Source organism: Zootermopsis nevadensis, unplaced genomic scaffold (assembly GCF_977971745.1).
Source record: "Zootermopsis nevadensis isolate Lab colony 2312 unplaced genomic scaffold, Znev_1.0 Znev_ptg000019l, whole genome shotgun sequence".
Classification (NCBI taxonomy): domain Eukaryota; kingdom Metazoa; phylum Arthropoda; class Insecta; order Blattodea; family Termopsidae; genus Zootermopsis; species Zootermopsis nevadensis.
Window position 1 is genome coordinate 2,602,226 of NW_028259151.1, and position 115,405 is coordinate 2,717,630.

Sequence of the window (115,405 nt, forward strand, 5' to 3'; positions counted from 1 at the left end):
TCAAATCAATGCGGATGGGACAGGCGGGGCACGTAACATTTAAGAGAGACATACAAAATTTGGTCAGAAAACTTGACGGGAAAAGACCACTTGGTAGACCTACGTGATAAGATTTTGATCTAGAGGAAATCGGGAGGGGGCTGGATTTATGTTGCTTAGAATAGAGACCGGTGGAAACGACAATGAATCAGAAGGTTACACAAAAGGCTGGGAATTTCTGGAGATTAGCAACTAAGAACCTGCTCCATGGAATTAGTTGGGCCTATATGTAACGTTTCACTCCCAATTTAAAATTCAGTTTTATGTGTTTGATGCCATGACTGATTAGTCTTTAGTTTCTTCAATGACAAACATACCTTCAGATGAAGCAGAAAATCAATTTGCTAAACAAGAAATGAGAGTAGCCGGTTAGCGTGTCCCCACTCCGTCGCCCCCCTTCTTAGTGCCGGGAGGACTGGCTCTCTCGAACCCAGAGAAGGCAGAAGCCCTGGCCGACAGCCTTGAGGTCCAGTTCCAGCCGGTAGACAACCCGTCGGACCTGGCTGCAATTGACATGGTTAACGAGACGATGCGAGCATACGAGTATGCCCCCGCAAATGAACCAAAATTAACCAGTCCCTCGGAGGTCGCCCAGGCCATCAAGGGACTCAAGCTTGGCAAGGCTCTGGACCCCAACGGTATACCGAACAGGGTCCTGAGACATCTCCCACGACACGCGGTAACCTTTCTCACGAAAGTGTTCAACGCGGTCCTCCGCAGGCAACACTTCCCCTCGGCATGGAAACACGCTCGCGTGGTGTCCATACTGAAACCGGGGAAGGACCCTACACTACCTTCTTCCTATAGACCCATCAGTCTTCTCGACACGGTCGGCAAACTCTGCGAGAAAATCCTACTAACGAGGGTCCTACACGAGGTCAGCGAACGCGGGCTGCTGCGCGACGAGCAGTTTGGGTTTCGACCCAGACACAGCACATCGTTACAGCTGGCTCGCCTCGTCGAAAGGGTCAACAGAAACCTTGATGAGAAGCGGCTAACCGGCGCGGTTTTCCTGGACGTGGCCAAAGCCTTCGACACAGTCTGGGTCCAAGGCCTCCTATACAAACTGACCGTCCTCGACTTCCCGTCGTACTTGGTAAAAACCATCTCTTCCTACCTCGCTGACCGGACATTCCAGACATCCTTCCAGTCGGCCACGTCCACACGTCGTACCATGCGGGCTGGAGTTGTGCAGGGCGGAATTCTCTCCCCTGTGCTCTTCAGTCTGTATGTCAACGACATACCCACACCGTCCCGCCACGTCGAGTTAGCACAGTACGCGGACGACACGGCTCTAGTAGTCACGTCCCGTAGCCCAACGCTTCTCGTCAGGTATCTGGAGACCTACCTCAGTAGACTTGAGCTCTGGCTCAGGGCCTGGAGGATTGCTATCAACGTCTCGAAGAGCACCGCGGTTCTCTTCATTTCCGCGAGAAGACACATCCAACAGCCCAGAGCAGTGCAGTTTCTCGGACAGCCGATCCAATGGGTCAAAACAGCGCAGTATCTGGGGGTCACCCTTGACGCCGGGCTTACCTGGTCGGCGCACGTCAACCAGGTGGGAAAGAAGGCGGCGCAACGATTACGTGTGCTAGGCCCGCTCATCAATAGGAGAAGTGGCCTGTCCATCAGGAACGGTGTGCTGCTCTATAAGCAGCTCATCCGTCCCATAATGGATTACGCATGCCCGATCTGGAGGTCAGCTGCCCGCAGCCACGTCTGGAAGCTGCAAGTTCTGCAATCCAAGTGTCTTCGCATTGTTACTAACGCGCCCTGGTACGTTAGTAACAGGCAAATACATGAGGATCTGGGGGTCCCTTTCTTTGCCGACCACATCAGAGCACTGACTGAGAGGTTTGACTTGAGGTTAGCTGGTGTGGGGAACCCCTTAGTTCGGCAACTCGGGAGGCACTCGTGCCGAACGAGGGCTGCCAGAGGTTGCCCAAGGGCAACCGAGGGCGACTGATGTTCAGCAGGCCAGCCGAGGCCGTCCCCAAAAGACGGCCAAGTCGGCACAACGAGTGGTTAGACTACTCGGCTACCCTGACTGAGGTTTTCCGTGCTTTCCTCAGTTGTAAGGCGATGCCAGGGTATAACTTAATAGGGGCACGGCCCGCCACCCTCCCCCCCCGATCACGGAGGCCATCAGCTGAAGTGATCTTCCCCCCATGCCGCAGAGGCCTTCAGCAGAAACGGCCCCTCCCTCTCTGGGTTCAAACCCCAGAGACCCAACCAACCAAATTCCTTTGGACAACTTGCCTGACGGGATAACCTCCCATCAGCAGCAACAGATCCCAGTTTGAATGGTCGAGGCTCCAGCCACGACGAAACCCCGTTAGCGTTAGCAAAATTTCCCTTCTTATATTAAGACCGTTTACCATTTCCAGCAATGCGCCTTGTGCGCAGGAATGGTGTCACCTAGGTAGGGACGATGCTTGCGCTTGCGCAGGCCTCCACCCTCAGTTAGCTTTTTGGTTGGTTGGTTAGAGAGAGAGTGTTGTAGAGTGGTTGGAAAGGGACAGTGAGGTTGTATTGTGAGGAGACTGTTGGAGGTTGTATTGCGGACATTGGTGGAGTCGAGTGAGTGGAGCCAACGAGAGGTCTGGTGCGACGAGCCGACGCCGAGTAAGGACTGGTCGGCTACGTGAGCGAGCACCGGGTATGTGGACCGTGGCGGCCGAGGAGCCAGCGAGTGTCCAGTGGGGTGCTATGGGCCGACGCCGAGTATGGACGGGTCGGCTGCGTGAGCAGGCACCGGGTACGTGGACCGTGGCGGCCGAGGAGCCAGCGAGTGTCCAGTGGGGTGCTACGGGCCGACGTGTAGGAGAAGAGTGTGAAGAGCGGAGCTCGGGAACCAGATAGACTCGATGGACAGTGTAAGAGAATGTGTGTGTGTGCGCACATACTCGAGTGTGTTGTTGTTGTAGAGAGATGACTGTATGTGCAGACCTCTGTAACTGATTTAATTTGACGTGAATAAATCAGGGTTGACAATCCAAGGTCGCAACGCCGACCCACGTTACAGTATTATAAGAGTGATAAGGCAGTGGCACTTGTGTTATCACATGCAACTAACGAGATGGCTTACAGAACCCAAAGGTTCATCACCGAATTAACCAAAGTTCTCCACCGGTCCCTGTCCTGGGCCTGAGGCTTGGTATAATTCTTCGCAACAATACAGTTTTTACGGTGAAAGGTCGTTAGCCTCATGCCCAACCACCATGCTGGAAAACCACCACCTGTCAGCTGACCACGACTGTTTATTCAATATATTCACAGCTAACCTCCATAACTGGAGGCTGTTCCTGCATCTGCAACCTGAGGATGTGCCATGCCATGGTGACAGGAAACCACTTAACATGGGTTATCATGCCAGCGAGTATAAAGACGGCTGTCTTCTGGGTCGGTGCACCATGTAGCCATCTTCGAATGTTTTAAACAACGCATGAAAGTGGTATAAGGCAATATGAGGGAAAAGATGATGTTAGCCCCATCGCTAAATTTCAACTAGAACAACAAGCATGATTGGTACAGTGCATATACTGTGTACAAAAATATCAATACTACATACGATAACATCAATGGCAATAAATTAATTTCAAAACCGGGGAGTTCAATCTGACAACTGACCGCATTTTTTTTCAAAAGGCACATAATATACAGCAAAAATAAATACCAGCATCCAACATTAATTTACGAGATAAATATTCTTAGACGCAGCATACGCCTGTACAAGAGACAGGAAGGCAAAAAGAAGCAGTAGCATGGCAGGTGTACCACTCAGCATGCAGGCAGTACAAATAAGAACCATCTACGATTATTTAACCACTGCCAGATAATTTCCACTATACAAAACCAGCAACAAAATGATCTGGTTCTCCCTTTCTGTGCAGCATTTGACGAAATGTCTCATCCACCTGCACGGTTCCACCCCCCAAAATAAAATTATAAAAAACAATGTATTTTCCAAGTACACGCTATGACCCGCGGCAGACCCCAAGACTTTTGCGCAAGTACGGTCAAGAACACAAATTAAACAGTTGTTTCTGTACTTAAATGTTCTGACAGCTAAAAATATTAACTGCAAAAATGTTCAAGTTATTGTGTGTCTCGTAGGCCTAAACAGCAAATTCAGAAATGATAAGGAAATAAAAATTAACAGCAATCAATTTGGTCTTTTGGACCATTGGTACCAATGCACTAAAACTTTGATAAAATATTATCTGTTTGAAAATATTTCACCTTCGTATCAGTAATCTTGTGCTGTAAGAGCACAATTTCAAGAAGAATGCGACTTTAGGATTTTTGAAGAATAACGTGACTCAGTAACACGGTTAAATTTCTGATGCTTTCAATCAATACATAATTATAGAAATCTTTCATATGTGTCAATAAAGACCTGGCATTAAATCTGCAACATGAATCATCACTTGACAGTTCATGCACAGTACCAACATTTTCATAAATTCTGAAAAGGGCTAGCAATTACTAGCCTGTGAACTAAGTAAGCTTATGGCCAAATGCCAATAAACAGAATGGTAAGGTCACACAGCTACATGTTCTGCAGAATAAGTACTTCCACTTCTTGTCACATAAACACGTGGCTTAGTTTGATATTCCAATTAAAAATAACACCTTTGCATACTAAAACAGAAAACTGGCCAATACATTAAAAATGTATCTTAAAATTTAAAATCATTTTGATGTTCACTGCATCAATATTTTACTGTACAGCCAACTGCCACCTCTCTGCGTACAACTAACAAAGTATTTAAAATATTGCAGTGTCACACAAAATATCTACCACAGTGAAATATGTTATACGCACACGATCCCGATTCTCAACTGTCGAGCTATTACTGAAAATTGAAGAAATGCAAAGAAAAATACAGACCAAGTAAAGCAATTTAATTTGCTTATCTTCTTGTAAGTTACATTGCAGTTTTATTTTATTAGTTACCTCTGCTAGATGCTGTTCAAGATAGCTACGTCCACAATCTTTCTCATTTTATAACAGAACTCTCATCTGCAACTTCTCTTGTTAAACCAATTCCTTCATTTATCCCCAGAAAAAAAAAGTCAAGGGGAGTGAAATAAAATTAAATCCGCAGCAGCAACTCAAGTATTGTTGTCAACTGAAATGAAGTGCAACACCACAGAGTTGTAGCCACATTTAATCTGGAAATGAGCTTCTTCCGCAAGCTAGTTCCACATGAAATTAAGTATCCATTTGCAGCAACAGCTCTGTAAAAGTTCAAAATCAAACCCATGACAGTACAATATTTTTAACTCAAAATATTTAAATTAACAACCTCCTGAAATTTGGCAAACACATCAAGGGAAACACCATGCATATTCAAATTCAAAATTACATATTGCAAATGGCATTTTTATTTTAAAACAACTTGATTTCATGAATATAATAATTATTTTTATGTACTGTATACCTTAATACATCTGTATATAACTTATGCTCTTTCTGACCATCTATATACATTCTGTCCACATTAACTAGACACTCATTAAAATCTTTTGATTTTCAACCAATGAAAGGACAACCAACTACTCCCATACAGACAGATGGGGATTAGATAAGTTCACATAGGAATGTATCCCTTATACAACTTTCTTGTACCAATTTTATCCCTAGTTTGTGACAATCCTAAACCTTCACACATCTGCCCTCTTGCAAGAAATCACAAGACCTACTGATAATTAGGTACAATCAGTAAATATCGCATGAAATGAGCATTAGTACAGCACTAAAAAGAAATAATAAAATTCAATTTATATGATGGATGCTAAAACTATTATATGAAAGCATATATATAACTGATAACATACTATCATTATGTCGTGATATATAAAGGTGCATCATTATTTCAAAATAAAGCCTCACACTGTATATGTTCCCTTCCACCTTTATAACTTGCACAGGAGATCCATAAAGAAAGACAAATTAGTGCTGGTATTGAGTAAATTATAGAACTTAAAATGTGCTTTTTGGATCTCACATCAATCTGCCACAACTGTGATGCCACACAATCCTAACCACGTTCACAGCTGAAGAAAACATATTTTCATACTCAAGATGGCTGTCTTCTGTGTTGTTGCGCCGTGTAGTCTGGTAGAAGTTTACCGGTAAACCTCTACCAGACTACACGGCGCTACAACCAAGAAGACAGCCATCTTCAGACTGACCGTCGTGAAAACCTCAAATCCTACATATTTTCATACTGTTAGAAACCTTTCCCTACAGCAACAACAGCATTTTGGCTTAACATCACCAAGTAAGATAACAAGTTTGAAAGAAATGGTTAGATATCTTATTAAATTCCACATTCAAGAGTTTCCGGAGTGATGTCAATGGCAGAGATGGTAATATAAAATTTTGTCAGCTTCAGTTGATTGCTGGGGGAGGTGCTGGAGGAGATCCATGAGAACCCTGAAACATGAAAGTTTAATTAATTTCCAATTTTCAAGGCGTTTCCAGAGCAAAACTCCGCAACTCGCCAAACGAACATCCCTACACAAAGCAACAGAAGATTCTAAAATGCTTGCCAACAAAATTAATATGGATTGACATTAAGTAAGTGGCAATATCATTTACTTTCACTTTATTTTAATTTTCTGGTCATTATGCAGACACACTGCTGGAAATACAAATGCAGATTTACAGTGCAAAGTACAGTGTCCATGGCTTTCTAAGTACTGGTACTAAGAGAAGGCCACTTCCCTGTACATCTTTGAGCTGCAATACAGGGACAATTTTACAATAATGTCTGTAAAATAGAGATGAACCAATTCCTGGCAGATGATGAAAGATTCTCAGGTCACAAGCCGTGTCAGGTGGCTGAACGGTGAATAAACCATATCTTCTGCCAACGTTTTGAGAATAATCTCTGCTCTCATCCTCATGGCTGCTGGGTAACAAATGTTCCTTTGTTGTGTGCAACAAAGATATGGTTCATTCACCATTCAGCCACCTGCCACGGCTTGTAACCCAAGAATATTTAAACAACTTCAGTCACCGGAAAAGCATCACTTTAATTCCTGACAGATGTACATGAGTTCACTTTTATGGCTAATTTTGTCAATATATTGAAATCAATCAAAGATTTATTCATGACATTTGGCTCATTAATGAAGCAAACTTCCATCTGCATGGGTATATCAATAGACAGAATGTCTACAGATATTTCAGACATGGTTGCTGCCTCCATCATCAGGATGATGAATCATGATGAAGAGAGAAAGAATCCCAGAAATGTCTGTAAACTTTTAGCAGACTACGTGGTGCAACAACTCAGAAGACAGACATCTTCATACTCACTACCATGAGAACCTCAAGTCTCAGTAAGATTGGCTTAAATTACATATGCCAAGTGTAGCATATCATTTGAGACATTTTTCTAAGATGTATGGCTTTCTTAGAATCAGAAGGTGGGTACTTTGAGACTCTTAAGTAAAATAAGCTCAATTAAATAAAAAGGAAAACGTACAATTAAGTCTGTGTGATCACACAAAATATGAATAATTTTAAGAGAATAAACGCTAATTTTTGGGGCTCAAACTCATCTCATTAAACAAACAATTCACTTCCTCCCTCCTGGATCATTCCTCTAATGCTTTACTATCTGCTAACTTCAATGAAAAATTACATAACATCTGCATTACCAATTATTATAGTAATGATGCATGAAAGCAAGTATACAGTGATTTTAACATGCACAAACAAGTATTCCTTACTGAAGAATTTTATAGCCTGAAATGTACATACAAATCCATTGTCATGTGGCTTAGAATCATCCCTGTTGCGAAGATTGCTAGGCCTGAGGATGTACAACACCAGAGCAACAGCAATCCAGCATACTAACATCATGAGGATGCTATTGGAACTTCCCTGGGTGCCATGCAGACCACCTGGCACTACAAGAGTTCCCAATGACCACATCAATAAACACATACTGCAACACACTTTATAGCCCGTCTGGGGCTTACAGATCTGTGCCCATTTGTACCCTTCATATAAACACTATTAAAAGCAGCTCAAATTTTGTTAAATAATTCTACAGTACTTTCAAATCTACATTTTAACTTGAAGATTATTAAACTAATTCTGTTGTGAATATTTCCATCATTATGTAAAACAGAAACAAGGGTACAGAGCTCATTTGAACAATAAAACTGTGACTTCCAAATTATAAGATAATAAAATACTTTATAGTCCAATACATACAACTTCTAGAAAACTAAAATATTTAACATACAAGTTACACAAGGAATTTTAATGCAAACAGGATGTAAGTATGATCAGATGTTATTGTTTGTTAAAGCATGTATGTTTCATACACTGTTGTATTAGTATTATTCATACTGTTTAAACCTATAAACAAACAATGGATCCCTGACTTTTATTATCTTACTGTATATAAATTTTCTTTATATATAATTTGCTAAACTCACTATTTCTAGAGTGATGTGCAAGAGTAAACCAGTGTTAATTCATAGTCAGCTGCAATGTAATCATTTATTTCTTTCCTGATCAACTGATAGCAGGATGTAGATACAGGGTGAGTAAGCAAGATGTACCTAGTCAGACCAGGCAGAACATGTCACAGAAAACTGCATGAATAGTTCGTCATACAAACCTAAAACACTTCATTTTACAATTTTCAAAAGAAAAGTGTAGTTTGTGTCTTCTGTGGATCAAATTATTTCTAATTTATTTGTGGTTTATTTAACGATGCTGTCAAAAGCTAAGACTATATAACATCAAATGACACAATGATTAATAAATCATGAATTGGAAGGAATACGGAAGAAAGACAACTTGGTCTATTGACATTTGCCTGGAGGGACATGAAAATCATAAAAATTTGTCAGAATAACAAGTCTCTGGTCTAAGATTTTAAGCTGACAACTCCCAAATACACAGCCGGTGTGTTAACCAGTCAGTCATGAAGTACAGTTAATTTAGTTTCCACTGAAATATAATTTTAAATAGGACCATTTATATGGATATTTTCATACTTTAACAAATATAAATTTACAAGTTTCAGACTTGTGATATTTTCAATCTATCAACATAGAGGTCTTAAATTGCATTAAAATCCATTATTAAGAGTCAGAAAAGTTCTGAAATCTCTTTGCCAAAACACTTCTCTATGTTGGAAGCAACTTTGTTGACTACAAGCTGTACAACTCACTGAACTCAAAACAAAAATTAAAACCCCACTAGCTAACTAGATGGCTTACGGAACACGAAGATTCATCATCGAATTAACCATAGCCCCATACTAGCCCCTGTCCTGGGCCAACAAAATCCAATCGTCTTCAACTCCTATATATCCCACTTGATATTATCCTCCCATCTACATCTAGGTCTCCCCAGCAGTCTCTTCCCCTCAGGTTTCCCGACCAATACCCGGTGCACACCTCTTACCACATCCATGTGCACCACATGCCCCGCCCATCTCATTCTCCTTGACTTAATCACCCTGACAGTGTTGGGCGTGGAGTACAAATTGTTAAGATCATCATTATGCAGTTTTCTCCAGACCCCATCTTCTTCTTTCCTAGGCCCAAATATCCTCCTCAACACCTGCAATGTATGTTCCTCCCTTAGAGTGAGGGACCATGTTTCACACTCATACAAAACAACGGGCAGAATTATTGTTTTGTATACTTTAATTTTCAGGTTCTTACAAATCAGATGGGAAGACAAAACATTTTGAACTGAGAAGTAGCAAGCATTTCCAGAATTTAATCTCCTCCTAACTTCCTCATGAGTGTAATTTTGATTTGTTATTGTTGTTCCCAAATATTTGAACACACACAATTTAAAAGAATTTATTAGCCACCCTAATATTATTCTGTCTAAATGTCTGCTGATGTGATACTAACAGGTACTTATTTTCTTCTGAATTTACTTCTATCTCCACCTTTCTACCAGCTTCTAGTAAGACTATGAAAACCCCACTACTGACACGATCATACTTGATTAACCTTGTAGGACTTGTTCTCATTAAAGCATTACTTGTGTTTTCAGAAGTGCAAAGTTTCACATTAATGTTAAAAAACACTTAATGCCAATGGCAGCAGTTGTCAGTCAAGTAAATATGAGCTCCCAGTACCAATAATGGCTTGCACCATCATAATTAGTTATCATAATATTCCATGTTTCCTTCAAGAGACACCATCCACTTGCAACAAAACCCTAACAGGTCTTAACATAAGTTTTAAGAAATATAACAGTTTTGCTGTGTAATTTCTGTCAACACAAAATACCTTGGCTGTGTAAACACAGCGAAAATAATATTTTTATTTAATATTACTTGTTAGACTACTTGCAACCCTTCTAATCACCCTATGATTCAGAATCTGCAAGCGGATTTACTAATGTCTTCTACAATTTGTTTACATGTGAAAAAATCCATGGCTACCACTTAACATGACAATAATACGTACCTCCAAGTTGGTACTACAAGAAGCAAAATCGTATGTGAACAAAATTTAGGCATTAGCTTCTACTTATTGACAACAGACACTCCACCATTCTGGAAAAATGCTACTACGTACGTAAATGTGTGAACCAATGGAACAAAGTTTGAACTCTCGAAAACGTTTCGTGAAACTGGCTGCTAGCATGCCTCACTTTATGAGCTCCACAGCAAAAGGGTTAAATATGCAGTGAATGTGTTACCTTCCTTTCAGTATGTTAAGAACAGAATATGAAAGCATGCATTTCATAATCAGCAAACCGTTTCTCCTTCATACCTTATTCGATCTCGTGTAAAACAGTAACTTGAGGTTTATCTTAAACTGCAGGTAATCTGGTATTAACTCTTTATACTTACACTCATCCAAACATTCACTGTCTGTGCAGTAGGCTTGAGACTGCCGTAACTGAAACAGAATAAACATTGCCTTTATTTTCCTACTGGAACTGTGCTTTACAAACATACAGAGTTGTGTCCTTTATTGAGGAACTGAGCAAAAATGAACAAATGACAATGATTTTCTGTCCAATCTATGGATTGTCAGTCCCACGATTACAATAAGACCAAGAATGTTAGAAGACCACATCATAAAAACACAGTTCAGACAGTAAAACATTCAGGACAGTTGAAAGCTTTATGCCATGTTCCAAAATATTAACACACTAAACAAAGTTAACATGCACAAATAATTCTACTGTATGTTCCAATTTTTTGAGGTGGTCAGTGTTAACTCGTGTATGAATTTGGTTGAGTCACCATACAGAGAGATTAAATGAGTTTGTGCTGCAAGTGAGTCAAGTTCCTTATCAATGCTTTTATCATACCAACATAAAATAGCTACACTACTCCTGCCATACTTCCTTATGCAGATTCTACCCACCAGAACTAAACATGGGATGGCACATTTCTGACAACCTACTCAGTTTAAACCTACAACGGTATAATAAATTATCTTTAACAGTGAGAAACTAAGTTTTTATGGTGAACATTTGCACTTGAGATAAACAAACAGGAGAATAAGTATTTTTATGTGCTTGTAAAGGGATTTGTAAAGGCAGGCATGAAAAGAAGTTAAACTGAATGCAAAACCATAAGGAAAAAATGTGTTCATACACAATTTCATTTCAAGAGTGTCCTAACTTTTGCACCATGCTACATACTCTACACATTAATACCCCCTCCCCCCCAAAAGAAAGTTGCATGGATTACAATTTCTCTAACCCATGACTGATCTCTTAATTTACCCTCCTACCATTTTCTGATGTTTATTTTATAAAACCCGATACACTCCACTTTATATTTTATGTGATACAATTTGTTTAAAATAAAGAACAGTAAAATAGCAAGTTTTAAAAAGAATGTCTCCACTCTTCCCTCAACATCACACTTTAATTTATTAAACATGCAAGTACATTCACATTGTAAGAAGCTCGTAATTTGGTAAAATGAACTTGAAAAGATGAAAGCTAAAATTGCAAATCATTGTCTAATATGCATTACCATTACTTTTGCACTGAACTTAAAAAATTATACTCATCCCCCAGTATTGTCAGTGTGATTAAGTCAAGAAGAATGAGATGGGCAGGGCATGTAGCATGCATGGATGGGACAAGAGGTGTGCACCGGGTATTGGGTGGGAAGCCTGAGGGGAAGAGACCGCTGGGAAGACCTAGATGTAGATGGGAGGACAATGTCAAGTGGGATCTATGGGAGATAGGAGTTGAAGGAGACTGGATTTTGTTGGCCCAGGACAGGGTGCGGTGGAGAGCTTTGGTTAAGTCAGTGATGAACCTTTGGGTTCAGTAAGCTATCTAGTTAGTTAGTTTGCACTGATTCAGTAACATCATTATAGAATTTTGTAATATGAAAAAAAAACCTGAGACCACTAATCTGTAATACAGATGCATTATATCATCCTTGTGCTTTGTGCTATCTTAAATCATGCCATCACAATCAACATTCAGAATACTGTCCACCATGTATTGTTCCACAAACACATAAATCGACGGACATCATATGCACCAATATTGGTATGACTCAGGTATTACACACAGTAAGATTTTGAGAGAAATCTATAAAAGGTCTCAAAAGACATTGTACAACTATCCAAGCAGGTCTGACTTCCATTTACCTGAACTGTACAAAATACACATGTAATAAAATCTCCAATTTATAGTGAGTATACTTCTTTGTGAATAAAAAGCAATTGTGAGTCATAACAACATACCAACACCTGAGAATATAACTAATTAACCCTTTAAAGTCCTGTGGTAACTACACATACCACCTGCTGCAACAATAAATAATTCTGCACCTTATACTTGTGAGTTTATTGATAATTTATCCTCAGTTTTTAGCACACTTATCATTCACTAGTTTATTTTGTTGAACTACGTGTTTCAGCCCAATGCAACCATCATCAAGTTAAAATACAAGTATGAAGTCGTTGCACTGGTACTGTAACACTTATTCATTCTACTGATGTTGTACAAAATAATAATAAAATTTGAGGTTAAAATATTGTTGAGGTGGTTTGACTTTAGTATGTTTAAATTAGTTAAATGAATTAGTTCCCACTGGGCTTCAGAGCATTAAACAACATTAACCAGCTGATGTTTGTAGCAGAGACATGTTGGATTTTTTGTGGTAGGGACTGAATTCTTAAATATTATTTAAATGAGATTGAGTTTCACAGAGTTAACATACTCAATATTTTCAATCTGCAAATAAGTGTACTGCTGCCACATTGCAGCAGGGCTCAAAAAACACTGGATTCAGTGTTATATTAGCATCTACTTTTGCTGTTTTACAGCAATAATAAATCCTTTATCCCCCCCACCAAACATCTAACATTAGTACATAGCCTATTTCCTAAACCGTAGAATTGACAACTATCTGTCAAGTCACAATTAGAAAACATACAGAAGTGCTCTTAGACCATCAATGTTATTTCTTATGTTATGTAATGAATAATAATTAATGATCAAATATTAACCTGCGGCTAGAGGACCAAAGATGTTACCCTGGTCACAGAATAATAAATGATCTCTACCCTGTCATGAGTCTTGGTTCCACAGTGTTAAGGCAAGCTTTTCAGATTGAAGAACAGAACATTATTATTCACATCCCATTTTACTCCTAACATCACTCAAAGCAAGTTTCACAATTTGAAAAAATGTTTCCAACACAGAGTGAAATTGTTACCTTGTCACATTTGAAATGTATTTCCATATACTTTATTTCAGTTCTAGCAGTGAATGAGGATTATTCACATATACTTTATCTTTAGTGTACCCGATAAATAATAAGTCACAAGAATATAAACTGTGTCAGTGGATAGACCACAGTCCTTGACTTATCAATTGTTCACCAAAAACTAATTTAAGCTAATGCATTCACAGTCCTGCATGAAATGCCATATGTTTTTCACCTTCTGTCAGAATTAATCTCACATAAAACCCATAATTTGTTTGTCAAAAACATTGGCCACATTATTCTCTAACACAAACTGCGTAGCACACTCAGACTTTCTAATCATGTACAGACAGCTGCATAAATAATACATGTGCATTAGTCTGAGCAAGTGAGGGATTTTTGGTTAGTTTTCTGGGAAAAAGCAGACAGCCTGCCAATTTCAGCTTTCAAAGCAATTGGTCTCATGATAAACTGGAGTCCCTATATTTCTAACATGTCACTATAAAGAGTTATAATAATTCATTAGTTACTGTCACCAATTTCCTACAAAAAATGCCTTAATAACAACATACCATATTTCAAACAAAAATATTCCATACTACTGTATGTCACTAGCATTAAAATTAGTAAGTAACCATGAATAAAACCCAAAACCAGTGGTTGAATTAGGAAAGTGGGCCTAGGAGTGGGGATTTTTGTTGAAACGGCTAGCAACTGCAAATAAATTTGTTTCCATTGTGCGTACTGTTTTCTACGGCAAATTCCTTGAATACATCCACAAAACTGGCTTGGGCTACTTACCAGTGAAAGTAAACGTCTCATTGTCATCTCATGATTCCAAATCCACTCACACGGACCTTCGTCACCCATTCTTATTAAGTGCCCCGCAACTTATTAAATGTTGGAAAATAAAGTAATCTGAAACAAAAACTAATCAATACCCATTTTCTTATGTGTATATAAATAAAATTCACTGCAAAATTCTGTAATTCTGATTACCGTTTGCAAATAAAAACTTACCTGGAACAAGCCGGGATGTAGAATGGCAATTCCCTTAATTTAATAAAACACTCACACAGTTAACTTCTAACTCAGATGTCACAAACGACGTTTTCCACATAAAATTGACAACGTAGAAGCTCACATAACAATTCTACGTTGACAGCTGGTATTCTTGTTATAATTTCATTGGTCTATATATTGGACCAATGGTAACCCACTGTTGCTACACTGCCAACATAATCACTAATTGGAAACAGCCTTGATAGGACCGCAACGCGTTATCTTATAGAATTATTACTTTTACATTATGTAAAATATGTGATATTCCGACCAACTACCAATAACTTGTATGGCGATATAAAGTGATGACGCATATTTGTTCATTTGTTCATTCACATTCAAGTACTGTAAAAAACGTTTACGTCACAGACGAGCTACATTGCCAATTCCGTACAAACGCCTACTACCGCTTGCATGAACCATAAAAATTATAATAATGCTTGCACCCGCCCACCCACCCATCGTCTTCTTGTTGTGTATTTATCTTATTTTCACGCATTTTACGAAGTTAAATTTAAAAATAATTACAAAATTAATGTTTTGTATCATTATAATATTCCCTTATGACATGCATAATTTTTTTAGTTATCGCGACGTACGGTAGGAAACTGCAGCAGAAACAATATATATTTATCAGTACCCTATCATGTTTATGCATCCACTCGTATTTCCTTCCTTTCCTTGGTCGTTCAATGCTGTTTGTATTGGGCGGTAGAATGACACAGACGCGTTTGATGGCCCTAGAACATTTCATAAGATACGTGTGCAGAGGAAGTTAAGATTAATTGACGATCACATTAACACCCTTTTTTAAGTTGTTGGCAGCTTGTATTAGTCATTATCAACAATGACGCACTCCTCAGTGTTAACAAATGGTGTTATTTGGGTTTGCATATGAATGTGAGGTTGTGTATTATGTTTTGTGAGATGCCGGGAGTTAAACGGGATTATGATTTCGGAAGCAAATTTAAATGCAGTGCATCTGAAACAAAAATAAAAGCCGAGTTAGAGCGAAAGAATCCAGAATTAAGTGAGACATTTCAAAATTTCTTTTTAAAAAAATTATTAATAAAGTGTAACAAATAGCTGGGCAAAAATTTAACTAGGAAGCCAGTTGAGAGAAAGCGCGATTCTTCCGATAACATCGTACGTGAATATAAGGCAACTGGTTTAGTTCAAATAATTTCTAAAATGTTATCTAGACTTGCGACACTATCCAGGCTGCAAAGTTGTTTCCATTTCCTGGTTTAAAATCACCCACCTCTTCAAAGCTACAAGATTTCAGCTAGATAATATCTGTGAAGCAACTGAAAATCTTAAATAATTCCTAAGGAGGCGTTTTTTTCTTCGTGCGAATCCTGAGGACATTTTTAAGTGTTAAGATACAGTATTAAAAATAGTTTATTTTTTCCTCAAACGACCAAATCGCCCGACCGTTTTGCGCTGGCAAGTCACCTAGCATCTGCCAAGAAAGAAAGGAGTCACTTTCAGAAGTACACATGCGTTTATAATATGCGGTGTATTAAATAAAAGCATGTGTACTTCTGAACGTGAGACTTAAGCGTGGGGACTTTTGAGATCACAATTTTCAATTTATCAGTCTGTTTTCAAACACTTCTGTTAAGACGTTAATTGATTAATCACAGAGTGCTGTAGCACCATCTTGCATAAAATGAATATATGGTTTTTCTTCCACAATGATTTGAAATAAGGCAGAAGAATGACAATGACATTCTGCTCTGAATTAATAGTGTTAAAAAATATATGGGTTCTGCTATTCATATAGTTGTCACAGCACACCACACACCAATCTTCTGATCTTGAAGGGGCACTTAAAAATTTTGTCTCAGATTAATACCGCTCCAGTACTTATTATTTTGGGCATTCATATAATCAGCTTCATCAGTGAAACATGAATCTTTTGGTTCAAGAACACTGTCCTGTACTGACTGTAAAAAAACAGTTACAGAACCACGTTCTTCTCTTATGTATAAAGTGAAGCTTTCATGGTGACTGAAGTTGATGAAAGACTCTCGGGTTACAAGCCACGTCAGGTGGCTGAATGGTGAATAAACCATATCTTCTGACAACGCTTTGATAACAATCCCATCGGCGAGTGCACTACAAAGGATCAGATTTGCCACGCAGCAGCCCTGAGGATGAGAGCAGAGATTGTTCTCATAACATTGGCAGAAGATGTGGTTTATTCACCATTCAGCCACCTGACGTAGCTTGTAACCCAAGAGTTTTTCATCTTGTTCTTCTCTTGTAATCACCTTCTTGAGTTACTTGAAATGTGGCTTCAGTTTTATCAAGCACTTCCTCCGTTAACACACCAATCTGTCTAGTGTATTTTTGTCTAAAGCAGACCCAGCTCAACACTTTTTTGCCAATTCAAAAATCACTGATGAAGCTGGCACTCAGCAACCAGGATACTCAAGGCAAACCTTCTTTACACTATAAACACACTGAAGTGCTCACACATTAAAGGCACACCATCAGTAACAACAGAAAAGGATTTAAATATCAGTATCATAGTTTTACTATGACCTTGTCTAATTCCTCTTTCAGATCCATCCCCGTGCACCTCCATTGCTTTAGGGCAGCCATTTATCCTGCCACATTAAACTCACTATGGACACTTCAAATAATTATGGCAGCTATTTACTATCACTACTGTCTGCATTTTTGTAAAGTGCTAATTAATAAACCTGTAAGTGTTCAGTATCTTTGTCATATTGTCAGTTGGCTTAGTTTTCTATGTAAAAATGTGTTTGAACTTAATTTCCATTTCAGTACACAAATGTCATTCTCATGAAACTGTGTTTACACTGAAGCATATGTATTGATTCAAAATAACTCTCCTTTTGAACAACACAATGACTTCATCCACAGCTAAATATTCAGGATTCTAAAATTCAGCACAGGTTACATTGACTAAATCAAAAAATAGATCTTATTTTCCACAATCTGTCATAGGCCTTGTCAATCTGGTTGATTCAGACTGTCACAGAAATGTAGAAATCTCATGAAGAAAGTCAGTTGTGTATCATCATATTTCTATAAAATGGTGTACAGATATGTTCAAGAATTGACCAAAAATCTTTCAATGTGTTCCACTTATTGTGTCACATTTGTATAACAGCCAAAAACACACATCACTTGTATATTCATATCAGAAATCACAAGCTTCCATTGTAATTTTCAAGTGTGCCTAAATATTAGCTTCTTTCACCACCAACTGGATCATGTCCATGAAGAAGACAAGAGGAGACTGAAATTGGTGAAGAATTCTTGCTCACATGGGGCACCACTTGTAACTTCAGTCCATTTAGAGTTCCAACAAAAGGGTGGATACCACCAGAATTTTATGAATGTTGTGGTCCTAACCACATTTTATCTCGGCTTCCAGACGGCATAACTCAGTCAGTACAGTGACTGGCTATGGACTGGATGATTAGGGTTTGATCCCTGATGGGGGGGCAGAGGATTTTTACTTTAGTCTCTGCATCCAGACCAGTTCTGGGGCCCACCTAGCCTCCTATCTAATGGGTACCAGGGTCCTTTCCCGGGAGTAAAGTGCAGCAAGGGCGTGATGCTGATCACTGACCCCCATCTAGTGCCAAGGTCAAGAATGAGTAGGAGCTATACCTCTCCCCACAAGCACCTACATGGCATATAATGGGACAGCTTTAATTTTTTTCCAGACATATTATTGTCATCACTTGCTACATCAAGCTCACTTTCACTATCCTGAGATTGATTCATCTGAGCCAGTCTCCAAGATTACCAAGTGTTCAATTCCTATTTCATTCCTCAAAATTTGTGCCATTATGACAAGAAGAAAATTAATGAAGTTTTCACAAGCAATCAGCTGTGTCAGGCAGTCATAAAAAAAGAATATTTCAAGACCCATTTCAATCCTCACTGTCAGGGATCTGATGTATGTGGAGCCCTGGAAGTCCCATATATACCTGCTTGAACTGGTTGCTGCCAGACTGGGGCTGGTGGGTGAAGTTACATGCCTAGCTCTGCTTGGCCTTACTTTCCCACTGGTGTGTCTTTAGACCATTGGATGCCACATGTGACTCAGAGTGAACCCTTCACCTCTGTTAAAGATGTTGGGATGTAGTTAGATCTCGATGGCTTCCCTCACACGAAAATCCATGTACTAGCAGCCGTCCGTAGGTTGGAGATACTATCAAAATTAATATAGTGTGCTGGATGAGTCCAGTGTTCTACCACTGCTAACTTCTCTGTTTGCTTGAGGCAGACATGCCTTGTATGTTCCCTCTACCTAGCCTTGATGGTCCTGCCAATCTTCCCCACATTCACAACGGATGTGAAAAATACTGGCAATCATCAGACATAGTTTGTCAGTAACTGGTCTGAGTAGATGGATACTTTTCCTGGAAGGAATGTGGTTGGTCTTGATGCCGTATTTATCAAGCAGGCTTGCTTCAGACAGTTAGTTGGTAAGGCAACATGGCTATACCAATTGGCTTTTGTTGTGTTTATGGCTGTTTCCAGCGGTGGATGTTACTGTCTTGGTTGCTGTATCTGCTTTGTCTGAAGATTTTCTTAATGTGTTCAGTTTACACATCAAGGCTGTCAGCATGACAGACCATGTGCTCAATGAATGAGTGATGTTGGAACCACCCTCTTCTGTGCTGTATTGTATTTGGTTCTTGCATGGAGGTAGAGGTTGTTGTGTGTATGATTTATGTACATTGTGTAGCCAAGTGAACCATCCAGTCTCCTGCTGTCTAGGATGTCAAAAAATGGAAGTGACCAGTAGTGACCAGTTATGTTCTATCTCTACAGTGAACTTTCATGTTTGGATGTATACTCTTAAGATGTTTCAGGAATTCTTGAAGTTCCTCTTTTCCATGAGGCCATACAACAAACATGTCATCCACATGTCTATCTATACCAGTGGCTGGGCTTCCAAATAACTGTGCTTATAGCTAGTTCTTCCAAGCATTCCATGTAGTAGTTGGCTATCACTGGGGCAAGGGACAAACCCATAGTGACACCATCTGTTTGGTCATAGAAAGAGCCATCTTATAGAAAGTAAATTGTGGCCAAGGCCTGCCTGAAAAGACGCAGTCTGGTTGTGAAGTGCTAAGTATGTCCTTTAGTAGGACCTTGGTGAATAACAAGACTATGTCAAAGCTCAGTAGGATGTCTGTATCCTGTAGGTTGTTGGGTGTTCAGTTTCTGGATAAATGCCTCAGAATTCTTAATGTGATAGATCAGCTTCTTTACAACCTCTTCAGGGATATCTGACTTCTTTGTGAGGGAAGCTGTTTGCCTGTCTGTCCTGGTGGTTAGATCCACTGTCTCCTGTAGATGATATCACTCAGTAGTTTTTTTCTTGTTGTGGTAGTCCTTGCTTGATAGCACAATGTCTTTGTCACCAGGGAGAATTGTAATGCCGTCAGGAAGGCATCTCATTCCACTCTTAAAATGTTCTTATTCTTCTGTGGCTTGGTATGTCTTATGATTTGGCTGGTCTCCTCTCGTGTCTCTTCTGCTGTCTCTGTTGGGAGATGCTGGATAGATTGTTCTACTCCGCTGATGACTTCCTTCAAGATGGATCTGGTGTTTGGCTAAACTTTAGGCCTTTGCTCAAGATGGTGATGGCCTCTGCATCAAGGATCGTCAGAGAGGTTCACTATGACTTTCTCAGTGGCCATGGGACCCAATGGGTACTGTGTGCCATGCAGGTGGATAACTTTCACTTATGTTTGGAAATAGCAGATGCTTGAGTGAGGTGTGCCAGAGTTACGATCCAGTTATCTACCACATCCAAGTCATGTTGTGTAAGAGTTGGATCTAGTGACAGGTGCACAAGCAATAGTTCCTTGGAACACAGTGTTTAACTACAGCTTAGTATGGCATATTCTTTCACGCAGTAGTGTGGAGCTAATCCATCAGAGGAAGATTATACTGTGTTGAGAGTAATAGTTTTCTACTAGTTTCCACTAGCATAACTAGAGTACTTATGTCAGTTTGTGTACTGAAAAGTTCTCAAGCTCTGGTCTAACCCACCAAAATATATCCACTGCCACATTCCCTAATTACTTGCAAACTACAAACACTAAATGTGGTAAATTATAAACTACCAATAATCCCCCCCCCCCCAAAAAAAAAACACCACCACAGCCCCACAATGCCACCAGACTACCAACATATTACGTGACACTAGATGCCACTAACAAGACCTTGAATGTGTGACAGTATGATGACCATGTGACTGGAACTTGACAATTTTTTGGTAAAACTAACCTTCGCAAGTTAATAATGAAAAATAAATCACAACTGGAAAGCATTACAGAATACTGTACATAACAATGAACAAATTAAGCTGTCATCAGCTGCTGTAAAAAGACTTGTAACTAAAGGGCTACTTTAACAGTACACATTGGCAATACGCATCCAGCTGGAATGTTTTTAACCATGCAACAAAACAATAAACGTTAAATCATCAGCTATAGTTTAGGCTTAATTACCTCCAAGCACTATGAAAATACACATTCCATTAGAGAAACATAAAATAATTTTATTGTATTCTTATATGTAAAATATGCAACTTTTCTTCTAAAATAAATGTTCAATAAATGCACACTTATGCACAAGTATCCCAAGAGTAGTAAATTCTAATTTATGACATGCTTGCATAAAATTTGTCACTACAATTTTCTGTCCCAAGTAAAAGATCATTTACTGTTTTACATCAATGAAAGAAAATCTAGAATTAATAAACCATGTCTGCTGCATATAAACACAAAACTAAAGTTTTGCCAAAAGACAAAAAACCCAGATCTGTCAAAATACAGATTCACACACATTGCACTCTTATTCATGAAAAATATTTATTTACTGTCCTTCTTGCCTTTATCACCATGGAGGATTTCACTCAGCCAAGATTGTACATACGTCTCTGTCATTACCTGACCACTTACTAACAGTGTTTCAGGTTGGGGTCATTTCCCTCCATCATTACAATCATCACCCTCTTGCTGTATTCTTGTCACTGCTGAGCGAACTTTGCGAATAAGGTCGCTCATTCGTTCATAATTACCTGTAGAATCCGGCAAATTCTCAAAATTTATAACACTGCAAATATGATGTGAAAACTTTTCAGAACTTGGTAAGTGAGAATATGGAGAAGCACTCTGTAGGATGGGGGTTCCTAGATCCACAGATTTCACTTTGCCCAGAGTGGAAGTGCTAGGTCCTGGAGTACTCTGAGGAGCCACCCTTGGTGTTGTATCACTGGAACTTCCACCATCCTCTAGTTCTGCTAGCAGAAGCTGCTTTCTTGTCTCCAGATCTGACAGTGATGGAGATTGTGCTCGTGGAGACGACATACCACTTTGTCCCTATGACAATGTAAGATAATCAAAACTAAGAAAGTGAAGATCAAGACTACAAAAGTATGCATTGTTTGCAAATTCTGATTTTCTAATAAATGATCACATCACTTATCTTACTTAGAGTACATTAGTTTTCAGCTATACAGCTGTGGTCTCAATGCCTTATTTAAGTAATGTACAACAATACTGACACATCATAAAGCATATTGGCTCTGTGGTAGAGCAATGGACTTGTTTTTGTGGGGATGCAGAATCAAATCCTGATCAAGCTGAAACATTTTTATTGTCATGCAGCTGCTGTGTTGTTAAATATATACCAAAATGTTGTTTTTTTACAAAAATCTGTAACTACATATCAATGTATGACCCTGCTGCAAGAAGCACTAGTACTGATTTAACTGAATGTAAAAGGGGTCAGCACCTGAATGACCCTTACACCATGACAATTTTCCCAATCTTTTGTGTATCCCCATTTACTTAATCCAATAACAGCCCTACACCTCCCATGAATACAGTATCCTATGTAGCAGGATGTAATGGATGCTGTATGTTAAAGAACTCTTTAATGGTAGCCATAATCAAGACCTCCAAGAGGTCCCAGGTCTCATAAGAATCCCTGGGTCTTTGGGGATGGTTAACCTCTTTAATTAGGGTAATGCCCTCAGACCTAGGCTTTTTAGGCACCCTGGTCAGGGCTCCCTAGACTTAGGTATTGCCATGTACTCCAGTACTTTGCCTCTTCCTGGTTTTAAGCTTCCTCCTGGCACATGCAAACACTTGGTTGTGCCAGATGAAGTCTGGCTGTGGAACAGTTCTCTTCTCAGCATCCCTAGGTTGGCCATCACTGTTAGCCTCCAGCTAGCTCCCTGCTGAGATATATAAACTTTCTGATGGAAGTGTTGTGTTAGCTCTTTTGCTGGTGGCCATAATCAAGGCCTCCCTGGACTCATGGAGTCCTTGAATCCTTAGAGAGGGCTGACCTCAGACATGGGCCTTGTAGGCACCCTGGTCAGGGCCTCCCTAGACTTAGGTAGTTCCATGTACCCCAGTTTTCATAAGCCCATGGGTGCACTAGAACCACTTGCTCCCTGGAATGGTATGCTAGAATTGTTGGCTCCCCACTGAAAAGAATCAACTTAAAAGGTCTACATTAAAGACCTTTATTGCTCTTTTATTCTCATGTTCAATTATTATTCCATGAAAACCGAGGAACAGAAGTCACCACTGCAGGTGGAGGCACTGATAAGAAGGGGTGCTGATTGGTGTTCTGAAGGAATTGTTAGCAACACTGCTATCACCATCTCAGTGCCATGCATCCCTCAGAATAATACCATACACCTTGGCTTCAGTGGCATGGAGCCCTGTTTGCCATCCAAAGACTTTACCCTGTCTGTGACAAGGAAACCAAGAGTTGGATTTTGGACAGGTGGCACTTGTGTTGATCCTGTCTCACAAGTCTGTTCATCCACCAAGATGGTATTACTAATTGTAGGAAATTGAGAAGTATGATATTATGGTAGTCCACAATGGCATAACAGCCATACCAAGTTTCATCCAGATCCATCCAGCAGTTCTTGACAGACTGACATTACCAGCCAGCCCTATATGCATTCATTTGATGCATACTCTACATAGAACAAATAATGAAGGTTTAATGAAATTGCAGTAAATCATATGAAACAATCCTGGGAGACTGTGTGGAAGCAAGACAGACTCTTGATCCACAGATTTCTTCACTGCAATGAAGTGCATTGTACCAATTTTAAATTAATGATTATCAGGTATACCAAAGCATTCTGGAAACACTCTATTCCTGATGCCAACATATGGTGATAGAGAAAAGACAAAGAACAATTACTGTATTATATGGAAGTCTTACCAGAAAGTACAGCATTCCCTAGATCTGAAATAGACCACAGTGAAAAGACTGAAGAAAGTTACATTTATGTACAAAAACTTTATACGAGAATTTTATCTCGACAAGTAACAAAATTACTTTTTCCTAAGATTTTCTACTCTGATCACACATTTGAGACCAGCTGGTGGATAAACACTGTAGATGTTATGTCACTATGTCCCAAATGTATCTTCTTGTATCCAGAAATTTTTAGTTTCTTTCAGCCTGGCTGTATAGTAGCAGATTCAATACATCCCATATATCATTATGCTGGTGAGCATAGGACACCAGCATGCTTACCTGTTCTGATATCCTGACATGTCTAATGTTTAGATAAGAATCCAGTTTTTCTGGTAGATTACTATATGTGATATTAGTCTTTTACTGAATGTAAAGAAATACAGACAAACTTACTATAATTTGTCAGATAAATTTCACTCACACACACACACACACACACACACACACACACACACACAATGTCCATGCAAATATACCAGGCCAGAATTATCTTAAAAACACAAATGGAAGTGTGAGAAATAATGTAAACACTGCACATGCATATAGGAGATATACAACTTCTAATAAGTAATTAGTTGTTTCTGACAAGATACCTCACATACCAATTCTGTGCAGACTGGTAAGTTCCATGTTCCACGAATATGATGAGCTTGCAAATGATGTATAAAAGGAAAAACATATTTAATGAACAATAAATAATGTGGCACAATTTTGTGTTATCATTTTTTAATTCCATATGTCTTCTAGACCAGCATTTCTCAACCTATGGTATGTGTACCACTGGTGGTACACAAGCCAATGTTGAGTGGTATGCAAACTAAGTAAGAAAATCAATCAAAGCTGATATTAACCGAAATGAAACCTGACATACAAAAGTTGTGTTTTGATAAACAAGCACAACCTTCACACTGAAGCCTAAATTGGTCTGTTACGTATCCAAAGACGTGCTTATTGTGAAATATGAAATGGTCATATATGTATGTACACTTTCATTTCCACTATTATGCAGTTCAGTAGTTATTAAACTATGCACTATTTGAGCCTTATTTTGCACATACCTTGCAGTATATTTTATGTAGCTTTTCTTTCAGCAAATACAGTTAAAGAGAGAAACTGTTTCTCATTGAAGTACGTACATATGCAAAACGTTAGTTATGCCGCTGGGGGCAGGCATCAAGTTTTACCTGAACACATTTGGTTAGTGGTACATTTAACGTGTTAAATTAGCATTAGCGGTATGCCAGCAAAAAACGTTGAGAACCCATTCTTGACTTTGGTCTGCTAGAATGTGTTTTATCAGTTCTGTTGGTATAAAATTTCAAATTACACATTCATGTACTATCATGAGATATTAACCACACACAGTGCAAACAAAGTTGTACTTTTGAAAGCACAATTACAAACTGACAGGGCTGTCCCACAATGTCCCATTCTTTCGGGGACCTAAGAATTAATGCACATCATCACCTTAAGCGTCAATGAAGTAAAAATGTAACACAAATACATATCTAAGTGAAACAAAAATAACAAAGGTTTGTAAAGATAGAGAGTTTTTTTACGTCTATTATCAATTTGGAACAGGAATATATTGTGGTGTTCAGTAGCATCATCACACACTTGGGATTAGTTTCCTATACACATCTGTTTTGTGTCCAATTTAGAATTTAAAAATGTTGTACTCCATGTGGTACAAGCTATACACCACGCTCACACTCTGACCAAACCAGTGTCACCTTCACTGAAGGAATCATTAGCAATGTTGCATTCTTTCCCATGTCAGAAGACAGCGTGTACGAGGTGATGTGGAACTGCAGTTGCAGCATGAATTTCAACATCAATCCTTGTGCTGAGATCATCAGTTCAGTACCCCTTATGCCTAGTGAGGAACTTCCTATTGGATGGCTTGTCAATTAAGATGTCACTCACTGAGTCTGACTGGCTTAGTCTTCCAACAGATTTAAAATCCTAAATTACATATTAGATCCATCCAGTATTAATTTTGGAAGAACGTTAATTTTGCCTTACATGTGGGATAGTAATTATAATAGTTTTATAAAACAAGCATATGCAGCAAATTTGGAAGATAACAAACTGATTGTCTGAGTAGAACTATAAAGGAAAGAGTCAATAGGAAACAGATGGTTCAGAACAGTCAGGAAAGTCTGCAGGAAGATACCACCAAAGTACTGCAGTATGAAGAGAACCATAAACTGTGACTATATATTTTTATATTGTTCAACCAAAACATTCAGAACTAACCGGTTACTCTTGCAATTAAATGGGGAACATTGCAAAGAACTGTTTGAAAATTAATAAATGACCCCGACAGAGGCAGCACCCTGCACAGGCAGATCTGTCAGGTTTCACTATCAATGTGGATTGCTTTAATTACAAGAAGCGTGGCCACTTTGCCATGGACTGTAAAGCCAGAAAGACAGCTGAACTGTGCAGTGCATAAAGAGGTAAAATAACCGAATTCCTGATCAGGAAAACACATCCTGATGCCAAGGCAGCAATAAATAATGAAGCTGTATTCCTTGTAAACATACACTCTGGTGACTCTGGACAGTTCATTGTGGCCACTAGCGTTGACAGCAAGGAGATGACTTGGTCAGCACACACTGTCAGTTGTGAAACCTAATGTGTCACATAAGGCAGTGGTTGATTGTGTAATTTTAGGTAAAGGGGTAACAGGACATGATTTGAATACTGTAGGTCACAGTAGTATTAGAATTTGAGAATTGGCTGGAACTGATCAACTCATTCAAAGTATATCCTCTGGAAATAAAAGCAGGGGAGATTGAACAAAATCTATTTAGTCAAAACCTTCAGAAACAGATTAATTGGCTTCTGAAGCACTATTTTAAAGTTTTAATTGGTATTGTGAATTACAATGACAAGGAAATAATCAATGAAAAACTTGGGAAAATTTCCAATTTTGAAGGAGATATGAAAGACATCTCAGATAATGTATATGAAACAGGTTGGCAGAAGAGTTACTTACAGTTTTAGTTTTATTTGGGTATTGGTTGGGAAGCCTGAGGGAAAGAGACTACTGGGGAGACCTAGACATAGATAGGAGGATAATGTCAGGTGGGATCTATGGGAGATAGGAGTTGAAGGAGACTGGATTTTGTTGGCCCAGGACAGGGTCTGGTGGAGGGCTTTCGTTAATTCGGTGATGAACCTTCGGGTTCGGTAGGCCATCTAGTTAGTTAGTTAGTTACTTCAGTCCTCAATAAATAAGGTTAGAGATGAGACAAGAAATTTAGCTTTGTCATTTAGTTGACAAAATAGTCATAAGGCATGTGGAACATGTTACTACAAACACACACACTATTGATAGCACTATTAAGGATGCTGAACACAATCTCATGCAGTTTAAACTGGCAACTGATCAGGAAACCTTACTTCACATATTATTTCTCCATAACTGAGACCAGCTTTTACAGATTTCATTGCAGTTACCTCAAGGGCAGACAATGATATCAAAACTGACACAAGTTCTGTTTTCTTTATTACAGCACAGTGGATGTTCAAGCAATAGCAACCAAATGTAGGATTATTCATAGGTGTGCCTCTTAAGTTGGCTGGGAGATATTTTGAGTTGTACCAAGTATAAGAGAAGCCAGTTGCCAAAGCCACAGGACTGACTTCTATCATATGTTCGTATGTTATCACCAAACAGCTCCAATAATTTAACTACCACACAGTTTCATTTCATTAGACCACACTGATATAATCAAATACAGCTGTGAGGCACACTGATTTTTATTTTCAGCCTCCCAGCAGCTCTGTTTAGCAGCAATTTTTGGGATGAAATGATGGTGCAATGGTATATCCCAACTGCCGAGTCATGGGGATGCCACCAGAAAACATTTCTGGACATTCAGTGTTTCAGAACCTACAAAACTCATACTACATCAGTAACAGTTTTAGGTACAAACATTCTGAAAGGGGTGCTAATTGTAACTATTATTCACTCCTATATAACTTATCACAGGTTACAGGCAACATGTATATTTATTACAAGCCATCAAATATAGTTTTCCTGATGATGATAGTTTAATTTCAAAATATAAATCTGATACACTACACATCACAAATATTCCTATTGAATTTGGCAAAGACTTCATGGAATTTAACAAATTTCAGCTTAAAGGTATGTGTGTTCAGGATTTATAAAAGAAAACGAATGTCATACACAGTCAAAGTTTGGATAAAAGCATCCATTGGCCACTGATCATCTTATGAATGTATACTGTATTAGTTATATCCATGTTATATTAATATATAAGTGTAGAGGGAAGGTGTGTCTAACCAGACCAAAAGCACAAGGTGACAGAAGTCAACTTGGATGAGTCAGGCATGCATAAGACATGAAGAAGCAAGCATTACAGGCACCATTTCACAAACCAAGACCGAACAGAACTTGTCTTTTGTAGACCATTTGTATTGCTCGCCAGAGACCCCCAGAACAAAAACGTGATGAAGAAACTAAGTGAAACAGACACACTGTTAAGAGACACTAAGATTGAAAATTATGTTAGCGATGAAACCATCATCTTGTGTTTGTACTTCATATCTGAGCAGTTACTGTTAGGAATCCAAGTCAGTAGAATAATCAGGTTTGACTTTGATTCAATGCTCAGTTCAGTTTCATACTCTATTGTTGTATACAGAATGTCCCAAAAAGATGTATACACATTCAAGAATTTGGCTTTACGTGTGGTATACAAATTAGTATTATAAAACAGGCATATGCAGCAAACTTCGAAGATGACAAACTGATTGCTTGAGAGTATCTCTATTCTTCTTCTTCTATGGCTCAACAACCCGAAGTTAAACCTTGGCCTCCTCCCATGCAGGAGGTTTTTTGTCTTTGAAGCGTGCACTTATTAGTAGTGAGTGACCAGCCCACTGCCTCTGCACAATTTCTACTCAATCCTGATTTGACTACTACAGCCATCTAGTAGTGAATCAGGAGAGACTTGGGTGAGAAATGGCCACTGAATTTTGCTTACGAAACAAATATCTCTATTCTAGACTGCCATAATGAGTTCTCTGAAAATACATATTTGTCGTGATTTGTATCAATATCGATATGATATGTTTGTGCTTACCCCATTCACCTTCATAGTACAAAGGGTGTAGAGTTGCTGTTATGCTATCCGATGACGATACTGGTTCCAATACATATATAATTTATTTGATTATTCTGTGACTTATTTAATAACACTATCAGTAGCTCAGTATATATATAGTGTCAAATGATAGGATGATTAATGAGTAATGAAATGGAACAGAAACAAAAGAAGTGGAGATGTCCTTGCAAAATGTAACCTATTTACGTTTGAAACTAAAAAAATAGATGTATTAGAGATAATTACATGAAATAATTATTATTACAGAAAACGCATGCATGCTACAGCAAACGAGTTGAAGAAACAATATGTATTACTAACTGAACTGTCAAAGGCAAGATAACAATATAATCAGAAATTAGATGTTACATACAACATTGTGACTGGACACATGTTCTGTGCATGGAAATGAGAGCAGCAACAAGATACTGAATACTAAGATGCATCCCATAAAGTGACTGATATGAATAAATGGAGGGTAACACAGACAGACAGAGCAATATACATGGCATCAACTTCATGCTTGAAGTAATTGCACACTTTATACACCAACTCTTTAAAGGTGATCAGCTCACAAGGTATTTGACAGCAGACACACAGAAGCACCCAAAACTCAGCTGCCATTGTTCGTGTTGGTCACTTCAACAACATTTAACATAAGAATAATAAATAATTCTGTTGTGACTTATTCCTTAAAGTTTGGTCTTTGAGCAGTCATGCCTCTGCATACCCAAGAAAGATAAAGGTATAAATCCACATTTTAGATGTAAGTATCCACAGTTGTGATTTTAATTTACCTCTAAGGATGATGATGATAATAACAGTTGGTATAGGAGTTTTACACTTTAAAGTGGGATCTGAAATATGCTGAAAGCCCAGAATAATGTTATATTCACAAAGTTCTGATACTGTCAGAAATAATAAAATGGGAAGATATGCAGAAAATTCTGATTAATCTCAAACCTGCACATGATGCTGACCTCTCACCCCCATCTAGTGGCAAGGTTAAGAATGAGTAGGAGTTATACCTCCTCTCCCCCTGAGCCCTGATAGCTTTTTTAATAAAAGTTTTGGTTGAAAGAATAAAAATTCAAGCTTTACTTTTCTGTTTCTCGTACTCCATGAATAGAAATTCAACATACAGAAACAGCACTTCAATATCAAGACCCAAATTTTCAGTACCAGTATGTGTGATTATAACTTCTTCCTGTGGCTCTACAACCCAGTGCGGGTCTTGGCCACCTCCTTTCAGAGGTTTCTTGATCTTTCTAAACATTTGGTAGGAATCCTTGGACGAGTGATCAGCCCATCACAAGGCCTCTACCAATTTAAGCTCAATAAGTATGTGCCTGCTTCATCGACTGGAAGAAGGCTTTCGATCGAGTAAAATGGAAGAAATTAATGAGGATCCTACAGAGAATTGGAATTGATTGGAGAGATAGAAGACTAATCAAAAACCTGTACATGCAGCAAAAAGTCAAAGTGAGACTGGACTCAGGAGACAGCAACAGCGTTGAGATAGGTAGAGGTGTAAGACAGGGATGCTGCTTATCACCAATTCTTTTTAACCTGTACGGGGAATGGCTTGCCAAGGAAGCTCTGGAGGGAACAGGAGACTTCAAAATTGGAGGAAGAGTCATAACGACTGTAAAGTATGCAGACGACTTAGTAGTATTGGCGAAGGAAGAGGAGGAATTACAGAACATGATGGACAAGTTAGTGCAAACAGGTAGAGAGTACGGAATGGAAATCAACACTGAAAAATCAAAGGTAATGTGGATAGCACCGAGAACAGAACCACTGAATGTTGTAGTTGGAAACCAACAGCTGGAGAATGTGGAGCATTTCAAGTACTTGGGAAGCATAATCACGACGGATGCTCTATGCACCAAGGAAGTAAAAGCAAGGATAGCCATGGCCAAGGCAGCTTTCGTCAAGAAGAGGATACTTCTCACTAGCAAGTTGGGCTTGGAGATGAAGAAGAAACTAGTGAAGTGTTACGTATAGAGTGTCGCGCTGTATGGAGCAGAGACTTGGACACTCAGGAAGAAGGAACAGAAATACCTGGAGAGTTTCGAAATGTGGTGTTGGAGAAGAATAGAGAAGATCAGGTGGACGGATCGAGTGACCAACGAAGAAGTATTGAGGAGAGTCAACGAGCAAAGAAGCATTCTGCAGGCGATTACACGAAGGAAAGCTAACTGGCTGGGACATATTATGAGAAGGAATGGGTTACTGAGTGATATCATCGAAGGCCACGTTGAGGGAAAGCGAGGACTGGGAAGAAGACTGATACAGCTAACCGACGATCTGAAGCAAGGAAAGAAGATGAAGTTCCAGGAATTAAAATGAGAAGCTGAGAATAGCGAAAACTGGAGAGCTCTTTTTGGGCAGAGCAATGGACCTGTCGTCAGACAGAACACTGAATAATAATTAACTTGTCTGCTAGAGCCATCTAGTAGAGAATAAGGAGAGACATGGGTGAGAAATGGCCGTTGAATTTTGCTTATGAAACATCTCATTCATGCACAAAAGGTTCTTTTACATGCCATAAATCTACGAGGGACTGCCCGCTTTACTTACCTTCCAAAGGAAGTTGTGCTACGGATTTTTACCACCCTTAAAAATCCATCAACCTCAGCCAGGTTTGAACCTGCGAGCCTTGGGTCCAGTGGCAAGCTCATTCACCACTAGTCCACCAAGGGCAATGTGTGATTATAACAGTATACTTAAATTCCATATGCTACAAAAGAATGTTACAATATCTTAAAAAATAAAGTAACAAGCACTCATACACAAAGGACTTTATTTTTATATAGATGCACGTATGATATATAAAGAGACTTTGGTACAAATCACTTTTCCACATACTTGTCACAGATGTTTAAGCATTTGTCCTACCATGGTATGGAAGAAACTGGTGTCAAGTGTCTTAAGCCAGGAAACGGCAGTGTGCTGCAAGTCACCATCAGCTGAAAGCTTGAGACAGGTGTGTGAAGGTTCTGGACTACACACATCTCTTCAGACCCAGAAAAATGATATGTACCAAAGTCTTATGTGTCATACATGCATCTACATAAGAATAAAGTCCACATTGGAGTGCTTGTTACCATATTTTTTAATATATCAACAGGATGTCTATGTTTGTAGGCTTAGCATTCCAATCATGAATTATACCTACATATAATACTGCACTCACTGTGGACACAGGCGAGCCAATTCCTTGGCTGCGGCTCTCCCCTCCCTCAGAATCACTCTCTGTAGAGGGTGGTGGTGGTGGTGGAGGTGGTCTTGGAGGCGTATCTTTGGGTAATGGTGGAATAAATCTGCAGTTATCATCTACAGGCAGTAAATTAACAGCACTCTCTGCAACAAAACATGATCATATAAGAAAAATCTCTAGTTTTATATTTGAAACTAAGCAGTAAGCATTCCAGTTTACATGTTGCAGAAGACTTGACTAATATGTCCAACAATAGTAAAAAGAATTTACTAATACCAACAAATTTCATACTGACTTACCATATATGTACAGTGCAACCATGTCAGAATGAAAACAGCTCACAAGAACTTCATTACAGTACATCAGTATCATCAAGCAGTTAATGTTACATTTGTGGGAAGGTCTGCATTAAAGGACATTCAACACATACTTTTATCATGATGAACCTGATTCTTAACAAACCACGATGTTCGTACCTTTTTGCATTAAATGTACTTGCAGTTTTGTTTCCCAAGCCATTCATTTATAACTGGCAGTCAGAAAAAATACTGTTAACTCAGCCTCAAGTGCTGTCCCTATCAAGAGGAGTCATAATAACCTTTAGCCCCTTCAATAAGGGGATTAATCACACATACATGTGTGTGTGTGTGTGTATGTGACAGCAATGTTATTATCAACTGAAAAAATTAGTCTCCTTATCAAATACCAGTTGCCTATATGAGTGTATTTTGACAGGAATACAGCAAAACAAGACAGAAAATTGGAAATCAATTAATGAACAGAAATTAAATCATGCATTCTATTGGAGGGCTATGTGGTTCTGTTGTATGTGACCCACACTGCCCTTTCAAAATGAACATGAGTAACCGAGAATTTACTCTTCCATATCTTAGACCAGCGTTTTTCAACCTATGGTACACGTACCGCTGGTGGTACGCGAACTAAGTAAAAAAATCAAAAGGTAATATTAACATAAATAAGTTTTCCCTGAATGTATTTAGTTTGTGGTACACTTAATGTGTTAAACTAGAATTAGTGGTATGCCAGTGAAAAAGGGTGAGTACCCGTCCTAGACCATGATAAATGCCCGTACCATGACATTCTTACCATGACACAGAGACCAAATCTTTCCTTCACCCAGTTATAGATCTTTTCCAATGGTTCAGATGTTGTCAACTGGTCAGAAAACTCCTTGACATGATACTAATAACTTAACTACATACAATGCAATACAAGCAGTATTTCTACATAGTCTGTTACTGTCTGTATGGCAACCAAACAGCAGTAAACTGTATTGCAATATATTTAATAGGTAGTATTTTAATCATTTTCATATATTATGAACACCTGTTAGAACAAGCACTTAACAGAATTTTGTGAACTTTCATTATATCCAGGTTACAATGCATATTTCTAACAGACATCTACAAAGGGTCACTATGACAGGTGACTTTGGGGGACCACCACAAGCGTGGGGAATATCATAACTGCCTAGGTAGGATCTGAAGTTGTCATGGCATTGAGTATCAAAAGGGCTGTCTTCTAGGATGTTGCAAGATTAACAACAGTCTACTTTCACTAATTCCAAGCTTAAGACCACGATATATATTTTCTGTCCTACTCTCCCACATGCGCACAAAAATGTGATTTTCATTTGAACCCACAGCCACTTTATTTAAATGAAATATAACGTGCTGGTACACATGCAGCTATTTAACATTAATTTAAAACTTAATATTTGTTAAACTGGGACATTTGGAGCTGCACACTGTGTACAATTCGAGAATGTGTATAATCACATAAAATACTGAAGAGAACTGCATGTGGCCTTTAAGTCTGACAGGCCTGTTTCAGCATAACACCTATCAACCAAATCATTCCTTAGCATTCTGTGATATTGCATATATGAGAGTCTGAATGAAATGGTGAATAAAATCCTGTAGCACTGAAAGTAGATATTAACTTCAATGTTGTGGCAGCCTCTATTAACACTAAAATGAGAGACTTGAATAACTAGATATAAGACAGTGAATTTAATTTTTTATACTTAGACTACCAAAATTCATGCAACTTGTGTCCAAATACTCAATGAAGTAAGAAATTCTAACGTTAACATATCATGGTAAAAAGACTGAAAAGAAAATTCATTAATACATTTATCCAAGAACATGCAAGGGCTGCAAAGAATGAATGTTAAAAATGAATTATTACCTGGAGTTTCATCAACCTCCATGTCTGCACGCGTGATATCTTGGTCTTCCAATTTAGTAGGCGCACACGCAGTATTTGAAATAATACGTGGTCTTTTATATGCACGTACAGAATTTTGGCTCAGCTGTGATAGCATTCGTTCTTTACTTTGCTCATATGTCATTGGTGGACACTCATGGAATTCAAAATCCTAACAAAAGATGAACAAGTATTATTAAACCTCTGTCAATTAGTATTGGAGCATTGTAAATAAAGAGCAAAATTAATGCTTCAGATTCCTTCTGCTTCTCTATGTAAGCTTCAGTTACACATGATCCAAAGGATATTTAAATCTGAAAACAGATGAAAGATAGTGCTTGATCTTTTGTGTATCTCATAAAAAAACAATTCAGTAACACAGATGAGGGTGAGGACTTCATCAAAGTAGATCAGGATAAGCTCTTGTGAACGTGTTAATGAATCGTCATACTCCACAAAAGACAGGAAATATCTTGATAGCTAAAACACACCAACATTCTCAACAAAAGGGCATAGTTCCATGGAAATCAGTTTATTTCAGCAGAATATTAAGAATAAACTCAAAAAAAGAATGCTAGATGTTTCTTCCAAGTAGAGACTAATCCAAACAGTATATGAAGGAAACAAAGATTTCTTAAGGATTGAATCACAGCATATAAGAACATAAGAAATGTTTGTTTCACTGACTAGTATAAGCAGATTGGTGTATGAACACAAGTCAAAATGTTTCTGGCTGGTAATAATTATTTTAAGTGACAGAATTTTAAATTCAGTGTTTCATTTTAACAGTCCTTCCTTTTCCTGTTACAACCTATGGCAACGCATGTTTGATTTTAAGTGGGCTAAGTGCATATATGCACAGAAGGTTAACACTTGCCCAGTGGGGAGCAGACATATATGCACACTTCAGAAAAAATACTGTTTCTTAGTGGGCTAAGCCCATATGTGCCCGCTATTTTTCTGTCATGTCTCAATCGAGTGTTCTACCATCTAGCGAAAAAAATTTAACTCAGTGGTGTTGTTCTATGTGTGCTTAAACCAAGATTTGGATGGCAGGGGAGTAATAGGCAGCCATGCAGGACAGAACAGTAGTTTTTGGTGTAATTATTTTCTCATAACTAATTTTATAGAATTGCAGATTATTTCTTGAACTATGTGAACAGGAGGTCCCGCAAGACATTGATAAGAAATTATCATGAATTACTCCACTGAATCCAATGGAAAAAGCAAGTGAAAACAAATTATAAATGTTTAAAAAATGTGGTAAAATTGTTAGTATAATAGCTAAAAATTTAAACACGAAAATTTTGATTTCCATATCTAATAAAAATGAATTGTCCACAATATATAAAAATTCACCAATATTTTTAATAAAATAAAAAATCCCCACTTGGTGATGCAATGGCATAAATTTCACCCCCACTCAAGAGATTAACACTTTTTGCAGCTAACCACTTAACATTTTCATCACCATTCAATGGCATTCAAATGAGGTAGGATAATTTTTTTTTGGCACTCATCCATTCTGTATCCTAATAGTATAACCAATCTTGTTTCTGCATCCATTCTTTCCTTATTGTACATCTCTCACTTAGTCTTTCCACCTGATCCTTGCTCTCCCCAATAACAGTTCATTTCAGCATTTGTCAAGCAGTGATATGCACATCAACTTACGTCTATATTCAAATTATGATTAACATTTATATTATAGTACATTAATGCAACTGGAAACATCACTATTTTGCAACTAGTTCCTTTTTCATTAATGTTAATTTCTTTAGTTTTCTTTCATGCTTTTCTACTGCTGAATGGTATGAACAGCAGAGTGGTGGGGAAGAAGATGCAGAATTTTAGGTTCACTGCACACCTCACAAATGGGGAAGCAGAGCTGTTTTACAAATCCCAGATTTTTTAAAGACTGACATGTCAAACAACTTGAATTATTTTAGATTTTGCTGCGCATATTTCTTAATTGTGAATATTCAATGTAAAAAATTATAGTCACTCTAGTTTTATCACCATATAAAAACACACTTTTCCACACCATATAAAAACACACTTTTCCACACCATATATACAAATAACAGGTTGTTGATTCTCGGCACTACAACCCTGTTGTGGGTTTTTGCCGCCTCCTTTACGGAGGTTTCTTGGTCTTGGTCGTGTGTGAAGTAGTAAGTGACCAGCCCACTGACACAAATAATAAGTAAATCTGAGATATACTATTGTTTATATTATAAAATAAAGGACAGATACTCATCCTTAGAAAATCCACCACTTTACAAGTTTGTGAATGAGAGAAGGCAGAGACCCTGTGATTTATTCTTCTTTATTTTTTATAGTCAAAGGAATCACATTGCTGTATATTATATTCAGAAACTTCACATTCAACACTCTAGTGTTCATACTTTCCAAATCTTGTCCAATAAACTGATGCCAGATTTGATCCCTTCTTGTTTGCATCCTGTAACTATCTCAGAATACAGCACTGCATCATCGGCAAGTTAGGAGCACACTATCTAAAGTAGGGACTGATTGGCCTCATAATGAAGTAATGCAAGAACATAGTTTCAGACACCACCATACTAGCTCATTACAAACCATGAAAAAGACCTAATTCTTCACTGAAGCTGCAGTGGGCTCAGCAGACCAACAAAGGATTATCTAATTGTTTTTTGGAATAGAAAAATTTACATCATGACTGAACTTTGCTGATGCTGAAAGAATGTACTGCAGTTAAACTGTCTGTTCACCTACATTGGAAGTTCATGAAAGCATGTGGTCCAGCATTACCTCACCACATCTCAAGAGTGCAAGGTTTAGATACTATTCTGAATAAGGCCTCTTTATTGCCAAAATGTTTCACTCATGGCAGATTTATGACTGCATTTTGACACCCTCAAATTATTTTTTTACTTACCTAATTTTTGTGTTCCTTTTTCTGAGAACTTAAATATGTCTTTTAAATTATAAAAAGGTCATGAAGATAATATGATGAAATACAGATATTAAAAGGACACAAACAGAGAGAGACATATAAAAATGTTAATATGGTCATTTCAAAGTTAGTAACTAAAATAAAAAAATATTTAGATTTAAGAACAAATGTGAAAACCTAGGAAGGTAAAATAAGAAAATATGTCAACTGTATAGGTATAGGATTTCTGGCCTATTTTCCTTACTTTATAAGGAAACTGAGATAATGTTGTAATGATTGTCTGTAATGTACCCACAAATAAAAAATGATCAATCACTATAAAACTTCATGTGAACACCATATCACTGGTGAAAACCTGACATTCATAGTTTTAATTCATTACCACTATCATCCTGGGCAACTACGTGAATTTCCGACACAGACATTACAATAGCATTATTTTATACAGGTCCACAGAAATTTCTGTGGTTCTACAGCTTGAAGAATATGCAGTTTTTGTTAAGGTCATGTTTGTGTAAATATAAAATGGAGCAAGAAAACATTTTATATTTACACAAAAATTAACTAAACAAAACTATAAAACCTCAAACATTTCTGTGAACCTGTATTAAATTCATTCTTAGTCATAGATTAACATCCACCACAGTTAGTTTTGCATCATGACTGTTCAAAACACATTCCCATTCTGCATAAAACTTCATAAACACTACAGCATGTGTAAAGTTTTGCCTGATAATTCTTGAAACCTTCAACAGTTTCACCTATGTACAACACGTAAAAGACTCAAATATGCCCCTTCCTAGAAATAATTATTTTATCCTGTTTTAGCTGAGATTTGTAGAACCATTCATATGACTGTCACTTCTTTACTCTGTGTTCTATGTATAACAAATGACAGTTTATTGAAATTACTTAGCATAAAATGGAACACCCAATTCATATTGCTTAATTTAGGTTCAGATAACCTGGTCTCAACAGAAACCCTAATTGAAGATTTTCTCATGTCCTTATATCAACCAATTAAACCAAGTTTTAGATAAAATAACAAATTTCTCAAACATTATCCATTGTCATAATTTAATTAAAAACACAACCTTTCATGGACTGAAATACAGTTCCATCATCAGGCAATACCTACACTGTTACCCGGTGTCCTACGTGAGCGATTAAATGCGAGCGGTGTGAGTTGCGTGGGTAAAGCGCAAATATCAAACTGGCTGTTTGTGTGGCGCTGTCCTATGTTACAGCGAAGCGGTCAGCGGCCAAAGCCCAGATCAAATATTTTGATATTTTCGCGCAGGTCGCTGCGCTGGCCAGTAGGGCGCAAGCGCAGAAAAGCTCTGACTGTGCAGTACAGGGAAGGCGCATGCGCAGAAAAACCGTGTGCTTCTATAATGGTCTCTCACGTAGGACACAACAAGCGATTCCCTTATGTCATATGACACCTCATTCTGCTTATGCAGCTCGCTTCTTATTGCTTACGTAGGACATTGCCTTAGACCCGATCACTATCTCTGCAGATAAGGACTAGCTCTATTGACTGGGCTCACCACAATAGGTTTTATCTGACGTTGGACACAGATTCTAGTCTCCAAAATTTTTTTTTTCATTAAAAGTTTGTTATTTTAACAATACACCAACATCACAAACCTCCACATCTAACTTAAATTTGAGATACTTACATCTTTTGTGCTTGGACTGCAAGGAACATTAAAACCAGGATAGCTAATAATTTTCTTGATGTCATATTTATCTCTTGAGCCTTCAGGAATTATTTCTCCTTCCTCTGTTTCTAGATCAGGCACTTCTGCAAAATAAATAAATTTATTAAATTGACATAAACACCAGAAAATTGCATTGACATAGTAATGATATTTTAACAACAGAAATTTATAAAGACAAATTTACCACCAATAGTTTAGCACAACATAAACATATACAATGTGGAGGTGCTCCATGGATTCTCAAACCTGAACATTTATGAAACTGTGATGAGATTCACGCATTTGCCACCTAGATCCTATGAAAATGTCCTTAGTGTCCAACAGATCCTAGCCATTCTCAACTTTTTAATAAATACAGAGTATCCCAAGATGTATACACATTACAATATGAAAAATTAACCTTGTTGTTGATATCCATGCATTGTGTTTATGCACGGAACCTGTGTTGTCTATACTTAACAGATCTAGGGCCTATCTTGACAACACTTATCCCAACTGATAGATTGGATGCAGAGGATCTGTTGAGTACCCCCATGATTGCCAGATCTAACCCCACCTGACTTTTTCTTGAGAGGAATTTGAAGTATGTAATGTACAGCACAGAGCCAGCAACACTTCAGGATCTAGAGCAAGAAACTGAATGGTCTTGTGCAGCCATCCCAGCAGAAACTTTAGTGGCCACTTGTCAATCAGTTGCTCACCACTATCGACTGTGCCACGAAGGTAATGGTGGTCATTTTGAACACCTACACTAGATTCGCTAATTCACAAAGTGCTGATGGTGTATGCAATGGTTTAGTTTATTAAAATACCTTTATTTCATTCACTGAATGTGTGTACACATCTTTTTGAAACACAATGCATAAAAAACTGCCAACGCCAAGAATGATATTCATGCCATTCAGTCCATAGCCAGACTTTTAAAAACTATAGTCATGTCATGTCCTGTAATTAGCGAAACAACGTGAAAGAGTGTCAGAAAGTACATCACCTGAAAGAGTAAATGTACTCATGAAGCACACAAAGGTTTAACAGAAGCAATTCCATTGTAACAACTGTGAAAAGCAGTGAATGTATATGCTTAATTATATTCAACCAAGTTCTTAAGTATGATTTGAGGTTCTTATAGCAGCATGTGTGAAGATGGTTGTCTTCTGAGTTGTAGCACCATGTAGCTGGATAGACTTTTTGAGTAAACTCATCACCCTGTTGATGGAGACAGCAAGAACCTCAAATGCTGGTAAACTTCTACAAGTTTACATACACAGTGCGGCAACTGGAAAACGGGACTGGTGTTATGAGGCATGAACTGGTGCTGCCATCCACCAGAAGTGAATATGAATCCTAAGAGGGATTGTTCCTAGAGTGCTATACTGAAGGTCATCATACATTGCCACCATTTGAGAACGTAGTGTGCGCTGAAGTAGATGTCTCTCTTGTGTGTGTGTTGTGAAGCAAGAACAGAACAAAGAGCGAACATCAAATTTTGTGTTCGGCTGGGCAAAATTGCCACAGAAACGTTTTGAATGATAAAGCAAGTGTATGGAGATAATTGTCTGTCTCATACACGTGTTTTTGAATGGCATAACTGCTTCCGCCATGGAAGAGAATCATTGGAAGATGATTAACATCCTGGCCCAGCAAAAATGACCGATGTGAAACGCTTTGAATGATTTCAGAGGATCTGTGCATTAATAAGGAAACCATTCGACAAATAATAACTCAGGATTTGAATAAAAGTAAGGTCTGTGCACGGTTTGTTCCACATTCATTAACAGACGATCAACAACAGCTCCGAGTTGAACACTGCAGGGAACTCATCGAGGCCACTGAAAACAAACCTAACATCCTGAATTTGATCGTTACGGGTGATGAGATGTGGTGTTTCCAGTACAACCCCGAAACAAATTGACAAAGTGCGGAGTAGAAGTCAGCAAACTCTCCCCAAGCCAAGAAAGTTCACAAATCAAAACAATGATAATCATTTTCTACGATAATGGGAATTGTGCACAAACAGTTTGTACCCAGTGGCCAGACAGTTACTGCTGCCTACTATCTGGAAATTTTGAAATGTTTGCTTCAGAGGATCCGTTATGTACAGCCTCAGTATCGAGAAGATGGCAGCTGGTTCCTGTTGCATGACAACGCGCCAAGCCATAAGGCTCTCAGTTGGGGAGTTTTTGGCCACCAAAAAAGTCTGTGTATTGTCACATCCACCGTATTCACCGGACTTAGCACCACGTGACTTATTTTTGTTTCCAAAATTCAAAGCACCACTGAAAGGCTGTTATTTTGATGACGTGGACACCATTCAAAGGGCTGTAACGAGAGTACTGAACAGAATTCCAGACACGGCCATCCACCATCCCTTCCAGTTGCTTCATGATCGTTGTGTGCAGTGTAGATGCAGGAGGAAGCTACTTTGAATAAACAATGCTCAGATTGCTCATACATGGAACCATTATTTTTTTTTTAGCATCAGTCCCATTTTCCAGTTGCTGCACTGTGTAATGCTACAACCCACAAGACAGCTATCATTACACCCAAATTTCTTGTCTCAAAAAGGGTGTGTTCATAGATACTTATTAAGCAAAAACGTAACAATGAAAACTAATTTTACATCAGTTTTAAGGTAACAAAATGACCTGATATAAAATACATACAAATATTATTAAATAATGGTACAGTATAGTTTCTTCTTTTTTGGGTTCTGAAGGTATTAAATAACCGAAAAAGCTTTACTAACTTGTAAAAGGTACTGACTGAGGTGGATTGCACTGCAGAAATACAGAATATACAGAAATGTGTTCCTTCACACATAACATCCTACATTTTTCAGCATGCAATGAACTTCACAGAGTAAATTGCATTTTAATGCACAATTAGATGACTTACTCCTGTGACTATGAGCCGGGATAGCTCAGTCAGTATAGTGACTAGCTACGGGCTGGACGACCGGGGTTCGATCCCCGACGGGGGCAGAGGATTTTTCCTCTAGCCTCTGCATCCAGACCGGCTCTGGGGCCCACCCAGCCTCCTCTACAATGGGTACCGGGGTCCTTTCCCGGGGGTAAAGCCGGCCGGGGTGTGATGCTGACCACTCACCCCCATCTAGTGCCGAGGTCAAGGAAGAGAGGAGCTATACCTCCACTCACCCCAAACGCCTACATGGCGTATAGTGGGACAAACTTTACTTTACTTTTACTCCTGTGACTACAACTTCCAATTCTGAAAATATGTGAACCCCTTCTCCACTGTCAACTTTTGGAACTCATATATATGGCGTGTGTAAGTTTTAGGTTCAAGTATGTCAACAAGGCTTTCTCACCGAAGCTTGCAAGATAATAATTCCAGGATTATGAGGTACTTTGGTTACAGACATTAAAGAATAGGTATGTTATGTAAACTGAATGCATTTATCACATCTACAGTCTAAGACTGTAATCTTGGGACTTGCGGGGTGAGGAAGTGGGGTAAAGGAAGGAGGAGGAAAGATAACGTCAGCCTTTAACGCTTCGGACTTCCTGCATTCCTTGCAAGTATCAAGATTACAGTTGCATACTATACACTGCACAGACAGTTTAATAAGTTATTTTCTTGAAAGCCTTGGTGTTGTTCAATGTTTACAGATAATTTGTTAATGGTACCTACAAGAAAAACTGACAGAAAATTAAACAACAAATACTACTGAAATTACTTATAATTTTCATGTTGCAATATGAAGTTGGTACAGATCTCCGTATTCAAAAAAGACCGAAAGAAATAATACTTGCATGGGCATGCTGACTGACTCTATGGTGCAACAGCCCGAAGCCAAGCCTTGGCCTCCTCCCATGTGGGAGGTTTCTTTGTCTTTTGGAGTGTGCATTAATGAGAATTGAGTGACAAGCCCACTGCCTCTGCACAATTTCTACTCAATCCTGATTTGCCTGCTAGAGCCATCTAGTAGAGAATCAGGAGAGACTTGGGTGAGAAATGGCCGCTAAATTTTGCTTACGAAACATCTCGTTCATGCTCGTAAGGTTCTTTTGCATGCTGGAAATCTACGACATGGGACTGCCAGCTTTACTTCCCCTTTGAAGGAAGTTGTGCTATTGATTTTTATCATCCTTAAAAATCCATCAACCTTGGCCAGGTTTGAACCCACATGGCCACACTGCAAATATTATTTTAAACAATTTTAACTTTGACAAGTGGAAATATGTTTCCTTGAGGAAGCACAGACACTTACCCTTTCCCTTACAGTCATACAGTGTGAGCCCAGAGTGTGATATCTTGGCATCCTCCATCCAACCAGGTGGATAGCCCAGAGTTCTCATCTTGTATATATGATTTGGAAGCTGATGCTTGGCCAGCCCCAGTGCCTTCCTCAATTTGTTACTGATTTGACCAGGAACAAAAGAAGCAAACTTCTGCTCGTCATCCAAGTGATAACGACTAGAAAGCAGAAAGCAACAATCTCAGACAAACAATATGACTTCATCATTCACAGTAAATACTGCACACATCTGTGATATTAGAAATAATTTCCCTGTCAAGTTATAGCAGTTTCTCTTAGCATATAGTCATCTGTACCTACTGTTTCTTTCAGATTATTAAATATGGGAACCTGTATAGCTCGGGCAGTATAGTAAATGGCTATAAGCTAAATGACTAGGGTCAGATTACTGCAGGGAGAAACATTTTTCTCTTCATTCTGATCTCCAGACTGTCTTTTCTGGCCCAAACAGCCTCCCCTTTAACAGGAACAGAGGACTGTATCCTGAGAAAAAATGACCACTCTTCTCGATCTGGTGTTGGGATAAAGAATGACACACACTTTCAAAAAGTGGTGCTTAAACACAGGAAGTTATCTTCATCCTGTAGTGTGTAATTAAGCTTTTAGACATTATCTTCTCAACTAAATGCAGTTCATAAAATGATGGGTTAGCACAAGGACAATTTTAGTACATTATAAATTAATTATTTTCAAACTGTGTCATGTGGACAATGGCATTAAAAATTCAGATTTCTACCATGGTAAATCTACATACAATTAAAATCCAAAAGCTCACCCTGTCTCCAAGTAAACTCTTTATATTGTGATATAAGAGCTTGAAAAATAATAATTTTGTATATTTTTACAAGGTAAAAATGGCAAGACATGTGAAACTTCAATTCTTCTTCTTCAGTGGCACAACAGCCCGAAGTCAAGCCTTGGCCTCCTACCATGTGGGAGATTTCTGTCTTTGAAATGTGCATTTATAAGTAGTAAGTGACAAGCCCACTGCCTCTGCACAATTTCTACTCAATTCTGATTTATCTGCTACAGCCATCTAATAGTGAATCAGGAGAGAATTGGGTGAAAAATGGCCATTGAATTTTTCTTATGAACATCTCTGTCTTGCTCATAAGGTTCTTTTACACGCCATAAATCTATGACATGGGACCGCCGGCTTTACTTCCCCTCCAAAGAAAGTTGTGCTACGGATTTTTATCACCCTTAAAAATCCATCGACCTCAGCCGGGGGTTTGAACCCGTGAACCTTGGGTCCAGTGGCAAGCACGCTAACAACTAGTCCACCGAGGGTGACCCAAGTTCAATTATCACCTACTATTTTACACTGATAGCCATTTCTGTGAAAATGTGACAGTTGCAGTTATAAAAAACTGTTTCAAAAATAACTGATTCAACAGGACATGCTTCTCCCTACAACATACCACCTCAACTGTGCCGAACTTCCACATGCTCTAACTAGGTCACCCCTCCCACAAGTTGATTTCTTAACTTTCAATTTTATATTTTTGTTTATATTACACTTCTGCTCAGTGAGCTATTTTTTTTTTACATTGAGAGATCAGTGTAATTACATTTTTTTCTGCAGTATGCTGCCACAAAATTCAGTTTTTCATATTACAATAAAAGTAAAATGTCCTGTATGTTGCACCCACCATAATAACCACGCACTCAAACTATATTTCCAATATTCCGCTAATTTATAGTAAGAAAAGCAGAAACACTCCTTTAGTTTCAACTTGTTAACTTCCTTTGCCTATCTCTGTTAAGTATATACAAGAACTGCCCTGTTCTCTTTTATTACCTGGAACTTTCAGCTTTTTTCAGGTCAAAAGGGTTTCATACCCAAAAAATGTATGTTAAACACTCAAAAACCCATGTCACTGTCCACCACCTATAACTAGAACTACAGCATCACCAATTTCATCTTCTGTGAGACAATAATAAAAACTAAGAATACAAATATACTTCTTAAGATGACTGTTTTGGGTTGTTGCCCTGTGTAGTCTGGCATAAGTTTACCAACATTTCAAGGTACTTGCTGTCTCCATTAGCAGGGCAATAGGTAAAATATATGCGAGGAACTGGCATGATATATGGAAACCAGTTCATATTTATTACATACTGTAGATTTTTATTTGTTTGGCACTTGACTTCTTATTTACCACCCACTCCTAAAATGTGTTAATATTTATTTTCCAGTATTACATATTACAAAATACATAGTGTGTGGAAAAAATGGTGCATAACAACAATGGGAATGAATACAATAGCTCAAAAAAAAATATAAAAGGAAGAATTCTCTAGGACTCATTCCAGAAATATGAAAGAATCATCAAATTAGGCAAAAGCCACACCAGTAATAAATAGCACAGAAATTAGTGGTGATGCTGAAAAAAAAGGCAAACTCACCAAGACTTGAATAACTACAAAGAGACTGCATGTGACACTCATAAACAAGTGAGTTAATACAAAAGAAAAATGTACATGAGGAGAATGAATACTTCACACGCCAGGATAAATAACACTTGAAAAGTGTACAACACCTGGCAACACAGAACACACCAGATACACAACTAAGAAGATGATAGGCACAGGGTGGCACACAAAATGTTTACCCATTTGTTTTGAATTTCAAAATTATACCATATGAGAAACAAATTTAAAACTTTGGTGGCAAATGCAGCAGTTCATGAGAATTGCTGTAGCTGGCAGCAGAACACATTGCAACCAGAGATCCAGTTGTAGCAAGTCATTCTGTAAGATGGCTGACTGCCAAACAGAAAGCAAAAGTTGTGTTGTTTTTGTGGAAACAAAGAATGTTACTGTAACACACGTTTTTGTGCGCATTTCGGCACCAGGTGGGCTCCTACTAAACAAACAATACACAGACTCCAGACACAGTTCAAACAGGAGGGTTCATTGTTGGAGTGAGACAGGCCTCATGCTCCAAGCATTCTTATTCTGGAGAACATGGAAGCCCTCAGAGTGGCAATCGATGAGAACAGCATCAGTGGAACTGGGGATTTCACAGAATTCAGTTCAGTGAATTCTGCACTCAGATCTGCATGTTTCCGTACAAGATTACTGTGATGATGTCTCGGGTTCGATTCCCGGCGGTGCCCGAATTTATAACTCGTGTTGGGCAAGGCCGTGGTCTAGGCAACACGGAGTTTTCCTCCGGGGGCTTCCCCGGTTTCTCCGTGGCATCCCAACAATTACTCCATTCACACACAGAAGGCAATGGCAAACCACTTCTGGATCATCTGCCAAGAACGTATATGAACAGGTCCCAGTCCGAGAAAAGGATGGAAGGATCCTGTTCATATGGACCTGTCATCAGACAGAACACTAAATAAATAAAATATAAGCCTGCTGACCATGACAAAGAACAGAGGCTGCATTTTGCCACTTGGGCAAAACACAAAGAGGTTATTCTCCACAACACTTGGTTCTCTGATAAGGCTCATTTCTATTTGGATGGAGCAGTTAACAAGAAAAATGTTTGATTCTGGGCCACAGAACATCCTCACCAGTTTCACGAGATATACAAATGTGGTGATAAAATTACTGTATGACACTGTGAACTCTGATTGTTACCTAGCCACGCTGCGTAACAACTTCATGCCGCAACTTACTGCAACAGGATTGCTGATCAAAACCCAGTGGTTTACGCAAGGTGGAGCCAGGAAACACACAGCTAATGTGGTCCTTGATTTTCTGTATGAAAGCTTTGGTCCCAGAGTGATTTATCGTTTTCCTGGACACCATGATTGTGGACAGGTCTGGCCTCCCTACAGCCCAGACACTAATCCATGTGATTTCTTTCTGTGGGGCTTCATGAAGGACATACTGTACTCAAGGAAACCTAGTTCATTAACGGAACTCAGAAACATGATCATCCAGCTGTGCCGCACACTTTCAGAAGACTTGTGCTGTAAGGTGATCACAAACATACAAGTTCGTCTAGAAGAGGTGATGAGCCAGAATGTGAGCCACATCGAACATGTTCTGCGCTAAAAACAACTTTCCATGCTTGTGTCCTTTAGTGTGTATGTGATATGCAACATTTTTGTAAGAAATATAGATTTTGTACAGGATTTAAAAGGGTAAACATTTTGTGCGCCACCCTGTAGTTACAGCAAGGATTCAAAGTGTCTACCATGCATTTTCTGATATGCAACTGCACTTCATGGAATACTAGCTTGCACACATTATAACAAGTCTGCATCAGTGGTTGCTTTAGCAACATTTTACTTCACTGTCAAGCCTTCATGTCAGTCAGTGGATCCCTGCTAACAATTTATTTCAGGTGTCCCCAAAGGAAGAAGTCCAAAAGGTTTAGGCCCAGCAATCTCGCAAGCCATGACACAGGGCCACCATGTCCTAGCTACCTGTTAGGAAAATGTGTTGAGGTGCTGCTGAGACTGTACATTAAAATGTGCCAATGCCCCATCATGTTTAAACTACTTCATGTTAAACCACCAGTGGCACATCTTCTTGGTGACTGTTTATCTGTCGCCGAATGGAATAAGAGCTGCTGAGAGTAGACTCGTACAAAGGCTTTATTACTAACAAATAGTAACAAATACAACAGGTTGTCCTCTGTCTGACACTTGCCTCACTCCCAGACTTTAGCTGATGCTTATTAATTATTTTGAAATGGTTGTGGGGTGACAGTGTCAAAGTGTCACCGTTTCCTTGAAAAACAACTTAATTATCAGACCGGGATAGCATCGGTGAAAGTCCGAGTTACAGAACAGTGTTCACATACAAGGCTTATATTTCATATGCTGCAACTAGCAACTATTCTGATATAACAATATTGTATTACCTAACATAATAACATCCTATAAACTACTATGCATATACAACACCTCCCCCTTCAAACTAAGGTCCAATTTACACCTTAATTGGGCCTAAAAATATGACTTTGCTGCTTGAGGTCTGAGGGACTTCGTCATGCAATGATTGCTGTGAATCATGTAGTGGAATTTCTTCCTGTCTTAAGGACAAACTTTCATTACTAGTTTTTATATCTATGTTTACAGTATTGCTGCTACCACTAGTTTCTGTAGACGTTTGGACTTCTCTTAGAGGTGCTGTCAATGCCTTAAGGCATTGTACACGTGTACACCCAAACCTTACACATTTATATATCCTATATGTCACATAAATAGCAATTGCACTCAACAAAATATACACTATTACAGAATATGTAGAGTGTGTGATTAAGTGATGATTTTTCCATTCTTGTTCCTTAATTTCTTTTTCTAATTCTGATATTTTAAAACTTGCACGTTTCAAATCGTCTAAGTGCGATGCTACATGTTTAAATTCAATATTAATATTAATAATTGGTGAATTACTTGTATTAAACTTAATTCCTAATTCTTCAAAACAATCAAAATCTAATGATACTTGAGAAAGCATATCTTCTTGCTTTACAATACTTACCTTTACTTTAGAACTCGTTTGCAAAGTGCATACATACTGTATCCTTTACATCCTGAATTTATGCCTAATTTTCCCATCCCTGTGAGTTTAACATCTGTGGGTTCCTTACCCTGGCATAACACTGTTACACTCTTAGTAGTAGGTGCAAAATATATCCATTCATTATTATCAAGCTGCATCCATATAGTATTCTTTACCTGTACCAATCTGGTATCACAACTATTTGGAATTTCTCTTCTACGTTGCAGTAGTTTTAATTGCACATGATTCCTGTAAATGGTTTGATAATAATGGGTGTTTCTGTTTACATATCCTTATATTCAAATCCATATTCTTACATTCATCAAATTCCTTATCATTAATTCCAAAATAATATTGTCTTGTTTGGTCTAAACATAAATTTGATTCATCTGTATCAATATATGCAAATTTGTTTTTACCTAAGTTATCGGTATTGGTATCATTCTAAAGACCTTGAATGTACCTCTGTTAATTAAAGGTAAGGTGATTACATAACCTAATTTACCTTCACTTACATATACATGAATGTCACAAACTTTATAAATTAAATTAATAGAGTTCTTGCTCAGCGGAAAGAGTGAAGTGGTAAAGGAAAAGATGGTATGCTCTGAATCAAGGCATTCATTATCATCTTTGGAGATACAACTTGCAGTTGTAAAATCCCTTTTCGCGCATTTGTAACACTTTGGAGCAAGATATCCAAGTGTCGTAATTCATTACTTGCTTCATTAACTATAGCAATGTGACCCTCTACTGTGACCTTTGCTGCCATAATACTTATTTTCTCTCGATTTTCAGTAGTCACTGATTCTATATAATTCTTCATTTCGGTTAACCCCCTTTTGACCTTTTCTTCATTATATGTAGTGACATAAGTACTCTGCTAAAACTCTGTGACCTCTTTCTAGTCCTCCATTTGATTCTGGCCTAAATACTGTCATCTGTAACTTCTTAATCTTTAATAGTTTGCATGTACTTTTAAATAAGTCACTCAAAAAGTTACTTCCCTGATCCGTCAAGATCTGTTTTGGGGTTCCCATTTTCAAAACAATATTTAACACAAATTCCCTCGCTACTGTATCCACGTCTTGTTGAGGAATTGGTATTGCCGACATGAATTTGCTAAGATCATCCTGAAATGTAAGTATATATTTGTTTCCCTTCCTAGTTTCTGGTAAAGGTCCTACAATGTCCAAACAACATTTTTCAAACGGATGCTCTGCCGTGGTTGTAATCTCCATTGGCGCTCTCTTTCTTGGACTTAGCATTTTATTTATCTGGCAACTTCTACACTTTTTTACATAATCCTCTATCTCCCGTTTCATGTTTGGCCACACGAATTTTGACTTTATAGCCTGATAAGTTTTATTCATTCCTCGATGTCCTCCTACAGGTGCATCGTGATATTCATAAAGGATCTGTTTCATTTTTTCCTCTTCTATCTCAACAGAAGTCTCCTCATTCCACTTAATGTATCTGCATTAGTGTTAAGAGCCCCTTTTTTGTATACTATTCCATAGTCGTACTATTCCAGTTTTATTCGCCACCTGAGTAACCTGGATCCTGGATCTTTCACATTCACGATCCACATTAATGGCTTATAATCACTCGCAATTTTGAATTTTCTCCCGTAAAGATACAGTCTAAAATGTTTTATTCCCCATACTACCGCTAATAATTCCTTCTCACTGGCAGTGTAGTTCTGTTCTGCCTTATTCAAATTACGACTCGCGTATGCTATTGGCAAATCTCTACCTATCTCACCCTGTGATAGTACTGCTCCTATTCCTTGATTGCTTGCATCTGTCATTAGAGTAAATTCTTTTGTGAAATCTGGATACTGCAAAATAGGTTGTGCTGTTAATTTTGTCTTTAAATTTTGAAAAGCATTTTCTTGTTCAATCATCCATTCAAATTTAACATCTTTCTTAAGCAAGGCATGCAATGGTGCTGCTATTTTGCTAAATCTTGGAATGAATTTTCTGCAATAGCGTGCCATACCTAGAAAACTTTTCAATTGTTTCTCATTTTCTGGATTTGGAAATCTCTCAATGGCTTCTACCTTAGTGGGATCTGGTCTAACGCCTTCCTCATTGATCAAATGTCCTAAATAGTTCACCTCTTTCCGTAGAAATTCACATTTATCGGGCTGGAGTTTTAGGTTTGCTTTCCTAAACCTAGCAAATACCTCTCTAAGTTTCACATCATGTTCTTCCAAAGACTTTGCATATATAACTACATCGTCTAAGAATACGAAACATCTTGAACCTGTTAAACCACTCAAAATATAATTCATCAAACATTGTCATGTTGCTGGTGCTGTCTTTAACCAGAATGGCATTTTCCTGTAGGCCCAATGACCTTGTTTAGTGCTAAAAGCTGTTTTCTCTTTATCCTCTGGTTTCAGTTCTATCTGATGGTATCCCATTACCATATCTATACAAGAAAAATATTTTGATTGCCCCAGCTGATCTAAAAGTTCTGTTATGTCAGGGAGAGGGTACGCGTTTCCAATTGTTTTTTCATTTAATTTCATAAAATCTACAACTATTCCCCATTTTTTCTCTCCACTTGCATCATCTTTCTTTGACACTATCAAAAGTGGACTGTTCCAAGGTGAACTACTTTCCTCTATTATACCTTCTTCTAAAAGTTTGACTACTTGTTTTTCTATCTCTGCTTTCTGGGCTTCAGGTAACCTATATGGTCTAGTGTTTATCGGTGTTGTTCCTGTTAACAAGGTTATCGAATGCTTCATCGCATTCGTAGAGCTAAGTTTGTCACCTGGTAAATAGAAAATATCTTGGTAATCTAGGCAAGTATTTTCTAAAATGTTCCTCTCTTCATCATTTAAATGTTCTAGCCTCAGCTTACTTAAAATATCTCTACCACGATATTGGTTCCTGTTATGTACTCCTGTCGTTTCAATGGACGATTCCCCAATCTTTTCCAACTTAATTTTAGGCTCAGGTATAGGAATCTCTTTCCCATTCGTATTTAGTATGCTGGTAATTGCATACCCTCCTTTAACAGTAGTTACAGAATTTGCTACAACTACTCCTTCTTGCAACTGGCATTTTTCTATTAACCCTTCTGTCTGATTCTTTTCAAACTCCACCGGGACTCAAACTACCGTTTCTGACCTCCTAGGTAACATTAACATTCACATCTTCTTTTCTATTTGCTCTTCTTCAGTCCCTCGCTTTCCTGACTGGTTTCTACCTAGTAGCGTCTTACAAATACTAAAAGTTTCCCCTTTGAGTTCTAAAATTTTGGTCTCGTAGCATATCTTTGCCTGCATCATTCGGAGAAAATCTTTTCCTAAAATTCCATCTCCTTCAATGTCTATTTGGTCGCTTACTACCTGAAATGTGAACAGAATCCTAGTGCCTTCTTCTATTATGTCCGCGTTCACTGACCCATGTGTTTCAACTACGGCCCCATTTACACTTTTTAGTTTAACCTTCTCTCAGGGTTCGAACTCTGTACTACCCAATAACTTTTTGCTTTTTAATATGGAAACGTCTGCTCCGGTGTCCAATAAAAAGTACAGTTCCTTATCCCTGCTTATGTTTAACTCAATTTTCACAAAATCACATGTACTTGAATGTATACAGCCTATTGAACGAAACTGACTGTCGCACGGCTGTCCTCCGTTAGTCGGCTCCTGTTTCCTGATTTCTCCTGGTAGTTGTTTTTCCTATTAAATTTTCCTAATGCCCTCCTGCAATCCTGCATAATGTCCTCTGACACTGCACTTGAAACAAACTATGTCCTTACTTTGTTCGGACCTTTCTACCTTAACTTGGTTCACACGAATATCTTTCTTGGCAAAACATCTGTTACTGGGATGTCCTAGTTTCCCACAGTTCCCACATTTTGGTGGAGGTACTGTATCCCCTCTATACCTCTTGAACTTAGAGACAATCACACTTTCCTCCTCAAGGGCTGTTTCTGCAATTTAATCAAAATGTTCATTGTTGCGACTGCGGACTACTGTTTGCATCCTGTCCGAGTACAACCCTTGAATAAAACAAAATGTTTCTTAATCTATCTGACAGACTTAATATTCCTGCCCTTTTTTCTCCATCACAGTTCAACAATGCGGAATCCCTAAACTTCGACCCTAGTGTCTGGATTCTCTGAATCCACTCTGACACGTTTTCTGTTTTATTCTGCTTTGCCCTGAACAGCTGAGTTGCATGGAAATCCAAAGTTCTCTTCTCTACGTAAGTATTCCTCAGAAATTCTTTTAGTTCCTCCCAGTTTTCTAAATTTCTGTGGGCAATCGCGGTCCTGGGATCCCCGCTAATTCTCGTCAGTACAAACTGATACAATCTATCTTCATGATTAGGATTTATACACCTGAAAGCTGTGTCGACATGACACAAATGTCAGCACTTCCCATTTATTCCCACTAAATGGTGAAATCAACTTTAGTGCCTCTGTCACACTAATGTACTCTACAAACATGGTGCTTGCTCTATCTACTTCCGCCACCTGTATCTCCAAATTTGTATATTGGGTAGACATGGAAATCTGAGCAAAATCTCACCCTTCAGTAGTTTTCTTCTTTCTGGTCAAGCCCTCCTGCTCAACACCTTTCACTGCTCCGGGTGCTGCTTCCTGCCGCTAGGCTCGAGGAAGTTGCTCTTCCGTAGACCGCTTACTGTAGTGGTCCTTCTCCTTGAAGACGATATCCGGGCTGGTATACCTTCTTCCTACTGCTTCCTGCCGCTGGGCTCGTGGAAGTTACTCTCTGTAGACCGCTTACTGTAGTGGTCCTTCTTGAAGATGATATCCGGGTTGGTATATCTTCTTCCTGAGGTTTCTCGTAAAAGACCATCCTGATGTCCCTCGACTCGTCCCTCTGCAAGTTCTTCTCCACCGTACCCTCCACTGACGTGGTGTACCTGATTCCAATTATGTGCAAGTTGGCGACACCCCACACACCTGACACCAGTGTTGTGTACCAGACACGGGAAAACCATGTAAAGTACTGTGTGGGTTCGATAACGTTGGTCGAGCAGATTTTGGTGATTGTTTATCTGTTGCCGAATGGAATAAGAGCTGCTGAGAGTAGACTCGTACAAAGGCTTTATTACTAACAAATAGTAATAAATACAACAGGTTGCTGCTTAAGGCTTTAGCAGTGGCCGACTCTGACTGAACGAAGTACCGTCGTCAGGACTAAACTTGTAACAGATCAAAAAGCGTTTTGTAATGCTCTTGCTGCTATATATATTGGTCAGCAAGGGCGTATCCCGGGTACAATATGTGTACTTCGTACTCTGTATCGATAGGAATGTTTTAGAATGTTTCAAAGTTTTTGTGAGTCTGTCCTCTGTCTGACACTTGCCTCACTCCCAGACTTTAGCTGATGCTTATTAATTATTTTGAAATGGTTGTGGGGTGACAGTGTCAAAGTGTCACCATTTCCTTGAAAAACAACTTAATTATCAGACCGGGATAGCATCGGTGAAAGTCCGAGTTACAGAACAGTGTTCACATACAAGGCTTAAATTTCATATGCTGCAACTAGCAACTATTCTGATATAACAATATTGTATTACCTACCATAATAACATCTTATAAACTACTATGCATATACAACACTTCAAGCAGTTCTGACAGAACTTCCTGCAGAACACACAATATGCAGGGACACTAAATTGAGTGTCAGGTAGTATGTATGACCCAACCACACTACTGCCAATGATACCGGCTCACACATTAATGCTCCAGCAACCTGATGGCCCCACTCGCATCTTACATGGGGATTCTGCTATGCCCACAAGTGGCTGTTATGACTGTTGAAGACACCTTCATGTATGAATGCTGCTTTTTCTGACCATAAAATATGCTCCAAAGAGCCCAGATCACATCTGTATTCCCATGAAAGACACAGTATTTGAAACAATGATGATAATCATAAGGTTTGAACCCTGGAACCAATAAGTAGTTGTATGGATACAGGTCTTCATCCTGGAAGTTTAAATGGAAAGTGCGATGTTCTGACACCCAACTCTCGGGTAATTCCTCATGTACTACAACATGGATTCTGTCCCACCATATTCAGAACCATCTCTTTGAGTGCTGACATTCAGCAAGTGCGCACTCAACCCCTATGCAATGGTGGTGTTGGTAGGATATTATCAGTTTCCCTCATCCTCTCATCCATCTGGCAAAATGCATTACCGTCTGGACAGCAGCATGCTGGATACATTTCGCATAAGCCTTGACTGCAGTGTAGGCCCAGTTACCACATGGCACCAAGGATCAAATTCATATCAATATTCATGCAACGTAAAGTTAGTTTTACTTACCCTTTCTTGCCAGTTTTACAGACACAGGATAACTGCATAGAATAACAGTACGACTACTGTGAGCTGAGTGCTGATCACCGTCAACTGTGGTATAGCAGGAAGCTATCTTCATACATATTTCCTGTGCTGTACATCATGTCCTATGGCCCTTGGTCCTCCCAAAGCGTAATTAATGCATTTGTCCTATTTGATATTTACAAAAAAATTCCTTCTAGAGGATTCTTCCATTTACATTTTTGTTTTGTTTTGAGGTTTTGTACCCACTCCCATTGTTATTATGCACCATTTCCCATGCCCTGTACATACAAATTATAATAAATAATATGAAAATAGGTGAGATTTCAGCCTCTCGCAGCAATGAGTTTGAAGACAACTGTGTTCTGGGATGTTTCATTGTGTAGTCTGGTAGAAGTTTACCAGTATATCAGAGGTGCTTGCTGCCTCCATCATCAGGGCATGCTGATGATGGAGGCAGCAAGAACCTCTGAAATACTGGTAAACTTTTAAGAGACTATATAGCAGAAGACAATCTTTTTCAATACACATACCCTGAACGATACATAAGACAATTAGGTGTACTGTGAAAATTCCAGTGCCCTACCACGTGTAAATGGTTAAGAAACACATACATACATTCAACATCTAGATATGTAAATGAAGATGCAACTACCTTGTCTTACTCTGTGTACGGGTGAACCTAGCAGAAAACTGTCGCCTGTTCTTGGTTATGGCTGAAGGGTCATGAGGCAGTGGACAGTCACGAAGGCTGTGATTCCCTAGACAATTGAAACAAGATGAACGACTCGATCCTTCATTTTTGCTAGTCTTACCAATGTCATCTTTGGTTTGTTGAAGAATTTCATTGAACTTCTGCAAAATATTATGAACAAAATATTTCAGCATAAAAATTCATTACATCTGTTATGGTTTTATAAAAAGCAACTTTTATGTTTTATAACACTGGATATGACCTCTTGAGGTTGAAACACGTTTGGCACTAAGTATCTTTTCAAAGTGTAAACAGTTTTGTTTGTATGCATGATTTTATATATTTAGATAACACTGCAAGGTATGCAAGGTTTTAAGATTTTATCTCTTGTGTTTAAATTAAATACAGTAAACTCCCAATTAGCCATGTGAGGGTTATCTGTGAATGCCTTCTTCTTTTACATATAGGCAGAAACTTGTAAATTAGGCTTCTGACTCTCTGCACCCACTTTAGATGGAGGGGGGTTGGTTTTGGGAGGGCCTACAAAAAATATGATCAAACAATACCTTTTATTTTGGTGGTTTACAATCAGTACAGAGGTGGGGTGGAGAAGTTTGTTCTAAAGGTCATGGTGGTGGGAAAAGGGATAACCAGAGGATACGCAATTCACGAAAGGAAGCTATTTTACAAAATAATGTCAGCCGTGAAAAAAAGTAAAGCAGTTGAAGTTCTGTATATGCACCAACTAATATTATATTGGATTAACGATGTTTTTATAATTATTCATGCACCTTCTCTGCTTCATTAGCGAGGATAAACGGGAGTTTACTGTAAATCTGTTAAGAAAAAATCAAGTAAGCTGCACACTACATTACATATTACAAAGCTATTTTTCTGTCTATCCAACTTAAATTCTTAACATAAAATTGAAAGATCAACTCTTTTATCATTGAATCACAAATAATTTTCTGGTGTTTCATCACGGCAATTTTGAAAAATTATAATATAATGAATCGGAACAGTTACTTACCAATATGATATTTCATATTCAGGTGAATATAACTCTCAACACAATATTAAAAGCCTGCACATTTTAAACTTAGTATTTTTACAAGATTTAAGCTTGCAAGTTGAAAAAAACAAACTAAATAAATAACTTGATACAGCTTACTGCTTTCAATTTGCAAAGTAATATTAAAAGAAGAAAATATGATATTCTACTAAAACAATGTCAATCTCTATAAACAAACACTGTTCATTAGATAATGCATAAGACAATATCTAGAATATTTTAAGGTTTTTAATTTCTTTCATAGTTTAAAACGTTTCATCATTTTTGACACAGATTAAATCTTTTAAAAGTTTTCAATTACTAGGAACAGTAAAAGATGCTGTCAAGACCTATTTTGAGGTATTTTCCAAAAGACATATAGTAGACTGAAGTTCTGTTATAAAGGCAATTAATGCTTCTGGAATTTTTATCACATTTCATCATCACCAATATTGTATCCCAAACTGGGATAGGCTGGTAGGACGAGCAGATTCCTTGGGAGACAGTTCAGGGTTTGTGATGTACTGCAGCTGAAAGCTGACTTCAATATTACAAGATAATTTTTTTCTGGTCCGATGACAAATCTAGAGGACATAATTTGCTGGTCTGCCTAAGCATGGGCAGTACCGTCTTCTAACGAGTCAAGTTTGTTCTGACATGGAACCTCGCAAGACTCAAGATCAAGGTACAATGAACAAGAGTTATCTGTGGTTTTATACAAGTCTGCCAATGAAGATTTCTGTCTTCTGGATTGTTGCGCTGTGTAGTCTGGTCGATGTTTACCAACGTTTCAGAGGTCATACTGCCTCCGTCATCATCGCCCTGATGACAGAGGCAGTATGACCTCTGAAACGTTGGTAAACATTGACCAGACTACACAGTGCAACAACCCAGAAGACAGAAATCTTCATATTCACCGCTGTGAAAACCTCAAATCTTACAAGTCTGGCAATACTTACCTTTGATATGTTTCCAAAAAAATAGGAACCTGATGTAAACCCACAAGAGACTTATGATCATGAATGATCTGAAGCTTTCATGGTGACTAAGTGTAATAAATTCTTCTGTGGCTATCAGCCGTGTAAGGTGGCTTATTAAAGAAAACACTGTTTCGAGAACCATCTTCATCCTCAACCTCTGAGGACGAGGATGGTTCTCAAAATGTTGGTGATTTCTTCATTAAGCCACCTTACACTGCTGGTAGCCACAGAATAATTTATTATGTCTTATGATCATATCCCAAATACAAAGGAGTGACAACCACTAAACCACTGCATTCCAAAACACTGTTCACTGATACAAATGAATATGAGCAGATAATCTGAACAAACAAATTTGAGAATATTTAACTGTAAAACTATTACACTTTAGGATCTTAAATTCTGTTAACAAAATATTAATGCACTTACATGATTGTATGCTGGTACATCTAAATTGTCTTTTAGAGTAGGATGTGTATCAACCTTAAACAGACTTGAACTGTCAACACTATCATGGTCTTGGGAATCCTCTCCATCTTCCTCTGCCTCCCACACATCAAGTTCCAAGTCTGATGTGTCTTCTTCATTGTCTGGGTCATTTTTTGCAATGAGGTCCTTTAAAAATGTCTTTATAGAAGCTTTATATTTTCTGCAGAATATAGAATATTTTCTTATTAATAAACTCTAAATATTCTATTATATTACAACTTCAACGAAACCAATACCACTTTGTTCACTATTTATATAAGTTCTAAAGTTCCAGAAAAATCCACATTACACAAATGCATATTTATAAATAGATCAACTTCAGTGAAAATGGTAAATACAGAAGCAATCACTGGTTATATCTGCATATTTGCATACTGTATATAACAATGAAATGGGCCGGTGTAGCTCAGTCAGTATAGTGACCGGCTACAAACTGGATGACCGGGGTTCGATCCCTGACGAGGGCAGAGGATTTTTCTTCTAGCCTCTGTGTCCAGATCAGTTCTAGGGCCCACCCAGCCTCCTATCCAACGAGTACCAGGGTACTTCCCCAGGGGTAAAGCGCAGTCAGGGCTTGATGCTGACCATTCACCCCCTTCTACTGCTGAGGTCAAGAATGAGTAGGAGCTATACCCCCTCTCCCCCAAGCACTTACATGGCATATAGTGGAACAGCTTTACTTTACTTTTTATATAACAATGAAAAGTATTTGTACAGAAAAGACTAAGTCAATCGCTATGTATCTGTGTGTACATAAAAAAGTATGAACTACATAAAGTGTTCAAGTAGCAAGGGTTTTATCAGCATATCCAACAAAGTTTAGTATTTCCAGTTATTATAGCTTACTGAGGAGTTGAAATCTGTCCTTGATCAGAAAATTGTGGGTGAGAAGAGAACAGCAACAAAATTCAGTCAGTTCAAAGTACATTGTGATAAATTAATGACATGATTTTAGGAAGGTAAGAAACTATGTTATTGTGCAGCCAATATTCCAAGTTTCTCATTAGGGTTTTACACTCGCCTTTCCATGACTAGTAGCAGTCAGACTGTTCAACCAGCAAACGACAGCTTAACTCTTTCAAAAGTGTACAGTAAGAAAGTCATTCTTTAATGTAGCAGTGTCTTCCAAGATTATCAGCCACATCAATATGGAGTAGAAATCTCATGTTTCAGAATGTATTGATCATCAGGGACTATAAGTTAAGTGGCACAAACTGGTCAATACATACACATGTAGACCTGTCAGAAGGCAGTCTTCATTGTCCAGTAATTAGCCAATAGAAGAACAGCAGGTCACAGCCCACATAGACAATGCTCAGAGTTACTTAACCTGGATATATCTGTGAGTGACAATAAGCAATTACCTGTGTTGCGGTGACCACTGTGAATATTTCTTAACCTGAATGTGGAAAGAATATTGATTGTTGAACCACTCTAGCAACTAGGTTCCATAACCAGTAAAGTGAATCTGTCAGCTTTGTTGACTTACTCAGTGGCCCTGCTGATGGAGGAAACAGTTTCCAACCTGTTGGATTTTTATTTCAGATTGATACAGCTGATAGTCAAAGAATACTTCAATGTATGTAGTTACCATGAAGACTATTCACATGGGCCGACCAAGTTATGGGGCCCTATGTAACATGCTAGCATTTTATGGTGATGTGTTAAACTGCCCATATACGGTGGCCATACAATGCTTTCCAAAGGGCAAGCTATTTCAAGTCGGCCTATGACTTTACTTTATGTGGAGAATGGCAACGATACTTAACGATACTTTAAGTTTTTAATTGTGAGCTATCCCAAGTCCGAAAAAGTTTGGATTAACTTTATGATGCATTTTCATGTAAGAATATTGCGAATCAACGTAACTGTATTCTATTTAATTCTCAATAGTTGTGCCAAATCAATTTGAAAATAAATGAAAAATTTAGAATCCATTAACCAGGCACTAACCTTGCTACGTCTTGATTTCTGAAAGAGACGCTAAAAATTGGTCTATTTTCATTTGTGGATGATCGTAATTTTGTCTGCTGGTCGTATTTAATATCGACCTTCCCAACTGAAAATGGGCTATTTACTTGCAAAGATCTGTGATCAGAATCTTCGTCGCTCCCAATTAAAAATGACGGCGGAAGTGAAGTCTTCTTAGTTGCACTCCCGATTACAAACCTGTCATTGCTACACGAATCAAGGCTTTCTTCGTTGTTTGATGTACTTGCACTCACAGAACTGGAATCATGATTGGTATTATCATCTAACACAATGTTGCTCATATTCACGCTTCAATGAAGTGGCACTAAAACATATGCAAAATTAGATACAACAACACATTTCAGACATTTTAACCTGACTAGCGCTATACCACCGACAATACCAACATCGGTTTGTTGTGTTGAACACGTATGCCAACCTTCTTACTAATCGGCGAATCTTTGTAATCTTTATGTCAAACAACACATAGGAAATATCGTTTTTCTCCATGGCACTTTGGAAATGTGAATCCTTCTAATATGTCAAAAGTTTCCCTTTATACGACTCTTTGTTATAGCCAACTTGCTCGCTATAGCGACATAACCATGGTTATGATCAAGTGTGTTGTGTTTACCGTGATTTTTCCTGTTGTTTCTGGTATCTTTGTTTGGACGTACCTAATAAAGTTAACATAATATAATTTAAATAATTGTAGAATAGAAATGGTATCAACTTCGTATAATAAAAGATTGTTTTTTAAACTGTTCAAAATAATAATATTAGTCAACAAAACTGACAGATAACCGCCACATCGGTACTTTCAGATTTGAGTTTATAACTGTAATATATATACAACTGTTCTAATAATCTGCTAGCTAGTTTTGAACCCATTAGGGCTTCTTGAATCAGATACTATATTAAGGGCCACAGTTTGATGTAGTCCCGATGAAAATACAAATCTATGTCCTACTGATAAATAAATAGTCTGTTTACAGTGTTTTGCTTGCTAGTAAAAGGCTTAATATTTTAACTTCAGACAAAGTCAAAATAAATAGTTTACTGCATATGTATATAAACTGAAGATATTCCAACGCACATTCGAAAAGTAAACACATTAAATTAGTTTCTAATTTTTAAAGATCTGTAAATTGAATTAGTTTATAGATCTTTGAGCAGTTTCCACTGTAGTTACCCCACAGCTTCCAAGAACCACTGTTTGAGCACACTCCACGTTTTCATTTGTGGATGTGGTTGGGCATGCTTACCTGTCTGTATCAACACTATATCTGCTGCATTTAAAGTAAATCATACACATTTCTTTGTGGCAAATTGTTTAACTCATACTTGGCAGCCAATTGCTGATGGATTTCTGCCCCTTTTATTCCTTCAGGCACAGACATTACTACATGTTGCCTGTCCTTGGTGCAAACCTCTAGTGGAACAGTCATCTTTATAACATGCGCTCTCAACATAAATGGGCTACAACTGAACCAATTGTAGCATGTCACCGACTTACCATGCACTACAGCATGACCAGACCTAGGCATTGTTGCTAATCATACAATGAAAATATTCCAACACTAACTTTACCTTTTCTATCTCAATATTTTGTCACCATGTACCATTAAACACATGATACACTGCCCCACAACATGATACAATACATGGGACAGATGACGGGTAAAATAGGGATTGTAAAAAACATAGTTTTAAAAGAATTTTGCAACGTATATACTGTATGATGCACAAACCTTGAATATTATTTTACAATTACTATCACAATTTTTGCACCATTAGTGCTACTGCGTTTGAGCAGGCATTAAATGCCATTCTACTCTTGCCACATTCATAATTACATACAGATAAAATTCTTCTGGTTTATCTTCAAAATGTCAAAAATTTATACAAGACCATGAGTAGCATGCAATACATAATCAAGGGAAGTTTTAATCTCTTATATGTGATATGTAACAGTACCATCCTGTGGACGTGCATAAATATCAGCAGGGGACACTGGGTAGTCACTTCACCTTGAAGATGGAGACAGTAAAAACTCATAAATGTTGGTAATACAACCTACATACATCTACATGATGCCATCACCCAGTAACAGGATATACAGTAATGTAAATATCAACTACTACTATTAATAATAAATAAAATGCTGACAGTGAAGGAATAAAGCCATCCCACTACACGCCATGAAGGGAGTTTGGGGGGAGCAGAGGTATAGCTCCTACTCTTTCTTGACCTCAGCACTAGATGGGGGTGAGTGGTCGGCATCACGCCCCGGGTACCCGTTGGATAGGAGACTAGGTGGGCCCCAGAGCTGGTCTGGACGCAGAGACTAGAGGAAAAATCCTCTGCCCCCGTCAGGGATCAAACCCGTGACCAGCTCGTAGCTAGTCACTATACTGACTGAGCTACCCCAGCTCATCAGTGAAGGAATAAGGTTAAGGCAAAAAGACTGAGCTACTGGAAGTTGGAAGATGCTACTCCAGCTTCAGCTGATCCACCATAAATCCCATAACAAAATTAAGATCTTAGAAAAAGGAGATCACTTGTTTTAACAGGCACTTAACTGTTTTAATTTAGATTTTTACATACAAATGGAAGAACATTACATTTCCTTTACATTACTACATTATATATACATGTCATTCGGCAAGGGTAAGAAGGAATTTTAATGTAGCTGTGTTATAATAAACTTTGTCCTGTAATCTTGATTCTTAATTTTTGGACTCTGTCCATCGTCTGACATTTTAAAAACACATTTTGAACTGGATGTGTTTTTCCTCCAGAACCCTAATGCAGAAGAAATTCTAAATACTACCTAATCCACCATATCTAACACCAGCACCTCTATGGCCCAAAAATACAGCCGCAAAATGATGTCATAGTACTCATCTGAGTCGTATCATGACACACATGTAGTTCCGATGTTGGTACGTTGTCCATTGCTTGCTGTTAGCATTTTCCAACAAGCCATACAAAGTAGATTCCCACCTTCCTTACACCTGGGGATGAAGCTGTTATTAAAAAGTGTTTTTAGAATACTAGACAATTGACAAGGTCCAGAAACTCAGTAATCCAGATTGTAGTACACCATCACATAATCCTTTAAAATTGATTTGCCCTATAATCTCTTTATACATATCATGTTGGCTGCACAGTTTCACAGCAGAGTAACACAGTTTTCTAAGTTTATGGCTTGAAGCTGAAATTATCCAAAAGGCACAATGATAGAGTAGGATTACAAGATTATTAAAGGACTCAGTAGCAGTACCTCAAAAGAATGAAAACAATACACACAGATAAAGATAAAACATGACATATCCCAGAAGACACTGGAAAGAACAACTATGAAATTGAACAACCAAATCCTGAACGCACAAGATAGGATAACACAGTTACTGTGGTCAGACAAAATAGTATTGTTGGTGTGACAACACAAATCATATGACTGGGTGAACTACATCATACAGGTGCACTCTGGAAGCCCAGTTCATGCCCCTCTCAGCATTCAAAACAGGGTTTTGGAATGACCTTTCCTAAGTCTTTGAGCTAGTATTCATAAAGACAACCTAGGCATATTTCCTGTCTTCCTTATCTATTACATTTCAAAATGGACTGCCATTTCCTGTGGCCTGTCAATAAATATGTGGACATTTATAGGACTAAAAAGAAGGCATACACACCATCAAATCTTTCTGTAACAAAATTAAGGACCTTGGCAAGAAACATGATATATTTATATGATAGGGCCAGTGGCAGACTTTTAAGAATATCTTGAGAAACCTCTAGGTTATATAAAAAACAGTAAATTTCTTGAATAACTATAGAAGATCTATAATTTAGGTGATGAAGTCCACATGACAAGAACAAATAACACTGATTTAAATGGAATATACTTTCATCAGTCATGCTTAAATGTAATGTCATTGTTAAAACCAATTAGTCCATCCATAAGCATGAAACAACTTCAGAGAAGAGACAGCAATTTTTATTAAATTTTATGAGAAATTGTTCAGCCATTACAATTCCTATTTAGATTGAACATCTTTAACTACCACTTCACATAGGATCATAAATGCATACCCTTATCACAGTCATTATACACAGAAATAAATCCTTCAATTGTTTCAGCAAAAGACTAATGAAAAAAACCAGTCTTGACAGATCAGACTGCATTGAAATCAGATGTTTTGTTCTGTTCATCAAGTGCTCTTTTAAAGCATACACTAAACAAGTTAACTAACTTCACTGAGCAGAGTCCTAATTGAGAAGCTAGCCAAGATATTTCCCACCTTTCATGGGACCTGAAGGTTCATTACTGTGTTCATATGAGCCCACATTAAACTATTTATGTAGATTACACTTAATTTTCTTTTAGTGTGTAAAACAACAGTGAAGCCTGAGTACTGATAAGTTTATCCAGTCTTTGTTTCTCACTGTAATTGTATCACGTAATTTGAAGAGCATGCACGTTAGCATGTAATTTGTAATTCTCTCTGCCATTTGTGCCTGTTAAGTATGCACTGTATACTTTCACAATCCTGTTTAATGTACCTTTTACTTCATATACCTAAAAGACATTTCCTTTGTACATGATGTAACCTTCTTGTGTTTCTTTGATGATGATGTGGTTTACCCAATCAGATTTTATCCTTCTGCCAGTTTTAGTTGACCACAAGAAAAAAAAGGATGAAATTACAGCACCTAACAGTTCTTACTTATCATTGATCGATATTGTACTGTTTGTCCTCCATGTTACAACATAATATTAGGTTGATTCTGGATAGCCCCAATAATCTCATCATAATCAAATTCCGCATTCAACACTTTCAGGTACCAGTATACAAAATCTATCACAAACTACTGGTAATATGCACTATAGACATGGAAAACTTATGTTACATCAATCTCATCTGTCAGCAAGCTGACATAACAACGTATTTTTCCCCCAGGACAACTGAGAATTCCATGTTGACACGTGGTCTCAATTTTAAAACACCTTTTTGATACTTTCTTTAATTAAAAATTTGAGACACTAATTATATGTTCACTGAATCTAACTTATATATGAACCAATTTTTTTCTGTCATGGATAACTTACACCTTCCACTTTTCAGTTGGTCTGTTGAATATATTATTAACAAGGTAAAAACCGAAGGTGAAACATAGGAACCATATCTCAGTGTATACAGTCTTATATAAAGCATATTAAGCAACCATAATCTACCAGAAAATAAGTAACTCTGTAGAACATTTAATATAAAATGTCTGAGCTGTACGAATCAGTCTTGGTGTATTGTATCATGCAATATGGTTCTCACAGTATTTGTTAACCAGTTTTGGGAAATAAGATCTTCCCAGAACAAACCTTGCTGCCGCATATTAACACTCAGGTTGCATTCCTTCATAACATTTATTTGAAGTCTTTTATGCAACCAGCTGAAACACAAGTCCATTGATTAGAAGTCTACTGGGATATCCTTCCACATGACTTTTGAAACTTTATAACACACAAACAGCTACACAATTTGGGTGTTTGAGAAGAGTCCCATGCCATTAGCTCGCCCCTCTGCATCTCCTGCCTCTATCTGTTCTTTAAGCAGCTCCAATTCACGTATACCTGAAACTGTCACTTCATATTTGTGTGCGACCAGTGAACGATAAAAATGCACGGCAAATGCTAAGAAGATGATGAGGACAGGGATCAGAACAATGCATGCAGACCATGCTGCGTAGGTTGAGAAGTCATAAAATTTTACCCAACACAGAATTGCTATTTCACATAAGAAAAGAAGCAATCCCAGCAGTGTTGAAAATGCCCAAGCAGTCTCAATATACCAATGCAGCCGTTCATGTGGAGATTCGTGTACAAGGCTGATGGAATGGAGATTGCAAACGGCATCAATATTTGGCAAGATGCAGGTACTGATCATGAGAGCCAACATATGCACTGCCACCAGTAGAGTTGTGCAGATTGCAAATGCAATCAACATCTCCTGAGGTACATTTGACTCTTCACTAAGCTGTACTTCAACCATAGCCACCTATGGGCAAAGACATTTGTTGTTAATAAAAACCAAGTATACAGAAAATTAAAGTCTAATGCAACTCAATTTTACTTTATAATTTCAAATATGTTTGATAATTAAGTCACCATCAGAGGTTTAATTGTATTATTTGTAAGCTACCACAGATTATAAAACATAAAACCAAGTTAAACAAGTATGTATGCCATTTAAAAGTTATTGCCAGCATTGGTTTTCATAACAAGGTGCTCTTAAGTTTTATTTATTGATAAAGTGTGGAACTCCACATGTCCTTTTGACAAGGGCAAATCATCCTGAATCAAAACAGGTTGTGTAACATACATATACATACACACAAGAATTTCATTATAATCACCAGTGTGAACAATGTACATACTGTTTAACGTGAGCCTGATAGCTCAGTCAGTATAGTGATTGGCTACAGGCTGGGCAATAGGGATTTGATCTCCAACAGGGACAAAGAATTTTCTACTAGCCTCTCTGTTCTGACTGGCTCTGGGGCACACCCATCCTCCTGGCAAATGGGTACCAGGGACCTTTCCCAGGGGTAATGCATGACTGGGCATGTTGCTGACCACTAACCCCCCTTCTGGTACAAAGGTTGAGAATGAGTAGAAGCTATACCTCCTCTCCCCTAAGAGCCAACATTGGCATGTAATGGGATGTCTTTACTTTACATACTGTTTAACATTGTTTCATATTTTATAATTTATGGTAGCTTAAAAAAGTAAAGCTGTCTTGCTATATGCCATGTAGGCACTTGCAGGGAAGAAACATATAACTCATACTCATTCTTAACCTTAGCACTAGATAGGGTTAGTGGTTAGTGTCATGCTCCGGCCGTACTTTACCCCTGGAAAGGACGCCGGTACTGATTGGACAGGAGGCTGGGTGGGCTCCAAAGCTGGTCTGGATGCATTAATTGGAGGAAAAATCATCTGCCCCTGTTGGGGATCAAACTCCAGTCATCCACTCTATAGTCAGTCACTATACTGACTGAGCTACCCTGGATCCCAATTTATGGTAGTTTACAAATATTAATAAAACCCCACAACATGTCAGAACTGGTTGGGTTAAAAAATAGTATAATTCAGTAGCATTACATGGTGGTTTTATATAATGTAAACGTAAGTGCAAAAGTATGGAATGTAACGCAAAACCATGATTAAATACTCTATCGGAGTGGGCAAATTAACTCCTTGCTACAGACAACACAGTAAATGGCAGCAAATCAACAGAGAATCAGAAACACAGATTACTCACATGACAGATCAGAACTTCCTCAGAAAGTACAGCCCCGAATATCCAACTGATGAAAATCCACCATTGTGCTTTTCGAAGGAATACCTTTTTAATGTAGTGAATGATTTTCACATATTTGGTAAGATAGGTAGTTACTCAAAAATATTGAGGAAAATGTATGAATATAAAAATTTCCTTTCAACTTTAAGCCTATCGTAAATCAAGTACAAGCATGTTTGTGAATGACTAGCAAAAAGTTAAAGATAATGCAGAATGTGTGATTGTCATGGTGGCACACCACAGGATTTTATCCAATGACCATCTGTTTACAAGATCGACATGCCAACTTACAGGCTGAAGTGCACATCTTTGTTCAATTATAAACTTACATTACTTAAATATAACATCAACAACACAAGATTTGTGAGACTTGAAATAAAAGTAAAGAAAAGTATGCATATGAGATCTGCCCTAAATTTCTTGTTAGCAATTAACTTCTGATAAGACAATATTTCAAAATCCACTTTTTCCTTAAAACAATATAATATCTTAGTAGATATAAGATTTTTCTGTAGAATTTTTCTTCAGAATTCTTTAATTAATGTTTATAATCATCAATTACAGAAGTGAGACCATGAAAGCAAAAACTTAATCATACAACTAAAATGTCATTATTATGCAATGGCCATATTATGATGCTAGTCTGTGATCATAATTCCAGCCAATGTACTTCACGTTTGTGAAGTAAAGGAAGTTTAAATGTACTGACGAAGAGGAGTTGCAGAAAATTAAAGAAGAGTAACTGAGTAACCTGGACCCCATGACATAAATTGTCTTAAGAAATTTATGTATGAAATCAGCTCAAATCACGATGATGTAACGAAAGTAATAAGTGTGGTTTTCCCAGTTAATGTTCTTTAAAATCTGGCTACCATAATGGTGGTGTAGTAACAGGGGGTTAGAAGTAGAATTGCACAAATCAGTCTGAACCTTAAAGTTATTCTTAGCTTAGTGCTTGTGTCAATTGCACCTAAGAGAAACAATGAATACAGATTTCATTGTTTTGGTTATTTTATTTGCGGTATATTTAATTACAATATCAGCTCATCCAATGTAGCATCATCGTACAATAGGATTAATGAAAAGTGAATTGGAAAGGACACAGAATTTAACAGTCATGGCTTAATGTAAGGCACAATCACAGAAATCGCCTGGAGGGACTGAGGTAAACCTCGGTCAGGACAGCCTGCCAGCAGGCCAAACTTTGACCATGTAACCTCCTAATTATGAAGCAGGAGTACCAACCAACCAATCACAATGTTCAATACTCCATCAAATACATACAACACAGTTTCACATAAATCTTCATTGAACTCTACAAATGTGTTTTCTGGGCTCTTTAAAGTCTGTCTGACATTTAGTACCTGTGCAAATGAGACTGATGGAATAGTTCCACCACTCTTATTTAACTTTGTGGTCAGCGCAGACAGCAGACATCAACTGCACATCACAGCTAATGCACAATACAGTTCGCCATGCATACACTATCATACTGTTAAACCGTTAACTCTGGAGTTAAATTCCAGTCAGCAGTCCTATCACATGTCATACAGGTTTCAAATCCCCTATTCCCATAGACTGAAGACTAAGAGAGATACTTTAGAGAGAAGAGACACTGTAAAAACATATTATGTCCAATGAGTGGGTCTCTACTTCTAGAAGTACTCCCTTTTCCATCTTACAGAATAGACATCCAAGCACAAGAATATCTTACCATTGCAAAACCAGAAAGAAGAGCAGAAGTTTTACTAGATGCCTTCAATTTTGCTCTGCTCAGTTGTAGCTTCCTCCAAGAAAGGTAGCCAGGAGTATGGAGACCATCACCTGACTGTGACATCTTCTCCTGAAAGGTTACAATCATGAATGAACACTATAGCAATGAGCCGACACCAACATAATTTTCAGTGTTAGTACAAAAAGAATTAAGACCTACCCATGAAAGTAAACACGGCCTTCCAGAGATGGTCTTCAATCAGATGAATTGACACTGTACCCCTCTAATAAGAAATTAATTATGACAATATGTAATGTAGGATTTAGAATTGTTGCACAAACACAGCAAATGTACATAAATAGCTAAAGAACAGTTTACCAACAGCACAATTAAAACTATTCACATATCTTTAGCACATTAAATGTTGTTCTGATTAAACATAGATGAGAAATAACAAACCTCTATGCAATAATGTTCAAGCCACAATCTAATATGATAGCATTCAAACATTTAAAACTAAAACACTACACACTTAAAAAGTGCAAAACAAAAAAATCTAGGCATGTTACCAATACAAAAATCTACTTGATAAAACACTGCATAATTTGTCAGATTACATGCATAAATAAAATGAGTGACTAAAATTCAGAATTTACATCCATGAAAGAAAAAAAATGGGCAGACCTGTGTTGGTATTCTTCCCCAGCGACAGTCGTTTCCACTATACTGCAAAGCAGTAGTGCAGGCTGTGCGATGTCCTGAATTACTTGACAACTCGGACATGGGAAATCAAATGATCCAAATCACTCCTACCCCAAATAACCCACAGAAACCTGCAAAATAAAAGTATAATGTATTAAAACAAAAGTACTGTTTCATATTGACAATATGAAAATAGCTTACAAACATGCATCTTGCTAGTTTCATTGACAAAGATGTCTCAAAGAAAACAGTATGCAATGGACTTTACATTCAAAAGGACTTTCCAGAATATTATCTCCTCATGATAGCAAAGTACTAGTGCAATATCACTGTTATATTATGCTACAGGTTAGCAGGAAAGAATCATATCTGCTGAATCCAGAACAGTAAAAAATATGCCACTTTTCTCAACATGGGTCTCTTGCATGCTTAAATAAAACATCAGCATAAAGTGTGTAGTAATAATAACTATTAATTATGAAGTCTCACTATGATTCTATCATACTGTGACAGGATTTTTATCACAAAAGTCCAAGACATACACAAAAAAGTCTTCTGTTTTCATGTTTGGAGGAAGATGTTGAATTGTATTTCAATACACACACTAGCAGTAGCAACTAAGAAAAACAATGAACTGCATTTCAGCTGAATATAGCAAATGTCACAGAAAATTTGTAAAATTAAAGAAGGGTCCTCATTACTACTCTACATCAACTAGATACCTTTCATAAATGATTTTGATGCATGCAGACGAATCTTTAAGGTTAGCAGTGAGGGTTATACCAAAATGAATAGCATGTTATGCAAATTTTTAAATGAGGTCTGGTGTGTAACAGGGACAGAAGGTGTAATTTTCTCCAAATTTCATAAAGGCACAGGGCAATGAAATTCTTCCATTATTTCTGTGATCAAAGAAAAAATAATGAAGGCTTCACTGAAAGTACTCCACATGCGGTATATATATATCTGTAGTTTTGGACGTGGACAAGAAGTTATTCTGACATCTGATTTTTATACACAAATGTTTTTAATTGTCGTAATATCGGTTGTTTATTCTCTACTCGCTGCTGAAGGATTTCACTTACTTTACGTGGCCTAATTGAGTTGAATGAAGAAGTAATGGCAGTCACTTGAAATATCACTTTCCTCTCTGTTCTATAAAATCCACATAAATGAATTTAAACTCAAATAGTTACTAAATGTATGTGGCACTGCGCACTATTACCTTATCCTTCGTTAAAAAACATACATACATAATTTTGAAAAATAATTCGCAATGTCATGTGCCACAGCAACTCTAAAACACACATCAAACACAAAGGTTTGGGGCAAATGTCACTTCCCTCCTACGCTGAATTAATTTCTAGAAACATTACCTACTGACAATTTTTCCTCGCACCACAGAACACTACAAGCAACAAGGCGCTGCTTTTACAACCAACCACCTGCAATTATGTCACTCTCCATACGATCACGGCCAGGCCGATGCAAATATCTGTTCAGCATCATAAAAATATACAATACAATTTCAAGCGAAAAAAAAGAAAGACAACGTATATATAGAGAATATTCTGCTGCAAAGTACTTTGCAGCAGAATATTCTCTGTATAAAAATGAAAGTATCATTTTAATTGACGGAATTTACATACCACTTCAGTGTAACAAAGCAAAGCTGTTCTCCTGCAGTTCAAGCGAGCTTAAATCGTTAGAAATTGCTACTACTATGCATTATATTTTAAAAACCATTTTAATCTGATAAATATAACTTCAGTTTTATGAAGGTATGCTATCTTCTGAAGAATTAACTTCTTAGTTCAGAGTAGTCCCAGGATATTCCGATGTTCAAAAAAGATCCCATCCGTTACGGAACCAGAAACGACATACAAACACCATCAAATAAATTACCCTGTCTCGAACTAATTCTATCCAGACCACATCCTCATTCATTTTCATAAGAATCATTTTAATATTGTCCTTTCATTTACATTGCGGTATTGTTGAAACATCGACATTTTTACATTATTTTGTGTTTCTCCCTTGTTAGTTTCATGCTTTCCGCATTTGAAACTCAGTGTCTAATCAGATCCTTTCTTTTTCGTTAATTACTGATCTTGAGGATTATTTCATTTAGTACTTATAAGGTTTTCAAAGCGTACAATGACATGATTCTGGACACAAAATCGGGACGTTTCATGCATTATTTATTTTAAATTATTTAGCAATGTAATGGGCCGTGACGACTGGTGTTGAATTTCCATCGGTCTTATTAGCTAATGTGCATTTCCTTCTCACCACTAAAAGGAATTGTTCTCACATTAGTTTACATAGGGTTGTACCCGTTTTCTTTCCTGTTTATCTCAAATCCAGAGACGTTTCTACGGCAACTGTCTTAGACATTTGAAACAGATTTTATTCCCCAATGTTCCACTAATATAACTTCCCTGTTCGGTCGTAGCGATACCGTACATCAGTAAGAACAAAGTAGTAGCAATACTGTGTTAGCTCTTATGCTAGATTTGTTTATGCTAGTTTGAGTTATATTATCTTATTTGCTTCAAGCCAGTAAAAAAATGATCATTAAATAGTGGAACCAATCCTTGCCTAACATAAAGAAGAATGATTTCACAAAATGTTGTGAAAATATCACAGGTGTCCATACAATCTTAAGGGAAGGCAATGCGCAAGAACCATGACTTCGATTCGTCACCGCGACCAGGCCGACTCTCGGGACCACCCAGATCCATGTTTAATGGACACAGTGGTTTTATCCTCGGAGGTAAAGCGGCCGAGGCGTGGAGTTACCTACCGCTCACTTCCATCTAGTGACTATATTAACAGTGCCTAGAGATATTTCCTCCACTCCCACAAACATGTGAATGGTGTGCTGCTTAGTAAGTCAAAAGTTTCGTTAATGAAATTAATCGTACGCAAAGTACTCTCTTACGTTTATCATAATTTTTGGATGTACAGCAGCCGTGTCGACACTGCAGCCCTTCCCTGTAAATATTTACTCTTGCAAAATCATAACGTTGTCAGATGCATTTTAACGCGAGCAGCGCCGGTCTTACAACTGCCGCTAAGGCAATTTTGATCTTAGGAGGTAAATACAAGACACGTACTAAACTTTGTGCCTTAAAGCAAAGGTCGAGCGGTTCTAGCCTAAATGTAATAAATGCGAGTGAGTTATAATAATATTTTATCTACATATATGAGATGCATAAACAAATTTCTATCATACACAGAAACTTTTATCCTAGAATAAAGTTGATAATCTGGTACAAGCTCCCTCTAAACCAACAACTGTCTGTCTCTGATGCTACTCATGTTGTCTGGGTTTCCATTCTTAAAACCAAAGTATTTCAACTTCTAATTGCATGTCATCATAATTATAACAAGCTAGGGAAATGTACTCCGGATTGTAGTACCCCATGCGTTCTTTTCAACGTGCATTTAGAAATATTAAATCTGTCACACCCCACATATATTTTTCCAAATCAGTATTTCGTAACCACAGCAGATTAGCTACAGTCGTTTGTCTCACACGCCCCACTTAACCACATAAAAACTCAACTCCATGGAACCTTACCTAGCCTAACCTACTCTGCTTAATGCAGCAGCAGACACACTTGCTGTATAGTCGGCGCAGTAGTTTTTGGCCGGTGGAGTAGCTGGCGGACGGGCCTACTCTGAGTACCTGAGGTGGCACGGTCAGTGTATTTCTTTTGTTTGGGCGTTCAGTCCGATAAGCTCCTCGGTGCAGTCAGCATTATACTATCTCACAAGTGACTCGCTCCTAGCCTTCCCCTTGAAAATTCCACCGGCCAAAAACTACTGCGCCGACTATACATACCTGCATCATTCTATTTTCCCTTCTCTCATGTCCTCTACTTTTCTTCCAACATGCTCCAAACTGCCCCCACCAAAATGAAATATCACTTTACACTCGTCCACTGCTGTATAATTTCACACTTTGCACACAAACCTGCCCAGAAAGCAACGTTAACATGCACCAATCATTTTCAACTTTTCCGATATGTTACACATAAACCTGTACTTTTCCGCAACCTACTTTTTCAGTGATCCCCAGTTATCGAAAACCAAAACATAACCGGATTCTCAACCTTTGTCTTGAGATACATTAAAATCTTAATCACGTAACAAAACGTTTTTTCCATCGTTACCACAGTACCATGAGACATAGATCCGACAATGGCCATCAGATTTCAGCACTTGACCGGCCTACCTTCGGTTCCACCTCACAAATATCGTCGTGCGCCGTTTTATTTTTAATGATCGTAGGACATTCAAAAGTACGATTTTCAGATCGTGCCGAATAACACAACCCCCGTGCGAAATTCCATTCAAATCCGTTTGTTGGTTTTCGAATACAGTCGACTGGGCAGACTGACAGACATTACCAGCCCATTTTGCGTTCTCCCCATGCACTTCGTGCAAAGCACGCATAAAAATGGAAAGCCAGCAAAGCAGGCGCTGTTCACGATGTTGCCAAGTGTCAAGGGCACACACATAAGTACGTGACAGACTGTAGCAGTGCAACGCCGCAACTTAGTGGCGCTGCCTCCCTCGGAGCGGCCATTAGTCTTCATACGTGAAGGTTGGTATAGTGACTACTTTATATTTATGCAACTGGTATAGCGGGCAAGTGTTATCTGTGCGCAAACCTGACAAAGATCTGAATTTGTATTTTTGGCACAACATATAAAAGCAGGTAACTTGATACTCGTCTAAAAAATACAATCGCATTTGCACGTCAAGTCATGTACAATTGCTTGCAACCTATCAATTTTAATAGTCGCAGGCTTTATTTGATGCAAGCCTAACATTATAAAGCACAATAATCCATTATTTCGAAGTAATATGTAATAGAATTTAACGTTCTACAGAACACCTGTTGGAAATGGGCAAAATGAATCTTTACCGAAATCTGATTCATTCATTCCTTGCGGGTAAATTTAGTGACCAGTTCGCCTATCATGTTCGTGGACAAGTTATGTTGGACCCCGTTTTTGTGTACAGGTTACGTCATTTGAAATTCTGTATAATGATAGTACAGTATTAGCCAATGAAGTTATGAAAATTATAACAGGTAAAATGGGTAACAAAGTCTACCTGTAATTATCTTAGTTTCCAAACTATTATATTTTTATATTCAGCACACAGTATTCATTTGAGTCTAGATAGTGTCAACAAGAGCTACTGAAGCGTCCACTGAAGTTATGCACCCAAGGAGAGGACCACCTACACGGGTCTGTGAGGAAAGCGAATGAAGACTGACAAACCCGCAGACCGACTGGCGAACGACAGGTCTACCTAAGTGATTAGTTCATTTCGACCAGCTCTTACGCTGTTGTAAGAATGTCATGAGTGAGCTCAAATGAGGTACGAATGCGTAATAACTGTAAATGTTGGAAACCAACTGCGTGGCGTAAGACCCGTGACATCTAACATAAATCTTTCTAAAGGAATTATACAGGCTGAGAACTGCGAGCGGAAAAGATTTCTATGAAATCAAAGAAAACCTGAAGTGGGAGCAATCCAGCTGGAATACCTGGACGGAGATACGAAGCCAATATTGAAATAAGTCCTTATGGAACAGAGTGTGATGGTGTAGACTAAATGCAACTGGCTAGTGACAGGGGGCCATTGGCGGGATTTTGTGAACATGGTAATAAACTTTCTGGTTACATTAAAGACGGGCAATTTAATCATCTGAACTATTATCACCTTCTCAAAGGATCCTGCTGCAAGTTTCTTTCTTTTTAGTCGTAACAGTATGCAATATACAGTCCACGACTGTAATCTTGAGACTTGCAAGGAATGCAGGAAGTCCGTAGCGTTAAAGGCAGACGCCATCTTTCCTCCTTCCTCCTTCACCCCACTTCCTCACCCCGCAAGTCTCAAGATTACAGTCGTGGACTGTAGTTTAATGGCTAATTGACAAACTAACTGTACATACCGACACGATTATTAGCAAAGTTCTTCCTATGTAAGGACGTGGAAAGTCTGTATACCAACTGACTGTTTAGACTATGCTTTTGACAAAATTGCGACAACTTCCAAATTAAAGTTGCCACCACGATATGGCGCGTCGTCAGGTCGCAACTGCCGCCGACAAGGGGTGGTCCTCAAGTTTCGAAGTCTGACAGGGACCAAGAACCTCTTTCACCGTTAACACCGATATGTTACGAAATGTTACTCACGGCCTCGGATTGTTTGGCAATTTACGTGGACGTGTGGAACGGATTTATATGACTTGGGAGAGGAGACTAACAGACGTCTTGTGAACACTGTAAAAACCATTCTGAGGGATTTATTGACCAACTGAACGACTATCAGCTTCTCAAAGGTCTCTGTCAATGCATGTAATAAAGTGCTTGTGAAAGATTGTTCAAGCTTACAGCGAAATTGTTTTCGTAATTAAAATTAAATGTTAAAAGGTGGGTATTAAAACCAGTCTTAAATCAATATACCGTGATGTGAACTGGACTCAACTGGCCAAGAAAGACTCTGAGGTATGGTGATAACGTCAAATAAAATTACTACCAGAGTGACGTGCCAAAATCAAGTATTCGCCTGTGTCTTATATTATACTCGTTCCAACCAGCAGCGCCTCGCATTTGCCAACAAATAAAAGTTGCCAGCATATAACATACAGGCGTCAGTTGATCCAACTCAGACCGTGGGAGTACAAAATAAACCTGACTTTGCAAAACAATGTTCAGACAAAACAGTAAATTACTTATTGCAACACGAGGGAAGTGCTGAGTGACGAGGCAGCTATAAACTATTTCTGAATTTGTGTCTCAGATTCAGGCGTCCTTGATTTATACCATCCACTGCAAGTTCAAGTTGGCACTTAAATCCATATGCGAACGACCGTACGAAGAAGCATCTCATTTCCACCTGCAAATGGCACACGGGCAGTAACAGTATCTTGGCTTCGCTGCTGGCAAGTTCACTCGGCTGGCACTCGCCCAGCCGAATCGATATCGAATATCAACCGGTCAGCTATCACTCGAATTGGAGATGCAAGAAAGCAGCCATTTCATTTTTACATTTTCTTGGTATGAAGTAGGGGAGTGGTGGGCTCACAATAAATAAAACGCATTGTTTAAAAAATGTATGGATACGTAGGCTCTGAGAGTAAATGACACCAAAACTGCTAGTTTCCACTGATTTTCATAGACTGGCTACAATTAACAATACATTACTGTGTGAAAAAAAAACATGTGAAATCTCTCACCACAGAGGTTAAGAGTCTTACTCATAGACGTCAAAGACGAACAGGTAGAATAAAATAAAGAGCGGACGAAACAGTAACAATAATGCAAATGTGTACTCTTCGGATAACATTGGAATTAATGTTGTATTCTGCATGCCACATCACGGGAGGTGACGTCAGCAGGCTGATTTCTTTATAACCAAGGCTGAAAGAAACTGTGGGCTATAACCCAAAAGGAATAACAGGCAACAATGATAACGAAGGCAAGCAACAATAGTATCCAAGATTAATGTTTTATCCAAGGTCAAGTCCACCATGATGAATTATACCGTTTATATGATGAGCCTGATGTAATTAAAGTAATAAAGACAGGAAGACTAAGGTTGCTGGCACACCTGTATAGAGCCAGTGAAGCACATCCAAGCAAGAAAGTAACTTTTACCAATATAGAAAGAACAAGAAAGAGAGAAAGACCACCCATTAGGTGGCTTGATGGTGTAGAAAAAGATCTTCAAGCTCTGGGAGTCCAGGGATGGAAAAGGAAAGCCATAAATAGGGGCCAATGGAAACGCATTGTTGGGGCGGTCAAGGCGTGTAATAGGCTGTAGAACCCGTGATGACGATGAAAGTCCAGCATGACCTCGTCCCCCTTGTTAAAACAAGGCGTTACAGTAATGATTTTACTAGTGATTATCAGTATTGCGACAGTGTGTTTCAACAATGATACCGGGTCACGCGAGTTGGCTGGTTCCTGGGAAAACGCGACAGACATGAACGAGCCCATAAGGCGACTTTCGTTCACATCAGAGTATGAAGAACACGTGATATCACACTTCACAACACGAAAAAGACAACGGATGATATAAACAACGGTGCTACCATAATAACTATTGACATCTTACGTCGAATGCATAAAAATGTTTACCGTTTCTTCCGAACAGACTGGTATTTACTTCTGCAGCAACTTACATTAACATCGCAGCGTTTTTAATCGTATCTTGAGCTGCGTGTTCGTGTAGTTTCTTTCAACTGCTCCTTGCAATCGACTACTTAACCTTCAAACTCTAGTCTTGAGCCATATTGTCTGTGTCAGGGTTGGGCAAACTTCCAATATGCGGGCTACAAAGAGCGTCGTGAGATACAACAGTGAAACTGATACATGTACTGACATAAATGGAAATGTTGGGTTTTACTAATTAAATATCGTCACATAAACAATCGAGTTCTTTAGAATCAGACTATAGCGCCAGCAAACTTAACGAAACCGAAGTTCACCAATGATGCCAACTATTTTCAGATCACACACATTCAGCTCGCTCTTATAAAATACATACTACGACATGGTCACGCTTTTTGGATTGCAGGAATAAAATGCACAGGACCAATATGCAAATTCACACACAAAAGTAACTTCTCTATAATGTATGCTTACTCACAGTTCATTTAATATATCCCTCCACGGTATTTACATAAACAAAGAATGACAGAAAAATAACGAATATTACATATTCATGTAACAGCGAGAGTAAGAGAGACATTATTTGTAGAGTATTTCGGCCAACTGTAGACGATATTTAAGGAATGAAATTATGATTACGCAGGCCTACGATAATCTAGAAACGAACGCCGGAAAAATTGGTTGTATTTTTAAGTTACGATCCTAATAGTACAACAGAAAGTCGGCAAAAGCTACAAAAAAGTAAAATAAAATAAATAAAACTCACTGCACAGGCTGAGACTCGAATTGAATACCACTCACATGCAAGTCAAATACACTTCATTCTGAGCTAAGCTGCCGGTAACATTTCTGTTACTTAAAAACAGGGGTCTATTATTTAATATTAAATATTCTATTTCAAAATAACATAAAATAGCCCAGAAAAGAAACACGGTTATATTTTATTGGTTCTCTGAAAAAACATGGACGAATGAAACAAATGTCCACGTGTGTAATTCATTTTCGAAACTACTTGGATAATTTCGATACGAGAGAATTTAATTTTGGTTCGTATTGGTCAAATATGGTAATTAACGAAGAATTTCGCTGCTATCAACCTCATACAAAATTCTATCCAACATTCATTTGGTAAGAATAACTCCATATGCGAATTAAATTATTGGGGATCATCAGTGTGGGTTCAGACGAAACAGATCAACGATTGATCAGATCTTTTGCATTCGTCAGATACTAGAGAAAAAATGGGAGTTTGGTGGGACCGTATATCAATTATTTATAGATTTCAAAAAAGCCTGTCTAATAAAAATGTGCTTAAATGAAACCTGTAGCAAAATTCGAGTAGGTAAATATGTATCTGAGACATTCTTCATCAAGAACGGTCTAAAACAAGGAGATGCTTTGTCTCCCTTGCTCTTTAACTTTGCACTAGAATATCCTATCAGGAAAGTCCAAGATAGGCAGGAGGGTTTGCAATTGAACGGGACACATCAGCTATTGGCATATGCTGATGATGTTAATTTATTGGAGGACGATATAAATACAATAAAGAGGAACGCAGAAGTTTTACTAGAGGCTGGTAGACAAGTGGGGCTGGAAGTAAATTCAGAAAAAACTAAGTACGTGTTAGTATCTCGTCATCAGAAGACAGGCGGGCAAAATTATCTTAGGGTAGCTAATAAGTCTTTTGAAAGGGTTACAAAGTTCAAATATTTGGGAACAACAACAAATCAAAACGATATTCACGTGGAAATTGTGAGGAGACTAAATTCCGGAAATGTTTGCTACTTCTCAGTTCAAAATATTTCGTCTTCCCGTCTGATTTATAAGAACCTGAAAATTAAAGTATACAAAACAATAGTTTTGCCTGTTGTTTTGTATGGGTGCGAAACATGGTCTCTCACTCAGAGGGAGGAACACAGATTGCAGGTGTTTGAGAATCGGGTGTTGAGGAGGATATTTGGGTCTAGGAGAGAAGACGATGGGGCATGGAGAAAACTGCATAATGATGAGCTTAAAAATTTAAACTCCTCCCCCAGTATTGTCAGGGTGATTAAGTCGAGAAGAATGAGATGGGCTGGGCATGTAGCGCGCATGGATGGGACAAGAGATGTGCACCGGGTACTGGTTGGGAAACCTGAAGGGAAGAGACCGCTGGGGAGACCTAGACGTAGATGGGAGGATAATCTCAGGCGGGATCTATGGGAGATAGGAGTTGAAGGAAACTGGATTTTGTTGGCCCAGGACAGGGTCCGGTGGAGGGCTTTGGTTAATTCGGTGATGAACCTTCGGGTTCGGTAAGCCATCTAGTTATTTAGTAATTCTCCTATTAAAAGCCTCGCGGCGCACTTCTCAATAACTTATGACACACAGGTTGGGAACCACTTATATAAACTGAAAACGTTGTTTCTTAATATCGTATTTCCTCGATTTTAAGACGGGATTCTTTCACAATTAAATTTTCTGAAATCGGGGTGCGTCTTACATTCTATGGAATCTAAGAATCGATGTTGAAAATTTGTACTGCATGACTACAACGCAAGGAAAACCTAATTTCTGTAAGACTAGTCATGGGACAATGAACACAAAGACAGCAACAAAGAATATTCCGAAAGTATTAATACAAAGAAGCCATGAGAGTAATGACAAGTTCTATTGTAACTACATATTTTTTCCTGAAAACCTATTACTAAATCAAAGTTGCTTCTTACAATCGATCGCGTCTTAAAGTCGGGGAAATACGATCTTTTTCATGGCATGAATATTAGACAAAATAAAGAAAAGAAAATTATAATCCTATCTGCAGAATAATTGGCTTTCATTTGTTTTCTGTCTGTTGTTAAAGAGAATACAGATTTTGGTATGTGAATAATTCGTTTTGATAATGTAAGTAAGGTCTATTGAACAGATAATGAAAGAGTTCGCGTGCTTCAACTCAAATATTTAAAGAAAATAAACATCATGCCGTATGAAGCCACAAGAATTATACGCCGACAGAGCTGAGAAGACATCGATTCTCTAGTCTCAAACACTGTTCAAGGTAAAGGACTTCAACGTATTTGCACCTGTCATGATGGCAGCAGAACACGAAGATTTAATCCCGCTAACGAAAGCCAGTAATTGTTCGCTATCCTGAGCTAGCTCCGTTTGCTTTCTGTTCTCATAAACTATATACCAAACTATATTATGCATTCACACTTCGACCTAAAACAGTTTAATCAGTTATATTACACATTAATGACCAGAAGGAGAAATAAATGTTTACTGCCTCTATAAACAAAGAACAAATTTGGAAAACGTGAACTTCAAACTGAAATTTGCCTTCTCCCTCGATTGTGGTCTTCCGTAGTGTTGTCTAGTCCAGTGGTATACAACCTGGGGTACGCGAAGACATCTTATGGGGTACGTGAAATTTAAAAAAAATATTATTTTATGATAAACATTATTAATTTACTTAATTTATTTTAGATGTAGATTATATACTATGTATAACTTGAATTATACACCAACAGCTTTGGGGGTACAAAGTTGAAGAGAAATTATATCGGGGGGTACGCGAACAAAAAAGGTTGAATGCCACTGGTCTAGTGGGTGGAACGGAGAAGATACGTTCCTATCACCTGCAAGTCGACATGTCACAACCCAGGAAGACCACAGTCGACATCTTAACCGCAATGACAGCCTTCGTTTCCATATTCAAAGCTACTGGCCTACAGACTGTTATAAACATTCTGGTAAACACTTCGGTTACTCTGAGTTAAAAGTTGCCCTACACCAACTTTGATACTTGGATTAAAACTCCTTCTCATGCGTCCTGGCATGTTCCCAGAAGGAGCCTGTGCAGCAGACAGCGACTTCTCAACCTTTACACAACAAACTGTCTTATTTCTCAAACCTATAGGACTAACCTACAAACTTATTCCGAGGTATGGTAGGTAGGTGACCAAACAGCCGAGTAGGGGTGAAGGTTTATAATGCTCAATAGACAGGACTCTTCTTTCTCAAATTTGAAATTATTGTATCAATGTAATAAATAAGAGTCGTTCAAAAGCACCTTTTGAATAAAATAAGTGTGTGGAGGGGGGGTTCTGTTCAAATAAATGTTAACACAGATAGTTGATACAGATTTTGTAATAAAACCATCAAAGGACACTAGGGCTACATCTTTAATAATCCCGATTGTAATCATGAAAAGACATTAAAAATCAAAATGGAATTTACGAAAAAATTAAGAACAGATTACATTCGGGAAACGCTTGCTACCACGTAGTTCAGACTTTTCTCCTCTATAAACGCAAATTTAATGGAAATATTACAGTTTCGCAAGTTGCTTTGTACATATGTGAAATTCGGTTTTTCGCATTGAGAGAATACAAATTGAGAGATTCTAAAAACAGATGCTGAGGGCAATAGTTTGGTGTGAAGAGATGCACGTAGAAGGCATGTGGGAGATTAGAAATGAGTACAAAATCGGCTAGAAATCCTGAAGGAAAGAGACCACTTGAAAGACCTAGGCATAGACGGAAGATCTGAAAGGTGTACTCTTCGGAGTTACCTGACATTCCAACCCATCGTGGCCGAAAACAGAAAATTGATTTCCAAAGATCCTGCTGGGGTAGGCGTGTCCTCAGGTGAGTGATGGAGAATAAAGCTTCCAAATAAAAGATTATCTGCGACAATACTAAATAAGCATTCGACAAGGGGTGGTCCTACGGTTTGGGAGTTTGGTGGACGTCTAATAACGCCACACCATAGAAACCAACATGTTACGAAATGTTACACAGGGCCTCTGACTTGGATTAATTCTTTGGGATGATCTGATTAGCAAAAGAAACATCTTTCGTGTTTTTGCATTATTTTACTTTCATCTAAACAGGTGTGGGAAATGAAACTAAGACGTTGCATGCATTACTGTTTGTGTCGGAAGTACTACACAGGCGAGTGGCTGGCATTACACACTCTGTACCGTCGGCACAATACGTAACCGAATGTCTTGACATAATAGATCTAGACGGCAGTGCCAAGTAGCCACTACTGCCGTAATTCCAGAACGAACTGGATCCAATAAAAAGGCCGCAGAAAGACGGTGAGACGGCTAATTTGAATTTTAAAGTGCCTTAAGGAAAGCCGTTATGAGTTATTTTACATGTACGTCCCTTGTTAAAATACTACAAACCACAGACACAACATATGCAGGTTATGTTACTTTTCTCACACAATATTTTCTTCACAGTTTATAAAACATACAGTTAACTCATTACACGATAAACTGCAATGTTTCGACAAATATATTATCATCATATCGTTAATTTTATGTTGACGTAAATATTTTATTAAATATAATTATTCATTTGCAAATCGAGTTTATACAATACTTATAGACTAATATACTGATTATGTTATAAAATATTTGCTTGTCCTTGGGTAAAAAAAGCAAATTATAAAATATCGAAGTTAAAAAGTTACAGTGGAACCACGGTTCCGGAGAATTTGACGTAAATACGTGTATACAGTAAGGAGTTTCTATAGTGGCTTTATTCTAAATATTTTATTTAAAGACGCTTTAGCAATAGATATCTTAATAATTCGTATGTAAGATAAGTACTTGTGATATTGTTAAACGCTTTTACCAGCAAAAATTATCTAGTCTACGACGCACTTCTTCTACAAACGATTCGCAGCTCAGCTCTTGCCGCAATAACGAAAGTAATGTAACACAACAATGCCAAGTAAACAGATGACGTTTCCTAGGTAACATGACAATGCACGCAAGCTAACCATTGTTGTCGATTTGTTGATACGGATCTTACACATTTTTGCCGAATGACCCTTCCGTATAGACGTACTTACGTCAAAACGACAAAAACTTGGTAAACGAGATTTTAGGTTCTCACAGCGGTTACGATATCGATGCTTGACTTCTGAGCTGTAACGTAGTTTGAACGTACATATACCAACATTTCGGAGGAACATACTGCCTCAAACTTCAGGGCCATGTTTCTAAGATAAAAATATATTGGATTCAGCACGTGTTACCATCATTTAAAAGACTGGAAAGAGGTACTCCTTGGAGTATAATATCACTTTAAAGGTGTTCTAAATGCCATATCACATAGGTCGTTGTGGCACGAATGTTACAGAGATCTTCGCTACGTTTTAAATCATTGTTGCAAGAAGTGATCCGACACCACTGTTGTGCCTTAGACCATTTTTGCATTAACGGAATCCTATCCCATTGGTAAGCAGGAAGGTGTTCCAACGACGTTTATCCGCAAGAATATGTTTCAACAATGGGGAACACAGTCCCATTGTTAAGCAACAATGGGAACCTGGGGTCTCACTCTTTCTCAACAAATCCTCGATCATACAGGTTGCCTATCCCCGTAGGAAAAACGCAAGACAGACAGACAAAGGCGAAGAACGCCACTCGCATTAAACTGTACTGTAATGGATTCTGAGCACGTGAAACTCGAAACTTTACTTCCATTCTGTTACATCGTAGTTTATTCTCGTCTAACTTTAAGCAAAGGAATAACGTATGTAAATGAATACAAGTAAATAAATGTATAAATACATGCAAGGAATCACTGAAGTGTTAAAAACCTTATCTATTTTTCATTTAAATTGTATAAAGTGTTTTCGGTTTGAATCCGAAAACAATTTTTACATAAAATGAAGATAATTAACACTTTGCAACTGTGACGTATTTTAAAATATCTAATCACTCAAAGCCTGGCTCAGATTTATTTTTTGTGATCATTGACCTGGCGGTTTCGACTCTTGTGTTGTTTTTTGCGGATTATCTAATCTCTAGTGATGCCGGATAACAATTACATTCCTGCACTGATTACAGATGTCTCTGCTAGATGCAGATAGATACCTGTGGTGTTTCCAAGCAACCAAACAATTACAGAAACTGACTGAAAGACAGACCTATCTATAATGAGCTAGCTGAGATTTCGGGTTCTCACGGCGGCGAATATGGAGATGATTACTATCTGGGTTGTTGTCTGATAGTTTACCGACGTTTCAGAGGTTCTCGCTGCCTTCACTATCAGGGCGATAAGTAAGTCGCACTCGGCTACACGGCACAACCCAGAAGAGTTATTATCTATCATGAGCTAATTTTCCACTCGTGTTCGACCAGAGATCTTGAACCTCGGCTACGGTTTATTCATGTTTTATTAACTATAACATTTCTGCATAAGTTTGCTTAATAAAATGCATTTTGTAACTAGACATGCATTGAATTTAACATTGGAAATTTCGTAACTCTGAGGAGCTGTAAATTTCTCAAGAAGGACTCTGCTAAGTGCAGACACTTGTTGTTTCTTTTACCATTCCCATTCAGTTTTACGTTAGTAATATTGGCATAAATTATTTCCAGAATAGTTTCCTTAACAAAAGGAAACCACGTTAATGGGAAATAAGTTGGATTTTAACATAAATTCTAATTTCCGTTACTCTGTTTTACAGTATTTTTCAGTCACTTTGTAACATTTGTACGGATGCACACGTCACACAGACACTTTTCCATATTGCAATTTGTTGTAATTTCAATACTTTTTCGGTTGATGAAAGACTCTCGGGTTACAAGCGGCTGAACGGTGAACAAACTAAATCTTCTGCCAAAGTTTTTCGGTTGTTTTACAATTCCATATCAACTGATGAGTTTAAGTAGCAGTGATGATGACTATGAATGGTTAAATGGAAATGAAAAAGGCGGAAATGGGCAGGAGAGCCGGTCCGAGGCTCCTACTCACAAATCTGCCACGCTCCGCTCGGTACTGAACAGCGTCTGTTTTGAGTTGTGGACTAGGAAATAGAATAACTGAAATTTTTGAAACGCTGTACAAACTTTCGCTATTTCAGGAACGACATTTAATTTGAAGAGTTCAATACAAAAATAACGTGGATCCATTAAAAAAGTTTAAAAGTTCAAATTATTGCTTAGAACACATCGTGGTTCCATTCCCACTGTAAAAATACAACTAATTACCTAAGCAATGCCGTTCTTCCACCAATAAATGAACCATTTTTCATGTACGAAACAATTTATAGCACGAAGATTTCGGGAATTTTAACTATTGCTGCCATATACGAAACTGCATTCTAAATTTCAATGGCCGACGTAAGACTAAGGAGATAAGAGTAACGATACGATAATGGTAAAGATAAGGCGATCTGGAAATGAGAGAGAGCAACAAAATAAAGGAAACTCGAAAATGATTCTTGGGTCACCTTTCAAACTTATCACGATGCTTAGATGACGGTAATCAATTGTTAACACGCCTTCAAAATAAATTCAGTTGGGACATAACTGAAACCCGACGTGCAATAAATTGTTCCCCACTAATTTCGCGACTAGTCACTGGTATTACCCGCTACATAGGCAAGCACTCGGCAGATAAATATGTATCTTTGGCATCTGATGCAAAGTTTCACTATCACTGATTTCACATCTGCCATGTCAGTACAAGCATATCAAATAAAAATAAACCTATTAATAAGAGATCTTTCTAGACAATTTTGTCTTATGGGAATTCGAATTGTTCATACAAAGTTAGTCTGATGTTTCTGGAGATGTATATTGCTATTTCTGAAGTCTGGGATTAAACAACACGACATTACAGTTACAGCCACTTTCATAAAAATCGATAAATTATAAAGTGGGCTCAAAGACTCGTAAACAGACACGCACACAGTTCCACAGCAGTGTGTCAGTTTTCAAAAACTAGGGAACTAACTGTCCTACTACAAACACAACTCCAAGCAGCTGACTGTCATAATTCAATAAAATAGAAACATATTAATTAAGACTGCACCTACTGGCCATAGAACCAACATTCCTCGAATGTTCCTTGTGACATTTCATGCCCTGGGAACTTTTTAAGTACGAAAACAAAACAAAAAACTTTTTCACTGTGTACCAGAAGAAAAACATTGTCATTATAAATATCACAGAGGTATGCTAAAGTTAAAGAACACACCCAGTACAGATTGTACAATGCTCATGAGACACGTTTATTAGTAGCCTGATTTGTGATACAAGAGGCCAAAGTTATTTATAAAGCCCTCTCGAGTATGTGCCACGTTGCACAATGCCTGTCGCTAGGGTCCCCCATTTGTCCCGAGTACATCGCGAAAACAACCAAACTCTGGCCGAGTTCATTAATGAGAACAGTCAAATCCCAGCGTTTGCCTTGGAGTGGGCACAGTGGGTGATGCGAAAATAAGAGACGATAACAGGCGCTTTTCGTGTTAGTGTTCATCGGTACAACAAGTTGTAGAACGAAAAGCAAAGACTTCTCACTTTCGTGTTTAAGAACAACGGAATACAGCAGAACCGATCTGTTAAAATGTATTGTTAGCCAGCTCCAATAATTAAGATAAATCGAGAACTCTCTAACCTACTTTACCTCATTTCATAGTCTCCATAGAAGAGGTTAAAATGACAAATACTGAGACTATTGGGACTTACTGACACAACTGTCACATTAAATGGGATGAATAAGGAAGACAACATTGTGCTAACATAAGAATGCTCCGATTACAGTTGCATTGCCGGGTCTATTTTCGCCTAACAACGCCAACAATTATCGCTCTGTTACGGTGGTCTAGTGGTTAGAACGCTGGCCTTGTAATCCTGGGGTCTCGGGTTCGGAGTTCGATTCCCGGCGGTGCCCGAATTTATAACTTGTGTTGGGCAAGGCCGTGGTCTAGGCAACACGGAGTTTTCCTCCGGAGGCTTCCCCGGTTTCTCCATTCACACACAGAAGAAGGCAATGGCAAACCACTTCTGGATCATCTGCCAAGAACGTATATGAACAGGTCCCAGTCCGAGAAAAGGATGGAAGGATCCTGTTCATATGGACCTGTCGTCAGACACAACACTAAATAAAAAAATTAAAGTGCTAATGGTGTCTGAAGCCTCTGTCGCCATTGCTACTGTGCAAATATAGATGGCGAACAGATCGCCACGTCGTGCTCCAGTGTCCACGACCCACAGACTGAGGACATCACCACTCCTGGCAGTCAGGAGGGAAGGTCAGATGAACGAGATAAAGTACTAAGGACTTCCACATAAAGAACAAATATATGACAGGTTAATGGAAGGTCTGAAACCAGTTCTGGATTCGACGTGGACAAGACACATTACAAACAATATTTTAATAGCAACCTACAGAGATCTAACATTTCGTTATTATGCTGCATATTAATAACATCAGAAGAACGAACACGGTAGAAACCTAGAAAATGAGAAAGTAAATACCATAAAACAGGAGTATGAACCTGCTTCCCGCAGGTCGAATACGGACCACGGCACTTCATGTGCTCCCTTTAATGCGTCTGCAATTTACTTAAAACTAGGGTATATTTTATAGGGAGCGAACGTACCGCGAACCTCAATTCGGTTATTACGATATAAGTTTAATTTTGCGGTTTCAATTTAATTTTATTTGACACTGAGTTCGATGCTTCGTAGGACTGTGTTCAAAAATAGTCACTAAAAACAGGCTGCTAACACTCCCTCAATTTTTAATAAGATAGTAGTCAATCACCGCCAAGGCGTGTGAGACTGCTCATAAAAATCGTCAAATATTATTAATTACTCCACATGTGCCACCTAGTTTGGGGAATTCCCTTATTAGTTCAACAGAATCGCAGCGTGCCTGCTCAATTGTTAGCACTAGGAATAATTTTAAAATTTCCACCAGAATACGTGCGAACTAGACACTTCCGAAATTTAAATTGCTACGTATTTTTTCAAGAATCGGTCAGCACAAACCAATCAGATGTTTTTGTTGTGTTTATTAAAGAGCTCGGTGTTCGCGGTACAGTATCATGCCGCCTGTAGTAGACATCGAAGTTTCTGCAATGTGCGTTGTTAACGACAATGAATTCACTTTATTCTCTTTTTGGATAGAATTGAATTATTTCCTTGTCAGACAGAAATATTTTTGCATGTGCTTCTATACCAATTTCGGTTGTATGAGCTCCGTACTTCAGCAAAGCATTTAGCAAGTGTATCCGGCAGTTCACACACACGTGAACAGATTTTTTTCATCTTATGAAACATGACAAACTAAAGTTCTGCTACTGCCCACTTAAAAACCAGAAGGACTCAGTCTGAAATCCGTTTACTGATTAAAACACCAAAGACACGAATTTATTTGTTACTTCTCTGAAATTTTTACGATATACAGTAAGTCCCAAAATAATATATATCTATTAACACATATACACATACATATATATATACATATATTTTGGTCATTCTGTAGTTCTTAACACATCGTTAAATACATAAAATACTGACAATTAGTTTGTCACAATGATTAGACATTTATCCTACCGACCACCAAAGAATTATTTCCTTAGTTTCCATCGCAATCTTAACAATACTACACTCATTACACATAATTTGTGTTTGTTCAATAACATGGCATTATTTTTATAGGTACCTTGACGCAGAAGCAACACTCATGCACTTCGACCAAAATACTTCATACATGCATGCCAATGGCACAAAACGGGAAACGATATGCCCCACTAATTAAGTCAAAATAAACAAAACATGTGTAGGTAAGATTACTGGAGGTATCATGGCGCATCCATGAAAAAAGTTCCCGATTCGTCTTTATTTACTTGTTTATTTTGCTAAGAACGATTACAGTACTGTAAGAAACAACCATAGTTTAATTCTTGCATAGGCAACCCCCCGCCCTGAGGCGGGATCCGGCCTGTCATTACTTTTTACCCGGCCCCGTTAAAGGTTTACAATGCTAACACACTGCTTAATTCCCGACTTCGGACTTTCTTTTGAAATGCCGGTAATAACTTAGATCCGGCCCGAAGATACATAAAGATTGCCCAGGTATAATTTTAATTCCTGAACCAAATACCAAAAATGATTTAAAATAATCACAAGCCAGCTCTTTTGATACTGTACACCTCACTTATAAAATAACCACTAAACTAAATATCCGTAAAGTGTTGGTAGCAAGCGAGGCATGACTGCCAACGTTATCAAAACAACCGTAGGCAGTCACTGGCTAGAAGACTGGGTGAAGGAAAAGATAAACTGGGCGTGGTAACGAAGTGAAAAATTCCACCTTCCCGGATATTAACACTGCTAATCTAATCCATATCCATTCGGTTTACCAACACAGCAACGTTAATTAACGTTTGTGCGACTCCATGAACAATCATGGAGTAATCAAGCCAATTAATTGGTGATTAAATATTTATGTGTCCTAGAACAGTGGTATTCAACCTGGAGTATGCGTACCCCCGGGGGTACGCGAAGACATCTTAGAGGGTTCTTGAAATTTAAAAAATATATATATTACTTTATTATAAACACTAAATAATCAGTAATGTAATTTATTTAATTTATTTTAGATGTAGATTATATACTATGTATAACTTGAATTATACAACAACAACTTTGGGATATAAAGTTGAAGAGAAATTATATCTGGGGGTACGCGAACAAAAAGGGTTGAATACCACTGTCCTAGAAAATATTCTGAAAGAGACAGACAGAATGAAGAGAGGGCAGAATTTCTAAGCATATCACATCAAATGTTTTGCAGTATTTTTATCATTTCAAATTTCAGCTCTGTTTACTGTTCTCTAAATGCTATTAGCTGCGCCAGGTTCCTCACTTTTGAAGTCCAAAATATAGTTAAATTGTCCTTAAAGTAAGACTTCTACAAACTAGTGGATGGACTAAGACGATAGGGGTTCGGGAAGCAGTAGGCTACTTTATTCAGCCTATACTACCTCGCTGTACCCGTAATTCATTGTTTTAATGTTCAATGATCTGTTTGTGTCTGATTAAAACGCAGATTTCTACGACTTTGTTAAGTAACTACGCCATCTCTTCATTTATATCTAGGAAGTGTAGGCGACAATACGACGCCTCTCTCGCCAGTGTTTGATTTAGAGTTGCTTTGCCTTGCAACAGACACGCCAGTCATATTTATTTTCAAAATTAATAGATAAATATCCTGACGGTTAAATTAACTCGATGGATAACTGAAGACCTTCAAAGCTGAGAGAGAGAAAATAATGTAACTTAAACCCACCACTTCAAGAACTACAGTTCAGTTGACATACTCAGTGATTATTAAATAATAATGAATTTGGGTTATAAGAAATAGGACAGGCCTGAAGATAGAGGCAGTATGTTCCTCCGAAATTTCGAAGTTTACCTACAAGTTCAACTATGAGTACGTCTGAAAATTCCAGAAAAGATAAATCTACATTATTGAAGAATTACAAATTGATATCGATTTTTAAATTGAGTGATTAAGTTATTAATCTGAGTTCCTCTATGCGGTCTACAAACTAAGTTACCGGTATTTAATGGATAATTTGAATGGAACGTTCGTTTCAGTTATAAAAGATATATATATTTTGTAATTTGTCAACAAATTTAAATAAATATATCGCCATTGTTGACATTTAAATTGCAGCACTGTCTCTTTCGTGCCAATTATTCGAAATTGGCGTTCACAGTAACTTCTGATGTCCATTTTCGTGTATGAGAAATCTACACTAGCAGACGTTCATCAAAACGTAATAAAAAATTCTGAGTCAGTTTAGTCAGACTCTGTATCTACAAAATGAACTATTTAAAGGAAAGTTCTCATTTCCTAAGAAAGTTTTATATTTCTCAGCCACTTCAATGAAGACGATATCACCACAGGCCTATTCACGTTCTAATTTTGTTGCCACCTCCCAATAGATGCCAACTGTTGCAATTCATTTTCAGCGTAACACGTGAGCCAAAACAGCAGACGGGAGAGAATTGTGTTTTCTAGTGCTTTTCATACTCGCTTGGGGCTGTATATATCCATTGTTTGAGACGACCTTCACATCTGACTCAGGACTCCACAGGTGTACAGCTGAGGACGTAGAATTAATAAACACTTGGCATCACAAGAAATTGTCCGCGTCTCGTTGCTAGCACACAGCAAAACCATAATACAAAACCATCTAATAAATCCTTTAGAAATGTGCAAAGTTCAATTAAATAGATGCAACAGTCACAAATAATCGTGTTCAAAATAACATATAGAAGACCACAATAAACGCATAAATTACTTACAAGAAATCGATTGAATATATTTCGTATTACGTGTCCTATCGCAACACCTAAATATGTAATACAGGCATACCTCGGAGATATTGCGGGTTCGGTTCCAGATCACCGCGATAAAGCGAGTCACGAGTTTTTTGGTTTCCCAGTGCTTATAAAAGTTATGTTTACACTATACTGCATTAGCATTATGTCTAAAAACATTGCGAGAATTACCAAAATGTGACACAGAGACACGAAGTGAGCACATGCTGTTGGAAAAATGGCGCCGATAGACTTGCTCGACGCAGGGTTGCCACATAACCTTCAATTAAAAAAAAAAAAGAACTGCGAAGCGCAATAAAACGAGGTATGACTGTATATACAAACTAATTTCCGTACGGATGAGAAAAACTGACGAAAGAACATTGAAGGTGCATGAAAACTAAGTACTGAGAATATTTCGCCTTTAAGAAAAAGTAAAAATGTTACACGATGTAGTAGGCTACATTTCATAATTTGTAAACTTCATTAGGGCTACTACCAAGAAAAAATAACACAAACGGGGGATGCAGCACGCATGAAAGATATTCAAAATGCAAACGCAGAACATTTTTCAGAAAATGTAAGGTGAAAATCACTTGGATAATCTACGCGTTGGAAGAATTACAGAATTAAAATAGATCTTCAGATATACTAGGCGAAAGTTGATTGAAACAGGGAATTTGCGACCACCTGAGCGACTGTCAGATTTTAATAAATAATTCAAATTAACCTAATATTATTAACGTAATAAAATCAAGGAAGATTAGATGTGTGGGTTATAGCACGGATAAGAGAAATAGAAACCTGAAAGAAGGGGCGGCCTGTGGAATCTTGGAACACAAAGGGGGATAACAATAAAATTGACCTTAAAAAGTATGAGGTAGGAACTGGACTGATCTGTCCTGGTGTAGAACCCAATTCCAGGCTCCTGTGAATGTAGTAATAAACTTTCGGGTTTCATGAAAATTACGTTTGAACAGCTGAGCGACTATCAGCGTTACACGGACTATACTCCATGCAGTTAGTCGATTAGTTAGCTACAAATTAAGCTTTCGGTTTACATAAATTGGGGCTTGATCCTGTCTGAGTAATTTTGTTTAACGTTAAAATATAATTGAACTTTTCGTTAAATGACATATACGTCAACCTTCTTATCAGTCACCTGTGCATAATCATATGGCTTATCGGTATTCATGATCAGCATGTCTGGAAGTTTTTTAGTTATAACCTGATGAGGACGAAAAATATAACCTGTCTTTATTGCGTAACTTAGATTTGTCTCATTTTTGCTACATGACTTTTGGAAATGTTTTGTTCGTTTACGCAAGGGTTTTATGAAGAAAACGATTACAGACCTTTGTGGCAGGAACCTTGAAACGTAATTATGTATTATTTCATACAATATTCGAGAACTATGGGGGAAAAGGCGAATTAGCTTAAAAGAAGCGCGCAACGACCCTGGCAGTAGCCTGCTGTTTCCAAGGCGCATGCGCAGAGGCGTTTACAAGGCAGCAGGTCGTTTCTGTTCCTACAAGTCAGACATTTTAAATAATCGCTGTGTGTTGCACATATGTACTTCCTTTAATGTTCTACCTTTAGTAGAATCCTCCTTTATCAGGGTGATGTGACTCATCGTCCTGATAATGAAAGCATCATAGACCTCTGAAACGTTGGTAAACTTCTACCAGGATACACGGCCTGACACCCAGAAGACAGCCATCTTCGTATTTTACATTATTTTATACAGCCAAGTTTGGAGGAATTATTTGGTCTGCTATTAAAACATCCATACATGTGGCTACCCCTTTTAAACTATGGTAACTATATAACCCATTTTAATGTCGAATAACACTTCATGCTGTACACAGCGTATCTTACGTTTATACATTTAAACAATATTTTACCTTTTTATCTTTATAACAGAAATGCTTTGAAATTTCTTTGATATAGGAATTGCATTTGTAAACATTATTAAAAGAACGCCATCTTTCAAGTAGTTAAAAAGAGAAGAACGATAAAGCGTTCACCTAATTTCTTATAGGCCTAACAGGTTCATTTATTGTCAAATGTTCTTGATAGTGTCCACTATCCGAGGTAGTGGACACTAGTCACGATGATTTGGGTTGCAGAACATAATAACAGTCAGTGTAGTGGCTGGACGATCGGGGTTCAGTTCCCGGCACAGTAGGATATGTCTCTTTCCCACTACACCGAGTTCTTATGTTGGGAACAGTACCGGGTTCTTTCCTTGGGAGTTAAGCGGTCGGCGCGTGAAGCTAACCATTCACCTCTATTTAGTACTGAGGATAAGATTGCGTGGAGTTTTACCTACATCTCCCCACACGTCTGCTTACTTCAGTATCAGAACATCTCAACGTAGAATGTAATAACAAGCAGGCGTAGCAAACTAAACAGCTACATCGCCCGGTGAAGTCTTTAAACAGCTGCGTGTTACACCCCTGTTATGGGAATTAATTTCATGATTTTATGCACCCGGAAGTTCGTCACCGTGTCTACAAACCTGCCCTTGGACCCTATCTTAAGTCAACTGAATCCAATCCACGGCTTCAAAGATCAAGTGTCATTTTTAAAGTACTGCCTAATCTGCTATCTGTAAGAAGTAGTTTGAACAGGTTTGCTAATAACCCAACGAATAAATCCATGACATAAAATATATATGAAAGGAATAAACTGATTGTCGGAGTGAATCAGACGTCTGTTGACCTTTTACGTCTGATGCAGGATGTGAAGACTGTAAAGAATGTACTCACTAACTAGTATTGAGGGGGGGGGGGGGGCTGCCCTGACCTATTTTAAAATGACATCAAGTCACTCGACGATTACGGACGGTCAAGACCGCGTGGTTCATTAACACATTCACGAGTTTTCCGGATCTGAAAAAAACTAACTGCTGGCAGGAGTGCCATCTCGCTTACATTTGCTTAAATGAAAACCCACAAAGAGTGCGAGGAATCTGGCTAGCCTTTGCTAAATTGAAAAACCGGGGGCAATGCCCTCACCCGGAAGTTGGTAGAACTATTGCGTGTGTCAGAACAAATGCGATCCTCCAATATCACTCTATAATTCATAGCCCATGAAGAATTTATTATTCTATCCGTGAGGAATTATTAATTTTTTTATAGTTATGGCATCGTATTAAACCTCACCATCCAGGGTTGGATTTGAGCCAACTACAACGAAACGTAAAACAGAACGCCACTATTTCTTAATATAAGTTTCTTGAACCAGAACATTCGACTGACAGAGTCGATGCCATTGACCAAATCGATACAGCGCAGGCCTAACGACCCTGCCGTCCGAGGTTGCTGGGTAGCTTTCTCGTATGTGCAAGGTGTTTGTTTCTACACTGCTGCCTGATAGGCTGATATTCGCTTAGCTGGTCAGGAAATTCATAGTCTTTAACTAAATCAAGTTCACAAAAGTCATCACCGGACCCATTCCTGAGCCTGTCGAATCCACTCCACAAAACACAAATTTGTCGATTATGGTCTTTTTGATCGAAATACCGTATGGCAGACACTACCAATAATTTGTAAGTGCATAATGACTCCATCTTCAGGGAGATGTGAAGATGGAGGCAGTATCCTGCAAGTCTGCTTGGCGGTACAGCCAGATTCAATTCAAAATATTCACCGCCGTGATATCTTCAAATCTCAGAACACTATTTATTTAAGGTCCACTATCTAATTATCGTTTAATATTTAGAGAACTATGGTCATGCGGCCAAAGCATGGTTAGTAAAATTTAAAGTCAGTTACCACAGCCCTTAAAATTGACTAAGCAAACCTGTTGTTTTAATTCAATTAAGGTCTACCAGTAGGACCTGTATTTCGGTTGTAAGGTCTTGGTGCCTAAAGCAATAAGGAGTGTATGGGCGTGGAGACAACAATCCACGTATTCTAGACGTTGACTCCAGATCAATGGTTCTCAGCTATTTGGTACTCGGAGCAAACTTGGGATATTTGTTCTTTTTTATAAGGAAAATCATAATTAAAACAGAGAACTCAATTTTGTGATAAGAGTGCCTAAGCATATTTTATAGCATTTACTGGATGTAATACAAAATTACTGTACGACATAAATATGATGTTCGACTACAAATATCAATTTAAAAATCTTAATCAAAGGCAGTTTTTCCAAAGTTCATATAATTGTTTCCAATAAAGGGCACTACACTCTGCACAGCTTCTATAAGAACTCAGCCCCACAGAATATTTCGTACACAAACATAGATATTACTGAAGACTTCTGTCTTCTGGGTTGTTACACTGTGTAGTCCGGTCGATGTTTACCAACGTTTCGGAAGTCATACTGCCTCCGTCATCAGGGCGATTCTTAGTATGAAGATTTCTGTCTTCTGGGTTGTTGCGCTGTGTAGTATAGTCTGGTCGATGTTAACCAACGTTTCAGAGGTCATACTGCCTCCGTCATCAGGGTAGTATTACCTCAGAAACGTTGGTTAACAACGACTAGACTACTACACAGCGCAACAACCCAGAAGACAGAAATCTTCATACTCACCGCTGTGAAAACCTCAAATCTTACATAGATATTACTCTTCCTGGCAGACTCTGTCCGTACGAATTCATACGCGGCAAAGAGTGGGGTGAAGTACCTTCACAACAATTATTGTAACATCAACAACCATCAGTAACAGCTACTACAATTTTCTCTAATTTCTGTTTCAAATGCAAATTTATTGTTATGCATCAACTAATTACTAAAATACACTCATTTACAGATAATGACGTAATATTAACAATTATTTGTTTTTTTTAGTTTGCATATTTCATTTTATATAATCGCTCTACTATTTGAAGCCTCGCGGCGCGGTTGGCAAAAACTCGCGACACACAGGTTGGGAACCACTGAACCAAACGGAAGATGAGTGACAGCTTTACGCTCCGACAGCATGTACTCCGGAGAAGAAGATTCCGGCCCACACTGAATAGGAGGCTACTCAGGAAATAATTAGAAGCCAAACACAAACAGGTCGACAGGCTGCTATCCTTGTAATACAATTTATTCGAGGCCAGGCACCTAAATGTAGACTATTTCGAAGTAAAAATCTGATACGTCACTAGTTTTCGTTTGGAGTCCCTTTTCACCACTGCATGGCGCGTCCTCAGGTTGCGGATAGAGGGACGGCCTCCAGGTATCGAGGTTATCTGCGAATATATTGAATAAGCAGTTGCGGACAGCCGAAAAGGGGTGGTTCTCCAGTGGGGCTAAAAAACCCTAACCGTAAGAATAATAACTCGTTACGAAATGTTACATAGGGCCTCGGACTGTGATCCACAAACTCCTTAATTCTATTTGTAATAAGGAAGAATTTCCTCAGCAGTTAAAGGAGTCTATTATTGTACCCATTTACAAGATTGGCGATAAAATTGACTGTAGTAATTATCGAGGCATAACACTGTTATCAACTTCATACAAAATTTTATCCAGCATTCTTCTCTCAAAGTTAAGTCCATATGCAGACAACATTACTGGGGATAATCAGTGTGGGTTTCGACATGACAGGACAACTATCTATCAGATTTTTTGTATTTGTCAGATACTAGAGCAAAAATGACAGTACAACGAGACAGTTCATCTACGATTCATAGATTTCAAGTACACATATGATTCAGTTAAAAGAGGAGTGTTTTAAATTGAGTTAGGCTAATTGAAATGTGTTTAAACGAAACCTATAGTAAAGTTCGTAAGGTAAATATTTATCTGACACGTTTCCTATTCAAAATGGTCTAAACAGGGAGATACTTTATCACCACTGCTTTTTAACTCTGCTTTAGAATATTCAATTACGAAGGTCCAAGAAAACCAAGTTGGACTGAAACTGAATGGGACACATCAGATTCTGGTCGATGTTGATGACGTAAATCTATTGGGGGATAACATAAATGCCAACAGAAGCTATAACTGACGCTATTAAAAATGTTGTCTAGAAGTAAACAGAGAAATCTAAGTACATGTTGAGGTCTCGTTACCAGAATGCAGGGCAAAATCGAAACATGAAGGTAGCTAACGGATACTTCGAAAATGTGATTAAGTTCAGATATTTGGGGGCGACAGCAGCAAACCAAAATTTGATTCATGAGGAAATTAAGAGCAGATTAAACTCGGGCAATGCTTTCTACCGTTCAGGACCTGTTGTCTTTTCATCTGTTGTCTAAAAACGTAAAAATTTGAATATACATAACTACAATTTTGCCTGTAGTTCTGTATCGGTGTGAAACTTGGTCTCTGGCACTAAGGGAGAAACGTAGACTGATGGTGTTTGAGAACAGGGTGCTGAGGAGAATATTTGGACCCAAGAGGGATGAATAATTAGGAGGCTGGAGAAAGTTACATAACAAGGAGTTTCATAAGCCAAATATAATTAGACTGATGAAGTCAGGGAGGATGAGATAGGTGGGGCATGTAGCCCGCATGGGAGAGAACGGGTATTGGTGAGAAAACCAGAGGAAAAACACCACTAGGAAGACCTAGACGTAAGTGGAAGGATAATATTAAAATGGCATGGTGTGGACTGAATTAATCTGGCTCAGGATAGAGATCAGTGACGAGCTCTTGTGAATACGGTAATGAACCTTCGGGTTCCCTAAAATGTTGGGAACTTCTTGAGTTGCTGAGCAACTACTGGGTTCTCAGGACTCTGAAGGAAGGAAGATCTCGGCTCCATGTAGTAAGCACACAAACATAGTTTACAGGAATCTCAACATAAAGTTCGTTATACTTGAAACTGTGCTTACTTTAATTCGGAGATGACAGAAAGAAAAATCTGTAAGTAAATTTGTACACGTTCTGTACAAATTAAGAAACGCAACGTTAATGTTTTCGTCTGTAATGTGAAACAATTTCTGCGCAGCTTTATTCATAGTCACGTGGCGTCGAATTATAAGAAAACAGGGTTTTGAGTTAACTCACAACATGAATTAAACGAAGGCTCTTAGAAAATCAGCATACACAGAACCATTTTCTAAAGGCAGAAATTAATGCAAAATTCTACATAAAATCTAAGCATGTAGTTTCGAGATATAATAGAGTTTCAAAAATTCTACTACTTTGTAATAATGTAAAAGTTCTTGTGTTTAATAAACTTATCTTATGTCACAACATAAAACATCTAAACTTATCAGTTTCTTCTGACGCCACGGAAATTATTCAGTTAATATCAGCCAATAATGTACAATTCTTGAATTGATATGAGCGGCAATCAACAATCAGAACAACACATAACTTTTTATGCTTCACTGATACAAAATTATCTCTCACTCAATGAAACACAAATATGAGTTTTAATGAAGCACCTGCATATGAAGAGCTCGCCTGATAAGATTAGAAAACGATTAAGCTGTACAAGAAAATGTTGGTAATAATCAAATCGAAGTTTTCAAAAATCAGTTACACTTGAAATAACAGAATCATCCAATAAGAAGCTGCGTGTTATCTACTTCGCTCTCTCAAGGATTCATATCAAACGCCGCCGCGGTGGATTCGGAAGGCACCGCTTTCGGATTTTGATCCACAGCAGAAATATCAAACTCGCAGCCTGACTCAGTAGTCGAATTACACGTGATGCACGGCCTCAAATGACCCAGTTTTAAAAATTTCATGTCAAATAGCTATTTGCATTTTATAGGCCTACTCCAATTTTTTTTAAAAAAACTTCAAATATGTTTCCGCAAGATGTACATTTGTGCGTGCCTTTGAGAAAAAAGATAAAATTTCCCCACCTGTTATTGTAGCTGTTTTAAGTGGCCCTTAGAAGAAATTTAATTTTAAAAACCTGGTCTAAATGCCACATAGAGACATTTGTTTCTACTTTTCATAGGTTCGTTCGGGTAAACTATGAAACTGTATTATTTTGAAATAGAATATAGCCTGTTCTTAGTTAAGTTCTTCCAATTCGTCAATCATAACTGTAATACAGCTTGACGCTGTAAAACCTTTATAAATATATTGATATAGCCTCGTTAAATGAAGAATGACATGCTTAATGACTTAATATTATGTTTTTCCAGCATGCCGATCACCTCCTATCGTGAAAATAAATAATTTTACTAATCTAATTTCTTAAAGAAACATAGCTAATTAAACAATAACATATTTTTGAATAACTACACCAGGCAGTTTACGCTGGGTTTTGCGTTTCACTTTTGTGCCGATGCAGCAAGCACTTCGTACACTAGACCTTACAGAGGATATTAAGTTGGGCGTGGCGTAAAATGAAGGTGTACATGTGGACGACACTACACTCCCTAACAACCAGGTGTAAACCGGACATCAGTCTCACACGCTGTCGTGCATTTTTATCTATTATAGTTTGTTACTTAAAATACCGTAAAATCTTTAATTTGGCACGTCCTTAACATGAAGAATGATTCTACAGAAATAATAATTCAAATGAAGAATTTTTGGTTTTTTAAATTAAACATTCCAAACCAATAAACTTATAGGCCTACTAAGTTAGTAATAACTATGTAATGAGACCTCCACTGTCGCTTTGCTGTTCACTCGCGCTACCCAATGCCAGGATAGGTTAGGATACTGAATCATCTAGATTGGTATGTGAACGAAGGGAACGAAGAAAACCGACCAAAATCAACGTCGATCTTAGAAACTGAGACCCGGACCCAATCGGCCACTTAACTGATTCGTTCATTTGGAACTTCTCGTTCTGGAACCACAGCTACATCACTAGATGGCCTTCACATTAAGCGTTGCCAAATCCTCTTTGTGTGAATCCATATGGGGATCTACAGAGTGTATATAAATTATATTCACAAATTACTCGTGAATAAAAACTATGAAAAGGCATAGACAATTCTTTGGCGACCTTTGCAAGAAAAACTTTAAACGTTTCAGCGAGTTCCCTGCAGATGGTAGCAGCCGTTGTTTTCCACTGCACTGTATCCGTCTTTGTGATTAAGGTCAGTCGCCATGAACCGACAGGAGAACGAAATCGGATACACAGGTCTAAATGCGTTACAGAACAAAGACGGCACAATGAAGACGATACGTGCCTGGTACAACCGGAAGTGTTTTGCACAAGAAAGGTACCTGGCGTCCAAGCGCGTCTGAAAAAATGTCGAAGGACACACAAGGATCTTTGTTCACAGTTCACGCAAGTCGACACGAGCTGCAACACGCGAGTTGAAAATGCCGCATTCGACAGCCCATCGGGTGTTAGGAAAACATCTGTGTCTATGTTTACAAGCTGCAAGTGGTGCTGGGAATTAGGCCAGATGATATGGAAGGGTAGAACGTAAGGAATTTGCAGTGGCCACGCTTGAGAAACTAAGCGAAGATAAAGAACTCCTGAGGAAAATCATGTTCTCTAGCGAGACTATGTTCCACGTATCAGGGAAGGTAAACAGAACGAACGCATCTGGGAATAAGAACACCCTCATACTATAGGGTGAAACTTGGTCTCTTGACACTAAGGGAGGACAGCAGACTGAGGGTACTGAGGAGAATATTTGGACTAAAGAGGGATTAATTACTAGGATGTTCGAGAAAGTTGCAGAATGAGGAGCTTCATAAGTTGTACTCCTCGCCAAATATAATTAGACTGATCAAGTCAAGGAGGATGAGATGGGCAGGGTATGTAGCCAGCACAGGAGAGAAAATGAATACATATAGAGTTTTTGTGGGCAAACCAGAAGGAAAGAGAACACGAGGAAGACACAGATGTAGACGGGAGGATAATATTTAAAAAATATTAAAGAAATATGATGGGATAGTATGGACTGGATTCATCTGGCTCAGGATAAGGACCAGTGGCGGGCTCTTGTGAACACGGTAATAAACCTTCAGGTTTCGTGAAATGTTCGGAAATTCTTGAGTGGCTGAGCTACTGTTAGCTTCTCAGGAAGGACTCGACTCAATGGACTAAGTACGTAAGTAATCTGAAAGTATAAGAATTTCGAAATGATTCTTGAAATCGAACACACAGGACCTCGAATAAAAAAGTTATTTTCTCTTAATCAATTCAATGGTACCCTCCAGGGCAGGCCTGCACGACATAAAAGTGCATGTGAGCCAAAATGTAAACCACAGAAGAGCTTCGGGCCACACTTTCGTATTTCCTGTATGATAATTACATTAGTTAAAAGTATGTAAACGTTATAGATTAATTATGGGTAAACAAATACGTTAATGTGTTACACTAATATTGCGTTAATTAAATTTAAATACTGGTGCATTATTTTACTATTTAAATTTGTAAGAGCATTAATTCAGTAACTAACAACCTGTTATCAATTAATACTACGGTTATTGGAAAGTACAAACTTTTATGATACGTCTGGTAACTTTTAGGAATGTACGTAAGAATGCCAGGGTTTATTACACTTGATTATTTTTCAGGTGCCCGGGCGCGGTTGAGCTCTTTGCCCCTGGGCCACAGAAAATCCTTCCGGAGGCCGCAGGTTGCATAGGCGTGTTCTACGGCTTGGAACACATTCGGAATAACACGTCGCTCGACCTTGCGTTGCGCAGAAACCAGGGCGCTGCGACTTCAGGGACAATTTAGTGATGGATACACATAGTCACATTCCAACGGTCTTCCACATCTTCGAAACGAAGATGGTAGCATGATATGAAGATCTGCGTGCGTTTGTTGTTTAACCTACACCTGAGTTTCGTGCCCAACCCACAGAAACTTCCTTGACTGCCGATGAGGTGTATTCAATAAGTAGACTTAACTTGATGCAATTTAATTTACTCTCCGAATCATTTATCTCTTTAGGATTAAATTTATTATTATTTTATTTAGTCTTCTGTCTGACGACAGGTCCATATGAACAGGATCCTTCCATCCTTTTCTCGGACTGGGACCTGTTCAGATACGTTCTTGGCAGATGATCCAGAAGTGGTTTGCCATTGCCTTCTTCTGTGTGTGAATGGAGTAATTGTTGGGATGCCACGGAGAAACCGGGAAAGCCCCCGGAGGAAAACTGCGTGTTGCCTACACCACGGCCTTGCCCAACACAAGTTATAAATTCGGGCACCGTCGGGAATCGAACCCCGAACCCGGAACCCATGATTACAAGGCCAGCGTTCTACCCGCTAGACCACCGTGGCTCTATTAGGATTAAATATAAACCAAAACTGATACGGCTACAGTAAGAAAAGGAATGCCAGAATTAAATTTTTTTTAAAGAAATCCATTCAGCCGAAACGGAGTTTAAATTCTAAATTACTTTGTCACTGTACTGTTTATCTACATCGTAATAACAAAGTGATTTACAATTTCAACTTTACACTCAACTGAATCGACAGAACGAAATACAGCGCCACAGGAAACGCTTCAGAGAGCCTAAGAAAATTTCCATCTAAATGATGACAAGTGCTAAGTCCTATTTCAACTGTTTGTAAAGTAACTAAGTAGAACCATTATCTCTGAGTCAATACGAGAAATTCTCTGTTTGCTTCTTTATTAATTCTTACTACTAATGATATGACAATAAGAATCAGCACACAAACTTTACTTTATCTGCAATCTAAGAAAATCACAGATAACAGACACAAGACGATAAAACGAGATACAGGTCGGTCTCTGAGAAGAATTCGTGGGCTATGTTCAGAATTTTTATGCACCCAACACTTGTAACTGACACAAGTGACGTCTCTTATTTGACATCAGTACAATCCGCTTCGCGACATCTTGGACGAGTAATGGCGTAAAGGGGAAGAAGAAGACTTGGAAAAAATGAAGTGTGGGTTAGAGAAATTAGCAGTACTTGAGTTTCCTCATGTGGCTTCATGTCCGAAAATCTTCCACATTCTTGTTTTCTTTACTGAAACTTTATTGTTGCTTACACCACACTAAGCCACGGTGGTCTAGCGGTTAGAACGCTGGCCTTGTAATCCTGGGGTCTCGGGTTCGATTCCCGGCGGTGCCCGAATTTATAACTTGTGTTGGGCAAGGCCGTGGTCTAGGCAACACGGAGTTTTCCTCCGGGGGCTTCCCCGGTTTCTCCGTGGCATCCCAACAATTACTCCATTCACACACAGAAGAAGGCAAAGGCAAACCACTTCTGGATCATCTGCCAAGAACGTATATGAACAGGTCCCAGTCCGAGAAAAGGATGGAAGGATCCTGTTCATATGGACCTGTCGTCAGACAGAACACTAAATAAATACGTAAATAAACACCACACTGTCAACAGGAACTGCCAATTTACTAAGACACTGTCACTTGTTACTCAGTTGTTTCTGAGCAGTGTTTTGTGTCAGATTTCTGCATTTTTGGGACAATTAAGTAAATCGTAGCTCACGTCTACATCATGGAGGATGAAATAGGGGAAGCACATAGCTTGCATGAAATACACGAGAAATAGAAACAAAAGTTTGTTAGAAAACACGAAGGAAAGAGACCACGTGGGAAACCTAAAAGTAGATGGGCGAATTTACGAAAATGTGTCTTAAATGCGACTCAGGAATGGGGTTCTGTAGTTCTCACGGCGGTGAGTAAGAAAATGGCTGTCTTCCGGGTTGTGCAACCCGGAAGACAGCCATCTTGTATCTATAACTTGTTCGAAACGTTTTTCGGTACCGGAAGTACTTCACGAAATACAAAAATATAAAGTACGAAATTTAAAAGGAAAATGGACTCTCATTTTATGAAGTGTGTTATTTGCGCCTCTTAATTAACTCGGCAACAAGAAATATGTGTGTACAATAAACTATAATAAATAATCATAAGGCAATCTTATTCAAAATACGTTTTTGTGGTACAGATGTCTACTACAGTGGCGCTTCCCCCCCTACAACTGGTGACGTATCAGGTAACAGCTCTAACTGATTCAAAACATTAGTAAGTTTTTTCGATAAAATCTTTAATATTATGTTTAAACTCCTGTGAAATCCCTTTCATATTTGCAATTACTGTGTTCATAATCAGAGTATGTTACCATATGTGAAAAATCTGCGAACCATTTAGTGAAGTGGGGAGGGGTGGGGTGGACTGGGGTAGCAGACAGGCAGATAGAAGCAAAAGCATGCACACAGCGCTTATACAGAACATTTTTCAACTGACGTGTTGTTAAGACGAAAAAACGTGCGCCTGGAAACTTCAACTTCCTGTAACATTTAGGTCTATACGAAGAAGCTAACTGTTTGCAGTATTTTAAACAACTTACATTAATCCCAGAAACTGCATGTGATCCTTGAAAAGACACTTACTTTGTAACGAAGAGAGTTAAATATAAATTCAGTCTTTCTCTCGTAGCTGGACACTCCGTTCGGCAAAGAACAAGGTCATTTATCACAAATTTGCAAACAACCCGACGTATATGCTGAAGGAAACAAAGCCCTTACTGGTTTATTTTGTTATTCGACGTAAAGAAAAAGATCCACTGCTATGTTAACTCTCACCCAAAAGTACTGCTATTTTGGAGATCGTCTTGTGGATTACAAGTCGACCGATGCGCTGGGTCTTTCTTCACTGCTATGGCGTCCCTTACTATCTATCTGCATGCACAGTCATCGCTACGAAAAGATTCGAAGGTAACATACGCCCCCAGGGCAACAACAACTCCGAACCTTACGACGGCAATGGAAGTTGAAATATGAAAACATAAATCACTACGTTTCAGTTGCGATAATAAACCCGAGGTAACAGTTTCGAATCTGGAGTAAGAACCCGGTTGTCCTCTCTGAGGTCTCGTGGTTTATTTTTGTCTTTTGGGATCTAATTATCTCGATTCCACTCGACGAGACGTAACCTCGAAGTTAACACGGAAAGGTTAAGAAATCTTCAGATATGCATTGAGATAATACGACAGGGCTATGCAAGTAGGCACTAAATGATTACTGAAACTGGTTCAAGCTATTCTGCACTGTTGTGTGTTTTATATGAGATGATAATGGCCACATCTGTTTAAATTCATCACAGTTAAACTGAAAATTGAAAATGGAATCATCCTACAGAGACAAATACTATGACAGAACCATGCACATGTAGAAGTCTGCATAAAAACCTCCTGTCAGCGATGGATCGAACTGTGATAACAGCAAGAATAATTTACATTTCCAGTTAAGTGTGTCTCATGTCGCCACAGCATGGCGAGTCTTAAGATTGAGGATGGAAGAGATTGATTAGGAAGGCGATGATGTCCGACAAGGGGAGTCCACAAGCTTGAGAGCCAGAAACTCCCTACCGTAAAAAAACAGCATGTAACGAAATACAATAAAACCTCGATATAACGCGGATTTTGGGGGTCAGCTTAAGTATCCGCGTTATATGTAAAATTGACATACATCTAATATTATGTATATTTATCCAGTGACTAAAATACATGATTTCCAACCATAAGTATACGAGCAGGTAAAAAAATTAGCATCAGATAAACGCAACTCATCCTGTCTCAACCAAATGTGGTGTTCACTAAATTTTGCATTTTGAACAAAATAACCCCAAAGTTAGAGAAACCAGAAACATACCTATTCATAGCGGACTATGAACCCGCACACTACAGCAAGGAATGTTGCAATACAGACTTATAATGTAACAAAATATTATATAGAAATTTGTACGACGTAAAACATATGTAATCGTGTTGGGGACATTATCACAGCTGCTGTTTATCCGAGTCCGCGGTATATCGAGGTTCCACTGCATTGCACACGTCCTCAGGTTAGCAACTGGTGGCGGACACTTGCGAACACGGTAATAATTCAAGTCTCATAAAATCTGAGGAATTTATTGACTGTTAAGTGGACTATCAGCTTCCTAAAAGGCCTCGGCTCCATGCAGTTATCACACGAAAGCGAAGATTTACAGGCGAAGTTACGTTTTCATTTAAAGATGAGTGTAGACTGAACAATGAGAAATAATCTCCTGAAGCCTCGAGGAATTAAAGGGTGGCTGTTACATTAATACAGAAAGCTCACTTTCCTGTGCTGTAGGCCAGAACCGCAAGTAGATTTCTGATAACAGGTGGTATAATAACTCCAACAATTTCTACAATTTAAATTAAGTTCTGAAGATGGTGACTCTGGGTATCAAGAAATGCAAACGAGGCACAGTGACGCCTTTGGTGTGGTCTGGCGGAATCTGCGTTTGGCTGTGTCAGAAGGCACGCGATCGGTTTTGTATTGGTGCGTTTTGCACGAATCTGGCCCAAATCGCCGTGAAGATGTTTCTACATAAAATTTAATTTGTGCAGGCCGTGACGTTTTCTTCCCTACTTTCCTGTATGTCATCCTGTTCTTAACCTTATTTTTTTCTCGTCAGAGTTCGCCCTGGCCTACTCCAGTTTTGCTGTGTTTACGCAGACCTGTGTGGGGCATTCTCTGCTCGTGTGCGGACGTACCTTCTACTCCATTTTCAGACCAAAATTGCTTGGGGGGGGGGGTCCTGATTATGAAATGGGCAGAAAACGAACACGGGTTCCTGGGATGCTGTGTGATCTATCGTCTCATTAGTGTATATATATATATATATATATACATATATATATGGTATGTAATTCTGTTAATAAATAATAATAATAATAATAATAACAAAGAGTTGTGAACCAGTGTGTTTCAAGGCATTTTATAAGTGTTGTTGATTTTGTGCAAAGACAATGCTGCAATAAATTGTATTACTGAGAATAGGGAAGACTGGAGAGCTCTTTTTGGGCACAGCAATGGACCTGTCGTAAGACAGAACACTGAATAATAATAATAATAATATTGACAGTATGAGGACCATTAGATGGGGGTCTAAAACTAACTGTAAATCAATGTACAGAAGCTGTATTTTTTGGCTTGTAGTTTCTTTATGCCAATATAATGTTACACATTATGAGGCATACGAGGTGCGATCGCAAAGTTTCAAGACTGCGCCTATAAAAACCCGTACACTTATCTCAGGTATTAAATTCATCCATCACCCTCGAAGTAGTTCCCCTGGGAGTGAACACAACGATCCCAGCGCCGCTGCCAAGCCTGGAAGCATCCCTGGAAATCTTTCTTTGTCAGCCTGTCAAGCACCATCTGCGATTCTGCCTGAATCTCTTCTATCGTCTCATATCTCCTTCCCTTTAGCTGAATTTTCATCTTTGGGAAGAGGAAGAAGTCACACGGAGCTAAGGAGGGTGCGGGATGACGGCCATGGTGTTTGACGCCAAAAACTGCCGAACTTTGAGAGCGGTGTGCGCTGGCGCGTTGTCATGATGCGTCACATGTGGAGTTCTTCCTTTAGAATCAGCTGACAGGTCCCATAGCATATCCCAACAATGTCGCACAAGTCGTTGATGGTACGACGTCGATCTTCGTGAATGGCCTGCCGAATCTTCGTAACATTTTCGGGCGTTGTGCTCGAAGATGGTCGTCCAGAACGCTCGTCATCATCGACAGAGGTTCGGCCATTTTTAAAACGTGAATGCCACACAAACGTTTGTGCACGACCCATTGCGGACTCCCCAAATGCTTGCTTTAGCATTTCATAGGTTTCCGTAGCCGTTTTGGCGAGTCTTTGGCAAGAGATTCAGGCAGAATAGCAGATGGTGCTTGACAGGCTGACAAAGAAAGATTTCCAGGGATGCTTTCAGGCTTGGCAGCGGCGCTGGGATCGTTGTGTACACTCCCAGGGGAACTACTTCGAGGGTGATGGATGAATTTAATACCTGAGATAAGAGTACGGGTTTTTTATACGCGCAGTCTGAAAACTTTCCGATCGCACCTCGTATTTGATACTCGTATAAATAGAGTTTCCGAAGGTGGCTCTACTCCCACCTTCAGATCACATCCGAAACGTCGTTTACGCCTAGGACTGTATCATATAAACTCGCACCTCAGACAATGGACAGTGTCCAATAAAATACGTGAAGAATGAGGCCACCAATGACACAAATTTTATAGAATCTTTGTAATTTGTATTACGGCCATATTTGTGTAAACTGAAATATAATAGGCCTATAAACTAATAGTTAAAACCTAATTAAATCCACGGAGCAAAGTTCTTCGCAAAAAGATGAAAGAGTATACCTGGTCAAATTTTTCGCCTTTTAAGGATGCTGAAAGTGTTCTCAAGAGCTCGCTACAAAACCCAATCATGAGCATTACCGTCACAACAGTATATTTTAAGATCCATTTTAATAATATCCCCCGTCTATACCTATATCTATCAAGCGGTCGCTTAATTAATGTTTTCCCATTAAAGTCCTGAATGCCTTTCTTACCTTCCCCATGCATTCTACATGTCCCGCTCACGTCGTGATCCTCATTTTAATCAAATTATTTATTGTCCCACTGTATTATTAAACAAAGTATTTAAACTAGACTTGTGAAATTAGGTATAATGTTGACATTCACTGGAAAGCAAGTGTGACTTATTCTGAGTACTTATTGCGTTTAATAAATTCTTCACAGTAATCCAGGACGTGTTATGTCTTTCATCAATGAATGCTTCTACTAGAATCCACATTTCATGGAGCGACTATAAGCGGATTAAATAAAATCTATGTTTTATCCGAAACGTCTACTAACACCGTTTCATACATGCACAAACGTTACAGCTGTCGCTATTTATACCATGCATTCCAGTAATGTTAAACAAAGAAATCTATACGGTCATATTTAAAACGGCCATCGTAAAAATCTGTACCGCAGCGACTCACAACGGCTTCAGTAGGCAATAACTTGACGCGAGAAATGTCTGAAATACGTTCCACATACATGATCAGGGCCTTGATACTCGATTAAGTCATCACATTGCGCGATGACGTTATTCTCGAGTTATTAACGTTGATCAGACCTTTCATTTAGAATTCGCAATGCTGCTCTTATTTTGATCAGAATTTTCGTAAAAATCTGTCTACGCATATGGAGTTTTTTAAACCAGATATATTTCTTGAACTGGCTCCAGTCAATGGTCCTTTGAAAGTTGTTAGAGGCAAGATACATACAGTTCACCCTCTGGGTTGTACAGTATCCGGAAACAAATTGTGCGTTTCGTCTACATCACTAGCTTGTGGGTAGAAGGAAAATAAACGCATGTACTACGTAAACCAAACACATTACTGACATTGGAGCTGAGACCAAAGTACTGCTACCGGAAAATAATGTTTATAGTCAGGATAATATATGCGTCCTTACATTCTACCCATCCCAGCCCTTTTATCCCCTCGCCTTTTATTTACGGACGTGGAACACGCAAATTTGTCCCGACCACAGTAACGTGCAAATACAGTCCACAGATCAGGAGAAAATCCCTGCTAGGAATTCGTTAAACGCGCATGCGCAAGATTTCGCGGTGAGTGACGACCCATCCTAAAAGCATTCGTTCCACAGCCACTGAACGAACAACAGACGACAGGCTTTCATGTGTTCTAATGGGTACAGCTTTAAGATTACCTCACAGCGGCACAGCGATTTAATCTAGAATATTATCGCAACACCCGCAGAACACATTAGAGGTGCACTCACTACACGCTACTCTTAACGGCTTGATGTTTTCAGTCTGTGTGTAGTCGCATAAAACTCTGACGTATCACACTTCCCACTAATAGCAGCCCTCTAGTCCAGCTGATAAGTAACATCCCCCCCGCACCGCACCAGAAACGACTTCCCCTTGTAGGGATTTTCTCGTCATCTGTGGACAGTACAAACGCCTCGGTTTAGATTCGAATCGCATCCTTTCCGATTACAAAATAGTCGAGTGACTACATATTCGTTAGTCATCTCTGAGTCAAAATATCTTCCGGCAGGTGTCTTTTAGAGTTAATACATTGTATAGCGGCGTTGTAACGAACCCCAGACTAGTTGAAAAGAAAATTTGTTTGTTAAATCTTTCTTCCAACAAAGTTTAAAATAAAGTGACATTACTGATTACGTTACAGCGTAATTAGATCCTGATCTGATATAAACTTTCTCGACGATTATAGAATACGGTAGCTTTAAATAAATGATATGTCTAACATTACAGGGCAAAATACATTAATTAAAATATTTAAACACAGACCATATACAGTCTCCATGTAAAGAGTACAGACACTTCAAATTTGAATAAGTTATTTACTGAATGCGATGTGTACAGACACTTAGATGCTGGCTTCCAACTGCTTAGACCCGGGTCCTTGAAGTGAGATCTGTCGTGGACGCCATAACACTGGAGCAAATTCTCTTCCGAATTATTGTTTTCGATGCAGATTACCATGCCACTGCTTCTAAATACTCATGTAACATCCCTCCACGACATTCCTAACCAAGCAGGGCATACTGTCATAGGTTCTAAGACAGCATCTCATCTGACCCGTCATACATCCAGTTCATAATTCAGAGACCTTACTGAGTATTTACCATTTGTCTCTACACGCAACAACACCGGAAGTTTACAATTGGACAGGCTTGTTTCTCGGTCTACAGTACGCAAGGAGTTTCAGAAATAAACTACGACACATACTCTGTTAAGCTGCAGATGTTACAGAAGCTGAATCAATCGATCTATCGAACGAAAACAGAAAGAGGCGCAAAGTCGTATTTCCTCATTAATTAATACGCGCCAAGTCCATCCATTACACACCACGAAGGAGACATACCTGAGGCGAATGAGTAGTGTATACAAAAACACACACAGACCGGCCCATTTCTCTTTGTAAAAAATAAACAGTAATGTGTATCTACAATGCTAGAAAATTACAACGTCGACAACTCTAAGGATCATTCTCACCTTTGTTTCCGCTCAACGTTACAGAAGACGTTGATCGTAAACGGGGGTTTCAAATAAGTAAATCGATAAAGATCGACTTCTTCGTCTCCTCATTCATTCGATATCAAGTTATTCTTTATTTTTTTGGAAGGAAGAAGAATTATGCAAAGGACAAAATGCACTTCTTAAATATGGCGTCGATATGACAATTAAGAGCATATCGGAAACTCAGCGACGTTTTACAGCGCGAAGAGAGTGCCTTCGAGTGGTTGGAAATCATACTTCGTCTTCAGAAGGTCCAGGGTACCAATGTCATCCCGCAAAGCAGCTTTTCCGAGTCTTATAGGTTTTCCTTGGTCCCTCCAAGAAAATATCTGAACAGTATGTTGAAATTCATTAATTAGCTTATCATTCGTCGATATATAGAGTGCGGCAGAAATATCGAAGCGTTTTGAAATTTTAAACGCATATAATGACCGCAGATGATATAAGTGTGCATCAGATTGAAATGTAACATACACCTGTGCGTGTGCTGTGGAGCTGTTTGTTAAAACAGGTTTAATTAAAAATGGCAACACAGATTTAGACACGATTGTAATCCCATTGCAATTCGTCGATGGGTAAAACAATGGCGTGAAAAAGGATCTGTGACAATTAAGAAACCACGTGGTCGACTTCGTTATGTTCGTATGCCTGAGGACATTGCTCGAGTATTTTGAATCTGCGCCTGCCTCCTCGCTTTCCAGACCTCTCCGCTCTTGACATTTTTCTTCGGGGATACTTAGAAAGCAAAGTGTTTGGCAACCGACCAGCGAACTAGAATGAGATGAAAACAAGAATCCGAGATGAAATCGGCAACATTACGGAGGAAATGCTTCCGGAAGTACTGAGGAGCTTCTCCATTTGCTGTAGTGTCGTTAAGTAATCAATTTACAAACAAACCTCGCAGCGCAATTGACAAGAGCTGAATAACAGGACGGATGTATGCCGTTCTACAAAAGGAGGGAAATACTACACACACAAACACAAATAGACCTACACACTGCAAAGGACTGTAAGTCCTAAAGATCAGTTATCAAACAACAATTTTCGGAAACTTCTCATAAATCACGTTTCAACGAGTTCTTAAATTTATATATTATTACATATTTACACAAAAACTTCAGGCTAAACTGATAGTTTTGCTAAATTATAAGTAGTGCGAAACATGGTCTGTAAGTTTGCAATCATACTTGTATTTTTTGGAACAATCAGCCATAGGCAAATCTATCGTTTTACCTCATCGTATTCTCTACATAATAAATTATCTCTGTGGAGTAAAGTGCTTCTTGGAAAGCTGGTAGTACGCCCAACTAATCGGAAATTGCTCGCCTTTTATGAAAGCTGAAAGTTCATTGCCGTGTTCAGAACAGCCCACCAGATAAATTCGATCCACATCCGCCAACCTTATTACTCTAAGATCCAATTTAATATTATTCTTCTATCTATGCCAGGGTTCCGAGTGGACTCTTCCCTATCCAATAAATACACTCTTCATATTTTAAATATTGATATTGGTTTTATTTGGAAAGTCTGCGTATGATTACACCCCAGTATTATTTGTCCTCGTCGTCACTTGTTGCGAGTGAATCGTACAACAGCTCACTTTCCTTCTGCGCATCAATCCTCCCTGGGTATGAGTATCAACGCAGTTGTATAAGAAACCAATTCAACCTGTCACCGGCTGCTCGGTCCCATTCCATGTTTTAAGTACATTATAATGACGTACTGATGCGCAATAACCGCTGACAGCAAGAACATAAGTTCATTCTGCTATATATTTAATTCGTCTTGATTTTAAAACAATTCAGTAGGGCAATCTGTCAAACTGCCGTTTATATTATGAACAGCTCTCGTTCTAAACCCTTTTTAAAAACACAAAGCATTTCTCAGAAATGAAAACGTATCAAAAACAATGTCTTGTCAATTTGCCGTATGTAACCTACTATCAATGGTTCATCTTCTTGTATACAGTAAAAAGCAAACCTGGTTCTCTTTAATTTTGGTTATTCCCACAATAACAACTCTGCATCTGTCATTCCGACTGTTTCAATCGAAGGAGTACACATAATCTAAATAACACACTCGCTTTCAATTTGTCAGTCACTGAGATAACTTACCCATTGTTATACATTAGTTACCGGCCGTTAAAAACAGGTGGTTGATGAAATATTTTCCGAAACCTTCCTTTACTCGTTTTGCCAACAATTCCACTAGACTTCGCTACCACTTCACCATGCGTGAACAGCGTCTACTCCACTGATCGCGGATACCCCACTTTAAATCACTTGTTACTTATTTCTGCGACATTAGAACCAAGCTTCTCCTCTTGAGCACCACTAAACTTTATCGCTGCAGTATAGCTCTGTTACGCATCGGTAAACAACTCGTGTCGGCCATCTACTGGGAATCTATATAAACATGTCGATAAGAGTCTGCGGGTAGAATGTGCCTGATCGGTAATGTAGCTTCAGCCGGTAAAAAAGTTGCAGTACTGGATTATCGAAGATCTAGGAGCAACAGTGCACTAACAGACAAAGTAGGTTATACAGTGTATAAAGTGGGGTTAAGCCAGGTGTCATTTGTTGTCTTTTCACGCGTGTCCTTCGGAATCTTTTTAATCGCAATTTTCTTACCTTCTTCGTTTTCCTTGTCTGTAACAAAGTGCTGGTTAGCGTACTATTTTTCCCGGGTCTTCATGTGAGAAGAAATCCGAATACAGCATCAATGCCTATGATGTCGTCGTGCGTTACGTCGCCCTTGTTTTCAACATTTTGATTCCGATGTACGCACAAAATGCAGTTATTAGGTAGTTTATAACCTCAAACCAAATGTATCATGACATACTGCAACGATCTAACATTCATGAGCGAATAGAAATTATTTCATGAAAAACGGGGGATTAAAAGTAAGCATTGTAGGATTTCAGGTTTTAAGACGGCCTTG

At 38.5% G+C, this 115,405-nt stretch overlaps 3 protein-coding genes and 1 long non-coding RNA gene across 15 annotated transcripts; all 4 read right to left on the bottom strand.

Annotated features, from left to right (window-relative positions):
* Window positions 1-5,407: 5,407 nt before the first annotated feature.
* Window positions 5,408-15,032, bottom strand: LOC147873356 (small integral membrane protein 14). 2 transcript variants are annotated; one of them, XM_087351425.1, is made up of 5 exons: window positions 14,757-15,032; window positions 14,538-14,666; window positions 10,899-10,947; window positions 7,820-7,968; window positions 5,408-6,484 (listed from the first exon to the last, which is right to left on the bottom strand). In XM_087351425.1, the coding sequence occupies exons 2-5, from the start codon at window positions 14,604-14,606 to the stop codon at window positions 6,440-6,442; spliced, it is 312 nt and encodes a 103-aa protein (XP_087207551.1). In that variant the 5' UTR covers window positions 14,607-14,666; window positions 14,757-15,032; the 3' UTR covers window positions 5,408-6,439. The 2 variants fall into 2 exon arrangements, with proteins under 2 accessions (XP_087207551.1, XP_087207550.1); XM_087351424.1 differs by having other exon boundaries at window positions 14,538-14,654; window positions 14,757-15,013.
* A 6,310-nt stretch (window positions 15,033-21,342) lies between these two features.
* LOC110829352 (zinc finger CCHC domain-containing protein 8 homolog) lies at window positions 21,343-60,970 on the bottom strand. Of its 4 annotated transcripts, none has more exons than XM_022062978.2 (8): window positions 60,835-60,970; window positions 58,606-58,825; window positions 56,107-56,306; window positions 43,588-43,793; window positions 39,315-39,439; window positions 34,677-34,866; window positions 32,424-32,608; window positions 21,343-22,186 (listed from the first exon to the last, which is right to left on the bottom strand). In XM_022062978.2, exons 1-8 carry the CDS (start codon window positions 60,936-60,938, stop codon window positions 21,788-21,790), a joined length of 1,629 nt encoding a protein of 542 aa, XP_021918670.1. In that variant the 5' UTR covers window positions 60,939-60,970; the 3' UTR covers window positions 21,343-21,787. The 4 variants fall into 4 exon arrangements, with proteins under 4 accessions (XP_021918670.1, XP_021918669.1, XP_021918668.1 ...); XM_022062977.2 differs by having other exon boundaries at window positions 58,606-58,791; window positions 60,744-60,938; XM_022062976.2 differs by having other exon boundaries at window positions 32,442-32,608; window positions 60,619-60,938.
* LOC147873357 (uncharacterized) lies at window positions 45,380-56,097 on the bottom strand. The gene is made up of 2 exons (XR_015535847.1): window positions 55,437-56,097; window positions 45,380-54,158 (listed from the first exon to the last, which is right to left on the bottom strand). It is a non-coding gene; the product is annotated as an uncharacterized LOC147873357 (long non-coding RNA).
* Orai (calcium release-activated calcium channel protein orai) lies at window positions 60,835-114,806 on the bottom strand. Of its 8 annotated transcripts, none has more exons than XM_022062980.2 (4): window positions 114,580-114,806; window positions 70,399-70,547; window positions 69,715-69,843; window positions 60,835-66,695 (listed from the first exon to the last, which is right to left on the bottom strand). In XM_022062980.2, the coding sequence occupies exons 2-4, from the start codon at window positions 70,495-70,497 to the stop codon at window positions 66,171-66,173; spliced, it is 753 nt and encodes a 250-aa protein (XP_021918672.1). In that variant the 5' UTR covers window positions 70,498-70,547; window positions 114,580-114,806; the 3' UTR covers window positions 60,835-66,170. The 8 variants fall into 8 exon arrangements, with proteins under 8 accessions (XP_021918672.1, XP_021918675.1, XP_021918678.1 ...); XM_022062983.2 differs by lacking the exon at window positions 114,580-114,806 and adding an exon at window positions 106,159-106,249; XM_022062986.2 differs by lacking the exon at window positions 114,580-114,806 and adding an exon at window positions 105,967-106,099.
* Window positions 114,807-115,405: the final 599 nt, after the last annotated feature.

Excerpts from the sequence above, each read along its gene's own strand:
- LOC147873356 (XM_087351425.1), bottom strand. The coding sequence starts at position 14,606 with ATGGGTGACGAAGGTCCGTGTGAGTGGATTTGGAATCATGAGATGACA. Across the intron at positions 10,948-14,537 it reads TGAGACGTTTACTTTCACTG|TTACGGCAGTCTCAAGCCTA; the intron begins GTAAGTAGCCCA and ends ATTCTGTTTCAG. Across the intron at positions 7,969-10,898 it reads CAGTGAATGTTTGGATGAGT|TGCCAGGTGGTCTGCATGGC; the intron begins GTAAGTATAAAG and ends GAACTCTTGTAG.
- LOC110829352 (XM_022062975.2), bottom strand. The coding sequence starts at position 60,938 with ATGAGCAACATTGTGTTAGATGATAATACCAATCATGATTCCAGTTCT. Across the intron at positions 34,867-39,314 it reads GCAGTCCAAGCACAAAAGAT|GATTTTGAATTCCATGAGTG; the intron begins GTAAGTATCTCA and ends ATCTTTTGTTAG. Across the intron at positions 32,609-34,676 it reads GGAGGTTGATGAAACTCCAG|AGAGTGCTGTTAATTTACTG; the intron begins GTAATAATTCAT and ends GTTTTGTTGCAG.
- Orai (XM_022062980.2), bottom strand. The coding sequence starts at position 70,497 with ATGTCCGAGTTGTCAAGTAATTCAGGACATCGCACAGCCTGCACTACT. Across the intron at positions 69,844-70,398 it reads GGGGAAGAATACCAACACAG|GAGAAGATGTCACAGTCAGG; the intron begins GTCTGCCCATTT and ends GTAACCTTTCAG. Across the intron at positions 66,696-69,714 it reads TTCTTTCTGGTTTTGCAATG|GTGGCTATGGTTGAAGTACA; the intron begins GTAAGATATTCT and ends CTTTGCCCATAG.